The sequence below is a fragment of the Manihot esculenta genome, chromosome 5 (assembly GCF_001659605.2).
Source record: "Manihot esculenta cultivar AM560-2 chromosome 5, M.esculenta_v8, whole genome shotgun sequence".
NCBI lineage: Eukaryota > Viridiplantae > Streptophyta > Magnoliopsida > Malpighiales > Euphorbiaceae > Manihot > Manihot esculenta.
Genome location: NC_035165.2, coordinates 6,256,672 through 6,380,653, shown reverse-complemented (window position 1 = coordinate 6,380,653; position 123,982 = coordinate 6,256,672). Strand labels below are relative to the sequence as shown.

Genomic DNA, 123,982 nt, shown 5'->3' with positions numbered 1-123,982 from the left:
TATACTATCTATTTTAAATATAAATTTGAATGAAAATTTTATTTTATTAATAAATTAAAACCTTAGAAATTTAATTTTTCAAATTTAAAAATATATAATTATATTTTGATTTTTTTTAAGTTATCTAACACTCACAAATTTAGCTGGACAGCAAGTGAATTAAGTTGGATTTCTAAAGATTTCAGATTTAATTCTTAATCTCCTATTCCTTTATAATAATAAAAAAAACTAAGTTATCTATTTTTTTAAAAATGAAAAAAAAAAATAAGGGTGAGCATTCGGTCGGTTCGGTTTAAAACCGAACCGAACTGAATAAATCGAAAACTGAAATTTTAGTATTTATAAAAATCAAATCAAATCGATTTTGATCAGAAACCGAATCAAATCAAATCGGTCTAATTCAGTTCGATTCGGTTCGGTTTGATCAATTTTGATTTTTAATAAATTTTTTATTTTTTACACTTTATTTTTAATATTTTAAAATTTAATTAAAATATTTTAATTTTAATATAATTTAATTTCTCTATATTATTAAAAATAATATATTATTATCACTAATCGGTTCGGTTTGATTTTTTTGATTTTTTTCTAATTAAAATTGAATCGAACTGAAATAACCGAAATTTTTTAAATTAAAAATTGAAGCGAATTGAATTAAATAAAAAAAATTGAACCAAATTTTAAAATTAATTCGATTTGGTTGATTTTTTCAATTTGAACGAATAATTATCATGGCACTGGATACAATTACAAACAAGCCTCTGAAAAAAAGAAAAAAATAAACAAACACCCATAAAAAAAATAAGCCTAACCCAGGCGAAGAAAAATTTAATAAGCTAACATTCAGACCTATAAGGCACCAGAAGCTCTAACCCAGAACAAGCGCCGCCATGCCGCCATCCACTCAAGGTTGTCAAAAAAGAGAAATCAACAAAGTATAAAGCCACTAGAAACTGCCGACATCGACAAGGCCAGAAGAAGCACAGCTGGAGAGGAAAAACGAGAAAAGAGCAAAGAAAAATTCAAACAGAAGGCTGGATAGAGCTCGACCATCTCAATCTCATATGAGTATAAAAGGATCAGAAGGCCGACGAAAGGTGGTGTCTTATTGTCCTCTGAAATGTCCAGTACAAACGAAAAGCGCAGACTCTGTGAGAATCAGCATTACAACAGCAAGAAATATCAAAGACAAGCAATATCTCCGCCATCTCCAATCTGCACAGAAAAACAAGAAATAAAAGAAACCCAACATGCAAGAGGAAAAAACACCTACTAGACAATACAAACAACATAAATTGAAGGAAAGCTCTCGCAATAAAGCATAAATCTACTAAAAAATCTAAGTAAAAAAAAAAACTATCTACAACTCTCGGCGAGGGAAAAGCAAAGCTGCCAAAGCTTCCCCCGCTCAGAAGAAATAGGGGAAGCTAAATTTACACAAAAAACTTCAGAAAAACCCAGAGAGAAACCTCTGGACTAATAATTGTTTTAATTGTTTACGGAAATGATAAATTCATTGACAATAAAATTTGAAAACTACATTATTTTAAATTAAAAATAAATGAATTGAAAATTATGGGTTTTAAGAAATCACAGCGAGGCAAACTTATATTCGAAGTGATGAAATTAAAAAAAAAAAAAGATTATTACCTCATAAGAATAAACATCTATAATAATAATAATAATAATATTATACAAATGAATAAACTATCTAGCTAGATCTAGAGCGAGCATTCGGTCGGTTCAGTTTAAAATCGAACCGAACTGAATAAACCGAAAATTGAAATTTTAGTGTTTATAAAAATCAAACCGAACCGATTTTGATTAGAAACTAAATCGAACTGAACCGGTCTGATTCTGTTCGATTTGATCGGTTTCGATTTTTAATAACTTTTTTATTTTTTACACTTTATTTTTAATATTTTAAAATTTAATTAAAATATTTTAATTTTAATATGATTTAATTTCTCTATATTATTGAAAAAATATATTATTATCACTAATCGGTTCGGTTCGGTTTTTTCAGTTTTTTTCTGATTAAAATCGAACCGAATCGAAATAACTAAAATTTCTGAAATTAAAAACCAAACCGAAATGTATAAAAAATCGAACTTAATTTTTAAATCAATTCGATTCGATCGATTTTTTCAATTTGAACCGAATAGTGTTCACCCGTAGCTAAATGCATTGTCCGCAAGTCCTTGAATTAACTTGCATGCAGTAAATTTAATTTGTTTTCCATTTAATGTATGAAAACAATTTAAATAAAATATTTGATAATATTTACTTCTTAAATTTATGTTAAAATCTATTAATAAAAAAATAAAATAATATATATGTTTAGGTTGGCAATGTCCTTCGCAACCAATATGAGAACTGACAATTGAGTACTATATTATTCTTCAAAGTAAAGATGGATTAAGCCAAAAAAATACTTTTTTTTTTCCAAAAAGTCTCAACAATAACGTGTGATTATAGAAGACAAGTGAAAAATACCAAACGGTTGGAACTGTCCTAGCGTCAGTCTTATTGCATGTAAACTGTCCTAGCATAAGCTGTATTCCAAAAAAAAAAATCAACTGTTTGGGTCTCTTTCCTATAGTTTTTCTGATGGGTCCAACGTTTTTAGCCTTTAATTTCCTCATTAGGTTTTTTAAAGCTGTTTTTTAGGATCCAGTTTTCAGATTTGTTTAATACAATTTGATTGGCATGATCAGAAAAAAAAACCCACTAGAGATCTTTCAAAAAAGTTCATGTAAATATAATAATTTTATTATAATTACTAAGGAAAATGAAATCTATGTATAAATTCATTATAATTAATAACTATGATGAAAAATATATGTATACATTATTTGTATATCAATGTTTTTTTTTTAATTAAGATTGTTCCAAGAAGTAGTGTAGATTAGGGTGAGCAGTGTTTAGTTTAAACTAAAAAAATCGATCGAATCGAATTAATTTAAAATTTTAGTTTAATTTTTTATTTATTTTAATTTAGTTTGATTTTTAATTTTAAAATTTTCAGTTATTTCGATTTAGTTTGATTTTAAAATCAAATCAAACTGAATAATAATATATTATTTTCAATAATATAAAGAGGTTAGATCATATTAAGATTAAAATTTTCAATTAAATTTTAAAATATTAAAAAAAGTGTGAAAATAAAAAATTTATTAAAAATTTAAATCGATCAAACTGAACTAAATCGAATTGAATCAGATTGGTTCAGTTTAATTCGATTTCTGACTAAAATTAATTCGATTTGATTTTTATAAATATAAAATTTTAATTTTCGATTTATTCGGTTAGGTTTTAATGATCTGATATCCAGAAAAATAGGATTTTACAAGGATTCTGAAAGCTTAGTCTGAGAGGAAAATGCCCCTCTCCTTTTATTCTTTTCCTTCGTCTATCAGTGACGTGTAACGGTCTCACTGCCATTAGGCCATCTGTCTCTGCCACACGGATACGGACGTACGAAAATATCAAATATCTGCTCCATGCATAACGGCCATTTAATTCTCTCCCGGCACGCATGCGGATGGACCTGCTAGGTGAATGGGCTGATTGCCTTTCCTCCTCCGAGCTGGGCCGGAAGATGAGAGTAGGACTGGAACCCAAGGGAGGTCTGGTCTCAGGGCCAGAAGGGCTGGGCCGGTCGAATTGAGAGATCTAGATGGAGTCCGGTCTCAAGGATGAGCAGGCTGGACCTGATTCGTTCGGGAGGCTTAGAAGTCTTCGAATCATGGGCTGTCATTATGGGTCCAGTCTCATAACGGGATGGTGAAATCCAGTAGTGATCAGGTTTGATTTTGAAAAACATACGAGTTTAGTTTATTAAAATTTTTTCTTCTAACTTAAACTTGACTTAGTTTTAAATTTATGGTGAGTTTCACTAAATTCAAATCTGATTTGCTTATGATTATATAAACTAAGATTATCTGAACTTTTAGCAATTCAAACTTCAAATACTTTAAAGAGTAATTTAATTTATTTATGTTTCTAATCTCTTTTGGATTTAAAATAATGAATTTAAGAATTAAATAATTTAAGTTAAAGTAAATATATTTATGAATTTATTAAATAAATGCAGTCATGAAATTTAACAAATTGAATATTTGAGAGTTTAAGTCTAAAATCAAACTCACACTTGATTTTGTTTAGAAAATAATTGAGTCATACTAAACTTTTATTAAGTTGAGCTTTAAATAATATATGAATAGTGATTTATTTATATTCTTAATTTTTTAAACAATAAAAAATTAAATTTGCAATCACTAATACTATTTTTGGAAGTAGTTTTTAAAGATAAAATATGGTTAAATTTGTGCATGCAGTAACCTTATTTTGGTTTAAATTGAAAATTTTAATTAAATTAAATTAATTTAAAATTTTAATTTAATTTTTTTTATATTTAGTTTGATTTAATTTTTATTTTTAAAAATTTTAATTATTTCTGTTTAATTTAATTTTAATTAAAAAACTTTTTATAAAATCAAATTAAATTTATTAATGAATAATAATATATTATTTTTGAAAATATAAAAAAATTAAATTATAGTTGAAATATTTTAATTAAATTTTAAAATATAAAAAATAAAAATTTAATTTAATTTAATTTAATTTAATTTTTAATTAAAATTAATTTAAGTTAATTATTAAAAATATTAAATTTTTAATTTTTAATTTATTTAATTCAACACAATTTTAAACTGAATAGATAAAAAGGTCGGTGAGGTTTGTCTCCAAGAATCTATTTGTTGGTTGTTCTTTTATTCACAGCTCTTTCTCTTTGTGGTGGGGTCTCTTTCCGGGAGTTTTTCTGGTGGGTCCAGAAGCTTTAATCCTTAATTTCCTGGGTGGGTTTTTGTAGGACCGAGTTTCCATATTACTTGGGGTGGGCTAAGGATGGATCTAGTTGGGCTTGTAGTGTACATTCCAGGCTTAAAGCATCTGCTATTAATGTATCTTACCCAATAACTCTTGTTTCATCCAATTTGATTTGCATGATTGAAAAAAAAAAAAAAAAAAAAAAAAAAACCCTAGAGTTCTTTCACATATATTCATGTAAATATAAAAAATTTATTATAATTATAAAAAAAATAAAATTTATCTATAAATTTATTTACAATATGCTAAGACTATCTCAACTTTTAGCAATTTAAGTTTTTAAAACTTCATGAGTAGTTTGTTTATTGACGACTTTAATTAATTTTAGATTAAAAATATTAAGTTTAAAAGCTAAATAATTTAAATTAAAATAAAGAGATTCACGAGTACACGCACAAATCTATAAATCAACTTAAGAGGTTGGAAATTGAAGTTTGCAAAGATTTTTAAAAATCTCTAAAAAGCATTTTTTTAAAAAAAAAAAAAAAAAAACTGACTCCTGTTAGGCCCAGCAGTGGCTTAAAATATATTGGTTTTTAATAATCAATTAAATTTAATCATTATAATTTAAAAATATGACTAATTTTTCATATATATAATTTTCATTTGTTAATTTATAATTTTTTATCTTGATATAAAAATTATTATTTACAAAATTTTACTTATTAGAGAAATTAATACGATATTTCACCCTAATAATATCATATTTGTGATTATTATAAATAAATAAATAATAAAATTTTTAAATGTTTAAATTGGCCAAACATATCATTGTTTATAATTTTAATTATTATTGTATTTATTTTTAATAGTATCAATATAAAATTATATACGCTTCATTATATTATAATGATAAGTAATTCATTTGTTTAAAATAATATAAATATATACACACAAATACATAAAAATAAATTCATAAATGTCAAAAAATTAACTTAAAGATGAAAATTGAGTACAAACTTTCTATTTATATGTTCATATAATAAATTTTAAATAAAAATTTTAAATGATATATCAATTTATTTAATGATAATTTTTTTTAAATGGAAATAAAGGAAATAGAACATAAAACCTTTCAAATCTGAAATTATTAAAATTTGGAAACCTTTAAATTTTTTAATTATATTATTTTTTATATTATCAAAGGTAAAAATTACTATTGATAACTATATTTTTATTTTTAGATTAAAAAAACTATAATTTTATTTTTTTATATTTTGATTTTATATAATATTTATATCAGTTATAATAATACCATAAATTATATTTACCTATGGATTTAATTTATTAAATAAATATTTATTACTAAAACTGAACGTTAAATTGTTTGTTATTAAATGTTATAGCGACCAATCAATGTCTTGTTCATAAAATCAAATATGTCATTACAAACACTATTCCTATTTTTAAGAATTTTTTAAATATGATTTTTTATTTTTAGTTGTTAATTTAGAAATTTTATTTGATATTATAATAAAATTTAATTAAATAGAAATTTATCATTCAAAATTTCTTCAATTACTTTAAATTTAAAATGAAAACCAATCAAATTAAAGATTTTAAGATAAAAATAAAAATATTTATTTTTTTTAACTTGTCAATATATGTATATTCAACTTCAAATATAGTTATTTTTAGTGAACTAAATATTCTTCTTTTTCCTTTTTTATATTTCATAGGTATGAAATTAATGTTATATTAGTTTAGAAAGTATAACCATAAAGACAATTTTGTAAATTGTAATTGTAATTGATATTAGCGAAAATAATTGACCCATAAAGAATATGACACATGTAATTAACTAATTAAATATCAATCCCTTCTATCATCGGAAAATTCTTACGAAAAATAATTTAAATATATAAATTAATTTATACACTCAATCAATAAATTAAACTTCAAATTAATATATAAATTCCAATATATTTTAAATAATTTTTTTTAATTTTAAATTACCGTCAAAGAATTTCAGACGGGAAATGGGAAATTTACTCGAACATTATACCCAAACCAATGGAGGACCATAACCAGAAAGAAAGGAAAAGCCTTTCCCTACCCCTCCAACGCCAACGCCATCGTGAATTTGTATCAGATAAGCCACTTGCGAGATAAACGAGAGAAAGAATGACCGAAAAATGATCAAACTATGCATCGGCTAGACATTCTTTGGATCTTTGCCCGATAAGCAAAACCCTTTCACATCATCAGCCATCCTTTGAACAACTTTTACAAACTAGAAAAGCTATATTTCGAATCCATATTCTCGAGATGCAAATTTGCGACCCATGTGAAATTATAATGCCAAACATACCTGGCATGAGATCCTCACATAACAACAAAGAAAAAAAATGCCATGAAAAAGAAATCCAAGGATGGCCAATGCAATACTATATTGAAAGTTCGAGTAATACTTGAGATAAAAATAAGTGCATCCAACTAAGCAAACGCAACAAGTAGCATCCGCAGTACAAAATTGCAACTTCACTGAAATGAAAATTCTAAGGCTTGCCAACTTCTTTTAAAGTTCAAAATACTGATATCATGTAAAATATCCAGAAAGCCAGAGAACACAAAAATAATTAGATAAAGCAAATTATCGCTTCTTCGAGACACCAACAGTCTTTCCCCTGCGTCCAGTGGTCTTGGTGTGCTGCCCACGCACTCGAAGACCCCAATAGTGACGGAGACCTCGGTGATTTCTGCAACAGATAATCAGACAGTTGCAAATTAAAACAAATATGCAATGCAGAAATATAAAATAGCATTTTTTCCTCACAGAATAAGACATTTAATAAAACAGAAGGAAAACCTGATCTTCTTCAACCGCTCAAGATCATCTCTCAGCTTCATGTCCAAAGCATTGGATACAACCTGAGAGTACTTCCCATCCTTGTAATCCTTCTGTCTATTAAGAAACCAATCTGGAATCTTGAATTGGCGGGGATTGGCAACAATCACCATAAGTTTGTCAAGTTCTTCAGCTGATAGTTCACCAGCTCTACAAACAATCCAAAAGTTAAAAATAGAACACATAAGACAACAAATAAAGTATTCAATAAAACTTAATCAATATACACCAAACGTAGCAGGCAAAGTTAATGGAAGGAAATTATGCACATAAAAACCACAAACAATTCATAGCAATTCCCTCAAACCCACATTCCAATGAAACCGAAATTTGATTACATGAAAATGGAAAAACAAAACCAAAAAAAAAAGAGGGAGAAAGCTATTGCTGCGTGACAAAGGTCAATAAAGCCAGGTGATTGTGACCAGTGCTATTTTGCACAACCTTTGAAATCTCTTAGATGGGAAACAACCATTAAATTGGACTCTAAACACAGTTGAAATCGTGCTTAAACAACATCTTATTACTAGTATAAAAGCTAATAAGAAAGAAAAGGGGGGGGGGGGGGGAGATAACCACCGTTAAACTCAGCAGAATAATACCCCAATATATCCCAAGTTAGATTTTATAGCGATTATGCAGCAACAAAAGAATCGGCTTAGCCCATAATCAAATACTCAAAGAACTGTAAAAGTAAAACAAAAGGCAGATAATTGTAAAACAGAACAGAGGCATTAGCTTTATGAATAAGAGAAAACGCATCGATTGAAATAAAGAGAAAAAGTAGAGGGAGGACCTCTTGTTCATGTCAACATCGGCTTTCTTGCAGACGATATTGGCGAAACGGCGACCGATACCTTTGATGGAGGTTAGGGCAAACATAATCTTCTGTTTCCCATCTACATTCGTGTTCAGAACACGAAGAATGTGTTGGAAATCTTCATTTGCGACCAACGACTACAAAATTTCTCAACCAAAAAAAAATATATATATTAGAACCATCATCTGTTCAATTATATACACAGACACACAGAATTCATAACTCACCATGGCTAGGGTTTCAGATTTGGAAAAGCTCTCTTCCACCTGCGACGGCGTATGAGTTCAGAGCTAATAAACAAGTCCCAAAACCCTAGATAGGGGGCGCGGGGGTATATGAGCTGCTTATATAGCGTGCCACGAGTTGATATTGCCACGATTATTTATTTCAAGGTGAATTGCATTTAAGTCCCTAAATTTCGCTATTATTAATAAATTAATCTTTATATTTTAATAAACTTATGAAAACAGTTTAACTTTTACCACTAATAACTCTAACGTTCTTATATATATTTTTTTCCCCCTTTTTTCCATTAACAAATTAATCAAAGGATAGATATGCTCTCTAAAACAGTCAAAAATTATTCGACAATTATGTACATTCATCCTTTGATTCTTTATCTCCCTCCGCCATCTTAAAAATTTTGAGTTTTTTATTTTTAAAAATTTTGATTTTTTTTTCTTTCTTAAGAAAAAGAATTTCATTAAAAAAAATTCAAATACTAAAAGAGTATAACAAAAATATATAAAATCTTAATTATAACGCATAAAAGTCTTAAGATATATAAAAAAAAAAGAAATGACCTATAAAATTAAGAAATTTGAAGATCTATCTACTTAATATTCTAACCCAAAAACTAAATAATTCAGCGATTGATTCTTTTTCTGCATAAGAAAATGAGTGATTTTATAACGGCAGTCTAAACTTAACAATGCCTATTAAAGAATAAAAGAGAAAAATTTAAAAAGGCACTCGGCATTCTAACTCTAAAATTAGAGAAAATGGCGTAATCATAAAAGAATATAAAATATCAAAAAAGGAATGAGTTAAATAGATGAAATAGATCAGACGGTAAGTTAAAATTTTTATAATCAAGTCCAAATCGGATTAAAATAAAGAGAATTTAAGTCAGAAAAACAATAAAAGATAAGAGCATCATCACTTATGTCAATTCAGAAATCTTGAATTTGCATAGTCTGAGATGTCAAACACATATGTAACAATAAATCTGAAGGAGGAGAAGACCATTACAAAGAGGGGAAAGGAATCTCAATCGGGCCACCTCTCTATTGCCTCCAAAACTCAAAAAGTTAGAAAAAAAAAAAAATCACGGCATCCTAAAGAGAATAGCATCCTTGGCGAGTTTCACTGCCATCCAAAACAGACAACCAATATATTATTTAAATCTTCACCCTACAGAGAAAAGGCAAAACTCACATTGGGTGGAAACAAGTTTCCCTCCACTTAAAGAAAAATAGAAAATCTGATAAAGTTCATACAGAATGAGACCAAAAACCTAAAGAATAAAAGAAAACTCTCTATGGCAGAGAGCTCTAATTTTTTTTAAGACAGGGAGTGTCCTTTTGGGTTGACATTAAAAACTTTAAGCTAACTCTTAATTATAGTAGAATGTTAACATTGTGTCATAATTAACAAGCAAAATTAACTTTTAAATATTTATTAAAAATCTAAAGAGCTAAATATTAGTGTTTATTAAAAATACATGCATATTTAATCTATTAAAAATTAAAAATACATATTCAAGGTTAAAATTAGTAAAATGTTTACAAATTTTTTATTAAATAATAATAAATATTCATTCATTAAATTGAGTTTTAATCAATATGTAGATGACAAAAAAAAAATATTTAATAATATTTATATAAATAATGAATCGTTATTTTTTTTAAAAAATTACTATTAAAATTAGAGGTGAATATTAAATTAGTTTGATTCAAAAACGAACTAAAAAATTAAAAAACTAAAATTATTAAAAGTATAAAATCAAATTAAAGGTGAACATTAAATTAGTTTGATTCAAAAATGAACTAAAAAAACTAAAAAATTAAAATTATTAAAAGTATAAAATCAAACTGAATCGTTTGAAAAATAATCGAAATCAATAAATTGAAAATTTAGTGGTGATTTGATTTGGTTTTTTTTTTTTTTTTTGATATTAAAGATATTCAACATGCTTGAAAGAAAGAAGTTCCGGCATAAAAAATCCTCATTCAAAAATTAACGATTAAATAAATTCAGAATTTCAAAATTTAAACTATTAAAAAAAATTAAAAATTGCAAAATTTAATTCCTTTGTTACAAGCCCAGCAAAGCTTAATTAATTTGCTACAAATCAAATACTGCAACCCCAAAAGACTAACTTTATTATAGATCTAGAGAACACATATGCAGCGAACAAGTCCACAAATTACGGTACACTCCCATTCTTTGAAAGTTGCTTCAATCTTATACTTCTCAAGTAAAACAAAAGCATGATTGGAACAATCTCTACACCCACGTAGGAATTCAAATCCCAGAATTAATTTTCCAAGAAAATTTCTAAATCTACTTCTACCATCCCAGGAAGCACACTCCTTCTGGCCCGTATTTGTGTTTTGTCCATAAATCCCAACTCTCAACTGGGTGAGCGTGAGGGAGAATGCGAACGCGAGACGCTTGTCCATGTATGGCTTTGCAACTCCGAATGCGAAAGACAACCACAAGAGCCACGATGAAAGAGTAAGAGAGATGATAAAAAGGTGAGAGCAATGGCAAGGAGGGAGTGACAACGAGAAGACTTAGAGCAAATACTATGCGAGCGAGACGGCGAGTCCAGATATAGCAGATTTAGTAATGGTGCAAATTGGCATATTCTTTCACTATGGCCCAATGCACATGTAATCATTGCATTCCTTGTTCTCTTACGGCTAGTTCTGCCTCACCCTCTTCCCTTCTCATTGCACTCTGCCTGCGCTACTGTAAAAGTCAAATGGCAAGACGACTCCGTTTGCGTCTAACACTAGCAGATTAAAAGGCCCATCCATATAAACGACAGCCATCTAGTCCAAAAATTATATTTATTTGCTTTGTATAAGATGTTATACATATAAAATAATTGTTTAACTATTAAAAAAGAATAAGCTATGAATTACATGAGTACACTGATCCATAGATTTTTTCACATAAACTACAGAGACATCACAAACTTTGTTAACAGGACTCTAATATCCTACACTAAAAGACCAAAATATGAACAATCCATCATGGGTGGAGAGATGGCATCTACAAGCAATAAAGCATCTGTTTCTAGTATAACATGCTGCAAGTCACGTTACTTCAACCACCAAAGAGCTTCGCGGCTGCCAAAGCTTCCTCCACGCACAGTGCCTTCCTGGAAAGACGTAGGTCCAACACCCAATCCATGCAAAGATACTGCGACATCAAATTCCTCTGCTTCAGATAGAATTTCTCAAGGTCTTGGTCGACCAGAGTAACAGGCAAGACCTTTCAATTGTATCCCAGCATTACAGGACAAAAAGGAAAACAACAAAAAATACCATCAAGAAGAGGTCCATCTGGTACACCTCTCATTCTTTTCCAACACTATTTCTTACCGAAAAGACATCTAACAAGGGAAAAAAAAGAGAAAAAAAAAAACCTTGGATAGTTAATGAGATAATCACAAATTAATCCACAATTTATAAAAGCAAAACAATAAGAAGAAGAAGCATGAATTCACAAAACACCCCACCCGTAACTATTAGAAACATACGTAACTTATACCATACTATACATGAAGTTGGAAAAGAAATGACCACTTTTCATAAATCTGAATTACTTGTTCCATTTACAATAACTGTTGACTAATGCTGATCTTTGGAACTGTACATAATAAAAGGGAAAATAAAATAAAAAGATACAAATCCTTACATTTCGAGATTAGATTATCAAAATGACAACTTCAAGAAATGTGATGGCATCATGACAACCACTCCTTGACATGAAGTTGAAAATCTATTGCTGGCAACTGTCAAAAGAATACCAGATTTCTACTGCAGAAAGAATTGAAAGAAAATCAATTAGCTTGGTTTGATAGAACTATTATTCCAGGAGAACCACATGAATTATCCCCTGCCGATGACACAGAGAAGGGCAACACCAAGAGCAGAGCTCAAACTAAACATGGACTCAGAATTGCTTTGTGTTGCACTAGAATGATCAAGCTCAGTATCAGAACCTGGGGGCTTTAAAAATCTGGTAATTGTATGAGCCTTATCAGAAATTAAGAATCAATAGAAAGGGCACCATTTTGAGGCATAGTAGAAACATCTTTCAGATCATAGACATCATCTACTCGTGTTTATGAGCCCATAAAATTTAGGTTCCACACCGACATCAGAGGCTCCCACATGTCAAAGATCATTGCAAGTGGAATTATCCATAGCAAGGGTAACTTTTATTTCACGGCCATCAGACTCATTGTTTTGGCAGAAAGAAGTGAAGTTTTGTTCAAGAAGCACTGCGGCAAAATGCCCATTCCAATAAATTTGGGCTCTTTGGTGAGCTTTAGAGGATGTTGACTTGACAACGCCATAAGAGATATTACAAGTCTTAGACTTGTGACAACACATTCTCTTCTGAAACTTTTACTCCTTGCTCACAAGCCAAGTCCAGGGATTGAGAACAAATGATTTAAGCAGTGATACGCATAGAATCCTCTCCATGACAATGAGGATTTTGCTCAACGTTCCTAACTTCTATTTTCACTCTTCACAAGCAACAGTTTCAGTATCACCACTTGAAGCATGTGGAAATCCCCCTAAACAATTAGCAGCTTCGGATCCAATATGAGATACTGCAGGCGATTTACTTTCCACCTCTGACGCATTATGCTGTTTCAATAGCCCATGCAATTCTTTTGATGCATTGCCAGAGGGCATAGCAATGGAAGCAGACAGATGTTTCTCTTTCCCAGTAATCTTTGCCATTTGTTCATAAGCATCACATGAAGAATCAAGACAGCACAAAATATTTTCTTCTCTTTCATCCAGATCAGAGATCGTACCAGATTTATCAGGGCATTGTATTTTACTTCTTTCCTGAATAATGACGTCAGCTGATTCACTGGAACCTTTCAAATCAAATACAGCTGATTAACTCCCACCACAATTACTTATCATCCCATCTCCATTTTGCTCATGAGCATTGCACAAAGAACCAAGAGGGTTCAAAATACTTTCATTTCTTCCATCCAGAGTATCTAAAGTCACATTTAACTGAACATGGCACTTTATATCATTCAAGCACCCATCAGGATATAGTGAACCTGTTTCAGATGCAGAAGGTTCACCAATTACGTCACTGGCATTAGAACCCTTTGAATAAAATCCAGCAGAACATTTCTTGCCAGAATTATTTATAATCTCATTTACATTTTGCTCATCAGTATCATGTGAAGAATCATGGGGTTACACACCTGACTCGTGGCATTTTATAGTATTAGCAGAAATCACACCTGACTCGTGGCATTTTATAGTATTAGCACTCCGGCTTGCAACTTCAGATGTATCATTCAAGAAGCCATCAGGAAGAAGTGAAACAAATTCCACTGAAGCAGGTTCACCAATTATGTTACTGGCACGAGGTACAATAGTCTCACTAGAAACTTTGGAATCAAATTCAGCTGAATATCTCTCATCAGAATTGTTTGCTATCACATTGCCGCATTGTTCATCAGTATGGCATGAAGAATCATGGGGTTCAACAACAATTTCTGTTCTTCTATCCAGATTATCAGAAGTCATACCTGACTCATGACATTTCTTAGTATGAGCACTCTGGATTGCAACTTCAGATGAATCATTCAAGCAGCCATCAGGAAGAAGTGAAACAGAACCAACTACAGCAAGTTCATTTATCATGTCGCATGAATGTGGTATACAAGTCTCTGCAGAACCTTTCAAATCAAAAGCTGCTAAAGATCTCTCGACAAAATTATTTGTCACATCTTTCGTTGTATGAATTTCCCTAAGCTCAGTGGGCTTCAATCCTACAACAATAAACATGGTGTGACGGTAAGATAAAAAGCAAAAAACTCTTTTTGAGTATTACATCTGGGTAATCATTGATTAGAAATAGCAAATACCTTGTATTAGATTCATATTTTCTTCAGGAAACTGATGCTTCAGTAATGGTTTCTGTAACATATCAACACCAGGGAACACCACCATATTCATGTTCCTCAATATTTTCTTGCGTGAGCCTTCAAGGGGCTTGAAACCAAACACTGAGGTCCAAGTTTCCTTTAGCTCAGAGACTGCAGGTATAACCAGTTTCTCAATATCTAAAGCGGACAGAGCCTGATAAGAGATATAGAGAAGAAAATAAATAAATAAGTAGGGAATTTGAAACAAGCAGGAAAAATGCAAGGAAATGTATTTCACTGGAGCAAATGAAATTAAGGCCTTGTTTGGTTCAAAATACCCTACTTCTTGATAAGTATAATTCTCAAAAAGTACACTTTTAAGAAATTTACTTGCTGGGAAGTATAATGTAATTGTGTTTGGTATACAAATCAACTTTCTAGTAAGTAAAATTATCTTAAGTGGTAAAAGACAATAATATACATAATATAATTTCAAATATAATAAATTAAGGGATAAATTGGTAAATTCAATGCACGTTAACTAGGAAAATCCAACTTAACAAGTTTCACCTAGTTAAGTTAGGTCCTTGCACAAGGAGAATAGTTCACAAGAAGTCGACTTAAAATGCGAATCAAATAAGAGAGTTTTTTGCACTTTCTGAAAAGTGTCACTTCCTTAATTTACTTACCCAAAACCAAACGCCGTTGAAAAAATAGAATATTCCTTCGTCCAGAGACATTATCTCCAACATGTACAACTTGACGAAATTTGTTTTGATTTTTATTTAAAAACTTAAATCATGTCCCTCCACTTCTTTAGAAACTGCTTCAGAAAGAAATGGACGCATTCATGAAATTCATGCACATCAAAATGCAGATAAGCAAAGAGGGCATTAAGTACCAAACCTACCATTTCAATTGCAGTTAGAAGCCGGCGGCACATTCCTTGACGCCTATACATGTGGCGGGTCCCAATGAATGGCATCTCTGCTAAATGATTTCCATGAATCCTATTTGACCAGGTATTAATTATGTGATTTTCAATATTTACATTCTCATAACATGCTTCATACACATGCACGGTTGTGGATGCTAAAAAGGCACTGTATCAAAGCAGGAAAAGAAATGGAAGAGGAATGGGAAATCAATGCGTTCAACTAAATTCATCAACTTAAAGAGGAAAAGAGCAAGTGAAAAAGAAAACAATAGCTTATAGACACGCTAATCAAAATAAAAAGAGTATGATTAACTATTTTAGATCTCTTCCTTCCCCCACTTGCACACTTTTGTACCACGGCAACTGATGCTCTATATTAAACATGATCAAACCATCTCAGTTGACATGATCAAACCATCTCAGTTGACTCTTTCTCATTTTATCCCAACGTGGGTTGCATGAACTCTCTAACAAATGTGATCTTTTCTAATCCTATCCATTATCATACTACCAAGCATCCACCTTAACATCCATATTTCTGCTGCTCATCTTGTACAAATGTTACCTCAGGTATCAAACATTTGTTCCCATGCAACACACAGCTGGCTAACCACATCCATTCCTATAGTCACATAACACATATGTTGCACTCCTCCATTTCATCCATCTTATTTTGATCCCATGAGTTACACCTTTATCTATTATTTTGTGGATAATAGAGCCCAAATATAATATTGCAACAACTTTAATAAGTTCACACGATCCACAAACCAACATGCTTAGACACATATGCAGCATGCCCACACATTGACCATGGTGCAAGAGATGACAACGCAACAACCAACAAGAAAAGGGAGGAGGAGAACTCGTGAGAAATACAACTTTAAAAATTAGAATTATTGTACTTTAATTTTGTTAAATTGTCAAATACTTTATTATATTATGTCTCTTGTTCAAATATTTTATCATGTCAACTCTCTTATCAAGAAACTAAATTCAAGGGTTAATTATTAAACAAGAGTGCTCAACTGATTCTCATAAGGTGATGTAATTAACAAAATAATAAGCTCAATCCTTTACGCATCCATGCATTTATTGATGTTTTGTGGATGTACAAAATAGTTTCAAGTGCCGGACTGTCTTCTTGCTAGGAATTATTCCTGACAATATCTATTCCTTCTAAATGTGATAGTCAAATTTTCTAAGCACACTAATATGAATTAATCATCTAGAAAATGCCATAAAATGGCAAATATTAAGTGAACATACCTAATTGATGCAACAGCAATTATTTCATCCCCCCTCTCTAGGATTGCAGTGAAGAAACCACTATAGTTCAATCGGTTAAAATTGGACCTGAAGCAGAAATAAAAAAATTCAATAATCGGCGGTTGTAAAAGTTCAACAATCCTGTTAATAACAGAGTCAACAGGAATGATCTATTTTGGTATATCTAGAAACAATAGGGAAAAAAAAGTACTGCAGTTACTAATATTTTAAGGCCAGCGCTTCAGTCAACTACTATTAGGCTTGCTGTAAATGAGCTATTGGCTATAGAAAATTAGGACAAGATACGACAGAATAAGGTGCTACTTCATGGCCAGGTAAAACCAATAGATGGAGATCCTTTACCAGTATATTAACTGCATCCAGTGAGTAAGGTAAATTAAATGGCTAAGGGGGAAATTTTTTATTTTACAAAAAGATTGCATGTAATGAGATTCCCTTTTTTAAATTTCATTGAATAAATCCCAAAGCACACTTACAGATCTTCCCTATTTTGTTCAAAAACATTAATCAAAGATGGTAAATAATCACCGTACAACTCTGTACATACATCAACTAGAGATGCTGAATTCAAGCATGCTTACCCAAAATTATAGACTATATTGCGAATCAGATTGACCCCACTTCTATGGTCAACCATAGGCAAAAAGCACTCGTCCATTATATGCAATGCAACAGCCAACTTTGAATTGCATTCAACTTCATGAGGCTCGCTGAGAGAAATATCAGTACCAACATAAAATCGACGAACAAAAGTCCACGAAAATCCTTCCTCCAATTCATGTTTTACCCCAAAAAGCATCTGCAGTCTCTTGTATAACTGAGAGAACAAGAAAATGTAGATTTAAAAAGTATGCCTATGTGCCTATGTAAATTAAAAAATAATAATCAAATAAAAGTATCCAATCTCAAAGGAAATGATTTAGATAGGCCACTGCTAACCATATCTGAAAATTATTTCATTAACCACATGAATAAATTTTGTTTTAGTAATACATGGAATGATAACTAAGAAAATAATTAAACATGTGTATCCCAGGGTCTTTTATCAGAATTTTTATAGGTACATTTGCTTTCCCTTTTCTTTTGTAACTACACTATATAACTTAATGGATTCACCCACTCAGCAAAAACAGTTTAAGAGTACATTACAAATCAACATAAATCATGGAAATTTGCGACCAAAGCAAAGTGTTATGGTAGGAACCCTAACTATTCTGTTACAGCAGGAATTAGGAAGAATTAAGAGAAAGAATTGGAGAAAGATAAAAAACAGAAAAGAGTCATTATCAATCACACAACACGTGATTTCAGACTTGAGGTATCCCTATTAATTAGATTTGGAATAAATCACAGCGAACTCTTATCAGCCCTTTAATACATCAGATTATGCAAATATTCCAGCTGGAATATTCAACTGCTTCTATAACTAACAACTATCCTAACAACCCCCCCCCCCAAAAAAAAAAAAAAAAATCCTCCTAGTTGACTTTCTATAAATTTTGACCATAATTCCTAACCTATTCCCACATATGACATAAAGATAATATTACTCAATGGGACATAAATACAGCCACATGCGAAGCAAATGAAATGAGATCGCATGATTCAGTGCATTCTATGATAAGAGAGAACTCATCTACCTCATATCTCACAGTAACAACATTTGGCATCTTGTCATTGACATGAAACAAGAATAAATATATGAATTTGAGAGTACCAATAACTTTTATTCTATTGAAAGTAACCTTGCATAGTATCAAACAGTGACCATATGGCTGTCACAAATTCAGGCATATGCTGCAGCTACAAAAAATTTTCAGCTGCTGAAGCATACCCACATACATGCGTCAGCTACTGAAAGTTTAAAACTACGCCACTTGGACCTATAAAATACGCTGACATTTAGCATTTACAAATACAATGCATCATATATAAAGAACAAAATTAGATTACTACTTTAAAAGAACTATAATTAAGATACAAATCATTAATTTAATAAATTTTTACATAAAACTTTAATAATATAAAAACTAACAAAACTTGCATGGTTGTTTTTTTTTCTATTAATAAATGTCCACATTTTAAAAAATGGTCTACATCTGGTAGTACTGCAATAATAAAACTTTCATTGCAGATCCAACTCAACATCCTTACTTCCAGATGGCAATACACCAGCAATAACTGACCATACCTCTTGGCATTTCTTCCCACAAAAGGCTGATGAACTTTCAGAATCATCACTTATACCATCCTTCACCTGAGTACAGGACTGGTGATCTACAGCAAAAAAAAAACTCATAATATAGATCAATTTAATGACATACTACCCACTGCAAATTCAAGCACAGTTAAAAGGTAATATTCAACTGTACATCAAAACACTATGAAGAAAGAGTCAGTACATTTCTCCTCGCAAAAACAACATGTCAGTAATGCATGTAATGGAGTTTTGTTATTATCATCTCTCTGATATGTAGTCCCGCCAGCCATCCCACAAAATTTGCACAAACAATATATGCAACGCCAGAGCCCAGAGGGGAACTTCTGTCATAAGAAGAAAAATAAAAGATTACTGATGGTATCAAGTTATAATTTAAACAAATTAGCAGAAAGATCAAAATCATCCTTAAGCAAACTAGTGAAAGCCCCATTTGAGGAGGCAACTAGTAGTCCTTTTACCAAATGATGCTTGTTGTGGGCTTACTGGACGGGTGACCAAATCTGACTTCCCCCGGTCATGGAGAAACTATTAATTTTTGCGGAATTAATTGGGGTGAACCACCCGTTTTTACTATTTATCAAGTGGCACTCAGTTTCTAGTTCTTATTGTCCTTGGGTATTATAACATCTCCATTCAGTAACTACAATCCATTGCCGAAACCCAAATCCATTAGCCAGGCTAGAAAATAAAATCAGAAAACTGAACTAAACATGAGCCAGGGCTAATATGAGAAAATAACAAAAAAAAAGTGAATAATTCATACTTTTATATCTAGGCAGCTCTGGTGGAATGTTGATGGGCAAGCATCACAACAAATCAAGTCCCCACCGTCACCACAGATCCCACATGTATCATCATTAGGATCTTCACCAGCAATATCAATGAAATGGAACCCTTTACGAGAAGACTCATCTTGTTTATGCCATGAATCTAGCTGGCATTGCAAGAGTGAAGATCCAGTCTCTAAATGTATATTTCCGAATGGCTGACAGAATCTGCCACCAGCATGAGCCTCAAATTCTGCAATTGTAAAAGTTTTACTACAGCAGTCACAATGAACGCCACCTGTTGTAACCCTACCCTCAATCACCGCTTGTGGTTTCCCGTGTTTCAAATACTGCACCTTCTCATCTAGGACGACAGTTCCCAGATCAATCATCCAGGCGAGCACAGTTCGCTTCCCATTATATAGCACATAGCCATCACTTTCAGACTCTGTGCTATTTTGAGAATTTCGAACCATTAGAGAACACTGCCTTCTGCCATGAGTTTCCAGTCGCTTTCGACCTCTGACAGACACTGTTTTTCCCTGACCTGTTGTACAGGCCAAATCATTCTGTCTGCAATGCAAGGATTTTAATTTCCCCCTCTTCAACTTCTTAGAGTTGATATTAGCCGCAGCACCGAGTTTTCTTTTGTGCAGTTTCCACTTTATCCTTTTAGAAACTATTTTAGTTGGTTTTTCAACCTTCTCTTGGTTCCATTTATTTTTATTTTTATTTTTATTTTTGTCTGACCGTACCTTATTCATTACTTTAGTAAGTATGCAAAGTTCCTCATCTGGAATTGGAGTAAATTTGAAATCAGACTTGCAAGTATCCGAAACACCTTTGCTGCCTTCATAATGCTGCTTAAGCACCCGATAAGCCAAGGTGACTGACCAGTGAGTTCTTCCTTCAGGATTAACATACACTGCATCCTCGTATTCTTGACCATTCCTTGGCCTATACTGAATTTCCCAGCCAGCACCCAAAAGCAATTCCACAATTTTATCTCTCACTGCCTGCCTCTGCAATAGACAGCGTCCCACTTTCCCTGCCTTCTTTTTAATTTTCCCTCCTTGCTTCTCATCACTGCTGCAGTCAATCTTCTTAGCTGCAAGTAATCTCATGCCGTATACATTCTCAAGTCCCTTTCCTGCCAATGAACTATTATTCCCAACACTGTGGTTCATAAAATGTACATTGCCTTCTATTGATTTGTCTTTCCTAGATGCATGCACCTTTTTACCCTTTTTCACCTTGGGAGGTCTCCCACGATTAGGCTCTAGCTTCTTCCTCACTTTTCCATATGATTCATCAACACCTTTACAAACAGGTACACCAGTCTCTTTATTTCTCACTTCAACCATGTTTATTACAGATCCATCATTCTTTTGAGCCTTTGGAGGTCTCCCACGCTTATGCTTTGCGTTTTCCCTCACTTCACTGTTTGGCTGATCGCTCATTTCACCAGCAGATTGACCATGCTCTTCCTCCTTTACCTCAATCCCTTTCTTCTTAGACAGATCACTCCCCAAAGCCTTGGGCAGGCTCCTACGCCTAGACTTTGGTTTTTCAATCTCTTCATCCTTCATCTGATGACTAGCAGATAAATCAATCCCTTCCTTTTTCATCTCACCCCACCTTTTCCCATATTTGTCATTCTCCCGAGCTTTCAGAGGCCTCCCACGCTTAGGCTTTAAGTTTTTCCCCCCAACAGGTTGATCACTCTCCTTGCCAGCAGATTGATTAACCTCTGCCTCCTTAACCCTTTTCATCTCAGACAGATGACTCCCCTGAGCCTTGGGTGGTCTCCCACGCCTAGGCTTCTGAGTGGTCACTTGACTAGCAGATAAACAAATCCATTCCTTTTCCATGTCACCCCACTTTTTCTTAGACTTCTCATTCTGTGGAGACTTTGGAGGCCGACCACGCTTCCGCTTTGTATTTTTTACACCCCCTCGATCAGCAGATTGTTCAATCTTTTCGTTTACTGCATGGTCCACATTGGCCAATTTTTGCTGAAACTCACTCTTCAGAAACTTGGGAGGCCTCCCCCGTTTACGGCCTAATTTTTTCCTCAACACATTACCTAAATGAAAACTGTCCCTACTATCAAAATGACCACTATCTTCCTTTTCCGCCTTGACCCCCTTCTCCTCAAAGGCACTTCTCCCTGTGGAGTTTGTCCCAACAAAACCACCATTACTTGGTCCCCCCTCAGTTATTTGTCCACCATCAGATTTCACTGTAGACCTTGGTCGTAGAACCCTACCAACTATCTGCAATTTACCATCCACATCTTCATCCTTCACCTTCTGTCTCTTGACAATATCATCTTTACTCTCTCCCTCATGATCTATTGTCCTTCTTTTCCTCCTACTATCATTACACTCCATAGCGTTTTCCTCATGAGTATCACTCTTAGAACCACAGTCCCCATTTCTTGACCCATCAATCTGATTTATCTCTGTTTCTTCTTTTGGGGCAGAAACTAATATATCTTCTTCAATCCAAGGAGCAATCAATTTTAGGGTGTTCTCATCTGTCGAGTTGAAGCCCCTTTCTTCAGTACCGTCTACTTCGATTTTAACGGTTGCTTGGCACAGTGACGATTTAACCTCGTCGGTTTTCGCCAACAATTTGACACTGGATCGTAAGCCCTCTCTCATCACTAGCAAATTACCTAATTTAAAAAAATAATAATAAGGAAGCACCGCATTTTGGTTTCCATACAAGCTCAAATAACCTCCATTTATCTTACTCACTGGTCACAGTGATACAAGTCTTCAGGCTGGATCTGAATAGCGTTTTGAATCAAAACTTGGCATCCGAAAACAATACCCTAAAATCAAAATAACAAATATCACAATATAAATTGTACAGATGGATCCCAACAAAATATGAAGACGAAGAAATGGAGGGGGGGAAAAGAAAAGGAAAATACTTTACCAGAGCGGCAGAGAGATCAAATCTTCACGATCCTACGACGTCGTACAGGAGGTATACCAAAGGTATCATCCGTGCAGCCATGGCACCCAGAATATTAAGAAGAAGATAGCAAAGGGTTCAAAGGAAGAAGCGAACTGAAAAGGAAAGAAGAGAGTCGGGAGACTTGGGGAGTTTTATAATTACGTCTACATCGGCTAGTCTCTGTTTGTGTTTAACAGTTATGTTCGTACCGTGGGCTGAATTGTCATTTTCTATTAACTATGATTTTCAATTTCCCTCCATTTTGAGAGAACCCTCCAAAATAAATCTGACTCAACTTTCAAACCGTTTGATTTTTTTTTTTTTTAATATATAAGGGATTGGTGGCTCAAATCTAAAACTTATTCAATTATATCAAATTAAATTTAAAAAAATTAAAAAACATTTTTTTAAATATATTAATTATGTAATATTAAAATTACTAATAAAATTATTTTTTTACAACAATATTTAAAATAATTTTTCCCATAAAAGGTTTTTCAGGCTTTCAATCACAACATGGTACAAACTCCTAATAAAATTTTTCACGTGGATTAAAATATTTATTAAGTTTAAAAATGTTCTATTTTAACTCCTCCTACCTGTATTCAAGTGAAAAAAATATATATATTTTTAAAATTTTATTGTTGAAACTTAAAATTAGTTCACAAAATTAAAGCATTTGGTTTAACAATAAAATGAAAAAAATGTCATTATTTCATATACAATATTAAACACTTAATAATAAATTTAAAAAATTGTCATTTATTGTAAAGTTTAAAAAAATAATTTTAAAAAATTGTTGTTTATCATGTGTAATGTTTAGATGAAAATAAAATGGTATAAAATAATAGAAATGAAATTATTGAGAAATGGAATAAAATGGAAAAACAAAAAGAAATGAATGAAAATTATAGAAAAACTTTATAGATAAAAAGAAAGAAATAAGAAAAAAGATGATGAGATAAAGTTCAAAGTTATATGTATAGAGAAATTTGTATGCGAACCAGTTCATACTGTAGATCAAACAAATATTGAATTGGGTTTCATCCTGTCACACTTGTTTGTGTCTTGAACAAAATTTGAACAAGAGAACAGCATAGAGCATTTTTTCAAATCATGCAAAAATAGAAAAATATTTTCAAAAACATGCAGGATCCGAAAATATTTTCGGATCCTGTGTGTCAACGCAGCGTGTTCGCCAGTCATACTGGCGAACACGCTTGTTCGACACCATGGGTGTCGAAGAAGGGAGAGTTCGCCACCATAGGTGGCGAACTCTGCCTTCCTGAGCTTGTTCGCCACTATGAGTGGCGAACAAGCTCGTCCGGGCCACGGGAGCAGTACAATCTGCTCCCGTGGCGCGCCAGCTTGGCGGATAGAATTGTTCGCCACTTAAAGTGGCGAACAATTGTGAGGTGGCGAACATGCACAGAAAACTAGCCTCGTCAGGCATCCCTGACGAGGGTTGACTGAGGAACACTTTTCTCTTATTGCATGCATGTGATACCACAGGAATTTGTTCGCCAGCGGTGCTGGCGAACAAATTCTTGTAAAAATAAAAATTTTAAAATATATATATATTTAAAAAATTTAGAAAAATTAATAAAATTTTATACTAAATTAAAATATATTTATTGATATTAATTAAAATATATTAATATTAAATTTATTTGTATACTTAAAATTATATATTTTTTAATCATCAATCAATTAATAACTTATTTCTAATTTTATTATAAAATTAATTTTTAATAATATTATTGTTATAATATTTAAATTTAAATTATCTAATCTATTATTTAGTAAATTTATATATTTTAAAATTAAAATATTTTATAAATTTAAATAGTGTATGAAAAAATTATTTATTATTAAAATATTATATATATTTTTTTTTTTATTTTTAAAAAATTAAAATTTATTATACTGTTAAAAATAAAATTTAATATTTTTAAAATAAATATAAATTAAGAGATAATAATATTTATATTACTTTTCTTTATCACATGCATGCAAATGCATGCATGTGATACCACAGGAATTTGTTCGCCAGCATCGCTGGCGAACAAATTCTTGTAAAAATAAAAATTTTAAAATATATATGTATTTAAAAAATTTAGAAAAATTAATAAAATTTTATACTAAATTAAAATATATTTATTGATATTAATTAAAATATATTAATATTAAATTGATTTTGTATACTTAAAATTATATATTTTTTAATCATCAATCAATTAATAACTTATTTCTAATTTTATTATAAAATTAATTTTTAATAATATTATTGTTATAATATTTAAATTTAAATTATCTAATCTATTATTTAGTAAATTTATATATTTTAAAATTAAAATATTTTATAAATTTAAATAGTGTATGAAAAATTATTTATTATTAAAATATTATATATATATTTTTTATTTTTAAAAAATTAAAATTTATTATACTGTTAAAATAAAATTTAATATTTTTAAAATAAATATAAATTAAGAGATAATAATATTTATATTTTTTGAAAATATTTAATATATTTTATTTTTTTATTTCAAAATTATTTTAATAAAATAATTTTATTTTTTTATTTTGAAATAGTGCTGAATAGGTGATGCAGGGCCGTACCCTGCATGCACGCAGGGGCATGCATGTGGCCCTGCATGCATGCTGGCGAAGAGCTGATGCAGGGCCGTACCCTGCATGCATGCAGGGGCGAAGAGCTGATGCAGGGTCGTACCCTTCATCATTTTAACCCAGAAACAGTATACATGATCGAAGATAATCCACATTGGATAAATGAGCGATTAAATCCGATGTGTCGTTTATTTGACCGTACGTTCTGGGCTTTTAAGCAATCGATTGAGGGATTTAAACATTGCCGACCTGTTATCTCAATCGATGGGACATTCTTGTACGGAAAATATACCGGATGTATACTGTGTGCAACCGCACTTGATGGAAATAATCAATTATTTCCATTAGCTTTTGCCATTGTTGATAAGGAGGACGGTGACAATTGGTCATGGTTTATGGATTGCTTAAGGATCTTCGTGACCAATCGAGAAGATTTATGTGTAATCTCAGATCGCCATGCTAGAATTCTGAAGGCGATGCAGAAGGATTGGTGGCAACCTCCATTTGGTCATCATCGTTACTGCATCAGACATATTCTGAGTAATTATAATAAGACATTCAATTGACTACGAACAATTTGTATCTGACTATTATAAATTGGATCGTACAATCCAATATTACGCCTACACGTTCCATCCTCTTGGACATCCTGACTATTGGCTTGCAACAGATAGACTTCCTCTCGTGCCTGACATTTCTAGAACAAGGAAGAAGGGACGGCCGAGGTCCTCTAGAATACGTAATGAGATGTACTGGAGGTCAAACAAAATAAAAGAAACGTCCAGAGTCCATTGTTCAATTTGTGGCAGGGTGGGGCACAATAAAAAAACTTGTATGGGTGGGGAATCAAGTAGATAAATATTGTAAAAAAATCAGTTAATAAATGGTTTGCAAAATTTTTTTTTATTTTACTTTTAATTTTAATATTTATACGTAAAATATATTTGAAATATTTATATATAATTGTAAAAAATTTCTATATCTAAAAAATAAAAAATAAATATTTTGGAAAAATAATTTAAATCTATATTAACTTATTTTTACGAAAATTTGAAAAGTAAAACAATATAAAATATGTTTTCGTAGATAAATAGAGATTAAAATATCTTTAATATTTTATTAATTAATTATTTTATTATAATAAATAATTCAATTTTATATTTAAATTTAATTACAAAATTCTTTTAGCAAGATTTTTAAATAAAAAACATTTGAAATAATATAAATGGAGATTTAATAATAAATTCAATATCCTGCATCATGCATGTTTCTATGCTCCCCTATCTTATAGTTCAAAGTTTTATTTTTTCAGTTGCAATGTAAAAATGTTTGTTCTTTAATTAAAATGTAAAATCTTAATATTTATGCCTTCAATACTAAAATCGAAAAAATAATCATACCATAAATTAACAAAAAAATTATAAAATCAACCCAAGATGAAATCAAAGCACCACTTGGGTCAACACATGTTAATTACAAATTCGCACCAATAATTACAAATCCACACAATAATTACATCAATTTTTTTTATGAGAATCTGATGTATAGTTGCCATTGTGAACCATAAAATTACACTGCTAGACCGACAACTTCAGTCTTTTCGTAACTCATTCTATCATTTGTAATCATTGACAACTTCAAAAGGCTATCATCTGATGAGTAATCACCAAGCACCTATCGAGGAAAAACAAATGAACGAGTCAACGCATGTTAAAATAAAAAGTACCTCAATAATGCTTACCTGTTGAAATGTAAATCATTGCCACTTATACCAAAAATCCGGCAGAGTTTCCCCTGAAATATGGGTTTAATGCCACCTGTTAATAGAAACATTACACTTCTATAAACTTCAACCTTAACCTCTAAACTTCTTTTTACATCTACCCAATTTCAACTAATAGCACATCGCTATCACGTATAATTAACACATGCACTGATCAACATGAAAGTGAATCATAATACTCAATCAATATCATAGAATATAATCAACTATCCAACAAAAAAAAATTAAGGACTTGTACAACAACTGCAAACAAAGTAATGATAGTGAATCTAAGAAATTAAACTCACCCAATTAATTTGTGGAATAAACAAAGTAGCAGCATCCTCCAGTGCCAGCCATAGAGGTGATGTTTCATTTACACCTGCAATGACAAAAATGAAAGTGAATAATAAACATGATCAAAAGATTTTAATTGAAACACTTCATACATACATGTTCAACTCGCAGTCAGTCATGATCACCAGTCCCACACCCTCGATGTCTCCTCTCATGTGGAGCCCGTAATCGACCTTGCCATGGACCCGGTGCGAGGAATTGTTGATGCTCCAGATCCTCCTGTGTCGACGCACTGACATCTGGATGTTGCACCACTGAACCAGAAGGATCAGACTGACCAAAATGACCAACACCAGCCTGGCCATATCCTAATCCAGGATTATATCCTGCAAACACATTCTCTGTAGAGCCGCCTGACATGTGAAACGGCCTAGAGGTAGAAGCATCATGCGCAGGCTCTGGTGGAAATGCAGGGAACATAGATCCTATCGGCGTAAATGGTACACCATACGCACCGGGAGTGAATGAAGGCATCGTATTCGACCCAGGCGTCCATCCCATGAACTGACTCTGGGAAGGATAATACATTGAAGGTATCTGAGAAGACATGGGTGGCACATTAGAGGAACTCGGTGCATGTTCGTATTCAGCTTGGGACTGGTGATACTGTATGGGGGGAGGCACTGGATGCACATCACTATCACGTTCTACTGTTTCTGGATGATCCCTTCTACGACCCCTGCCATGACCACGGTTTCTACCCCGACATCCACGTGAAACAGAATCTGGAATGGGTGGGTCATCTGGGTCAGTAGTGATGTGTGGTGGAGCAGGTGCTGGATGTGGAGCTGGGAGCTGTGTTTGCCGCCTCTCTTCCATCATACAGAATGATACAGACTGTAGGAGGTCGCAAATAGATGCCATGCTCCCCGTGGTCGGATTTGTCGCCATAGCTTGCATATGCTCCAGACCATCCTCCTGCAATAAAAGCATTCAATTATATTATATCTAATATGCAGTTATTATTGAAAATGACTTTAAACAGCATTAATTATTTACCCCTGATCCCAATGCCGCTCCCTTAACTGAAATCCAGCGTCTGGACACCCTACGGTACCACTCCATATACTCTGAATGAAAATGGAGTGGCCCTGTTGCTGGCGGGGCAGTAATTATTCGTCTATCTCGGGTGTTCCAGCGCGCAATCCAATGGGAGTGCACCTCAGCCCAGTTTGTGTCGCTCTTACGCAGGTCAACATCATGGAGTGCAGCAGATTGTTGTGGTTCAGCGGGAATATGCTGCTGCATACCAAACTGGCGCATGACCCGATCAGGCTGATGCCACTCTATAATATGAAAGCATACTAATGGCACTACAGCTCTCCAAATTTGTCGTCCTTGCCGACAATCTTCAGGTAACGACTCAATAAGGGCATCATTGTATGGCTCCCAAATTACCTGAAAGTAACATTCAATGGTTGTACACAAATTAATGTAGCTTTATATTATTTAACATTTCTTTTTTCCGTATTACCTGCTCAGGTAATAAACGATCTAGCTGATAACGCAGCTCAACGAGTACGTGGGTGATGACCTCCGTTATCTGCCTGGCATTACTCCACCTGCACAATATATTGTACTATCAAGTATTTCTTCACATATTACAATAACAAAGAAATTTAAAAATATTAATGTAATAACACATACCTGCTGCCTAGTGGAGCATCATGATGTGGTACTCGTACGGACAGTGTCGGCGAAACTGCTGTGATACGGTCCCATGCCCATATCTGGAGAATGAACAATGGACCTGCCATTTGCACAACTTCAGGATTTGTCGCCTTACATAACTGTCTGTACAGCCATGCCAAACATGCACCACCCCAGCTATAATTGCCGGCTTCCTCCAAGTCGGCTAGCAGAGGTAAAAACATAAGGTTCACACGTGAAGCTGATGTATCACTAAAAATAGATCCAATAGCCCTCATGATGTATGCGCGTGCGAACCTCTGCACAACTTCCTCATCGGGGTCATCTGGAAGCTGACTGAACTCCTCAGCTAGCCATACCATCTTCAAGTAACAACCTCTTAGGGCACTATTAGGTGGAACGACACCTAATAGTGCCTCACACAACGATGGCCAATGGTGGCGTGAACGCCCTGTAACAGCTGCACCATCGACCGGCAACCCGGTTATTAACCCTACATCCTGAAGGGTAATGGTCATTTCCCCTTCGGGAAACATAAACGTATGGGTCTCTGGTCGCCACCGCTCCACCAGGGCACTAATTAGATGCCAATCCAATGCAAAATATCCTAACCGTATTACCCCATAAAATCTAGTTCGTCGCAGGTAAGGTATTATTCGATCCGGAATGTCATCCAGATGTAAAATTGTTCCCGTCCTTCTGCAAGCAATTGCCCCAACTTCCATACTTCCTTGCCATATAGCCTCAGACCGATGATCGGCTTGTGCATATAGCAAGGATGGATCGTTTGGACCCGGTAAAATATAATTACGGCGGTCACGGCGATTGCGTCTTTCCTCCATACCTAATTATGTAAAATTATATACAATATTCAAACACCAATTATTCACTAAATAACACTACTTCATTTAACAATACAATAATATACATATTTAAAAATTATTTTATAAAAAAATCAAAAAATAATTACTACTAATTCAAAGGTATTCTATCCAAATATCACAATAACTACTATATCCAATAAATGTTTTATAAAATTAAATTATTTTATTTTTACAAAATTATTATATTTTATTATCATTTTAATTATAATTACATTTACAATATCACACCACAATAAAATATTATACAGATACACATTAACAAACTTTATTATATTCATAATCACTAACAATATTTAAATATCATTTATTCATTAAATAACGGAACATAATTTAACACTACAATAATATACATATTATATAAAAAAAATCACAATAAATACTACTAATTCAAAAATATTTCATCCAAAAATCACAACAAATATTATATCACATCAAATATTCCATCCTAAAATAACAACAAATATTTTACCCAAAACTCACAACAAATATTCTATCATAAACTCACAACAAATTTAACACTATTAATCAAAACAATTAAATTAATAATTAATTAATTAATTAATTTAATAATTTTATTAAACATTTTAATTCAATATTTCAAAAACTGTTAAATTTTATTACATTTTTTTATTTAATTAAAAAATTAAATTTCATTACATATTACAAATTATTTAAAAAAACTTAAACATAAAATAAATAATAATATCAAAAAAATTAAAAATGAAATACACGGATGAAATAATTTAAGAATTTAAATTATTATATTCTTTAAAAATTAATTTTAATACAAAAAAAAGGATTAATTTTAAAAAATTCATTTTATTAGAATACAAAAAAAAATTAGAATAATACAAAAATTAATTTAAATATTTTATTTGTTTTATTATAATACAAACATTAAATATTTTATTAATTTTATTTTTTTAATTATAAAATAAATTTAATTTCAAATAATTAATTCTATTATTTTCAAAAATTTTAATTTTAGTACAATACAAAATTAATTTTTAATCTTTTACACCAATTTTATTTATTTTATTACTTTATTAAAATCAATTTTACTATAATTCAAAAATTAATTTTAAATATTTTATTATAATTTTATTTATTTTATTATAATACACAAATTAAAATATTTTATTAATCGTAATAATTTTATTATAAAACAAAAAAATTTCTACTAATTAAATTTTATTATTTTTTAATTATATTTCTTTTCAAAATATTTATTCTCTTAAATTAAATTACTAATTATTTAATTTTTAAAAATTTTTAACTTCATTTAATAATATTTTTAAATTTATAAAAATTACATAAAAAATTATATTAACAATACTATTTATTCTGAAATATCTTATATTTTTTAATTTTAAATTTAATATATCTTACTATTTTAATTTATTATTTTATTTTCATATATAAAGTAAATATATATATATATATATATATATATATATATATATATATATATATATATATATATTTTAAAATTCAAAAAAAAATTAGAAAAACCTGATCAACGGTGTGTTGAAGAAGATGTGGTGATCTATGCCAAAGCGAAGCACCGGAAATGGAGAAGTGAAGAGCCGGAGGAGGAGAAGTGAAGAGCCGGAGAGGAAAATCAGTGCTGAAGAGGAAGAATGAAAGCTCAAAAGAAAGAGAGGGTGGGAGAGGAAGAATAAATGCCAACGTCTCCCCTGTGCATGCAGGCCCGCGTGGCTCTGCATGCAGAAGAAAAGTGTTCGCCATTGTAAGTGGCGAACACTTTTTTGGTCAAAAGCTTCGTCAGGGATTCCTGACGAAACTTTGATATTTGAGCATGTTCGCCACGCAGCAGAATTGTTCGCCACTTTAAGTGGCGAACAATTCTTTCTGCCAAGCTGGCGCGCCACGGGAGCAGATTACACTGCTCCCGTGGCCCGGACGAGCTTGTTCGCCACTCATAGTGGCGAACAAGCTCAGGAAGGCAGAGTTCGACACCCATGGTGTCGAACTCTCCCTTCTTCGACACCCATGGGTGTCGAACAAGTGTGTTCGCCAGTATGACTGGCGAACACGCTGCGTTGACACACAGGATCCGAAAATATTTTCGGATCCTGCATGTTTTTGAAAATATTTTTCTATTTTTGCATGATTTGAAAAAATGCTCGAATAGCAAACAACACAGAATATACAGATCCCATATGCATTAAAAAAAAAAAAAAAAAAAAGGAAAGATGCAATATAAATAATGCATTATATTATCACATTATTCAATTTATACAAAAAGGAAAAACTTGATTCTTCAATGAGCATACATTAACATTATGCAGTTGCTATATTCATATACATCCATATATAGACCATTATTATCGGCTACAATGCCAAGGGCCAACGCAAACCATAATTCACAGTGCTGTGCTTCACAACATTCTTCTACATGGACTCGGTCCAGCCAAACTCAGCTTAAAATGTAGTATAATACAACAGCAGAACCACCGCCTCCTTGAAACAGACCCCTATGTATCATTTCGACGGCAAAGAACTTGGCTGATGAGCCTCAACCAGGATTGACCACAGGACCTGCACATCTTCACATGGGCAAGACTTCACGTCCTTGTACAGAATGTATATCCCTCTCCCTGTAAAAACAAACTTTTCTTCAGTAATGCTTCTGTATCATGAAACAGAGACGAGTTACAACTTACAATGAAGAAATAAGAAAGAAGAAAGAGGAGATATTACGCTTTCTATTGCCAGAGTGCAGGCGATCCCAGAACTTCTTAAAGGGGGAGATGAAGGAGTGAAGCCACCCCATCTGGAAGATTTGGGTTTAGTTCTTCATACGGTAGGTGAAAGTTTGGAAGGAATTATAGGGAGAGAGTTAAAATCATGGGGGAAGATGTTTGCTTTGCTTAGTCTAAGGTGACTTGAACATTACTGTTCCTTCTTTCATCTTCCTGCTTTTCCTTTCCCTTTCAGGATTAACGATGCGAGAAAATATGCCCACTTGGTGCTCTGTCTTTGTCACTAGTTTAATCCCTTGTCCAAGGAGCTTAACCCAAATCAAGGGCGAAATCAATACGATCCTGATTAAAGTTGGTTAATTTTACCTTTGGATAAATTAAGTGTTTCGGTGAATATTGGCTTCATAAATAAAAGTTGGTTATTAATTGGTCCTGGTTTCTTCGTCTTGTTTCTGAAGCCAAAATCAGTTAGTTTACCTTGTTTCATTTTATGACACCCACTTGTGGGATTTCAGATTTCTTTTGTTATGTGTCAGCAGAATTAGCATGAAGCTTCTCTGGGAATTCTAGTATTAATTACAAGTTTTCTTATTTTTTTACTTATTTAAATCTTTTGGGCAAGGAGGTATGTATATATAATCCAACAAGAAAAATGGACTAATTAGTAGCTTCTGCTTCAAGGTTTCTTGCAAATTATCATTAATAAATCAATCTTAATCAGTCACTAAAACAAACAATCTCGTCTTCAGGCGTGGAAATCCAAGAAATTTGCAGACTCAACAGACAGTGGAAAATACTGTTAAGTTATTCAATTGAATCGGAGGAATGAAGTGGCCGGAAGATGTAAAGGTAGGGTGTGTTCCTGTGCGGTAAAATGTCGTGGTTGTTGGAGATAAACCGGTGACCATAACGCTACATATGCTTCTAAGAATAGAATTATTTGAAAAGTATATTCTATCTAATCATATCTTAATACCTTCCACCATCTTTTTTATGCATTTTTTATCTTTTATTTTAATAAAAAAATAATATATATATTCAATTGAAACATAATTATATCCACTTAATTTTGTTAAATGGTGAAGCAAAAGGAGTAATCTTAATTAGAGTTTAAATTCGAGATTTGATTTAAAAATAATTTCAATATTATTAAGATAAGCTTATTGATAAATAACATCACATCTCTTAATAACGTTGTTTTCTTTATTGAGGTGGTGAATTCTCCTTTAACTATATTTAAATTTTCTAATTCTGTATAATATTTTAAGATATGAAATAATTCTATTTAATTTTTAAAATCAATATGAAAAAAATATAAATTTAATTAAGAAAAATTGAAAAATAGTTAACTGTCAATGCATTTAGTTGTAAATAACTAAATTTATAAAATAACAGTTAATACGTTTAGTTGTGAATGATTGGATATATTTATCCAATCATTACTGATCCGAATGATCCGAATGCAATTTGGTTGCCCAAATTGAAAATTCCTGATCCAGCCCAGTTAGATTTTGGGTCTACTTGGGCCCATAAACGGAGCTGAGGCGGTCAAATAGGTAATTAAGGAGATAAATAGAGAGGAATCGCGCCCGACTTGAGCGGGGAGACATTGCTTGCCCTTATTCCCAATCATGGGCAGACCAGCGTCGATGATTGAAATTCCCGATGGACGGTATCGTCCAGAACGCCGAACTGACCGTTATACGCCTGAATCCGACACCTCCGCTGATTACCACCGCTACCGCGACCGGCGAAGTCCCTCTTACGAAAGCTACGATGAGCGTCTACGAGGAACCGCTCGCGGACGCTACGGCTCAAGCTCGCCCGAGTATTCAAGCCCTCGTAGAAGAAGCCCAAGCCCTAGGCCGATGAAAAACATGGAAACTCTGCCGAAAAAGTTTGGAAGGGGGCGCCCCTACCTCGATCGCGGTGGCTCTCGTAATTTAAGGAACTCGGAATCGGAGTCCGATGAGGAATTGATGGGGCTGAGCTTTGAAGAACGGAGGAGGCTGAAGAGGCAGAAGATGAGGAAGAACATCGCTAGGTATTGTATTTGGACTCTTACCCCAAGTCCACCCAGGGATGAGAACGAAGAAGATTTGGAAGGCCAAGCAGATGAGATTTCGGAGAGGTATGGGGAAGACGAAGAGAAGAGTGACTTTAGCGAGAAAGAAAAAGGAAAAGCGCGTGATGGGAAGGGTGTTTCAGAGTCTGATTCTGGGAAATCTCTGAGCAGCGATTCCAGGAGCGTTTCTAAGTCTGAATCTGAATCAAATGATTCTCGGTCAAGGAAGAAGAGGGGTTCGGGTTCTAAGCGTAGGGGCAGGAAAACATCTGTGGATTCCGATAGTGAATCGGACGAGGATGCGAGTGAGAGTGGGAGTGAAGCTGAATCTGATTCTGAAGAGGATCGAAGACGCAGAAAGAAGTCACGGAAAAGCGGCAGCAGCAGGAGAAGGAAGAGCAGCAAGAGAAGTAGCAGAAAAGGGAAGAGTCAGAGGAAGAGGAAGAGTAGGTATAGTGATTCTGATGACATTGGGTGTGAAGGATCCGATTATGAGTCTAAGAAACGGATACGCATTTCAGGTTCTAAACGTAGCAAGAAAAAGAGGTCTGAAACAGAGAGTGCAAGTTCATACCCTGATAAGAGTTCAGGTTCTGACATAGATGCAAAGGGGAAATTGAAGGCAGATGAGATGAAGATCCCTGAAATTAATACTGAGCCACTCATATTTAAAGAAAAGATGGAATCGCTGAAGATACCTGCCTTGGATAATGAACCTACGGTTGGGCCAATGCCCCTTCCCAGAGCTGAGGGGCATATAAGTTATGGTGGTGCATTAAGACCAGGTGAAGGTGATGCAATTGCACAATATGTGCAGCAAGGAAAGCGTATTCCTCGTAGAGGTGAAGTGGGTCTTTCTGCTGAAGAGATTCAAAAATTTGAGTATCTTGGGTATGTGATGAGTGGCAGTAGGCACCAGAGGATGAATGCTATTCGTATTAGGAAAGAAAATCAGGTCTACAGTGCTGAGGACAAGCGAGCTTTGGCTATGTTTAACTATGAAGAGAAGGCAAAACGTGAGCACAAGGTCATGGCTGATTTACAGAGATTGGTGCAGCGCCATATTGGGCAGGATGTTGGTCCTACTCATGATCCTTTTGCAACAAAAGCTTCTGATGGTGCTGATGCTTAGTAGTGAGGTGCGCTCGTCAACATTTGTGTTGTAACTTCCTTATTCCATTGGTTTTGGTTCTTTATATTTGTTCAGATGTTTGGTGGAATAATAGATACATGTATGCATGACTTTTTTTCCAAATTACATCTTTATGCGTAGGGTTCATGTTTTGCTGTGTATTTATACTAGCATGAGATTTGAGATATTGATGAGTCTAAAAGGACGAGTAGGCTTAGTTCTTTTAATACCTTGTTTGTAAAAACAAACCACATTACTAGTGAAATTTATATAAATGTAATTGTGGATGCTGTATTGAAAGATTGCTATACTGCTTAAGTGGTGTTAGTTTACAGATGTGGTTCCTCTTATTTTGAACCTTACTTGCGTATTGTTGCAAAACTTTCCCATAGAAGTGTATGTGTAATTGTTGCTATGGATGTGTATGAATGCATGGTATTTTCCATTCTCGAAGTCTCAATGAGGCTTTTGTTTTAATTGATTGGTCGTGATTGAGTGACATTAACTCTTTGGTTTGAAGGAAAGACTGATGATTTTGTCTTCTGTGTAAACAAACTGGCAGTCTCATGCTCACTGAAGAAAATAAAAAGTTCTGATGATTATCTGATGTTCTGGCAACTTCTAATTACTGCTGGAACAAGTTAAGATTATTTTGATTAAGCACTCGATGACTAATAAAGAGATCTTTTAATATGTAGTTTGAGAAAGCAAATATTTGATTTCATAGACCAGCACCTCAGCAAGATAGAAATGTAAATTTTGTAGGATTCCCAGATAAAGATGGAATTTGCAAATCTCAGATGTGGTTTTTACTTTTTTACTGAGAACATATTTGTTTTTATTTCTTGATGTATGCACCTAAGACATTAGGGAATTGTGAAATTGTGCACCAAAGTTACTTCTTCAGCTTAACCTTGTTTTTGATGGATTTCTTGTTGAGAAAAAAACATTTAATTGTGATGAAGAAAATGTGATGTGCATTGTTTATTAGTTAATAAAAAAAGCCTGCATTTTCTGTTTTGCATTTAGTGTTGAGTGGCATGGTTAAAAATTAGATGCTAGCCCTAAAAGTTATAATCAATAAATTTTAATAGTGAAATACTATTTTTTCTTGTTTTTTTGGTAGCATTGGAAATGATTTACATGTTTAAGAATGAGAATAGATTTGTCTAAAAGCGTCTTTGAATATTTTTGAAGTGTAATAAAAGAACGTCATCCAATATTGTCTCACAAATTATTCTCTGTAGTAGATACTGAACATGTTATTTTCAAAAAAACAAACTGAGCTTAGATTTCTTATGATTCTACTTGTAAATCCAGTTCAAGATGTGCAAGAGCAGGCAGCAAGATCTCTAAATTCTTAGAATTAAAATTCAGTTGAAAATAGCAACTAAAGTCTCAAAACTCTTTCTGATTCCTGCATTAGGTTGCTTCAAAATTCTGTTGATGTTAGATGCCCATGATTGTTAGCAGCTAGATTGAGGGATTTATATATATATATATGTATAGAGAGAGAGAGACGTCTGCTGGATCATCAATGAGGAAATCATATAAAGGACCCAAGTCATCATCAGGAAGATGCTTGAAATATACAAGACCACCAATTTTGTTTCGTGCATATATATATATATATATATATATATATATATATATGATTGATACGAGTACCTGAGTAATTGTTTAACAAGTCCAATGGAGCATCAGCAACAGAGACATCAATGTCATCAGCAAGCTCAAACATGTGGTTGGAAGATCGTTCAGTGAATAGAGAAAGAGTGGGCACATTATCGTCCACATCATAAAGATTTTGCAATGCGAAGATGGATGTTTTTCTTACACTAGCACTCTTCAAGCACATAAGGCAGATGGTAGTTATGATTGAGTAGCTTCTGGTGGAAGAGATGGTTGGTTGGATGGAGATCTGGTGCTGCTGGCAGTTGAGGTGATGGGGGAGGGACAGGTGGTGGAGAAGAGGAGAGAAAGAGGGAGAGAAGGTGTTAGTGTGGTGGACAGATACATAGTAAAGAAGAGAGAGAAAAAATAAATATTCTGACACATATGACTCATCAACAAGTTAACCGAGGAATCGGTGAGAAGAGGTTATGGCGAGTTGATTGTTATCTAAATTAAAGTTAATGGGGTTTTATGTTACAAATTGAAGTTTAGAACAATACTGGTACAACATTGTTACAAATTGAAGTTTAGAACAATACTGTGACAACATTATAAGTACATTATAAGTTCAAAAACAGAAGGTGAAATTTATCCACAAAATTGTAAGGAAATAGTCCCCTGCAGTCCAGTAGAGGACCCTCCTTTCTGCTGACTATAGTTGCCTGTTTCAACATGGAATCAACCTGGAGTCAGCACTACGCCGTGGATTTATTTCCTGTATGTAGATTACAGAGTGGTTTTTTTATGGGATGTAGGAACTTATGTTTAGTGCAATTATGCGAGCAGAAATAAATGATGCAGGAAAGTTGCAGTGGGAGCAAGGTTGAGGCTTGAGACTCTTAACCTTTGATTAAGGTCAAAGTGAACTTTTTATGAAATGCGCTTGTTTAAATGATTGTAAAAAGAACAAAACTGCTGTTTTGAAGTCGTAAATATGTTTTAAAGTTTTTATATTTAGCGACATTAAATTTACTTTTTAAAAAAGGTTCTACTGTCCTCTAATCAACATATTGAAGACCATGATTTGTTCTTGAGAATTATAACAATAATGTTAAAGAAACCTCATCGAACGCTTGGAAGAAGAAAATCTCCTTTTCATCCAGAATTTAAACAAGGGTATAGATTGGTTCTTTTAAGGAAGAAGAATAATAGGACCTAAAGAAAATAAAAAATAAAGATAAGTAGGAAAGATTAAGCAACAAGAAAGAGAGTATGACAGATCAAATTGGTTCCGTGCTAAGTTTAGGGTGGCTGTTGTTAGGTCTCATATTATTCCCTCGATTGTGCAATCCACATTGAATTTTCCAATATGCTTTAATGTTCTTCATGAATGTTGGTTCAACTGTGTGTCGGAGGATAGGCTCTTTCAAAGGAAGTAGCTGCTCCACTATAATTGCCTTGATTTTTTTGTCTTTTTGAGTTTTATATTTTGTCCATTTGCTTTTCATTCTGTGTTATGCAAGATTCAAAAACTATCATTTAAGCTGATTTTTTTAACACAAATCAATGATTATTTCACTGTGGCAATCAATACTGGTTGGCAAAAGAAGTCTGATATGCTTTATGAGTTGATGATACAAAGTGTTTATTGGTAGCATAAACCATAGTGAGCTCGGGAACAGAATGCCTGGCCCATCTTTCTTTCAATTGGTTGTTGTCTCTTTAACATGTATCCCGGGTATTTGCGCAGATATAATGTGAGCTTTCATTCAACTTTATATACATGAAATGTCTGTTGTTCTACTGGCTGCTGATATTGTTAACTGGAATATGATGTCACAACTCACGAAGGCAAAGTATTTCAGAATCTCACGGGTGCTGTATTGACATTTCAGGTACCCTATCTGGAGACATGCTAAGCAAGTAACAACTGGGTACTTTGTAGACTCTGGATTTAGATTTTTGGGCATGTCAAACGGTTGGCTGGAGATTTCAAGAATAAAATTCTTAGGATTTTGTTCAAGAAGGTGGTAGAATGAAAATGCTTCATAGCAATACAAAAGAAGAAGAAAATGGAAACATGCAGTATAGGAGGTTTATTGTCCTCAGTTTGCATTCTCAAATTCATGTAAATGCTAAACCTGGTTTGGCGACTGCTCATGCATGATGAGCCTCAGTCTGCAACCGGAGAAAAACTCTTTTATTGGAGCAGTGGACTTCTGTAATAGTGTTGGTAGTTGCTGATTTCTTGGGAGCTTTATATTAGTGGACCTGCAGTCCCATTGCACATGAGCCTGTGGCACCTTTTATTGATCAATAGTCGTGTATTATAGTAACGTTGGATTAATATGTGATTGTAAGGTTGGATTATTATGTGATTTTAAGTTTATTTAAAATCTCACTGCTGCAGCTGCTGTAAGTTTCAGATTATATAAGCATGTCTTTAAGGAACTTAGGTCACTCTTATCATTTCAAGTATATAACAGTATCTGTATTGGATTGTGAGTGATCAGTGGATACATTAAGTTTCCAATGAGATTTGAGTACCAATTAATCTCTAAAACTCGCTGAAGAGCATTTGATGTTAGATTTGCTTGAAGCTGAGGTAGGCATGTGATGATTGTGCACCTTGCCTTAAGCACGCCATTAGGAAGGAATCTCAATTCTCACATGAAATGAGAGGACCTTCATCCTGTGTTTTCTTCTCTACTCGATGCTTTTTGACCCTTGTTTTGGTAGCATCGAGTGTGCTTTCATGATGGTGTTCGCTGCTTTTGTAATGATGATATTGGTTGCTTGGGACCATCACAATTATTTGAAAGGTCTCTGATCAAGATAAGCATATGTTGTTTGTTTTTCTTTTTCGGTGAAACTATAATCAAATGAATTATTCATATGTATGTACGCATTTGTCTTTTGAAATACTGGATTGGTCCTCCAGCTTCAGCCATATGCTTGTCATTAATTGCGAAAATCCTCCTGAAATGCAAATGTCGTTGAGGTAGTTTGGAGTTTAATTGCAGTTGTAATACTGATGAGAGAATAGGCCTGTTTCGTGTAAAATGATCGTATTTCAGTTGGGATGTTGGTAAATAAAACAACATATTGATGAGCATGGTCTCTGGAAATATGGATTAGAAAGCAGCATCAAAGTAAGTAACTATCAAGATAGTTGGGTTGGTCCAGAGGAAATGTCGCTCAAATCACATGGGGTGTTGATTTTGAGTGAGCATAGGCGTGGTAATGTATCTTAATCTCTAAACGAGTAGGGGTTATCAAGCACATGGGACGGGCGGGAGCGGATTGGCAATTTGCACGGATTCTCCTAAGGATACATTAGTGGGAGGTTAAAAATTAAGGATGTATATATATATATATATAATCAATATTACATTACTTCTTTTCTTAAATCTTATCTATGACATTTTCAATAGATTCTAGTTAAGAGTACCTATTCCCTTGGGATGGTAAAATTTTGAGAACTTCAATTCAATTCTTTTCTATTATTTATTTTTTAAAATTAAAGAACTCATTTCTATTTTAACTTACAAAATTTTTAATTTTAAATAAAATAAAATAAATGGAAATAAAGTGGTTGAGTTTACTTTCTTTCTCAAAATCTAATTTCCTTTTAATGTAGTTCTTAGCAGATTGTCGTTCCTTTTTGTGTTTATTTTAGCACTCTTAATTTAGTTTTACAGATTTTTTTTTTATTTTTTATTTTTTATTTTTTATTTTTTATTTTTTATTTTTATCTTTTATTATTATTATTTTTTGTCTTTGAGAGGTTTTGTTTAGGGATTTGGATTTGCGTGTTGAGTACCTCTACTCTGCAGGTTTCTCCTCTCAAACATGCAAGGGGTTGGGTGTTAAATTTCAGTTTTGTTGACCTATTTAGAGGATGGGTTTTGCCTTTTTGGGTTTCACTTTTGGAGAAGGAATTCACCAACCTTCTTTTTTTCTTTTGTGGTTATGGTAGTTATACTTGATTTATTAAAATATTTATACTCATTAAAACAAATATTGTATTTTAAATTCACGTAAATTTTATGTATAATATATGATATAATATAATAATCACGTAAAATAAATCATGCGCTGCCATTAGAAAATAAGATCACGTGACAAGAATTTGATAAAATAATATTCAGTCCTACCGAGTAAAATAAGACCCAGACACCGTAACACTCGTTTCTTCATTAAGACTCGCCTTTTCCTGAATAGGTCGAGTTTTCACATAAAATTATCGTTAACAAATAGAATCTAATAAATCTCTTATCAATTAGTCGGTATTAACTGAATTTTCAGAAAATGCGATAATTAATTTCGTCTTCTTACCGTATAAAACTCAATAATCGCATAGATCAAGTTACACAATTTTTACACAACTACTTTTGAGTTTTAAGCAATTTTTTATATTTTTCCTATTTTTCAGTTTACTAATTTGAGCGTCAGAATGGCTGTTATAGACGCTAATCACTTCACGTTCTCTTTCTTGCAGAGCGACCAATCGTGGCACAACTTCGTTTCAGCCACAGTATTTGGTTTCATTGCTGGAAAACCAATTGAATTATCTTCATTTAAATTAAAACTAATCTCTTATTCTCTTTTTCTCTTTTTCTTAAAAAGAAATCTTTATTTTCTTCCTTTCTCGAAATGGCTGACAATTGCTGCCAATCAAGGCACTATCATTTTTTTCACTCTTGGTAATGGATAAAACACACTCTCTATGGTCGACGAAATAGGTTTCAATAATCTAAATAACGAGCAATTGCTCCCATATTAAAAGGGTGCAGACAATTCTCGAGCAATATAAAGCTCGGGAGAATGCCTCATTTATGGCTCCTAGGATAATGGAGGACGCCTCCATTATACCCCAAGGACTCGGATAGAGACAATTCAAACACAATCTAAGGGAAAGACAAAACTGGAGGAAGAGGAGTCGTGGAACGAGGCTCCAAAGGATGTCGACTGAAAATTAATACGGATCAAATAAAGGTATCAAAAGGAGCAAGAGAATGATTATGGGTTGGACGATGCCTCACACATTTCAGAAGAGATCTTGGTAGAGACATTTTTCATAAAATTTAAAATTTCAAGTTTGGACAAATACGACGGAACAACAAATTTCAAAAGTCACCTGGCGATCTTTAGAACAACCATGCAGCTTCAAGATGTCAACAATTTCATGCTGTGTCGAGTATTTTCGTCAACACTCATAGATTTGGCTCAAAAATGGTACCAACATCTGAACCCAGATTCAATTTAGAACTTTACACAATTCGCTATGTTATTTAAATTCAGGTTTATTACTTGTATACCTCCTAAAAAACTCTCCTCTAATTTGCGAAAGATCCGCCAAGAAGAGAGCGAGTCTTTAACAAACTTTATCTCATTTCACTAAAAAATAGTACCAACATCTGAGTCCATATTCAATTTAGAATTTTACACAATTTACTATGTTATTTAAATTCGGGTTTATTACTTGTATATCTCCTAAAAAACTCTCATCTGATTTGCGAAAAATCTGCCAAGAAGAGAGCGAGTCTTTAATGAACTTTATCTCACGGTTCAATGTAGAAGCAATACAGGTGGAAGAATTAAATCATGAGATAGCATGTGAAGTATTGAAAAAAGGAACGCGCAATATCAAGTTCATGGGTTCTCTAATCAAGAGCCCAGCCACTACGTACCAATAGCTAATGGACAAAGCTCAAAAATAAATAAGGTTGGATGATTGAAAGAGGACAAAAGGACAAGTCAAAAGCAAAACCAAAAGTCAGAGAGGCGAGAATAGAAAGGAGATAAGAACAGGCCATAAGGCGAGTTCCGTCAAGCCATAAGGCAGGTGTTAATCCCGCTAAACAAGACATCTTATACCAGGCCACAAGGCGGGTTTCGCCAGACCATAATCCGGATATTAATCCCGCTAAATAAGGCATCTTATGCCAGGCCACAAGACGGGTTCTGCCAGACCATAATCTGGGTGTTACTCACACTAAACAAGACATCTTATGCTAGGCCACAATGTGGGTATTCGTCAGGCTACATGACTGGGTATTAGTCTCGTCTCATAAAAAATTTCTATGGCATTTTATATCCAGGCTACAAGGCGAGTGTTAGCCAGATCACATGCCCAGCTGAATGTTAGCCAAACTAAATGATCGGGTGATAGTCCCATTTCACAAAAAATTTTTAAGACATTTTTATGCCCTGGCCACAATGCGGGTATCTGTCAGGCTACATGACAGAGTGTTAGTCTCATTTCATAAAAATTTTTTAAGGCATTTTATACTCAGGCCACAAGGCAGATATTCGCCAAGTCACATGACTGGGTGTTAGTCCCATTTCATAAAAAATTTAAAAGGCATTTTATGCCCAGGTTATAAGACGAGTGTTAGCTAGGTCACATGACCGAGTATTAATCCATTTCGTAAAAAATCTCTAAGGCATTTCACGACCAGACCACCGGAAAGATATCCGTTATGCAAACGACTGGGTGCCAGTCTTGATTAAATCATCAAGTCGTTATCATGACTGGGTGTTAAACTCGGTTTATTATTTTTTTAAAATTTATATCATAGCCACGAGACGATCATTTATGGGCAGAAGTAGGTAAAGCGATGTGAGTATGGAAGGACAGTCTAAATAAGCTACGTGCTCTAAAATCGTACAGATAACTGTCACCTTCGAATCTGAGGAATCGAATACTAGCAGGGGCTTCTGATATAACACAATAATCGTTCAAAGTAGGTCATGCGTGGATACTAAAAAACAGAGTCACGTGCCAATAGTCTGATCTAATGATATTCGGTTATACTAAGAAAAGAAAGATTAGACACTGTAGCACTTTGTTCTTCGTCAATACTCACTTTCTTCTGAATAGATCGAGTTTTTACATAAAATTTTTGTTAACAGATATAATCCAATAAATTTTTATTAATTCTTACACAATTACTTTTTAATTTAAAATAATTTTTTTATATTTATTTTTTTAATTTATTAAATTAAATATTAAAATAATTATTATAGGCGTCAATCACTTTATATTCCTATGTTCTTACAGAGCGACTAATTGCGGCATATTTTCTTTTCAAATACATTAACGTGAAACACCGAACTACTTTGAGAATTTAATATCGATGACACCCGCTCACCAGTTGATAAATTTGATTACACGCATTCAGCAATCAAATCAAGCATTGGAGTTTTAAGTGAAAAAGAAAAACGGAAACATTAATAATTGGGGATGAGGCAGAGGATGCTTTAGAGATAAGTCTGTGTGGCCAAGGAATTTGGTTACTCCCACACAACTCATTGATTGGGACTCCAGACAGCCGGGTCAACTCCAACCTATTTAATATCTGAGCCTCCGTACTCAGATTCTCGTAAAGAAATAAAATAAAATAAAATTTCATTTTTAATATTATTTTAAATGGCAAAATATAGCCACGGAGTTTATTTAAAAAATTTGACATACCTCAACTACTACAAATGAGATTTGAGAGAATTTTAAAATTTTAGTTATATTAAAATTGAAATTGTATTAATTAACAATGTTATTAGATTTTAATATCAATAGTTAATTTATATATTCAATTTTATTAAATTTATAAAATTGAAAATTATAATGAAATGAAGTCTTTTAAAAATTTGAAATTTTTTTTATAAAGTTAGAAGTTAATTTAAACATTAATTTAGTTAAAATATGGTTTGTTTATACTAAATATGTAAAATTTAATTTTAAATATTAACTTTTCAATTATATTCATTTTAAAAATATTAAATTTTATTAAATATTAAAAAAATTTAAAATAAAATAAAATAAAATTATAATAATTAATTTATATATTATTAATGTGGTAAAAATGAACCAAAAATAATTAATTAATCTGTAAAAAAGAGAATGAGATAGTTGGCGTCTATAAACAACTATCCCAATACTCAAATCAGTAATGTAACAATAAGAGACGAGAGTAAGTAGATAGATTGAGTTTAACAATGGATGCACAAGAATGATTACTTTAATTTTGTGTATACTTTTTTTTTATACGGTAAAAATATAAAATTAATTAATAAATTTTTTAAAATTCGACTAGTATTGATAATAGATAAAAAAAATTTATGATTATAGACGTAATGAAAATTTGCTGAATATTTTTTTTTAACGCTAACTTATCATGAAAAATTTGATCAGTTTGAAAAATATAATTTTTTTATTATTTTAAATATTAATCAATATAATATCCGGATCTTCTATTTTATTGGTAAGATTTTCAAAATTGAATATTATAGTTCATTAGAGTTTTGCTATGAAGAGTCTTCATCTGCTCATAAAGAATATTATATTATATTAATTATTATAATATAAAAAAGTAAATAATAATTTTAAAATAATTAAAAAATAAATAAAAATTATGAAACTGGCTGGAGTAATAATTTCAGCAAAACTATTAAATAGACCTTTAATTATTGCCCACTTCATCCAAGTATTAATATTCCTTTTTTAATTATTTATTTTTAGAATAACTAAAAGATAAGGTTGGCATCACTTAACATTGTCCTTTTCAATTCATTAAATTCGTTTGCAAAATGGAAGTTAAATAATCATATAATTAACATTACAAATTTCTCACTTTATAGATTTTTTATAAAATAAGTTATTTATTAATATGTTAGTAGTTAATATACATTGAGAAAATAAAATATATTAATTTTTTTAAAAAATAATTTAATACCATAAATTATTTAATTTAACTAAATGGTATAAGCATAATATACATAGGAAAAACAAAATAACATTATTATTTTTAACTACACTAATTATATTTTTAATTTATTTGAAAATAAAAGTAAGACATTTCATGGGGCAAATGAAATAAAAATTTAAAATTCAATTTAAATAATTATGTAGTTTCAAAAGAATTAAAAAAATCTGCACTACAAAAATATTATAAAATAGCAATTAAATTAGCGACTAAAATATTTTGGTCACTGAATAACCTATTTAAGAAGAGATTTTTTTTAACAAAAATATTCAGCAACCATATTTTAGTTCTTGTGTGATTGTTAACTAGTGACCAACCACCAAATGGTCACTAATATTGGCGAGTACTAGTGGCATAAAATTTTAGTCTTTAGCGACTAAATTAGTGACTATATTATGATGTATTCATGGTGGAAGTCTGATGCTATCTTTTGCGACAAAATAACGATCAATGGCCATATTTAAAAGCGACGGACCAGCGACTAAAACCTTAGTCACTAATGATTTGTTTACCCATATACGAATGAGTAATTATGGACTAAAAAATTGGTCACTAAATCATACAGAAAGAATTTTTAATTTAAAAATAAAAAATAATAAAAGCAAAACAATGTCCTGTCTTGCAGGAAATATCCAAATCTAATTTCTTACCATCATCATTCTGAATTTCTTATCGCCATTATTCTCAAGTTTTTAATTCTCAAGTTTTTGAGACTGAGAAATATCCCATCATCGCCTTCTACAACTCTTGAGATCGAGAGATCAACAATCATTACCTCTACAACCCTCGAGACTCAGAGTTGTTTTTCACCATTGCTTTCTACAGACATCGTTAACTTCTGCAGTTGAGACCAAAAGGTACTCCTGTCACACTTGTTATTTTTTGTATCAAGACCGGGAGGTGTTTTTTCATCTTCAAGGTTACTCCTCATCAACTCAAGGTTAAGGTAAGCCACTTTTTGTTTTTGAATCTATTAGTTGATGGAGCTCGTGGTTAATTGATGGAATCCATGAGTATAAGGTTTGAAATTCTTAATTTTTCTTCAATAACAATTTACCAAAATCCCATTTCCGAGAAATATATTTGTACTATAATTTACTTTGGTCATAAAATAGGATTCTTGGAGGCTCTAATTAAGCTATTTCTCTTTCCCCTTTCTTGGTAATGAAGGTTTTGATTGTTGTAAATATCTAGTTATATGGATGCCCAACAATGTTGCACTTGCTATGCAGCAAGCACAAATATTAGGGCTAGTGTAGAAAACCAAAGGGAATTAAAAGAAAAAATAGTGTAAAAGACCAAGAATGAAGATCTAGTTCTTGTTGAGAGGTTTCAGGAAAAGAAGGGGTGTTATTATTCTTGTTCTTGATATGGGGCTTGGGTTTTCAAGAGCTTTTTTTTTTTTTTTGCAGCAGAGTCTATTACGTGAATAATTTACCTAAATTAAATACAAAAATATTAGGGTTAGTCTTGTTTTGTTTGCACCTTTTTGGCTCCAAATTATGGATTTAGAAATGAGTGCCATCTTATTTTGTGAAGCTGCAACTAAATATAATAATAAAAGTGGACATAGCAATATTTTCCACATCTTGTTAAGATATTCCAAAGATAGATGCTAGGAATATCTATCAATTGTATGCTTTTTCTTTTATATAAAATTGTATAAACATTTACAGATCTGTATGAAGTATATGCAAATTATAACTGAATTTGAAGGTATATATTTTAAGAATTTTTTTTTACTTATAATTGAATTTGAAGGTATTTATCTTAAAATTTTTTTTCATTTTTTTGTCAAATCTTATAATAAAATACTACACGTTGTGCTTTGTTGAAAAAAAAAATATGTGTTACATATATCTATTTTTATTAATTGTGAGTAATATAATTTTCAACTTTTAAAATATAAAATAGTACTGAGTTTGCTCTTATAATGACTTGCTTTTATACAATAAATGCAGCAAGTGCACAACTAAAAGCACTTGCTATGCAGCAGCAACAAGTACTTGCTTGCTACACTTGTTGTGCAGCATTTGTAGTGGTACTCCAACAGGTAGGGGTCGAGGTGATCCAGAAAGTGGCTGTGGTCGAGGCATTGTAGCCCCTACACCTACTTCGGCAGTCTTTGTAGCTCCTACACTTGCACCTTGCTTGGCATTTACAGATCTTGCACCTTCTCCAGCATGCCCTACTGTCTCTACAATGCTCCAGCATAACTACACAAAGATCTACTGCAGCTCTCCTAGCATTCCTTGTACCCTGCCACCCACCTCTTTAAGTTCTGTTCTTGAATTGAGTGTTAACAGATCTGCACTAGGTATGGGAGACTACTCATATACAGCCTCATCACATGTGATGACCATGACCTTCTGTTATGTACTTACAAACGAAAGTAAGTATACTAAGATTACTTATCTAATTTAATAGTTTTTATTTTAGTTAATTATTTTAAAAAAATAACTATATTAATTATTTATAAATTATGTTCTCATTGTTAAATTATTATAGTTTTATGCCGTCTGAGGAAACATTCGAAGCCTGCACAAGGACTTTTCAGAAGTACAATATTGAAGAGGGTTCTTCATGAAAAAATATCCTACAATCCACCAAAAATTTTTATTTTAAAAAGTTTGAGGTATGTAATATATTATGCATTCTAATAAAGACTTGCATATTTTATAATCTATATTAATTAAATGTGTTAATTAATTAAATAAATTTTCATAAAGAATTTTACTGGGATGAGAAAAGTACTACAATAGTGAGGAAGGCATGGAATAAAAAGTAGTTACTCGGTATAAAGACTTTTTGACAAATGAAAAAAAGAAAAAAAAAAAGAGTACTTATATATTAGTTGAAATATGGGATAAATGAAATTTAGATTGGAGCACTCCTGAATATGTGGCAAAGTCAATGAAGTATTCGAAATACTTCGACATAAAAAGTTCCTCTAACTGCAGCTGAGTTGTTTCTCCATACGCATACAAACAAAAGTGACCGTAATAAATTTATTGATAAACGATCTAAACTTATTTATGTAAGTTTCTATATAAATAAGTTATCTTTTAAAGCAATCAAACTTATTTATTTGATATTGTTTTGTGATTATTTGTGTTATATGATCAATTTTGGATGATATGCATTTGATTAGTACTTGAAGTTGCATTTTAGGGATATAAAACAATCCACTTTGTGATTTAATCTGCGCAATTAGACTTGAGTTGCTACGCTTAGGATTTGGATGATGATCCTTCAATATAGTTATTGTATGTTGACATTCAGATAATTGTTGTTATGTTATTAAATATTCATTTGATACTTGTTAAGGGATAGCCTTGCTACTTAAGAAATCTACACTGCGCTTTGAGATTTTACTATTATGATATCTTAAAGGTATTATAATTATGGTATCTTGCATATATTATGATTGTCGTGTCTTGCAGATATTAGCATATTCAAATTGATTTTTTATTATGTGATTTTATAGAAAAATTATCTGAAGTTAAAAAAACAGCATACAAGCCAGCATGTGGGATCGGATGTAGAAGAAGGTGGAAGAACTATTAATGAGAATGAGTGTTCATTGAAGCATCAAGAGAGTGACAAGGAAGCCGAGTTTATGGGTTAGGCAGTACTGCTTCTTTTGCTTTCTCTTAGATAGAATCAGGGGGGACATTATCCCAATCACCTGAATGAAAGAAGGAAATGGAAGAGAAGTATAACAGTTTGTATAAAATTGTGGAGGACCAAAATCACATGATCGCTAAAATGCATAAAGAACTAAGGGTATCGAAGATGGGACAACATACTTACTTATCTTATGTCTATCCAGCCGATGGGTCCCCTAATGATTTACAAATGGATTAGGATGAGACCTACTTTTAGCCAGTTTCATATGTTTCATTATATGAATATGTTATTTAACTGTTTTTCTTTTTAAATTACTTTAATACTTACATCCTGACATAATTTCAAACAATTATGTACTTTTCATATTTATGGTTTTTAATATTAGATTATATTAGTGTGTTTTTGTATTTTAGATTACAGAATTGTGGGTTGAAATATACGTGTACATGTTATTACAACAGGTTTATGAATACAATAGAAAAAAAAAGAGACAAATTAGCTATATATGGAGCCATTGGTGACCGATCAACTATAATTTAGCAATTAATTTAGCGACCAAATGTCCATATCAATGATCAAATTATAAATAACAATTGAGATTTTCTTCCATTTTACTACCAATTAGCTTGCCACTCTTAATTGAGTTGGCAAACGTACTAGAAATCCCTTGACTGTGCCAGAACTCAATTTCCACTAAATCCCATTCTCCGATCTATAGAAAAAAAACACCAATTAGCAACGACATAACGAGCAAAATAGCTACCAACTTGCGATTAATTTGTATTCACTAATCAACGATCCAATTGCGACAAAATTAGCGATCAATTTTTTGAATATCACTTTTTAAGCACTCGTTTGGCAATCAATTTGTTGTCATTAAATAGCGACCAAAATGAATTAAATCGCTAAAGAAATAGTGATAGGTTAAACACCGATTAATTTTTTGCAGTCGCCAATTAGTCACTATTCTCAAGTAACGATTAATTTTAGCCATTTGGTGATAAAAAAAAAACTTAATTACTATTTCACAGGTTTTTTGTGATGCCAAAACATATATAAAAAAATATTTTTTAGTTTGAGTTTATTAAATAAAAATCAATTGATACTAATATTGTTTTTCACACCCGTATGATCAAAACTCAAAAAATATTAAATTTATTAAAATTATTAGTAGCTTTAAAAAAAATATAGCCAAGCGAATACTAATTTATGATTTTATTTGATATTATTTTTTAAAATATAAGATATTTTTATTGATGAGTATTATAATAAGTGGTTTAACATTTTTTTTTTAACGAGATTGAGAGTTGAATCAGGATAAAATTGTGTTATATAAAAAATATATATAAGATATTCTTACTATTTTCTGATCTGTTGCGAGTAAATTTCAATTATTATCGTTAATATTTACTTTATTCAACCTATTTAGAAAATAAATTTTTTTATTAATTTTTTAATTATGTACATATTTAATGTAAAATAAATTTATTAAATTTTATTAAATATTAATAAATAATTTAAATATTAATAAATGATTTAAATATTTATTTAAAAAAACAATGAAATATTATATTAAAAATAAAATAAAATTAAATAAGGTATAATAATTAGTTTAAGGATAATATTTTGAAATTATTAAAAATGAAAAGGATGAGGTATATTAAAAATATTTGATAATATATATTAATATACTAGATAGGGTGGAAGTGGTATTATTTAATTGAAAGGGACCAGGTGTCCTGACTAGCTGTGAGATATGCCAACCAATACCCTACATGTGCACGTGATTCTCTCACCTCCTTGGCTTGTACTAGAATTCCAAAATTCCTTCATCTACAAATAAAAACAAAGCATTATCTTTTTAGTATTTTAATATAATTACAATCAAAATCTCACACTTTATACATTCATTATTTCTTCTCATTAATTAATAGTGAAAAATTAAAATTTTTATATTCACTTAAATCAATAAAATTAATTAAAAATTTTAATATTTAAAGATTATAATAATTTTGCTTTCAAAAAAAATTATAATAATTCATTTAAAATACTTTTTAAATAATTATATTTTTTCACATATTAATATTAAATAATTTAAAATTAATAAATATATATAAAAAATAAAAAATAATTTCATTTTAAAATTCTCAGAATAATAAATAACGTTGATCAGAGTAATTAAATAATATAAATTTTAAAATTATAAAGATTAAAAAATTCATATATTTAAAATTATAAAAATTAAATAATATTTAAGATAATTATATAATAATTAATATTTTAATTTCACAAAGTATATGAATACTTAAATAGATTGATATTAAAAAAAAGAAGACCATGTAGTAAATTTTTAAAAAATTTAAGGACCTAACAATAATTCTTCTAAATTTTACAATTACATTCAAAGTAATCCTTGTCGTTTAACAAGTCCCATTGCATATACGTGTTGATGACTCAATAAATTTGATGGTTGTATGAATAAGTCTGACTTTATATGAATAAAAATTTGGTGATTTTTTTATTTATTATTATAAAATTATAAATATTTATTATTGTAAATTAATAATTATAGTAATTATGTTATTAAGCATAGACAGAATGCAATTGATGGTAATAATAATAAGAGACAAAGAAACCTTCACCAAAATGATGATACCAAATAACAATTCCTTCATTTGCAATTCTCCTTAGCACAATCACTATTCCTCTCTCCTCAATTTCTTCCACCACCACAGTAACTTTTATAAATTTAAGGTGAAATTTTTTTATAATATAAGAATTAAATAATAATTTTTTTATTAAAAATTTTTTTATTTTTGAAAAATTTAAAAAAAAAAATATTAGAGGGGTTTAGAAGAGATCATTGGCGTTTTAAGGAAATTAAGCTTGGATTTATTGAAGGTCTAATGCATGTGTAATGTCAGTTAAAGGGGAGGCCCCATTATGATTCTTGTAATTATGGACAACCATAAAACCACTTATTTATTTTTATATGGGGAAAAAGGGCAAAAGCAAAGGCGATGCCTTTAGCTTTTTCTTTCATCTAACGTGTAGTATAATAAGCAGTCCTTTTCCAGCCAACATCCAGCTTGCCCTTCTTCTTCTTCTTCTTCTTCTTCTTCCATGGTCTACCTTTCCCATGTGACCCTCCCTCTTCCTTCCCTTACTGTCACATCATCTTCCTCTCTCTATTATTAGTCTTCTTTGATAATTCATCTTTTGTTAAAAACTTGGCACTCTCATTGACAATCTACCAAATCTAAGTCATTCCTCTCTCTCTCCACATACCCAGATCAAATTGAAGCATAAAGAAGCTGAATTTGGAGCCTTTGGATGATGGGGTTCTTCAGTGCATCTTAATTTCATGAGTGAGGTACTGTGAATTTTTGTACCGTCTTGCGTATATTTTCTTTCCCCTGGTACAGTGCCGATTTCTTAGGTAGAGAGGAATTATAGGGAAGATATTGGTTTTCTTTTTTTGGTATAATGAGAGACTTCCCTTCTTGTTTTGGTGAAAGTGGAGTTCAAGTGGCTGATTCATCATCTTCAAACAGTGCAAAAGCTGCACAAAATTTGGTAACATGTGTCTATCAGTGTAAATTACGTGGTCGTTCTTGCTTAATTACCGTTACCTGGACTAAGAATCTCATGGGTCAAGGTCTTAGCGTCGCAATCGATGATTCAACTAATCAGTGTCTCTGTAAAGTTGATATAAAACCGTGGTTGTTTTCTAAAAGAAAAGGGTGCAGGAATTTAGAGGTAGATTCTAGTAAAATTGATATATATTGGGACTTATCTAATGCCAAATTTGGTTCTGGGCCAGAACCGTTGGAAGGATTTTATTTGGTTGTTGCGTTTAACCAAGAAATGGTGTTACTTCTTGGGGACATGAAGAAGGAAGCATACAAGAAAATTGACAGTGCTTCAATACATTCTAATGCCATTTTTATCGCTAAGAAAGAACACATTTTTGGTAAGAAGTTCTATGGTGCAAAAGCTCAGTTCTGTGATAAGGGGCAGCTGCACAATGTCTCAATCGAGTGTGACACCGTTGATCTTAAGGACCCATGTCTTGTGATCCGCATAGATAGTAAGATGGTAATGCAGGTCAAGAGACTGAAGTGGAAGTTCCGGGGCAACCACACCATTTTGGTAGATGGGCTCCCAGTTGAGGTGTTTTGGGATGTCCATAACTGGTTATTTGGTAATGGTATGGGCAATGCTGTTTTCATGTTCCAAACTTGTCTATCTGCAGAGAAATTATGGAACAGCCAATCTGTGTTTGATCCCTCTGTTTTGACTTGTTCTTACTCGCAGCGATTCAGAGACTACCAATTACAAGGTCTTGGTTTCTCACTTATATTGTATGCTTGGAAGAATGAATGAAACTGTATGTTAAATTGCTGTTATTTGGCAGATGTTTCCTGCAATGTGTTTCAAGAATGATGTGATAGAAGATACAGTAAATGCCATTATAAGTTTACCCATTAGGTTTCTTATCATTTTCTCTTATCAAGTAACTTCTTTTATGGTTGCACTAACCCATTGCTGTTATTGCTTTAGCCTAGTAGTATACTTTGGTTTCTGTTGTTGCAAAATGCGAATGTATGCTACACATTTGACACCTTTATGGAGTGTGAACGCCATTAATGTTAGAAAGAAATAAGAGTTTTTTTCACTCGAGGCAATAGGATGGTAAACATTTTGCCCGTTCTAATTCCTTCTTGGTTGTTGCAAGTGAGTAAAGGTTTATTCCTGGGGTGTGGGGATTGTTCTTGTTCCTGTTTTTGTCGTGGCACGCTTGTTTATCAGTAGTAGCACACAACTGATTTAAGTCTAATTGCAGCATGTCAAGTTTCTGGGGTTCACAAAAGGGGAGGTTGTATTTCTTCTAAATCTTTACCCGATGCTTTAGTTTGGTTAATGACATCACTAATCTTTGTATAAGATCAAAATAGCAAGAAGTAGATGGCAGTAAACTTGATCTGAATAATTCATTTCGAAAGGTTTATTTTTAGGAATGCAGATCATTATCACTAACATGGATGGATAATATACATGTAAGTGAGATTCTATTTGAGCATGTAAAACTACACGCATAACTACTGAGAGTCGATCTCCTAGAGGAAGAGGGCCAATGTTAACTGATTTCTCTTCTTCTTGCGGCAATAGTGTGAGAGATGAATGGATAATGTCTAGCTGATTGCGGCACACAGCAAATGTGAGTGCATTGGAATAACAAGATGTTATTATATTCTTGGACGTTTGTTGATAGAGAGAAGAAAAGTTCCTGTCCTCAATAAAGGACACTTGCTCCTTAGTTATAAATGGATATGTTTCATAACTATTTTGACTTTTGATACATCTATAAATTGGTAAAAATGATAATTTCTGTCCCATGTGTGTAGCTACTTACAGAGGATGATAAACATGACATTAAAGCACAACAATGGGCAAACCTGCTGCTTGATTTAAAAATAGCCCTTGTTTTGTTTCAGCTGTTGTGCTAAATGTATTTGATTGAAAAAGGATATGTTTAATCTTTCCTATCCCCAATGTTAAATCCTCTGGTCCAAAATCGTGGTAGACTTTACACAGAACCTGATTATCCAGCTGAAAAAACAAGGAAATGCTGTGATCAGATATACAAGGTGAAGGGAAATGTTTGAGCATTTGATCAGGTATGTCGTTTTGTAGATTATTAAAGCTAAAGGCTGCTTAAACAACTTTAATTTGTTCAGTGGAAATTGTTGTATAATATGTGCATGGTTTATTCATTCTCTTAGCCTTTGGATGAGCTTTACTTGCATCATTGAGAAGTGATACTGTATTCTTTACATGCTATCCAACTGCTTCCTTCTCTCTAAATCAGGATCTTATGGAATGTGATATTGTTGAATCCTATAATTTAGCAGTGTCTTAAGAGTCTTAGATCAGTTATCATTTGCAGTGTTTCTCCGCCACATTCTACAGTGAATATGAGAAATATGCATAAGTTCTCTTTTGAATTGGGATTGAAATGATTTATTATCAGCTAAAATAGATACCAAGAATTTTACACTTGTGGTTGCATTTAACTGAGCAGCCATGTTCCTTAACAGAAATTTTTTTTACATGACTAGAAAATGCCTTGGTGTCAAAAGATAGCATTCCTGTTGCTTCTGCTGCACAGGCATAGAGTTCTATTTTAAAACTGAAGAATGTGTTCCAAATCTGCTACCAATCCAGGAAGGATTACAAGGAAGAGAAGCTGTACACAGCCAAGTTTGTCCATCAATTTGGCATCATTTAGTACAAGATAGCATTAGGAGTTTGCCTTGATGGGGAATTATCAGATATGAACTCCTGAGCGTGTCCCTGCGTCTTGTTGTTGAAGGCCTAAGGGAGATGAAGAAAGTAGTGGGTGGGTCGATGGGTATTTTTGTTATCCAATTTATGACTAACAGCTAAATCAATTAGACGGGATGAAAGACTTTTCATACTTTATAGCATTTAAAATCTTTAGAAGGGGGTTATACAAAGGGAGATGTGGTGGGGTTGATCTTGAGACTTCGAGTTCGAGCGCAATATCTTTGATCAATCAAATACGCATGAAAAAGAGTTGATTGAAGTAAATATGAGACTTTTTCATGAATAAACAATGCAAGACAAATTAACTTAATGGATATATGGTTTTTATTCATATAATAATAATTTAAAAATATTTCAAAATTAAATATCTTATGAATTTTTAAATATTATTATAATATATATAAATATAATCTAATAAATACTAAAAACTTAATTTTAAGTATTTTTTTAAGCAAAGATATATTCATTGAAAGGCCATCGAAATGGTAAGAAATTACAGCTAAATTCATATCGCAAGAGAGAGTTAATTTGGAAGACAGACTTGATATAAACTTGCTAATAAATTATTGAAAAAATTATTATTTAGTCTCTGTGATATGAAAAAATTCATTAATTAATCTCTCAATTTTAAAAAATACATTTTATCGTTAAGTATTTTACTATTTAATCTCTATAATTTTGAAAAACTTACTAGTTGATCTTTTATATTTTAAAAAAATTTATTAATTAATTATTTTGTATTAGAGATATTTTAAATTTTTAAAAAATATTTATCAGTTAAAACTAATGAAAAGACTAATTAATAGATTTTTTAAAATATAATAATATTTTAATATATTTTTTAAAACTGAGATATTAACTAATAAGTTTTTTGTATCATAAAAACCAAGTAATAAATTTTTTAAAATTGTTTAACAAGCTTGTAAGTAAATGCTTTATCTCTCTTCTAATAAAGATAAAAATAATATTCTGTATAAAAAGAATTGTAATATCATGAAAAAACATCGTTTTCGATTTAAAGTTTAACTAGTCATGTATCCATAAGAATGGAAGATTATTTTTTTAAATAATAATAATAAAAAAAAACTCATTAAGAATGAATAAGTTCATGCTTAATTGAATTTGTTTGATTGAGTTTCAATCAGCCACAACTAAATCTTACCTTTAAAAGAGTTAACCGATAGACAATAAAACTTCTGTGCAGGAGCAACAGCTACTCCCATGAAAAAAAAGAAATAAAAAATTTCTTCTTCTTCTTAAAGGTATTCATTCACGGGAGTAGCCACTAGCCGGTCTCCAGGCTGGTGAAACTCCATTTCTCCTTCTAATGATATGATATTCTGGTAAAGTTTATTAAAATTTTGTTGATCAACAGCCATTTTATTGGTTAGAGTTAATGTTTGTCTCTATTTTATATGGAGTGATTGTGTTTTATTTTAAGGATAGGTGTGCAATTTCAGAAATTGTGATTGCATTTTAAATGCCAAGCAGCCTACATCATAGATAAATAAATAAAAAAACCCAAATCATTCAAGGGAAAAGAATACAAGACCAACCCATAGACCCAGATTGACATCCAGCCTAGTCCAAAAAACAACCGAACTGAAGGCTACTCAAAAAGGCAGGCAGAAGGTCGCGACACAATCCATCGCACCGCTCGCCACACTGCTCACCTCTCGCGACGAACAATCGACAGCAACACAGCCCAGCCAACCTCCATTGCAGCACCCACAACACAACAACCGAATCGAAAGTAGCTCAGATCCCAGAAGCAAACGACCCAGCCGCAAGTCTAAAACCATCATGCAATCATAAGAAAACGATTTCCATACCCACCATGTTCAATACCAATAATTTCTATATAGAAGATCCGTCCATAATATTTCGAATCTAATATAATTATGGAATCACTCTAAAATGTGAATTTAAATATTTGTGTGTCAATTATTACTGCCCCACACCTACATCGGTGAAGATTAACGTAGTTAGAGAAGAAAATGCAAAACCTAGTACCAAACAACACATGCAACTCAATAAAAATTGAAACGTCACAAATTTTTCTAAAAGAAAATAAATTGAAACAAAACTAAGGATAACTTTTAAAAACCCATATATACATCATGGTGTCCTTTCCCCAAGCAGAGTAGCCTACTGTTTTAGGACTGTACAATCATTCGGTAAAAAAATTAAAAATCAAATTATAAAAATATTAAAAATCAAAAAATTAATTATAAAAATATAACAAAATGAATCCAATATATAAAAATCAATTCGATTTGATTCGATTATTCAAATTGAAATTTGTATTTTTTTAAATTTTCAGTAAAATAATTTAATAAATATTTTATATAAATTTATCAATAAATATTATCTGAATATATAATAATAATATTTAAAAAAATTTATATAAATTTATGTAAAATTTAAAAATATATATAAAATTAATATTTCACATAATAAAAATATATATAAAATCGATTATTCAATTTATTAATTATTTAATATATTTAAATTGAATCAATCTAAAAATTAAATAAATTAAAAAATATTAATCAAATCAAACGAAATATTTTAACTAATCAAACTATTAAATTAAAATTAATTCATTTAATTTAATTTTTCGTTTAAACCGATATATGATCTCCGTATAAAACATCTTCCACTTTAAACGCTACCCTTAACGAAAAAAGTAATTTACTTAAATTTTATATAGAATCGCAAGTTAATAAAAAAATAATAATAATAAATTTTTTAAATGATTTATAATTATAAATTTTGGAATTTTGTTTATTTAATTTTCTTTTAATTTAGATTATTCTGAAATCACTGCTGATTTCATATAACCTATGGGTCCCCAAACTCCAGGAGAGAAACCCCCGAAGTTTCTCACTTTCCAAAACGAAACCAATAATGGGAACTCTATCTTTCTTGTTTCCTCTATCCCTCTGTTGTCCACTGACACCTAGCCATTCGTCTTCAAGAACCCATCGCCAGAATCGCACTTCATGGCCCCACATCTCCTCAAACACCCTCAAATTCGCCGGAATTCGAGGCAGAACTGTGGTTTTTGGAGGGAATTCAAGTGAACCAAATGAGACTCAGTTCTTGGATGAAAATGGTGTAGTCGATGACATGGATGGCTATCTCAACTACCTCTCTCTTGAATATGACTCTGTTTGGGACACCAAGCCATCATGGTGAGCCTGCTTGTTCTTTGTCACTATGTATATAAATATCCTCAAAAATGTGCTTGTGAAACTGTGAACTTTGGGTCGAGTTTCCTTTTTTCGTAGATTATTATATTTTGTGGCTCGTAATTGTAGCCTCAGATTGGGACGTCTTTGTTGTGGGAAGTTTGTTGAATTCCCAAAAGGACAGATGAAATTCTTGGTACATTAAGTAGAGTTATCAGGAGTCGTAAACATGGATTTCAGATGTAGTTCTTCTATTGGAAATAGGAATGAGGCCACTTTTGAAATTGGAGTCATTAGATCACTTTGTGGTAACAACTCTTGAGACTAGATCTGATGGTATAAGTATTGATTCCATTTCTCATAAATTCTAGAATCCCATAGCAGTATGAATTCGAGATGACCAAACATGCTCTGCATCCCTGGCGAGAATAGTTGGAGCAGGATTAAATGTATGACTGACCATTCTCATTCCATAATGCGTGCATGTCACCATCAATATCCTTGTGCTTGGGTTTGTTCTCCACCTTGTTAACCATGTTTCAGATTCTGAGGAAGATATTTCTTTTCTAGTGAATCACTTTTCCAGTGTGTGTAGCCTAACTCCACCCCAAAGTTAGCTAAGGGGAGAGGATTGCCTAATTCCTTATATTTAGCATTAAATCCATGTACCAAACAAATGTGGGACAACAGTCGGCCTTTGAGTGGATATAAAGGGAGGATCAATGTAATGCACAAGAACCCCCCCTCCAAAAAAAAAGGAAGAAAGATCCTTGTGTTACACTCATGAAAACATTTTATTTTCTTTCATTTAGATGCTAAGGAGTGAGGATTGTTAATGCTTTTGGGCCTTTTATGGTTATCCTGAGTTATCTAAAATTCCTTTGCTTTGACCACCTTTTCAATGTCTTCATGTAAATTCCATTTGAGCATTCATCAAATTTGCTGCTTGTTTTAGCATGTTCTTTGATTACTTCTAATCTTATTTTTTTAACCAGGTGTCAACCATGGACAATAACACTTACTGGGGTATCAGCAATTGCCTGTAGTTGGCTGATTTTGCGCTCAGTTGTGGTAACAAGTATTGTACTCTTGTTAATATGCTTCTGGTGGTACATTTTTCTGTATTCTTATCCCAAGGTATGACGTCACTAATAAACATTTTATTATTAGTATCTCCCCTTTTTTGAAATTATTAGTCTTTGAAGTCAGGAGTTGTAAATCAATTCCTTTGAATATCCTTGCCTTGTGTATATAGTTTTTATTATCTGAACTTGAATTTTAATAGTTTTCTGATATTTTGGTGGTTGGAAGTCAGAAATTTGATTCAAGAAGTGAACCATTTAAATCTCTCTCTGCCATTCCCCCTCTTGCTTTTTGGAGTTCAAATATGATGGAAATAAAATATACCTCTCAAGCAAATGCATTTTTCATGATACATGATATTCGGCAGAAACGTTGCCTCTTTGGATTACATTATGTAGGATGGTACACATGTTATTAAGTTGCAGAATGAACAAGAATGAAATTTGAATTTGCTGGGAATTTATGGCATGATTGGACTTGATGTTTGCATCATGATCTTTGAGGTTTGTAACTTGCTTTAAACGCATGCTAAAGTTTTGCAACATTGGACACTAGCCTTTAGCTTGGTGTCTCATATCTCTAGAAAGGGTTTTTATGTTGGACTTGTTTAGAAGAGGAGATTCACTACTATCAAGTTGATTACTTCAAAATCTGCCTCTTAATTTAATATCTGTGCAGGTTTTACTTAATTTGATGCCAATTTCAAAAATACAAGAGGCAATTCAACAATAAAAAAGCATTGCCTTTTGTATTTTTGAAGTCAGCATTGTGTGTTGCTTGGTTTTTAACGAGGCCTTCCATCCTGAATGAGAACTATGTCTATTTCTGTATGTTTGAAAGTTGTATTTGCTTTAGGATAGTCTATTATGAATTAAAATAAGAAGGAAAGATATAGCATTGTGAATTTTCCTTCTCTTTTCTATAGGCATATTCTGACATGATTGCTGAACGAAGAAAGAGGGTGACGAATGGTGTTGAAGATACATATGGCTGGAGGAAGATCAAATGATTTGAAGAAAAAAAAAAAACTCATCAAGCTCTCTCTCTCTCTCTCTCTAAGCATGGTTGTTACCCACCAAGTAAATCATGCTCAAGTGCCCTTTTTGGCATCATTACTGTCCAAGGCAAAGCAAGTTGCTAGTTTTTCATGACTATTTAGTCTACTCTTTCTCGCTCACACAAGCTCATACCATAATGTAAGATCTATTTGGTTTGCGAGTGGCAGGAGCATATATCCCCACCCAAATTCTCCTTCTTTGTCAATGATAAACATGCTTGGAATTTGAAAAGGACGAAAAATGAGAAAGAAGCTTCTTTGCTTAAGTAATAAGTTGGAAAGAACAAATAATGGAAAGGGGATTAAAAATCAGCAAATACTTTTTGCTCTTAGAAGTGGTTAGGAGTTGAGGCTGAGATCTAAAGGGTGAAGAATAGTGCATGAAATCTAAGCCATTGGGCGGTTAGACCTAAGCTTCTCACCATTTCCACATCTCAAAGATCTCTCAAAGTTGTCACTGTTGGAAAGAAAACTCAAACTCCCACGAAAGAGGCTCTAGTGGGTTTCATCCCACCAGAATTGAACCTAACCACACTCTAGCCAACCTTCGGTGGCAGCAAGGCATGGTTGTTGCGCAAGCCTTAAGTGGAAGAATCCTGTTATCACATGGATCACGAAAAGAGGAATCTTGAGATGCCTACTAGAGGTGCAACCATTATGAGGCAACTGGCAAGGGCCTAACTTGCTCAAGTTGGCCAGATAGGAGCAGTATATGCTGTTGGTGCAAGATTTACATCCAAATGCAAGAGTAAATACCAGTTTTATAGGGTATTTTCTAACGAAGAGTTTCAGTATTTTCACCCAAAGATAGAGTTTATCTTGAGATAGTGAACTCAGGATGCCAAGGAGTTGGGCAGAACTTCAGATGCACTCGAGAGAAAGTTAGTCCCATTGAGCCCAAAATTCATCGGCAAGCAAGTTTTTGATCTTATGCACCAGCTATATATATACATATTAAACAATTGCTCTTTATTTTAACTTTTTTTACCTATTCAAATAATAAAATAAATAATTGTTATAATAATAATAATAATAATAATAATAAACCATACATAAATTAATTTCATGATCTTCACTTCTTTTTCTGGTCTAGAGTTTGATACTTCGATTAAAAAAAAAAAAACTGAAAACCCAAAATAAAAAGAAACAACGGTAGGATAAAGAGAATATTTAAAAGGAAACCCGTTAAAAATGAAATCTCTATTTTTTTTTTTCGAATAATTTCTCTTTTCAGTAAATGACGCTTGGCTCCTAATGAACAAAAGGTGCATTACGTTTATTCTTTTTTTAAAAAAATAATAATAATAAACAATTAATACAAAAGCACAAAAACATCCTAAAACGTTGCGTTTAAGCCATACATATGAAAAGTGAGAGATATGTTAGAACCACCCGAAATGGTACACACAAGCAATCCAGCTACACATCTCCGCAAACATAACAGCGCCAGGTAGCTATACACGTGTCATCAGACCTCTCGTCCGTACGCTATCCCATCTCCTCTTCTTGTCCTCTCTCTCGCTTCCACCCGCTATGGATACCCTCTTCAACAGCCCTACCTCCATGGCCAAGCGCCCTTGTCCCTTCTCCTCCTCCTCCACCACCACTCCCTCCTCTTCAATCCCTAGTAGGCAACCGAACATGAACCACCAAGTGGACAATCTCCTTCAAACATTTCTAGGCCTCACGGACTCACCTTCCCTCTCTATCGATCTCTCCTTCGAACGTCTCCTCGATTCCTTCCCTTCTGACGCCGACCAGTCCCTCTTAATCGATCGCGCACTCAAATTGGGCTCGATACTTCTGGAAGCTGGGAAACGCTCCGCCAGAAAACGGTCTTCCAGGCACAACTCGCTAACCTGGGCTCTACCTCCCGATCTCACAATCAAGGTTTGTTTCATTACTTTACTTCGATCATTCTGGTTGATTGTGTAATTTTTGGGAATTATTATGGGTAAGTTGCAGTTTAAATAATAGGAGGTTTTCTAAGTAACTTCGTGTTTGAGCACGAGGGTTTTTAAAGCAAGGTTTTGATTATTGAAAAAAGTTCTTCTCTTTAAAACCTCCTATTATCTTAGAAAAACCTCTCTCCTTTTAAGTGATAAAAAAAAATTATAAAGAATTGAAAACCTTAAATTTATAAAATTTTACCTAACCTTACTGTAATCTGCCTCGCAATTAGTAGTAGTTTGAAGATACGTGTGTTTTAGGTGGGATGATTTTGGATTATGACAGAGGTTTTTGAAACTGAAGTAAGGAGGTAATTCGAGGGCTGTATGTTGTTTTTCTTATATGAGTTGGAAGTTCAGTGTTGCCAACTTCATTTTAGATTCTTCATGGGAACATATTTAAATCTTTACGGGAATATCAATCTTCATGGGGGATGGATAAAGCTTTTTATCGTGACTTATGATTGTGCATTCATTACTGCATTGTTTGTAATTGGTAGTTTCACATGGAGTTTTTGAATGAAGATCCTGAGAGTAAGGAATGTGGTTAATTTGATTGCAATTTGGTGGATAAACACAAGTAGCGATTCTTATTCCGCTTTTCTTAGTGGTCTATTCTGTTGGTATAGTTAGGAATAGGCATGCTTGCACACAAAAGGAGTCAACCCATGTCTGCAGCTTACTCCATGTTGGTATTGTTAATGTTACTCTGAGTTTGGGCATTCAGGTCTCAGGATTCTACCTTTTTTATAGTATCCTGTTACTTACTGGTATGAATCATGGATTCTTGGTGGCATGTTTGGAAGTTATTATTGTTATTTTTATTTTGTTTTAGTACTTGTTGAGATGTGAGGAACTGAGAGATGTTCTCCAATTTTATTATTATTATTATATTTGTTAGGGCCTTGGGGGTAACTTATTACTTTCTACTTTATTATTACTCCCTCCGTCCCATAAACTTTATACATTTTTCCTTTTTTTGTTATTCCAAAATTATTATCCGTGTTTAACATATAAATTGATTATTATAACCCTATTTAATTTTATCTTATTTCCAAAACAATCTCTCATTAATTGTTATTTTTCCATATGAGTATTCAAAATATCTCTTAGGATTTAATAAAATTTTTATGTCTTTTAAGATGGATATAATTGGAAAGTTAATAAAAAAATGTATTTCTTAATATATGTGAAAAAGCGAAGTGGACAAAAATTATGGGACGGATAGAGTATTATTATATTTGTTAGGGCCTTAGGAGTAACTTATTACTTTTGTATGCATCAAATAATTAAATTATATTTATATGCATGAAAGTTTCCTTTTCTTTATTGCATGCTTATGTAATAATATACCTTTATTTTTTCTTAGTTAGATCTTTGATACTTTGGTTCATTTGTGATTTGGCTATGAACAGGTATTTTCGTTGCTTGATATGCAAAGTTTATCCTATGCTGCAGCAACTTGTTCAATGTTCCATAAATGTGCCATGGATCCCTTGTGCTATACCAATATTGACTTGACAACAGTAGTCCCAAAAGTCAATAATGCAGTTGTCTCCACAATGATCCAACGTGCTGGAAAAGCTCTTCAGTAAGAAATTTCCAATCTAACAAATTTATTTTGTATATTTCTCTAGCAAGCAGCACATTATGTGGGTGGAATTTCTATTTTTGGAATCCTTCTGGTTGAATATCTTAAGAGTTTTAGAATTCTTTGATTTAGTGGATTAAAGGAAATGATTCCAGATCAAAGCATATATATATATATATATATATATATATTTCAAATTATTTCCTATTTTTTATTGCCAGATCTTCATTCATTTTTGGACCAAATTTTGTTATGAACATAAATTTATGTTTCCTCTTTAGTGGTCAGGAATGAGATGGGTAATGGATTATATTAACATCAAACTGTATGCAGGTGTTGAAGAATCTCTGTTAATTTAGATAGTGTTCACTTTTTTAAGTGTTCATGAAACTAATATTTTAGTGTCTGGCAGTCTATGACTCAGAACTATGCAATATAGTTTGTATAAGTGCCCAGCTTATTTCTTCCATTATACCTTTGTTCCTATTTCATAATTGGATGCTGTTTTTTGTTTTTGTTTTTGTTTTTAATGGCTATTCAGGTCCCTTAAGCTGGGTATAGTCCCAGGTCCAACTGTGTCGCCTGGATCTTGTCAGCCATTAGTTTATACCATTAGGAATTCTGTAGATGTGTCTAACTTTTCATGGAATGACAAAAAGACCAGACAAGGGAAAGAATCATCTATTCTCACTAGATCCTGCCTAAACCCTCTGAGTGGGGATGGTGGTGCTGCAGGGTATGCTTAGAAACTTCTATTTTTAAGATGCTTGGCTGATATTGTGACTTCTTTTATTCTAATATTTGCCTTTTGCATGATGTAAGGACTCTTTTGAGAAGTTTGCACCTTTACAATATTGAGAGAATGGATAACACCTCCCTTTGTGTGGCATTGTCAGCCTGCCCTTCTCTCCTTGACCTTGAAATTGTTGGCCTGTAAGTTCCTCTGAATTAGATATTTGTGTGTTATTGTTGCTTTAAGAGAATGTATGAGATGGTAATGGTCATGGTTTACTGTGGGTCACATAAAGGCTAGACAAATATAGCAGGTGTAAGGAATGCTACAGTTGCATTTCTCTATTTTTTATTTTCAGATCTATTGTTTTACCTATTGACACAGCATCTCAAATAGACGTTATATTTGTTGTTCTAAGATGAACTTTTATGTACACTAGAAAAGCAAGTACGATCACACGTTGAAATCTTGTAACTTGAATTCAGCATGCATGGTGCTCTGAGCAAAGTACAATTATGATCTATGGTATTAGTTTATTAAACTTGAAAAAAAAAAGTGAAAGAAGAGAGAGATCACTGTCACACTAGGCGAGCTTGTTATTTAAACCAAATCAAGTAGTCATACAATCGTATTTGAAAGCCTAGGAAAGCAACTAGCTTACATATATATTTATAGAACTAAAAGTTATTCCTTATCTTATTAGAAATGGTAATATAAGTCAAAATGCTGATTCTGAATAGGAAGCAAATGATTGTAATGTTCTTATGTAGGAACCTCCTAAGTATGAAAATTCTTGAGAAATAATATGTTGTCCACAGTCATGACTTTAGGAAGAAATACCTTTGGGGAAGCGGAGTCTGATCTTCTTACTTATCCACTGCTCTTTTCTACAATTTAAGACACGTTTAAAGAAAAAAGCCATGAAGTCTGATGATGCTTGTGAAGAATTTTATGGGGAAATTTATATCATCCAACTCAAGAATCAAGATAAAAGTAACTTCTCTCTCTCCCAACTACACAACATGGAATTCTGAAAACACCTTAACCTTGATGGTTGATGCTAGTCTTCCGTTCCATGTTTTCTTTTAATATTATTTTTAAAGATAATTAATAAATAATATTAACTGATGTTAGTTTATTCATTTGTGTTGTGTTTTGTCCTTTATTATTTGCATATTAACCTTTTCCTCTTGGGCAAAAAATTTCTTTTTTATTCTTTCAATTGCTAGCTGAATATATTTATTTATTATTTTTTGTGGGGGTTGGGGAGCAGGCATGTTGAGTTGAGGCAAACACTGGTGTCTGTGAGCACGAATTGTCCCTTGGTAGAGCGTTTGTTTTTTGAGTCTTCAAAAACAGGTGCAATGTAGTCTTCATGAAGATTTGCAGTTTCCATTCTCTTAAAGTTTTTGCTGACTGTGTACTCAATTCCAGGAAGAGATGAGAGTTTGAAATCGACCACCTGTGTGGATCTAGTGAATAATTGTCCAAACTTGATCTCATTGGCTCTTAGAGGCTTTAAGCTGCATGATTGTAAAGTTCGCATACTTGTGAAGGTATGTTAATAGAAAAATGGCTAGAATCATTGATTTTTCACAAAGAATTACCTGATGTACTTGTTTTCACAAAATTTGTTCCATGTGAACATGAAAATATAGTTCATCTCTCTCTCTCTCACAGGAACACTTATTTGTTGCTTTAATCTATTGTGCTAAACGTTTCGCTGTTAGTAAATTGCAATAAAGGACTTCAATATTTTGGGTTCAATGAGGGAGAGCAAGTTTTGCAGTTGTGTCCTTAAATAACAATGCTTTTTATCTCCTGTTATTGTCTTTAATAAAAGAATATTGCTTATTTTTTCTTTGCATTGTAAGATGTTCAACCTTACTGTCATTCAAATGTGTTGGGGTTCACAGGGTAGATTTATGATCAACACTTCAAATGATATATGTATAATTTTGTTAAGTTGAAGTAATTTATAGACAGTCATCCACTTTTATGCAGGGATTCCGAAAACTGAAATATCTTGATTTTTCAACATCATACTCGATCACCGGAAATTTTTTGAGGTCTGTGCATCTCATATGAAAGCTAGCTGCCATCAGTAAATTATTTCCTTTTCTTTAATCATCATTATTATTATTTTATAAATTTCATTAATAGGAACCTCGGAGGTAGCACAGGTGGAAATCTTCTGGAGGTTCTAATTTTACGAGATTGCATGCATCTCAAAGAGGTCGACTAATTTCCATCCCTTGTATGCTTATTTCTCCTACATCTTTCATTCCCTTCCTCCTTTGAACCTAATTACTTAATAATTGCTGCATTGTCTTGTTCAGGTTGAAGTTGCTCGTCTATTGACGGAAGTTCTTGCAGGCGATTTTAAGTCTCTTCGATATCTTGTGGGTACATTGACATCCTGCTTTGTTAAGGGTCTTAACCTCCAACTTTGTACTTAGATTTTATTCTAATCCTCTGCCCTCTACTAGGATGTGTCTAACAGGGAAGGTTTAGCTTCTGAAGGTGACTGGTATCATAGATGTTACAGTTCAAGGTAATAGTTCTTCTTTTTAGATTCATCATTCTTACTATAAATATCTTTGCATCGCATCTTTATGCCAAATTTTGGTAAATATTGCAGTATCATACCTATAAAGCAGGTATTAGAAGCAAGATCTGATCTCTGTTTGCTAGCTGAATTTCCACCGGAGGGAAGGTTAGTTGATGGTAGCAGTACTTCAAAACTCTATTTATTGTGCTTATTAAAAAAAGTATAAAGAAAAGAAGGGGGGAAAAGAAAGGATTTGGAATTGAATTTGGACGGTTGGTTGAGATTCTGTATTTTGCAGTTTTATCGATGTAGAACAAATGCTTGACAGCGACCTAAATAGTGAAATCAGCCTGTCATCACAACTGAGCAGTCCCACATCAGATGGTTCATTGTTCATGATTACATCAGAAAGCAGCTACAATAGTGATCAAAGTGGTGGCAATGAGGAGAGTCAAGACAACCATTTTGAGGAAAGTTCAGATGAGGCCTATTTTCTGGTTGTCTAGTTTAAAATTTGAAGGCAGCAAGGTCTGGAATTAATGGCCAGCTATGGATTGGTACCCCCCTTCTCACTCTCCCTCACTCCTCTTTCTCTCTGTCTCTCTCCCCCCTCCCCCCCCTCCCTCTCCAATCCTGCCCCCCCATTAATCTCTGAGTTATTAGTTTCCTGTTTGATTTTGTCTTCCGAGATTTTAGTTCTATCAATCAAGCACTACCTACTTTCATCGGACATGTCTTTATTTTCCTCCTTTATTTTTTGACTGATATTATTTACATCTTCAGATGATTATGATTGCAAAAATGTTTTGACATTCCCTAACGTTGTGCTTTTACGGTGCCTTAATTTTTAGGATGAGGATTTTGTTGAGAGCCAGCTGAAAGTGGACCATGGTTGATCAATAGATTTCTGGACATTTTCTCGTGCATGCCATCTCATCTCTCTCAGAGCTACAGTTGATGCCTTTGGATTTCCTGAAGGTATGGATATTCGCAGGGTTGCTGACTGAGTTGAGGGCCTTAAACCTTGTGTGCTGAACGACTGTAAAAAGCCTCTGGGGATTATTCGCCCTTCCCACCCTCCCCCTCTAGTCTTGCCCCATATTCTCTCTCTCTCTCTCTCTCTCTCCCGCTCTCTTTTTTTTTTCATACATTCTTATTCTTAGGGGTAATTGAGGATGCTTCTGGCTTCCTCCAGTGTAATTTGGGTCTAGGAAATTGGATGATATGAGATTTGTTAGTCATCCATTATAAGTGATAACAATGGTGTAAATTGGGGCAGAATTACTCGGCAAGTATGGAAATATTGGTAGGTCTCGCACTTCTCCTACATGAGCCTTAGGCTTCTGAATATCACGTTGTCACCTTGGTAGAACTTGAATCTGGATACAGCAGCAGGCGACTAAATTGGTAGACTTGAGTGATGGTCTATTGAAGCATCATCTTTCGGGTAACCTGTTGCTAGTCTCGTCTCTTGGTGGCCATTAAAACATATGATGATGTTGGCCCAAGGTGGTGCTAGAGAACTATTTTGTTTAGCATCAGTCCCAACTCCCAAGCCTTGTTTGGACCACCGATGTTTCCTGCTATTTTATTGATGTTACAATGCTGGTAAATAACTGCATACTCTGATCATAGGGAAAAAAATGTGGAAACAATGCATGGTAGTATCTTCCACGCTGAGAAATTGAAGCTGACATGAATGTTTCTTGTAGTGGCCAACGTGTCTCCATGGTGGTGTTGTTTTTGGATCTTTAGCATTGTTAAGGAAATTGCTGTTTCTTGTTGCATTTTCCGGTGGGAAATAGTTTTCCATTTATTTTGAAGAAAATGGTTAAAAAGGAATACGAGATTCAATTACAAATGCACATTGTTTAATATATTTGGAAATGGGGACGTCGTGGGTACATTTGATCTCCGTTTTTCTTTTTTCTGCGTGCTTTTCAATAGACAAGATTGGCTATGCAATATAATTAGTTATGCGAATTATAATTTTTTATTTTTATTAAAAAATACTTAATTAAATCATTATATATAATTATTAAAAGCTTATTTAACAAAAATTATCAACAATTTATGCATATATTTAATTGAATTAAATAATATTTTTTTATTATAATTTAAAAGGGTATCAAAAGATTAACTAATAAAAATTGGTGATTTTAGTGCTGTATATTTGAAGTCACCGGTAATAATAAAGTTATTGATGATGAACAAAATCATTATAATCACTAAAACTTATAGGTTATATTGTAAATGGAATTTTCTGTTATTAAATAAAATTTATTTGTTGCTATGGTGTTAAAACTTTTAGTTTAAATTATATTGTAAAAATATATATATATATAATTTTTAAATATTTTAATATTATTCTTAAGTAATTATTTATACTTTTAATTTTTTAGATTTTATATCAATAAGGTTAGCTATTTATATATATTATTAAATAATTATAATATTTTAATATTATTCTTAAGGAATAATATGATTACTTAAAAAGTAGCTAATTAAATGCATATTACTATTTTCTTTTCATCCATTGACAATAATTGTTTTGTGATGTTCTGCTTTATTTTAAAATCAAACTTATCTCAGTAGTTAATAACTGATATATTGTTATATTGAAATTTTATTATTTTTATATATTATTTTTAACATAATACAATATTTATTTGTGCAACTCTAACATTTTCTTCTCAGTCTTTCATATTTAATTGTTCAGATCCTTCTCTCTTTAAATTTAGATTTTTTTTTCTCAATATTTTATTAAAAAATTGAAATATTTTTTGTTACAAATTACTGTCTGAAGTTCAACTATTTACATACAAGAACTTATATTTAATAAATTGGTCCTAAATATTTTAATTATTATTAATAATATCTATAATTTTACAAATTAATCCCCACATATTGTAATCATTTTTAAATAATTCCATATAGATTTTACAATTTAATCCTTAAATATTATAATTATTTAATAATATATTTTTTTATTTTATAAATAAATCTCTAAATATTATAATTATTTATAAATAAGGTCTTAAAGTTTATACATTTATCGTATTATTTGTAAATAATTAAAATATTTAAGATTAATTTGCAAAATATAAAGTCTTATTCATAAATAATTATAATATATAAGGATCAATTTGTGAAATTGTAAGGGCTATTTGTAAATAATTATAATATTTAAAGATAATTTATAAAAGTATAAGAATTTATTTATAAATAAGTATATTATTAAGGATCAATTTGTAAAATTTTAGGTACTTATTTGTAAATAGTTAAATATTGAAAGTTAAATGTTTCATAATATTAGAATAAATTAAAAAATATATATATATACTTTAAATTCAAGGACTAAATTATAAATTTAATTAAATTCTAAGAACTGCTATTTCTAGATAGAAAATACATATGAAAGGGTATTTTAAATTTTTATTATAATTAAATTATTAATAATAAATTAACTATAATTTTAATAGCAAGAACTAAATTATATTTTTTAAATGTGATGAAATACATTATAAAATTTTAAGAACAAAAAATTAAATTTTGTATTTTGGCTTAATATTTTTACTAATTAAATTCAAATTACACTTATTCTATTGGTAATTATGTTTTATTATACATACTTAAAATTATAATATATTATTAATTTTACTATTTTTTAAAAATTTAATCAGATAATAATATATAATATTTTATAATATTAATAAAAATTAATGAGAATAATAATATGTATCTGAAAAATTAGTATAATTAAATAATTAAATGTGGGTAATATAAAGTAAAAAATTTAGAAAATTAAAGTAAATTAATTAAGTTTATTTGTTTGTTTATGTTTAATAGATATTATTTAATTAATTTGTAAATATTCTGATAAATTTGCTATTTTGTACTATATTTTTTTAAAAAAATAACTTAAAAAATAATTTTATAATTGTCTTGCAAGACATTTATGAAAAAAAAAATTCCCTCCATATATCATAGGGAAATAATAAAAGAAAAATAATATTTATTTTCCATTTCTCTTTTTATTTTTTCTTTCCTCCTCAAATTCAAAAAGAAAAAACTTGAGTATTCTTTCTTATTTTCTTAAATTATTTATCTCCTTATAGTTTGGGGACATTAATTTCGGATGAAATTTTATTTATAGTAGTGTAAATATCCGAACTCGCTTATATAAATAATTAATTTAATATAAAAATATATATTTTATAATAATATTTATAAAAAAAATTTATATATTTTTATTTAAAAATTAAAATTATATTTTTTAAAAAATATTAAATTTTTTAAATAAAATTTATTAATAAAAAGTATTTTTTATATAAATTATTAATATAAATTTATTTTAATTTTTGTACATAACCTATCTATTACGAAATTATATCACCCACGTAAAGAATTCTTGCAAATTTGAAATATAGTTATCCCAACCAACCATACAAAGGACTTATAAAAACTGAAAAAACAGAAAAAGCTGGAAGCCAGTATCCTCTATCCGCTGGAGTGGCACGTCCAGATGGGACCCAGGGCATCTGCATGTTGGCCGCTTCCACAGCAATAAAACAAGCAAGAGGAGAAGGGCTCACGTGGTTCTGTTTTGATCCACAAACAAATGCCACCAACAAAATCAGAAAATTCAAAGCTCATTACCAAAATGGGTTTCCATCCAAAACACACAATTCCATTTTACTTTTCGCAACAAAAATTCATCTTTTCATGTATTGAATCCTGACGTTCTCATCCTTTTTCTTTTCCTCCGGCTATGATCCTTCCTCAGAGACCTCTCATCTCACATCTCTTGCTTTTGTGCAATCACTGTTACTTTTCTTGATTCGAGAAATCAAAATAATGGGAGATATTTGAAGCATGCAGAGTCATGATGACTCTTCTATGTAATCTCACACTACTGTGCTGCTTTGGAGGAGACTTGGTAGGGTGCACTTTTGACAATGATGTGTTTGAGGTTTTGCCGCTTCCAGGTTAATGATTAAAGAGTGGTCCTGAGGCAAGTTTAGTGGCAAATGGTGGTACCTTTCATATTTGCTTAAAATTATTATGTTTCAAAGTTATTATCTACTACACTCACAACTTTAGTGACTCTGTGGTAATTGTATTCTAATATCCTCAATTTTTTTATTTTTAACTTTTTATTGAAAAAAAAAACCTTTAAGAGAAAATTAAATTCTAGACCTCTTAACCCTTTAGACTATTATAATATTAATACCTAAGGCCCATTATTTCTGTTTGTTTGAGGGCATGAGAATATATTCAAACACATTATAGTGGAGACATTAGCTTGTTCTGGGATAAGAAATTGAAATGGAGATAATTAGGGTTTCTTGTGCTGTTTCTCCCCATTAGGATAGGTATACCAAATATCAAGATGTGGGATTTGGCAAATCTCCACTTCATCTTCAAGAAGGCACCACATGTTCTTGGATATAGACATATTTGTCTGCCATTTTTTTGGTCTATCAGGAAATCATTACAGAAACAGCCCCAAAAAGGGGTTATCCTTACAGAGCAACATAATGTGGATTACCTTATATCCACTAGCTAAATCTGTCCTAATTCCTGTTTATCAATCCTTTATCTTTCTTTTTTTCCTTGTCGAATATCAATCTTCATCTTGATTTTTATACTTTTGAGAGAGCAATAATCACTACAAGAAATAAGTGAACTGCTAATAAGATTAATATTTTTTTTTGCATCTGCTCTCTAATAATGTTGATTTTTGAATGTTACCAATTGAATTGAATTTTTTAAAAAATGGAGGTTCTTATGGATTATATTGAGAGTCGCTTCTCCAAGTAGTTAACTGTTTTGGGAGGATATTAGGGGAAAATATTCCTCGCAACAAATAATTTCCTTGATTCCATGTATGGATGAAATTTTCTGTCTGTCCATTATCTGGTTTGTACTATTGGCTGGTGTATCATGCATGCCTAATAATATTCTAGCAAGCTAACTTAGCTAGCTAAGTTTGGAATTGTCTGTCTGGCTTATACAATAATTAATTAAAGCAATCCTTGTGCTTTATAATTGCTCCATTTATGCTGGTGTCCTTGTCATATTTCCTGACCACCTTCTTTTGACCTCTACAGGTCACGGGGATGATGAAGCTTGGCAATGGCATTGGCAAATATTTTTCCTTGGAGGGTATGTTTCATTTTTTAGTTACAAACCCATTTTAGAATATCTAATTTAAGAAGGAAGTATCATCTTGAATTGCATATACAGCTCCATAAACAAATGAATTTTATTATTTTATTATGTATTTGATTAGTTTTTATTGGTGTAACTACTTTCTAATGATTGATACAAGAATATGCATAAATCTTGCCCAAAAAAACATCAATAAATAAGTTAGTACACTCTTTCAAACAGAACTTTAGAAATGTGATAGTTGATGGTCCCAGGATCACATATGGCAGTGTAGTAAAAACTCTTAGCCACTGTAAAAAATGTTTCCTTTATGTTGGAATCCATTCCATCTGAGGAGTTTTGGATCACTTGCTGCATCAGCTCTTGCATTTCTGTCTCTATTTCTGTGGTTGTGCTTCTTTTGTTGTCATTTACCTGAAAAATTTTCATAATAAAAATATATATTTGATTAAATATAGAAACAAACAAAAGCCTATGCAGCCCCACCCCTACAGATCCCATCCACAATTTTAATCCATCTTCCCCATAAAAATCCCAATTTAGTTTTGGAAGCCCTGTCAGAATCCATTGAGGGTAGTTTTTGCTGTCTCATAAGATTATGAGGAGATGATAAAAACCACCTTGGATGGTTTGGAGAAAAAAAAAAAGACCATTTTGATTTTATTTGTAGGGAATGACCTCAAGATTCTCAAAGCATTAATTGTACACTGTTTTTGATGAGAATATGATGAGATGTACTGACCTTGTTCTTCCTGTAATGACCAAGTTGGTAGCATATTCTATTTGTGAGTTGAAAGAGTTTTTCATATTGAGAGTGACAGCTCAATAGCTCCTCTGAGATCCACCTTCCTGCTGCCAGATTTATTGTTTTTACTATCAATTCTGCTTCTCCTTGATGCCTGTCTCCTTCCTCTTCCCACTTGAGTAGCCAATTTTGCCACTGTATAATTATTTAAATTAATCAAAATAAATAACTCTAGGACACTGAAAAAAATAACTTTAGTACACTGAAAACATAACTAACGGACAGAGAGAAAAACAAAGCTTTTATTTGTAACTCACAGCATGACGTAAACTGTGGCTAATGTCCCTTCCATGAGCCACCAGTGCGTCCAAAGAGACATCATTTAAGGTTCCAAGCACTATCCTGACAAGTTCCTGCCTTGTCTTTGCTTCCATTGTCCTGCAAATCAGTACATATCTCTTCTAAATGAAAAAAAATACACTATACTTTAATGTAACTCTATCCAATATGAAAATAAGTTTAATAATCATCAAATTAAATAATTATATTTAAAATTATACAAAATTAATTCATACTCTGTATAACTTTACCCATTAAAAAAAGTTCTCATAATTAAGATATTTGCTACAGCTAATTGTAATAAAAATATAAGGATTAAAGGGTAATTAATAATTTTTATCTATTTGGTTATCTACTTGCCTACCCACATAATAACATAAAAATTTAATTCTTTTCTTTTCAATTATATAGTAGAATGGCAACGGGTCGGGCATTTTTAAATACTCAATCCGACTGAATTCGAGTAATTATAATTAAATTTGAGATGAATTTAAATTTAAAAAATAATATTAGTAACGGATTCAAATTGAATTTAAGTCGTTTTTCGAACTCATTTATATAAATAATTAATTTAACATAAAATTATATATTTTTTAAAAATTTAATTTAAATAAAAATTATTAATAAAAATATTTTTTATATAAATTATTAATTAAAATATATAAAATTCAATCTATTTAAATAAAATTTAAATAATAATAATAATAATTAAGTTTGAAACGAATTCCAAGAATTTATATTAGTTTTTTAGAATACCTTTACACCCTAATAAAGATAGCTAATAACAATATTATAAAAAATATTAATTATATATCTGATGCATGTATGTATTGTATATGTTTCTGTTTTTTATGTGTATTTTCAATGTATTTTCAAGACAGACAAAATCGTATTGATTCTCTATAAAGTGGTATTGATCATTTTCCAATACCGGATGCCATTATCTCTTTATACTGTTTTTTATGTTTCTCTATATTTTATATCTGTATTCAACATAAGACAAGGAGTATAATTAATCACATAAAATAAAGAATGACACATCCAAGGTTGTAATGCTAAATGTATAGATCAATGTGAATACCTTCCATTTACAGGTCCTCGTGCTTCAGCACCGTTCTTGAATTCTTGCACAAAAGCTCTCCTCTGCTCAATGGAACTGTTGTTCTCATCGAAGTAAGAGTCGATTGTCTCCAGCAACACTATGGTCTTAGCCCATGCAAGCCTTTCTTTCGACCTTTCTGGCTCAAAAATGCTGGCTGCTGCAAGGAAATAGCAGAAGAGGAGCTCTCGTTTGCTTACACCAAAATCTCCCAGACTGCATTCTTCGTACCACCTGTGTAACTTAGCTTTTAGAAGATATTCATCATGTACTATTAAAATAAATTTTTAAAAAAACTACTTATTTTATTACTTACTTTTGAAAATTATCCCACTCAATACGATGCAATGCTTGGCAGCTGTTGTAGTCAAGTCTTGCGAGCTGGAGATACTCATTATTGTTCACATATGGCATCCTGGGTCCAAAAACAGATAATCAATAATTAATTTATTTGAAATTAGCAACCTGCATTTTTTTAATTATTGGGTATTTTTCTAAGAGAAAATTTATTTCAAGAATTAATATTTTTATTTAAGAAATTAGGTATATGTGGAAAATATATTTAAATGTGTGAGACAGTAAAGTCCAACTATCCCATTTGAAAAATCAAGAAAAAATCAAGAAAAATTACAAATTAAAACCGCCTGGATTGACCGTTTCCGTTGGATTATTTTAATTATTTCTTTTCATTATCTTTATAGAAAAGGATAAACTTTTCTAGGGTCAACATAGGAATTTCAAGACATGGTCCTGTGAACTTAAAAAACTTGAATTTATCCGTGAAAAAAATTAGATGAGATTTCTTTTTTTTTTATTTTAAATTCGATAAAAATTCGAATATTAATATACCTGTAAAGAGTCTTGCCAATCCAGACGTCATCTTCGCCACCATACTGTTCTATGTAGAACCTCGACTCCACTCGAGGCAAATTCGCGTACCATGGAACATCCAATGAATACTCAACCTGTTAAATTTTAATTACAATTAATTATTTCTTAATTGCATATGCAATTGGGCAATGGTAAAAATTTAGGATTAATGGCGATGAATTAATTATACCTCTCCTGGTAAATCCTTGGTGATAATCCATTTGTCCAGTACTTCATTAGCAGCTTGCTTTTCTTTTAGAAAACTGGATGAAAATTCCTTGGCTTCCTCCAGGATTTTCTCCCCTGGAAACATCACCTGTGAAGCTCTATACAGGTTGAACATTCCGGTGACGGCCTGTGTTGACTGTCCGGCGAAGCAGAAGAAAGTATCACCTTTCTTAAAATGCTTGAACACATCTGCCGATCACGTAACAACACTATGAGAATCACTGTACCATAAAAAGAATATACACATCGCATTAAGTTTTTAGAAATATTTATGCTGTGGATTTACCAGCAGAAACTTCATGGCCGTATAATCTAAGCATTCTGAATCCCATTGCTGTGTCGTCAATATCATGAACTTCGGAGTTTCTTGCCCAGCAGATGCCGTCTTCTCTCCAATATCTGGAAAATTCAATAAGTGCCCTTTAGAAAAAAGGAAGATAGGCTTCTTCTCATTTTATACATTTCTTCAAACGCCATTGGAGACTATACCTGGCAACATAGTTAATAGATTCTTTAAGCTCTTCCTTGAAGTATCTTGAAATTCCAAGGCGTTGCAAGCGATCCACAGCCCAGATGTGCTCGAATAGGTCAACCGGGTAAACATTTGGTACTGAAAAATGGCGAAAGTACAAAAAATTAAGAATGTGGAGAGTGAAACTAGGATCTTTGTAGTTGAGGATGAACAAAAGGGAAATTTACCTCCCCCTTTAAATCGTTGGACTATTTTGTTTAAATATGACAAGCAATTTTCATCTTTAGTTTGCATGAGTGCGTAGGCAGTGGAGGATGGAGAGAACAAGAATGACCCATCTTGGCTCTGCAATTTCAGAAGCTTTTCCCAGTCGAGACCTAGCATTCCTTCCAAACTATGGAGTAGTGTGGTGGGCACTTTGTGCATTATGTCCTTTGGTATCCTATCCCACATACAAAATAATTACAAGATGAACCAGGGACCTATACTTTCCAAAAATTTTACAAGATGGATGCCACTTTGTTTCAATTTTTATATTAAAATATAGAAGAATTCCAGCCAAGAAGTTTTGAGTTGTGAAATTTACTTTTTGAGCTTCAGATTTCTGCTGGCGTAGATCTCTTGGAGGACTGGAGAATCCTCGGGAACTTCAATATCTAATTTCCTTGCCAGCTCTATAAGTGAAGGGAAAGCAACTTCAAATCCGATAGGCATGTGCTCAGCATTCTCATCTTCAAGCTTACACAAGTTCTCTTTAAAATATTTCATTCCTGATGATGATCACATATAGTAAAATAATTAGCTTAGCAAGCACGTTTAAGATTACTTAATTAGCGTGAAACTAGTCATAACTGTGTTTGCCATTGTAGATTATCGTACCTTTCTCACACTTGTCTGGATGTATATTCCATGTTTTCAAGGCAATAACACAAGCTAGTGTATTGAGTATCCTGTCATGCGCAGTAAAAATTTCTGCATCGCCCCATGATCCATCTGAGAGCTGATTATTGGCTATCCATTCAAGACTAGATGGGAATTGAGGAGCACCACTTCCATTAACATCTTCAACAAGAGCAACCCATGCGGTGTCATAAGCTGAAATGCTTATCTCTCCATCCTCCATTGAATCCAACATAGATTTAATGCTTTGAATGCGCTTGATGATCTCAGTTGATATAGAAACCTTCATTTACACAAAAACCATACAATTAAATTTTACATCTTTTTAAGTAAAAGTCCTTGAGTTTAAAGAAAATCTTTCAAATCACCTTAGAAACTTTCTCTTGAATGTCATCTTCCACAATCTCATGCCACTTTATCACTGGAGCTCCATTCTTTTGAAAGACTTCTGGGTATTCTGCAAGATATTTTTTTTTTACTAAGTATGGACAACAAACTTATCTAATAACAAGTATATACACACGATTTTTTTTAGCTTTTGTCGTTATGTTTCTGAGTAAAAATGAGAGAGAGAGAGAGAGAGAGAGAGGGTGGTATAGCACCTTGTGTGCGAGAGTTGGATATAGCACTGCATCTTGGGCGAATATCAACGTTACCTCGTTTGTCTTTAGCCCCGTGCAACCAAACACCTGCAAAAACAGTGATCATCAGTTCATGGAAGTGAGATCATTTACTTTCCTCTGTTTTCAATAATTAAATCTGTTAAACTTTCGTGTAAATTATCAAGAAAAATTACTGAATAAAAAAGAGTATTTGCCCTCTCCGGAAGAAGAAACTAATGTATACTATAGATTCTTTCTTATTAGGAGGTTGGAAATTAATGCAGACTTAAGAAAGATAACAAATGCTGTATATGAATAAAAAGGAGGCGGCGAAAAAATCCAATCTTTATTTCTCACTTCTTAGAAAAGAAAAGGAAAAAGAAAGAATCGTATTAAACAGTGTTCTGGCTTCAGTGGTTTTAGAGAGAACTTGTATTCATGATCAGGAATAGAACAATTGTTTTAACAGTGTGGTTTGCTTCTAATAAATCAAGCAAAATCTTCCACGATAAGAGATTTGATCGACAATGAAAGAAAAGGTTGACAGTCTTCAAAACTAAAAGAGAAGGGCCACAAAAGCTTATCTTTATTACCAAAACCGGGGAAATATTTGTGGGTTGGATACGAAAGGAAAGAAAAAGATAGACAAAATATAGTTGGGTTGTTGTTGGCTAGCCAGCTAGCAACTTCCATCATTAGAAAAGGAAAAAAAGGGAAATACCATACCTGAGAAAAGCAAGGGACGGTGGCGGATGGCGGAGAAAGAAGAAGATGACCGTGTGGTGGCAGGAACGGTGGAGAAGAGGTGGAAGGATTGAGCAGTAGACATGATGATTTCTTTAAATTATAATTTCTTTTTTTTTGCCTCTTACTTCTTTTTTAGCTTAGAATGAAGGGAGAGGAATGAAGAAACTTAGCCAAAACAATGGGGTATTTAAAAGTAGAGAGAGGGAAGCAAGAAGACAGAATCGATTTCCCAAGAGATTCCCGCTATAGGTGCATGGGATCTCTATTTCCCTTGGGGGCAAACACGTCTTTTCCTTTCTTTTTTTTTTCTTATTCTCTCTATTTTTTTTTCCTCCCTCGTGTCTGGTCGTTCTGCTCAATGCTGAGTATATGTAGGAAAATGGCGGTGCCACTATATACATGGCCCACCTGTGGCTCCACATTTGTGAATATTTTTCCATATATATAAAAGAAATAAAATCTGGGCAACGTTGATGATGATATGGCAGGATGATTTTCTAATTTTCATGGTTTTTTTAAAAAAATATATTAAATATAGATATATTTGGAGGTGGAAATGGTATGGTCGTTCTTGATTGGTGGCTACTGGCTAGCGCTTCTGAGTATTCAATTGCAGACTTATTTTACTGAGAATTTTATATTAAATTCTTTTTTTGTTTTTTGAATGGTGACATAAATAACCACGAGAAGACCAGCAATTGGAGAGGACTTGCGCCTAATCTCGGGTCATAGCTAGTGGGTCAAAGAAGTTGTCCCGTAGAAAATCACACTCAAGAATTTGTACTCTTTTACCTTATGCTGCCAATATACCATATCTTTCAAATATTTTGTGCAACCATTAAAAAAAATTATATAATTTTTTTTATTCAAAAAATATTACTTTTTTCATTTTATAATTTTTATCCACTCTATTTTTTTATATATATTAACAAATAATTTTAAAAATTATGAAATAATAATAATAGAGTAAAATAATTTTACAATTTTCTTTGCATATTTTTATAATTAGTTATTGATTATTACCTGCAACAATAACAGTCAATTATGGCGTATCAGTAAATACAACAATAAAATCGAGTAAGCACTGAAACTGAATTTTTTTATTAATATGTAAATTATACGTTTTTTTTGTTTTTAATTTTTTAAAAATATTTACTTTTTCGCAATATAACAAAATAATATTATTTATAGAAACAAAAATTTAAATTAATTTTCAAGATTTTTATTTCTCTTTTTACCCTTTTTCTATTGTTCACGTGAACAGTGTTTTTCTACCTTTCTATAAATTACTTACCATACACTCACATTACCAAACCAAGAAACATCGTGTCTTTTTATTATATTTTTCAATATTTTTACTTCTTAGATAAAAATGCCATATCTTCTAGTACTCTATCCCCTCATGTTGTGCTGCCACGCGTCCAAATACCATTTTCTTTAACCTACATTTTTTATATTTATAAAAATTAAATAGATAAATAAACTCATATACACATTGCTTTTTATTTACTTTTTAAATTATTTGATTAAATTATTTACTTTTTCTGCATGATACTCAATTTTTTCTCTTTGCTTTTGGGTAGAAAAACATATTATAAAAAAATTAATTATAATGATAAAATTTAATTCAATAATTATAAAGTTTACTTCTTTAATTATCTTAATAATTATAAAAGTAAATTATTTCTTAAATGAAATATTGAAAAAATATATATATAAGGTAAATAATCAGGAATGTATTAAATAAGTTTGGACAGGTCAATCATAATAAATAATTAATTAATATTTACCTGCCAATTATATATCGACGTATCAAATTTTTTATTATTTATATATTCACAAATATGGTAATAAAATCTTATCTTAATTAATCTTAATATGGCAATAAATTTCTCTGAAAAAAAAAAGGACAGGTGTAAGATTTTGCAATCCAACGAAAGAGGAAAATCCAATCATTTTTGTCAATACTAGAGGCAAAGCTGCTGGCTATTTCTCTCACTATATATTCTTTTTTTTTGCAGTTATCCATATTAAGATTTTGAAAAAACATAATTCAAAATTATTAAGATTTTTTTTTTTTTTACGTTCTCGACCTTTACGTGCATGATTCAATCATTTCATTAATAAACTTTAATATCATAATATTAAAATTATCTTTAAATTTTTGTGATATCGAGTTGATTTCAAAAATATAACTGTAAAATTTTCATTAGGGATAAAATTGGAGCCAAAGACGTATTAATAAATTACTATAATTTATTTTTTTTAAATATAATTATAATAAATTGAAAATATTTTTATTAATTTAACATATATATATATGACTTTTACATACAAATCTTGAAAAAAAATAATAATTTTTTTATGACTGAATAAAAAATAAATTTAATTAATATCATTAGGGAAACACGTGACTTTGAATGACCAAAAAATAAAAAATTATTACCAGACCACATATTTTGACTCAAGTAGCTTGACTAAAAAGAATTGAATATATAATTTAATTATTAATAATAATGGCCAAAGAAAAAAAGAAAAATCAGACAGTTGTGAAAGCAGCACGTCGAGTTATCCACTCCAACACCATGAGAGCAGATTATGTAATAAACAGTTAAAAGATTTGGTTAGGACACATGATAAACCAACAAAAGAAATTGTCTGTATGACCTTTTCTAAAGATTATGTTTCATTCTCTGTGTTTGTTTCCACCATGGAATTTCTCTCTCCCAACTTCCATTGTTTGATTCTTGCTTTTCTTGTTGCTTATTAATAAGTTTTAGTCGAAGTTATTTTAAAATTTTAGAAATTTTGAATTTAAATTATATATATGTTTAATTTTGAGAAGATTAATAGACACACTCCACATAAGAATATTAGAAAAAATCTAGCAAAAATAAACCCTAATAATTTAATTTGGTATTACTTGTAGATGTGACTCATCAACTTTTTTAAAAATTTGACACTTAATAAGTTATTTTGATATTAATATCACCATCTATGAAATTCGTGTGATTCATTAATTTAATAATTAAATATGTCTAAAAATTAATTTAAATTTTTTTATATTTTAAAAATTATTACATTCATAAATTTAACTTGATGATACGTATATCTAAATAAATCTGAAAAATTTACTCTCTTAATTATTAATTTTTAATTTTTATTTAAAAAAATATTTTAAAATTTATTCATTTATAATAATAATAATAAAATTCGACTTGGGACTGAAGCCATCGTAATAGAAGTCTCTTACTGAAAAATTTTCTTTAAATTAGAAAGTATTTATAAAAAAAAATAATTAATTATAAATGTTAATTAACATTATTATATTTTTTAAAAAAATTTGTGTGGTAAACAAATTTGGAATTATGATTAGAAGTTTAAATCTAGTAAATTAAATTATTAAGTACGATCGGAAACAACCCAGACGTAGAGTTTGCGTGGAGTTCTCTATTTTGGAGAATCGACATATTAATTTTGCGTTCATTATTATTACGATTTTTTTGTTTTTTATTTTATAAAAAATATATAATTTATTTATTTGATAGTATTGTGTTTTTATTTTTATTATTTATTAAAAAATATTTTTAAAAATAAAAAATTAAAAACTATAAATATTAATTTTCTTATTATATAAACCATTATTTTTCTTCATAATTCATATTAAATTATAATTAAAAAATTTAAAATTTTATCTTATCAATTAAATTAATATTTTTAAATATATATTTATTCATTAATTTATAAAGTATATTTTTATTTTATATTATAAAAGAAATTTACTATTTCATATTTTTTATATTAAAAAATTTATTAATTAATTTATTATTTATAATATAAAAAATTATTAATTAATTGCTCAATATATATATTTGTATGTATTTTTTTTTTAAATAAAAATTAGAGATCGAATGATAGAATATGAGACATTTCAAATCTATTTAGATGAACATATCACTACATTAAATCTGTAAATGCATACTTGTATATATTTTTAATACATGAAATACAATAAAAGTTTATTAAATACTTATTAACTTATAAAATAATATAACTAAATATTTAATCATGTTATTAATTATTTAATAACAAAAATCATTAATAATTCACTTACTTTAATTCAAATATTGCAGAATTTACTTTAAAATTTAATAAAATAATAAAGTTATTACCGTCTAGTATAATTTAGTCAAAAATTTATTTTTTAGTCAATTAAATTAAAATTACAATCAATAATTTTTTTTTTATGAGTCATTCATGATATGAATATTTTTCATTTAACCATAATAAATTTTTTATTTTTATAAATAAAAAATGGGATTGAGAACTCAACTTGGCACGTTTTAGATCCCAAATATATATTTTGATCCTGGTGAGATCCGAAATATTTGCTTAGCTGCTTCACCACTTATGGCTAACTGCGCCCTGTTTTTTTATTTTATTTTATTTTATTCCCTCTAAGAACAACTCATTAATTAATATATTAATTTTAAAAAATAAATTAAAATTATTAAAAACATTAATAATTTGTTAATAGCGATTCTGTTATTGATAAAAAAATAATTAATAAATATTTTTATTAGATAAAGTCAGATTAAATAAATTAAAATAAATAGTTTATTCTTTTTTATGCCCTAATGCATAATATAGTGATATATAACTGAAATTTTTTTTTATGTTATCATCGTAAGATGTGAACTTTTTTTATTTATAAAAAATATTATATTGTAAATAAAATAATCTTGATTAATGATCCATGACTTTATGAGTTCATTAATAATTACATATTAAAATAATTTTAAATTATTTTTTTATTTGATAGCGAATTATAGTGTGAATAGTGCATATAGTGAAGTTTTTAGTATAAATCTTATTGATTTATCTTCATTTAGTATTAAACTTCTTTTAAATACTGTATAAATATTTTGTATGAATATTTTTCATGATCGTATAATAAATTAAAGGTTCCATCATATGTTTTTCAAAAACAAAAGAAAAAGAATGGCCAACACGTTTCGCATGTTCTGGTTATTCGTTTTTCTCAATAAAGGATCCAAATATTAATGGAATATGGGTGCATCCCTTCTGACTACATATTTGGCTTCGATATTAGTATTCAAGTAAAAAATTAATTTAAAAAAATATAATTAATAAATTTTTAAAAAATAATATAGTCAAAATAAAAAATACAATAGTTGAATAAATTATCTTCTTAATATTTATTATTAAAATTATAATTTACTGAACCACTGAATTTAGGCAAGTGGTGAGAAGTCATAGCTGTTGCTTCAAACTCCGACGTCAGTGTTTGAATAGCATGTGATTATATTCATATTTAATACGCTAATTTTGGTGGCTAATTAATACATGTATTATAATCTTAAATTAATCCATGACGGCTATATTACTAACTATCTGGGAAGTTTCCTGGTGGTGTCTCATTCTCAAGATCTCTGGTCACCATTGGCTTCTATATATTATTTATAGTCAAACCAACGAGTTCAAGAATTACTAAGAAAATAAGAGAAATCCGCCTAGCCTGCACTGATTGTATTGGTTTAGACACGTGGGATTGAATCCCTCCTCCCCTTAGTCTAAACTGTCCTTGGGATCAAATTTTCGAATGCAATGATGAATTCTCCTAGTACTATCCATGATCAAATTTTCAACTAAATGACTTCTAGAACATTTATTTTCTTTATTTTTTTTCAAATTTTTACTTGATTAAAATCTTAATAGAGTCAAACTAATTAATGGACTAGTCAAGTGTATGATTTTTTTTAATTATGATTTGAATTAATAACTTTGTAATTTTTTTTAGGTTTATTGGCTAAAAATACTCTATTTTACAAGTATTTATACATATAGTCTAAAATTTTTAATTTTGAATAAAAAACTCTAATTTTTAAATTTGTTATAATTATAATAAATTTTTAAATTAATTTTAATTATATTTAAATTAACTGTATCATTATTTTTACTATTTTAGTTAATACTTAAACTCTTAATTACCTAAAATTTTAAATTAAAATTTTTATTTAAGTATAAGAGAATTAAGTATTTTAATTATATAATTTAAGAAATTTATATAATTAAGATATTAAAATTTTAATTAAAATTTAATTTCAGATAATTAAGTTATTTATTTAATAAAAATAATAATATATGACATACGGTGTAAATTAATTTAAATTTGATTAAAATTAATTTAAAAAATTACTATAATTATAACAAATTCAATATTTAAGAATTTTTTATCTAAAGTTTAGACTCAAAAATTATAAAATTATTATTTTTTGAACCAATAAATTTTTTTTAACCGATACAAATAAATTATATTTCAGTAAAGTTTAAAGAGGTACAAGGTACAAAGCTCGTATGGCTATGGAGAGGATTACAAACAATTGATCTACAAACTTAAAATAAATAATAACATATAGAAACAAAACCAAACAATTAAAATCCAATAAAACGAGCCAACCAATTCAATCAAATTGGACCAACTCGATACTAACAAACACACTTATGCTGATTCCACTGCATTTATCGATTCGTCATCATTCTTTGCAGACACGAAGATCAGAAAAAGGAGACAAAATAAACTACAAGCGAATGAAAACGGAGCTACCACCAAAGCAACAACAACAAAAACTAAAACTAATAAAGACCACATGCACGGAAACATCCATAGAGCAATTGCACTGTTTCAACCACAATCAAAGGAGAGAGATGCATTAGAGAGACGATGCACTGCTAGACGTATCGATACAGTCATCAGAGCAAGATGAAACTCTTCCCGAAAGCGAGATCAAAAAGCACCTCTCAACTAATTTCATCAATAATAATTGTTAAAAAAGATTAATTTTTTAAATTATATGAGTTTTTTTTTTAATATTTCAATGTGTTTGATGTAAATATTAACCCTTTGATTAATAATAATAAAAAATTAAAATAAATTATAAATTTTATATTTTTAATATTTAGATTTAAAATAATAGTCATGAATAAATAAGAAATAAATAGAATAAATGTGTAAAAATAGTAAAAATACCGATTGTTAACCTTTTAAGCACTGTTATTAACCAAATTGCTTAGTTTTTATGAGTATTTTTTAAAATTTTAATTTTTATATATCGTGAATTATATGTGTATATGCATTTGTTTTTAAACGATAAATTTATTAAAAAAATACAAAATTTTTCTGAAAAACCTATTATATATAAAAGAGTCCTTTAAGATGAACTTTATACTTAAATTATGAATAATTTGGTTACCCTCTTTTTTCGTGAAAGAGAGAAATTGATACAAAATGTTGAGATAAAACCAAAGTGCCCTTCAAGAGTCCTAAGCTATGCTAGGGACCTAAGCACCTTTGCAGCAATCAATGAGCAGAATCACTGTCAACAATAATTTTCGAAAAATTTATATTTTTTACTTTGCAATGAAATTTTACAAATGACGATATCGATTTATAAAATTTTAATTATTTATTTACAATAATAAATTTATATCGTGAATAGTTTGGATTAATATTAGTCGATTTTTATTCATTTTACGAGCGAAACATTAAGTTTCAATATACGTTATATAGTTGTTATTTTCTTTTATTGAAAAAATTATTTTTTAATTTTTAAATTTAACATAATTTTATAAATTAATATTTTCATTCTTGAATTTTAATTATGGGAAAGTTGAAATCAAAATTATTATTAATATATGAAATGACTATAATACTTTTAATTACCTTTGAAAAAAATTCATAGAATCCAATCACTTCCACATTTAAAACATGCAGTACTCGACAATCTTTCTTTTTATCATTGCATCAAACAAGTTGCGTGCAATCATTCCACATTGCCACATAAAGTATAAAACCAGTTCAATATCATTAACCAAAATATATCACTTGCACATCTACACTCTTCTCCTTCAACACACATTTTGCCAATCACCATTTCATTTCATACTCAAATAGAGAAATTTCTTACACACTCGATCAGGTTTTTTTTAGACCTTTCATAAATTAAATCGCTAACTCAAATCTAAATCCACTTCCATACGCGCAAAGAAATAAATTAAATTTATATAAAACTGAAACAATCAATATTCATAGAAAGTCTTTCTTCTCAATTTCATTTATTTTTATTTCATCTTAATTGAATTACTCTCCATTTGGTTCTAATAATAAAAATTATTTTAGAGGTTTAAACCTAATTGAATAGTGAAAAGCATAATTTAAAATAATTTTAAGTGGTTTCTTTTGATAATATACGGAATAATTAAACAATACGACCGTTTGTGTTTTATAATTTTTTCAATACACGTGGGAAGCGCCGTAGAATTTTCACCAGTAATGGGTCTTCTCATGCTTATTGGTCTTACTCGAGTTCTGCGGCTGCTCAACTTTGTGCCATCAAAAGAGAAAAAAAAAATAATATAAAGATGAAATCACCTTAATTTTAATGAAATTAAAATTTTAAAATAAAATATTTATTAAAAAAAAAAAAGAAAAACACATTCGTTGATTACATTAAATTTTAAAAATTATAAAGTTTTTTTTAAAAAAAAAATATGAAAAGTGGATTCAGGACTCCAACAGGGCACGTGTTAGATCCGAAATATATGGGTAGCTAGTCTCTTTTTAGTTTTTACCAACGGACGGATATGTAATATGGTTATAAGCTAAATTTAAAAATTTAATTAAACGCGGTCCCACAATCATAGTCCTAGATTGCCAGAAAACAACCCCAAACGTAGCAGTGGCACGTGATATTGAAAAATCCACCCTGTTCAGATTGAAAGAAGTGATTTATTTTTTTAAATTATCTTAATCTCTTTGGAACATGTAAAGTAAATTATTTATTTTTTTACATTACCATTATAAGATGTGAAATTTTTTTATATATAAAATAATATAATAAATAAAATAATATTGATTAATTATCACGATTGATGACTTTATTATTAATTATATAATATCATGTGATAATATTTATATTTAATATGGAAATTTTGGCTGGTCAAGGAAAGAAGTAAATATTGGTGGCTAAAAAAAAATCCATTAGATATATAAATTGTCTTAAATTAATCTATGATGACTATAAATATATTTTGGATTGACTAAATGATTTTTTAAAAGAAATAAATTTCTTGCTGACTCTTTTATATTTAGGGATGGCAACAGATTAGATATTTTTGGGTATCCGATCCGACCGAACTATTTGGGTAGTTATAATCGAATTTGGGATGGATTCGGGTTTTAAAAATAATAGTTTAAATTAATTTTTAATCGGGTTCAGAACGGGTTCAGATATTACTAATATAAATCGAATTCGGGTTCGAATAATTTAATTTTCACGGATACCCTACCCGTTTACATCCCTATTTTATATTCCTTAATTCCGCTTCCAAACCAAACAATTCAAGGTATATTCAAGAAAATAAGAAACGAAATTCCACCTATTTTTTTAATTATAATTATTTATTCATAATTTAATATAAATTTCTTAACTCCTGAATTATTGGTAAGAAAAAAGTTTGATGGTGTTGTATATAGATTGAAAAGTTAAGAAAACATATTTCTAATTCGACTTCTTATAAATTATAATTAATAATAAAGTTCAGTATAAATTAACTTAAATAATTTTTAAATTTATTTTTTAATTTGTTGAATAAAAAGGTTGTTAACTTTAATGAATATTAAAAATTATTGAATAAATTAATAATAAACTAAATTTGACTATAAACAAAAATAATATTTTTTTATTAATTAATGAAAAGGATTAATTGTTGTTAATTAAATTATTACTAAAATCGACAACAACATCAAAGTTTAAGATTAAATTAATAAAATTAAAAGATTTAATCAAAATTGAAATTTTTAATATTTTTACCATTTAGACTTTGTAATATTTATAGTTTAATCCAAATTGACAACTAAGACAAGTGCCCTTTGAAATGGGCAGTTAATAACAATTTTTTAGGTAATATAATTCCATAAAAATAAAGCTGCGTTTGGATATTTGTTTTAATTTATAAATTGATCAAATCAATTTATAAGGGACAAAAGTAAGCTGAATTTTTTGTTTATAACATTCTCTTACCTTATAAATTTAGTTTATGAAGCAAAAAAAAAAAAATTAAGGAATTATTTTTTTCATTTTAGAACTTATAAATTGATTTAATCAAAGAAATTAGAATATTATTATTATTATTTAATTTTAAAATTTAACCAATATCTTATTTAATATATTTTATAGTAATTTTAATAATAAATATATTTAGGATTTGGTTCTGTTGGGGTTTATATTGGAGTTTTGAGGCTTTCAAGCTGAGGTGGACTTCTGTATAGGTTTATATTTTATTCTCCTGTTGTGTTTAAGAGAGAGACCCTTTTTCTTTAGTCTGTTTATTTTAAGTGTGTATTTATTTATTTATAACTTAATTAATAATCTATTTTCTGAAAAAAAAACAGTCAAAAAATATGAAATTGAATATAAAATATGTACATGTTTTTTTAATGATGTAATTTTGAGCCATCGTCTTTGAAAATTCTCTAAATCATTTATTATTGTACCCGTAAATGACTTGGTTATTTTTCCATTCCCACAAATCTGAAGAACAAAATGCAGTTGGTCTCTCTTTTTGCTGACTTAATCAATCATTTTTACCTAGATTTTATATAAAATAATATATTATTTTAATTTTTTAAATAAAAATTTTAATTTAGTTATAAAATCTATCATGATTTTAGCTAATATTTATTTTTTATTACCCTGTAAAAATTACTCAAATAAGAATTATGTATGATGGAAATTGGAAAAAGAAGAATCGTCACTTCAACATATAACACAATCAAAGTGTTTCTCTCTTGATAAGCCTAATGATATGACTTCACATATATGCTATGCATGTGGTGGTTTAAGAGTTGTTTCTTTGGCGGTAGGTGCTAATTTTATACACAACTATTGCTATTTCCTGCTTCTTTTATTTACTAATCAAATTAAAATAATTAATATGTAATTTTTAAATTCATATCAAATTAAAACAATTTCATTTTTTATTTTTTAAATGGGCTTAGCCCACTTGCTTTTCTTAACGAGAATTTATTGGGCTGGATATGAGCATGGCCCAGCCCAATACTTCAAATTGTTGGGCCTTTGTCGCACGCTTGTTTTTCTCTCCCCAGCAAGAATCGGAGTATACAATAACCGATTAACGTCCATCTACCCGACAAAATCAACTATGGTTTCACTTCGCTTCCCATTCTTGTTTTCTCAGCCCAAACGCCCCTGCACTATTTCCAATGCCACCACCTCCCGCTCCTTCTCCGCCGCCACTGTCGTGGCTTGCTCCTTTGCTGCCGGAGCTGCTGCTTTTTCCGGCATAGCTGCTGCTCAGAAAATTACTAACCCAAAACGCTCATTTCTCCAAAATGCATTGGATTTTCTCCTACCTAATCATTCTTCATTGCCCTGGGGATCACTCTCTCTGGCTGACACGTCATCTACTGTTGTGGAATCGAAGACCGGTATGTCATTTCCTTCGGTCGTTTCCGAATCGCAGAGACTTTTGGGAATTGGGTTGAGAAGAAAGAGTGTTTTGGGATTGAAGAATATTGATGTCTATGCATTTGGTAACCATATTTATTAAACCTTTTTGTTTCTTTTAGTTTCCAAAGCTTTGATTTTTGCTTGCAGTGTAACTTCATTTCATGGAATGATGCACATTTTCTATTTAGATGGGTGTTGAGAGTACAATTTGCGCCATTGAACTATTTTTAGATGTCAGCATGCCCTATTTTTGTTATTAAAAGAAAAGTATGGGTTGATCATGGCCAAGAAAGCAAGAAGAATTCAGTGACTTACTGTTAAAATGAAAGCTATGTGTATAATTCGAGGACATTTCAGTGTTCAAGAGAAACAATTTTCAATTAACTTCTCTTCAAAATGGTTCTAGAGTCCAATACTACTTGACCATTTAAGGGTGCTTGACTTGTTTCTTTCCCCATATGCTTTCTTGGAAACATATTTTCACATTATTGACACAATGCCTATGTAGATGGGATTCACTACACATATAGCTTGGAAGAAGCGTACCATCTTTCTTTTTCTGAAAAATAACCACAGTAATAGCTCAAGTTTTTTACCTGTCCCTATGAACCTTTTCAGGTTATTCTGATGTGACAACTTCCTCATGTGATGGTTCTTCCACTCTCCTCTTTATAGTTTTATGGATATGCTCATCTTCCAGCATTATTTTGTAAATTTTATGCATGCCAATATTGTGGTTCTTTCTGCCGATACTAGCCTTATGCACAATATTCAGTTTATTTAAACAATTGGTATATACTACAAATGAAAGACAATGTATTATATTTTGAGCCTAGGTTACCTAGAGCGTGGATCGTTCTGGTACATGGAATGGAAATGAGAACATAAAACATCTTGTAACGACCCGGAAATCAGAACGCTACCAGCACTAGGATTCAGATCGGCTTAAGGTCGCCGGAACCCGTAACAAGCCTACTATACATTCTGGGTACCTGATAAAATCCCATACATGATCATTCTTTATAACAAAAACTTAAAAATTCCATAAAACCAAGCTCAACTTGTACATGTATCAAAACTGTAAACATAAAACACATACTAGAGCCCTCATCAAATGCTCTAGTATGTTAAACATCACATGCCTCAAGTTTGGTTCAAACATAACTCATAATTAAAAATTTTACATAAGGATCATGTTAACAGGGATTAAGGCCAAGCACAATTCTGATCCATTAAAATTTACATATACACACTATACTATTACATTTGACTACACCAGCAACTATGCCGACTTCCCGAGCTATCTTTGACCCTACAAACCTGGGGTTAGGGGAAAGGGATAAATTACAAGAGCCTAGTGAGCAGAACATAAAAACAGTTTAATAAACATACGCTCGTATGAAATGCGTCACAACACAAACAATACACATCAAGATGGACTTATCACCAATAACTCTCTACATATTCCAAAAGTGTTTGGCCCTCGATGGAGCTCCTCAAGACTTCCTCTTAAACATAACATAACTTATCCATAATGTCAGGGGCGTAGAATGGGTCTCGACCTGGACTTTCTCTTACATATTGCCAAGGGCGTAGAATGGGTCTCGACCTGGACTTTCGTATCGTATCATAACATATCATAATTGAGGGCTAGTGGATCATCCAATATTCATCCACATTAACAGTAAATTATGCAACGCATCATATTCGTGAATTCTAATGCAAAACAACCTAATACATAAACATGGCATTCGTGATGCATGAACATGTTTAAAAAGTTTGATTACTTTAAAATAATAGATTAGTTCAGTTCTACTCACCTCTAGCTGACGCTTGCCTAAAACTGGCGCAGTTATCTCACTGCTGGTCACTGCTGGTCTCTACGGTCTCCTAGATCCAATTCTACACAGATGGACTCAAATGAGGGATCAATTATAATTATTACATGACTCTCAACAATTCCCCAAGAACCCCCCTAAACATACTAAAACATACATATAAAACAGGCAGAAGAAGACTGGGCAGAGGACTTTCGGCAACAGGTTCGGCGGCCGAAGGTCCTTCACAGATCCGAAAGTTAGAGACTTTCGGGGGCAGGTTCGGCAGCCTAAACTCCACACAGATCTGAAAGTCAGCAACCTTCGGGGGTAGGTTCGGCGGCCTAAACCCCTTCACAGATCCGAAAGTCCATGCTTTTAGGGGCAAGTTAGGCGGCCAAAAGGCTGCCTCCACAAGCAGGTTCGGCGGTCGAACCTAGGTTCTCCAGCAAGGCAGAACCCGATTCTGCCCTATGCACAAAGCCACCAAAACACTCCAATCCTCACACCCAACTACTCAAGAACATTCCTACTTACTCAATCATGCATAAGGGACATAAAACTAGTCTAAGCCCCACCAAGCAACAACAAAAACACAAGAGGAAGCATTTGTCATCAGAACTAACACAAACCCTAAAACTTTAGATCTAACCATTTCATGCATTATTAACCCTTAACCTTTTCTTAAAACTTATTTAAAACATAGGAAAAGCAAACATCTAGACTTACCTCTTGGAGATCTAAAGGTGCCAGCAACCTCAACTTGGAGATGAGGTAAAACGGCCTCCGGAGGTCTCCAAGGTTTAAAACTTTAGATTTGAACTCAAATCTTCAAAAACGAGGGAAAACTCATGAATTTTCTGAGGAGATTGAAGGAACAACAACAAGAACAACAAAGGGAGGGCAATGACTCACCTCTGTCCGAAAATGGAGAGAAAACTCTCTCATTTTCGGGCTGAAGGCCTCTTATAGGTGGCTGGAGGAGCCACCTTCGGCGGCCTGGAGGAACCTTCTTTCGACGGCCGAACCTGGGGTTTTCCTTCAACACTCTTCTCTTTCTTTTTAACATAAACTCTAAAAGAAAAAGTTTCAAATTCATTTTATAAAAACCTTATTTTACCTTTCTAAGAGATTCCAGTCTCGAGATTCAGGATTCCAACGGGGATTCCGTCGGAAGGTTGGAATTCCGACGCCGGAACTTAGCTAGGTATTACATTGTCTAGAAATGTGGTATCGTCGGTGTAGGTTTCTTTGAAGTTGTTTAATGAGAACAAAATAGATTGTCTAGATTGCATATGTGATGCAAAATGGAATAGTATCATACAATGCATGAAATAAGAATAAGAAGTTTTTGTACTATATTAATAAATTAGTTTAATTTTAAAAAAAAATCCATAATAACTACTTTATTGCTGTAAAGATATCTGAATCCAAAAATTTACAGCATAATATTGATGATCATAACAGCAGTTATCCAAGATTTGTTTCATTAAGATTGTTTGATTCTCTACTTATAGTTGATTGCATTTTGGAATGCTATTGTGAACATAAAAATCCAAATTTCTAATCATCCATAACCTGGATCATAGTTACAGAACGCAAATCTAAGGTGTGTAATGTTTTCTGGTACATAGAATTGAACAATGACAAAATAGTGGTCAGTTCTCCATTTTGACAGAATTATGTAATTTGATAGGTGTTTATGCTGACAATGATGAAGTGAAGAAAGTCCTGGGTCAGAAATATGGAAAACTATCCATTTCTGAACTTAAGGAAAACGAAGGGTTCAAAGAGGATCTCATGGAAGGTGATATTTGCATGACTGTTCGACTGCAGATAGTATATAGTAAACTAAGCATTCGCTCTGTACGAAGTGCTTTTGAAGAATCTGTGGGAAGCAGACTGCAAAAGTTCGGTGGGCCAGATAACAAGGAATTGCTTCGGAGGTGAATTTATTTTCCAATAGTAGTATTCTTGCCATTTCCTTAGCCATAATGGTTATAAAATGTTAATGCAGTATAACTGCTCAGAGGGTCACAATTTTGATATATTACAATTCTGGAGGTTGCTATTCTTTCTTTGATCTTTTGTTTTTCAGGTACTATACTTGGTTTTATGGTTGAAAAATGATCCAATTTTTTAAGGACGAGTGATATTTTAAGTCTCCATTTTGCTTGCTGTTGTGGGACAAAATATTTCATATTGCAGTTGGATATACATACCTAGCACAGCATAATAGGTTTGCAATAATGTTTTTTTGTCTGATTTACTTCAATCTTCTCCATGCGTTCCAAAGTTTGAGACAGTCCCTCCAAGAGAGAATTTATTTTTTCCCCTTTTTTATGGACCTGCAATTTTAGCAAGAACCAGTCTATTGTCAGTTTTTGGTTGAGCAGTTGCCTGGATGACATATATTTGTGCATTTATACTCTCCTAATAGTCGATACACGTGTAGGTTTGCTTCACAGTTTAAGGATGAATATAAAATACCAAAGGGTTCTGTGATAGAGCTCTCAAAGGATCGTGGCCATGTGCTTCGAACAAGAAGTAAGACTTCCTTTTCACTTCCTTTTCTCTTGTTATGTTATCTAAAGTTTCGAGTTAACTTGCTGCATGATTGTCTATCTTTTCCATGATTCTAAATTTAGTTGTTCTGATATTGTTAAAACTAGTGATCCAACTTCAGCTATGACTGTTTTGATGATTTTATAATCTAGAACTTAATTGCAGTCGCCAAAGCTTTGAAATAGGGATGTGACCTAACAAATTGAACTTTGATTAGTAGTAACCAAAAATCTTTTCTGGATTTTGAAAAATAGTGAACCAGTGGTAAAGAAAGAAATGTGAATGATGGAACCTTGAAGTGGTAAAATGGATCGTAGACATCACCACAAAATAAAACATTGGGATTGAATTCTCTTTCTTAGGAACCTATTGTCTTAAATACACATCAGCCACTATGCAACTTCTTCAATTTGTCGATACTCTGGCCCATAACTACATTCTTGTCAAACATATATCAGACACGAGAATGTGTACATGCCCAACACCTAATGGTCCAAGCAACATAAGCTAATTCTTGTTAAAGTACATTTTTGAGGGTGCTGCATTTTGACATCAGTAAAATGGAGTAATTTAAAATGACAATCCATACAAATGTCCTAGTTATGTGGAGGATAAATAGTAAGCCATTTATGCTTTCACATGAAAGTTTCAGTTTTGTCATATGATGGATTTTCTAATTTCATTTTGATACAATTTCTGCAGTTGATGGGAAGGAGGTGGGAAGCATCCAAAGCAAACTCCTTTGTCGATCAATTTTAGACCTATATATGGGTGAGGACCCATTTGATAGACAGGCCAAAGAAGAGATTGAGAGTAAATTGGCATCTTTCCTTCAACAGTGAGTGATCATCGTACAACGTATTCAGATGACATCTGGAATCTCTACTTTGTTATATATTTTGTGGAACTATTATGTCATCCTTCCCAAACAGAGATCAAATCTCAAAAGATATTGAATTGCATAAGAGAAATATGCACAACCCAATACAAATAGTTAATAGGCTTGAATCTAAGAAAAACCTAAATGCCTATCACATTTAACCCAGCCCATTGGTTTGTCCACGTACCCTAGCGGATGGGTCAGCAACAGAAAGAAGTCGCCGCTGCAAACATAACTTGGAAAGAGAGGCAAAAGCTTCGGAATCCACCGAGAAATAAGCATAATTGCTTTAGAGAAGAGACCCAATAGTCAAAACAAGGAACATCAAGAACCAATCGTGCACTCAATTGCACACATCAAACTCATTAGGAGAGAGAAGCACCCATAATTAGAGCCAAGTGGTTAAACTCATACTGAGGAACAAATGGGACCCCATCGAGTGTCACTCTAGATGTTAAGAGTGGGATATAAGTCAAAACCCAGGGAAGCAACAAAGCTATCATTGTCGTGCAAACTACACTTTCGACTACTCTCTCACGTCTTGAGAGTCAGCCATCCAAAATTAGATTGGCTAAGCATCTCAAAGATATTTTAGTTTTAAACTAGATCTAACCTTTCTAAAGCAGAAAAAATATACATAAGCAGTTTGAAGTGTCGGCAAAAAAACAACATTAAACTCAAACAGAAGCAACAAAGATAAAAGAACAGCAGGCAAAAAAACCCTTTGCTAGAACCAAGCCCTTTTTCTCCCTCCAGTCAATTCCAGCTCCTTCGTGTACAGTAGGTGCCTACTGCCTAGGTGCTCGCCAAATACTTTTCTTTTTTACTATAAATAAATCTCAGTGTATCCAATGCTCAGTCGCAGTTTAGTTTGAATTATGAACCATATTAGAATTAAATCGGTCGATCAATTTTGATTATTGAATCAGATCAAAACCTTATATTTGGAGCCGATTACTTGCGCCCCCATTTGAAGGCTGAATTGTCCAATTCGAACAAGCAATCTAATTCGATTTCAATTTAATAGTGTCTCTAGAATTCTTACGTCCAAAAAAGAAAAGCGAAAAAGAAAAATATAACAAGAGCAGTAGTTGATAATAGTCTTTCCACAGCTTTAAAAATATTACACTTCAATTTCTCATTTTGGTAAATTTCTTATTATTAAAAACATTACTTAAAAATCCCTGAAGTCATTTTGTTTATATATCTATTAGAACTGATACATGGCAAAATCATAGTATAAAAAATTAATAACAGCCTTCTCATGCAAGGAACAAGCATATATCAACTATATCAGATGAAGGATTATTTTTTTTCAAATATTTTTAAATATGATGGATTATATAATGCCTTTAAAGATTAAAATAAAAAAATTATGGGCAATAACCTCCAAAGTTGAACACGATTGATATAAATTATCCAACCACAAGGTTGTACTTTTCAATAGTAAGTTAATTCTGAACAAATGCCCTAAAAAAAGCCACATGCTACAATATGAAACAAATGGAAGAAATGTGACATCAGTGTACATGCTTGCTAGCTTTCGGCATTAATGCCTCAGGGCATAGTCAATGCACATGCTTGCTAACTTTCAATATTAATGCTCCTGGCAACACAAGTGCACATATTTGCTAGTTTTCAGTATTAATGCCTCCAGGGCATAGATGTACTATGAAAGGAATGAGAAAAAATGTGGCAACATCAGTTTGCTAGCTTTCAGTGTTAATGCCTTAGGGCATAGTTGTCCTATGAAATGAATGGAAGAGATGTGGCAATACTAGTGCACATGCTTGCTAGTTTTCGGTACTAATGCTCCAGGGCAGGACATAGTTATAAACAAATGAAAGAGATGTCGCAACACCCGTGCACATACTTGCTAACTTTCAGTATTAATGCCTCAGGGCATAGTTGTACTATGAAACAAATGGAAAAGATGTTGCAACACTAGTGCACAGGCTTACTAGCTTTCAGTATTAATGCCCCCGCCGCATAGTTGTACTATGAAACGAGTGGAAGAGATTATACTTGCTAGCTTTTAGTATAAATGCCCTAAGGCATAGGTTTACTATAAAATGAATGGAAGAGATGTGACAACACTAATGCACATGCTAGCTTTTAATATTAATGCCTTCAGGGCACAATTATACTATGAATCAAAGGAAAGAGATTATACTTATTAGCTTTCAGTATTAATGCCCAAGGCATATTTGTATTACGATATGAATGGTAGAAATGTGGCAACACACGTGAACATTCTTGCTTGGGGGCATTAACACTAAAAGCTAGCAAGCATGTGCACCGGTGTTACCACATATCTTCCATTTGTTTCCAATATTATGCCCCAGAGCAATGAAACGAATGGAAGAAATGTCTTGTTAGCTTTCGGTATTAATACTCTCAGGGCATATTTATACTATGAAACGAATGGAAGAAATGTAGCAACACCAGTGCACCTGCTTGCTTGCTTTCAGTATTAATGCTCCCAAGGCATAGTTTTACTATGAAACGAATGGAAGAATGTGACAACGCTAGTGCACATGCTTGCTTTCAGTATTAATGCTCCCAAGGCATAGTTTTACTATGAAACGAATGGAAGAGATGTAGCAACACCAGTGCGCATGCTTGCTAGCTTTTAGTATTAATGTCCCCAAGGCATAGGTTTATTATGAAATGAATGGAAGAGATGCGGCAACACCACATACTTGCTAGCTTTCAATGTTAATGCCCCTAGGGCATAGTTCTATTATGAAAATGAATAGAAGAAATGTGGCTAGCTTTCAATGTTAATGCCCCTAGGGCATAGTTATACTATGAAAATGAATAGAAGAAATGTGGCAAACACCAGTACACATACTTGCTAACTTTTAATATTAATGCCCTTAGGGCATAGTTATACTATGAAACGAATGGAAGAAATGTGATAATACTAATACACATGCTAGCTTTCAATATTAATACCCCAGAGCATAGTTATACTATGAAACGAATCTCACAAATGTGACAACACCGATGCTCATACTTGCTAGCTTTCAGTATTAATGCCTCGGGGTATAGTTACACTATGAAACAAATCGAAGAAATGTGGCAATACCAGTGCACATGCTTGCTAGCTTTTAGTATTAATGCCCCAGGGCATAGTTATACGTACACATGTTCGGTATCATATAATTTCAACTCAGTTATAGCAGATGCCATTGCTATTCTCGTGCTTCGGAGTTAGAATGTTGATAAGAGGGAGGTCTTCCGAGTTAGAATATTATGCACATCACCAATAGAAATCTCAAATGATGAATAGCACAAGTCCCATCATATGAGCCAATGTTGGAAACAAGAAAATGGGCTAACATTTCTCATCATTACAATGCCATGCCAATATCATGGTATTTTCTTGTAGACAGTAACTAACTCCTATCTTGAGACAATATACCAACGAAAATTTTGAAAAATGCTATACATACGACTAACAAATGCTCAATAATACTCCGTTTTCGCATCTCATTCACAATATCCTTTTGCCTTCCTCAACAGTTACGGACATTACCACCTCACAAGTTTGTCCCAAAATGGAGACTTACGGCAGAAACCTTTTTACATTTGTGCACAAACAACTTTCAAACCTTCAGCAATTCCTGAAAGACAAAGCTCGCTGTCAGCATATGTTAATCATTACAACAAAATAAGATGTCAAATGAAAAAAATCTTTCAGAGTAATGGAATCCCTTAACCAAATAGTTAAAAAAGATGGACAGCAATCAGAGTGCAGCACTCTTAGATTGTATTTGACATCACTCTCAATCTGAAGAGCTCATACGAAGTCATATAAGAATGTATTTATCACTGCTGACACTAAGATGCTTCTGGTCAGGATGAGTTTGCATATGCAAAATGATAAAGAGTAGCATCTTTATTTTTTTACGATGTGAGTCACATGACTGTATTCTTGTTCGGTATCATATAAGTCATATGACTGTATTTGATATCCCATGAATATGCAAGAGTGTCAATGCTATCTTTACCTACATTATTTCATGCAATTTCACAAAAATCTCAAATTCAACAGCTATATGCTATTTCATGCTATCCAAATTGTTTCACAGTTCCAACACAAGACTGGTCAACTTTTTGGTCAGATATTATGTTGCAGCTATTGAAGCTTATATCCCTTTGAGAACCCATAATTCTATTTCAGGATTTTTATTCATTTGCTAAGCCACATTTCTTCTGCTTTTGAATCAACTTGCCAACCCAACCTGGAATTCACAAGCCCAGGAGAAAACATCCCATAATCCCTTTGTAATTGGTCCTGAGATTGGTAGAGAACAAAGAGAAATTTTTCACCTCTAGTTGAAGGAATTCAAGATTTAAGATCTTTATCATGCTTCCAGAGAATGCATATTTATACATTCACGCATTATTCATATAAGAAAAACAAGCAGCTGAAATAATAATGATAATAAAAGTTATATTCCCATCTACAAAGTAAAACAGTTTTTCCCATTCTATCAGTTTGTTCACAAGGACATACCTTTTCCTTTTGTTTGAAGATGCTGTCAATCTTCTTCATGTATTCATCTGTTAGCTTCTGTAAGAAGGAAACAATGTTAACTTAGATTGCTCAAATAGGAATTAACTTAGAGAGCTCAAAAGAGGCTGAATGTGGGAATCTGTCAGTTATTTGTTCGTCACAGAAAAAATAAAAGATATGGACCGAGGAACGATGAAAGAGAATAAGAAAAATGAAAAAATTCAAATCCCAATGCCTACTAAAATATTATTAGCATACCACAAAACATTATCAAAACACTACCAAGGTATTTCCAGCAATACCACATGCAATAGGGTGTAGGGGTGTTCAATGGTTAGTTTGGATTAAATTTGGATCCAAACCATCTTTGTTTAGTTGGTTTTATAACCAAATTCAATCTAAACCATATATCTTTTTGGTTAACCGTTAACCAATGATTAACGATCCAAACTATCTACTAGATTCATATCCCATCGACTATTAAAATTAATTTACTAATTAATGATATACTAATTATAAAATACAATGAAAAATCATTCAGGTCTTAACTGCAAATTTGCTAATATAATAAAAGTACAATTAAAAAATATAAATTAAAAAGTATCATAAAAAATTAAATGAAAATAATGAAATAAAAATAGAAAAATTAAATTTAGATATTACATTTCAAATAATAACGAAACAAAAAATATCTATTTTAGTTTATAAATTATACACTTTTAAATCTTGTAAACTAAAAAAAAAAATTAATTTCAAAATAAAAATTATAACTTTAATTTTAATTTTTCAGAAATTGAAAAAATTAAAATAATTTCTGCATATCATTTTAATTATTTTCAGAAATGTGTCTAAATTAATTTTGTAGAAATTAAAAAATAAAATATATCTTGCACATTATTTTAACTCTTTTTTAGAAAAGTGACTACTTTAAATTTTGCACGAATTAAAAATTAAAATAATTTATACATATTAATTTAACTTTTTTCATAAATGTGACTAATTTTAATTTTATATAAATTAAAAAATTATTGTACCTAAAATAATTGCAGAAAAATAAAATAACGTATCTGCAAAATATACTACAGGTGCAAAAATATGACTAATTTTTTTATTTTTCAGAAATTAAAAAATAAAAATAAAAATAAAATAATTGAATTGAGATATTACATTCTTAATAATAATAGAGATACAAAAAAAATCTAATTAGTATTTATTCAAACTAAACATAAAAACTAAAGAAGATAAGGTAAAATTAGAATTTAGGATGTGTAGTTTATATTTATTGGTTAACCAACAAAAAACCATATAAGTTGAATAAAATATACAAACCAATCCAACATAACCATTTAACTAAGTTTGTTGGTTTGAGTTGAGTTGAATTGGTTGAATTTTATGGATTGAACCAATCCATGAACACCCCTAATATGCAGCAAGCCAAGCTGCTATTAGACTATTTAAGTGTTTCACAAATGCATCTGACTCATGACTGAAAGAATAGGGTTAAATAAAATAGCGCACAATATAAGCACCACAACTAGTAAGAACTCTTTCAAGAAAATTTCCAACCATTTGGTGCTTGTCATGACATATCTTAGCAATATAATCCACTCAACCTGCATGACAACTACCGAGTAAACATAAAGTGCCTTGCATGTCTAGCAAAATTCAGTGACACTGTTAAAGCAGTTTGTTAGTGAGTTCATTTCATAAACACTAAAAAAAACTGCACGCCTATCTGTACTGTTAAAAGAAAGCATCCAAAATCATCCCGAGACAATGGGCTGCAAAAAAGTAAAGCATGAAGTTACCTGTAAGTCACTGGACAAGTCCTTGACATTATCCTCTGAGAGCTTTTTCTCCTGAAGAAAAAGGATTAAGATACAAACCATTAAAAAAAAAGATTAGGATAAAAATACACAGGGAAATAAACTGCCCCACCCCCCAACCAGAAGTAGAAGAAATAACTAAAAAACAACACAATGTTTTTCGATGCAAACCTTCTCCAGTTTCTCATAGGCTTTCAGTGCATCTCTTCTAATATTCCTCAATGCTACCTAGAAAAGACAGATTAAGAAAAATCATTTCAAGGAAAAGATCAATGACTCTAATGTAGTCTACCGGCCATAAATGAACTAGTTCAATCAGCAGCTAGCTTGTAAACAAATGCAGTAAAACTTCATGTTTCTTTTATTGAGATAAGTGATTGAATTTAAACATAAAATTTTGGCTCTATTAATAAATGAATTAAACACAAATTTAATACAGGTGAACTTGGATTGATTTAAGTTCATGAACAAGCTCCTTTGCAGTTTTCCTTTTCATTTAATAGGGACCCCTACTTTAATTCCAAGGTTTTTAAATCCGGCCCAATCATTGAACTGGTGAAGATAGGGTTTTAAGAGTTTTTCAACCAATATATATTAAATCATAATTAGATATATAAAATTAATCATCCCTTTAAAATAAATATATATTAACAACATAAACGATAAAAATAATTAAATGATTCGGTTTAAAATAAATAAATTGTTTGCACACAGATGTTTAATGCAAGTAAGATGGTCAAGTGGATAAGGGCAACACCCTGAATAAGCAAAAATGTATTTTTTGACATTATTAAGGAGAAAACAATTTTTAAACCAGATGGACCAGCCAGTGCTCCAGTTCCCAGTCTTACTGGCTGGTCCAGTCCAGTTTTGAACACTATATTTAATTCTCATGTGTCCTCCCTCCTAGGGCCTTGGGCCAAACTCGTAGGATAAGGCTTCAAATACTCAGATTAAAAGCTTTTGATCTGCATCTTTTAGTGGCTTGAATTGAAAGATATAATCAGCACAAATATTTAACAAAGTCAAACTCAGTTTGAGTAGAATAAAAACAAACCAAGAACCAAGCCAAGCTTGACAATTATTAACAACCTAATTTAGAAAGCTGAGAACCTGTAGGCTCAGTTGAGTATCCCCATTAGCCAATTTCTACATGCAAATGACAAGATAAGAAAAAAATTACACTTTATAATTCATCTGTTAATAAAGAACTACACTTTAGAATGAATCTATTCGTTAAATTTGGGCAAGCCCTAACTCACCTAAAAACTAGCCTAAAAACTAGTTTAAGAGGAGTGCCTTAAAAGGGCACATTACCCTATCCCAAACCGATGTCAGATTCAACATACCCCTTCATGCCCAGAACTACATTGGAGCAAATATTTACAGGAGATCCAATTTCAGTGGGAAGACTCTGATACTATATTAAATTTAGACTAGCTCTAAGTCACCCCAAAAGCTAGCTCAGAAGGGAGGAGTGCTTAAAGGTCTTATAAAATCGATGTGGAATTTAACATACCATACTAAATTTGGAGCAGATCTACCTCACACCAAAAGCCAATTCAAGAGGGAGGAGGAGCAGGACACATTATTCTATCCCAATTCGATATGGGATTCAATAGAATGCGCAATGTGAACCTAAGAATGTGTGCCTTTCTGTGTTCTTCAATGAAAACTTCAAGTGAAGAAACACATTATTTCACATTAGTTCTAAATTCTCTGAAGAATTCAATTAATAGATATACATTCTTGCAGGTCCCAATAGATGGGCCTATTTTACTGTATTACCCTAAGATCATTATAACTATACATAATTAATCTGATTGAAGCAGTGGTAAATTATCTTATTTTTAACCAGTAACTAAACAAAATTGATATTCACCTTTCCTTCTTCAGCCTGTTTAGCAACCATTTTTGACAACTCCTGCAAATGAGAAAGATAAAGGAAAAAAAGAATTCACCATAAGATCCCCAGAAGTATACTTCTTAAAATCATCTCAAACAAGACTCTATTTCAATTTTCATCATTCATCTATAACAAATTTATTATGAATTTCTCTAAATTTCTGCTTGGTAAGGCATGCACCAAATGTGTTAACTTTTTGATGTACGTAGCAAAGTGTAGACAAATTACAAACCAAAAACATAAAACAAACAGGAGGTTTTGCTGAGATATGGTTGACCACTTCCACCACTCAAATTTTCACAAATGTTACAGCAGAAACATTGGGTGGGACTGGGACTATCCAGTCAATTGCATATAATTGAAAAGAATTTTTACCCACTGAGCGTGTTTTTCAGAGAGAGAGAGAGTGTGTGTGTGTGTGGGTGTAGAGAGAGGGAGAGAATTAGATGTCAAGCCAATGATGCGGAGGTCAATCATAAGCAGTGACGGATGCGGTATTTACATTTAGGGGGCACCACAATATACTTAACAATTAAAGTCTACCTTTTATAATTTTTATTAAAAGTTAATGGGGGCTAAATGTGGTAATTTATTAAAAATAAACTCATATTTAACTTATTTACATGTAAAAATTAAAATTTCAGGGGGGGGCAACAGCCCCTACCAGTCCCCCTATAGGTCTGTCACTGATCATAAGCTCCAGTAAGCAAGCAAGGAACTAAAGAAACACAGCATGGGAAAGTTGGCAGGCTGTATCCAACATACAGCAGAAGTGAATAGAACTAGAATGTAAAACGAACATTTCCAACGGGATTCTTGATAACTTAGATACAATAGCCATGGCTATATTTAACTTCACATGTAACCGCACAAAGTGTAAAATGCAACAAATAATGTAGAGGATTAAAGGCCCCGCAGATCTTTCGCGTAGTTACCACTTGCTACATCCCATGAGCGAAAGGAAATTACCTTCCTTCTTTCTGAGGTCAATTGAGGAAGGGACAACCGTATCACTTCTCCATCATTATTTGGAGTCAAACCAAGATCAGAGCTGACAATGGCCTTCTCTATAGCCTTTAAGCTGGCATGCAAGAAGTAACAAATATAAGAAAACAAAATGAAATAGTCAGCAAAGATTCATAATCATTGTGTCACTACACATGCTGTTATTTTAGCAAATGAAAATCTTGTGAAACTGTCTCTATTATCTGGCACATAGTTGACAACTGGAATGCTAATTTTTAGTATGTATATTGTCTACTATATCTATTCAGGGAAGAGTAAATAAGCTTGGTCTGATGGTCCTCAAATATTCCCAGTTTTCCTGTCTCTTTGCTTTTTGCAATACCTGGATTTGTCATATGGCTGGACTAAAAGAGAACTTGATTCAGGAGTACTGATTTGAGCTATGCTCTTCAAGCTGACTGGGCTTCCATAATACTCCACCTGTAAAAGCATGGTTTCATAGCTTTCGAATAAAACGTGTCACTTTAACAGAACAATAAACTATAACTATAAGATGCTCCATAAAAATTGCTCAACAAGCAACCTCATGTCTGCTATGTTGAAGACTGAGCGCATGTTTAAGAAGAGATGTAATCTAGATTGAATGTAAACATTAACCAAGAGTGAGAACTCTCACAACATTTAATACCATTTGTATAAAATGAAAAAATAAATAAGAATAAGAACAGAAATCATTACATTTTTCTTCCTCACTAGAACAGTTCTTCCTACAACATAAATCTACCTGAATCAGATTAGAATAGAGTGAGCTTAAAAGCATCAAGCTTATTTTCATGTGGAGATATTAAATGCAATAAAACTATGCTACAGATTTGAATTATGTAGCAAGAAGAAAAAATAAAATAAAATAAAATATGGCATGCTTCTTATTTCCAAACCTAGAACTTATTCCTTGGTGCTCATACCAAAAGTTCCAGCTAAAGCAACCATTTTCTTTAATTCCTTCAAATCAAAGGGCATAAGACTATTGGAAGTTGGAACCTACACCAGACACATCACATTCTGATTTCTACTATGGTATGTTAAAGAAACACCAGTCCCGGCCACTCTTTCTACGTTAGTTCTTAGCTTAAAGAGGTTTCTTTTACAAAGTTGTAGTGTGGCAAAGCACCAAGGCTGTGTAAGGCTCCCTGATAGTGGAGAAGGTGAAGCAAGGATAGAAAGCTATATCATATAGATTGTTACTGAGAATGGATCTTGTACATAGCTACAGATGGATCCTGGCTCTGCAAAGCAGGCCAGATGAGTTGCAAATGTCTATTAGAGATATGGGAAATCCTCAAGCTTAGATACTTTGCAGCACAAATGAGGGCAGCCTGTTTATGGGGTTTGGGGGATGCCTTGAACTTTACAAGAAGAATGTCAACAGTGTGATGTCATTTGTTGAATGTACAAAATCAAGAGAAATTACAAATATAAATTATTGAATTCCTAAGCAACATATAGCAAATAATGCTTATGAAAAAGAAGCACAAGTGAAAAGGAACTAAATCGTGTATTTCGTTTCTGGGGGAAGTTATAATCAGCACAGGTTTTCTTTTTGTTTTTTTGGAAAATCATCATATTATGCATGTGAATCGAAAACAAGGCTTTACAGACTGACACGGAATGCATACCTCAATCTTATCTAGTATTGCTGGGTTTGCCCTGCCTGTCCTTACAGAATTAAAATTGGTTCTGACTGTTTCAATGGTCTTTTCCATCCTTGCTTTCTGACAATAACCAACACCCTCAATTACTACTTAGTAGACAGCTATGTAAGCAGGCCTTCAACCCTTACATATCTGACCACATAATAAACTTTACAGAACCAAAACACTTACAGCATCCTTCTCAATAGAGGACTTCTCCGCTTCAATTTCTTCAATGGTCGCGCACTGTATCACTCCTCTTCTGTATGTGATACAAAATCGCACACACAATATAACAATCAAGTATCTCGGAAGCATTAATTATCTCAAACACGAATAAGCCAATCCAATATTCTCCCAATAGCAGAAGCATAGCAAGTAATAGCAATAAACAAGGCATGATTTACTTGCCTCTTCTGCAACAACTGCTTCACAGCAATGGAGTTGGCGGAAAGTTTGGTGGCACCGGCGTAGTGAGAAGTCGAGCTCCACAAACTCACAGCGGCACTATGTGAACGGTTGTTATCATTGTAGTTTGCACCATAAGACGAAACTGAAACATTGCTTCACATTAGAGTGCTTTAATTGAGCAGTGGAAAAGACAGTATGAAATTGCAGAAACCAGCCACAGGCATTAATGAAACCTAGGAAGATGAAGGAGGGGGAATGGAAGGAAACAAAGTACCTGGAAGAGAAAGGAGGATTTTGGGAGGTTTTGGCTTGGATTGGAAGACGGACCTGAGTGGTGTCGTTGAAGAGAACGCAGTAGCCATCAAAGCTAGAGGCTAAGAATGAGTTTTCTCGAGAGTGATGTTGAGGCGAAGTTTAGAGTCTTGGGTCGTCAACCAGCTACCAAAGAGTGAGGCTGTTATTGTGTTTGTGGATAAGAGCTGCTGAGTAATGGCATTTCCTGGGCTGCACGATCGTTGCTGGGTGACGTGCTTTATTAAACCCGACCCGGTCTGAACTGGTATCGACCCAATACCATTCATTTTAAATACGGCCTCCATCCAAATATATATATATACATACAATTTATCTTTTTAGTGCTTGGGGTGTTTGGTTTTCCACTTTCCAGCCTAATGAGCCCTTTATAATATGGCCCTACAAGCGGGGCCGCAACAGAAGCCTCAAACTTCGAAGCCCAGTGGCCCCAAAGCAATACATGGACAAGCCTCCGTTTTCTTTATTCGCCTCGTCGGTTGTTGCCTTTTGTGTGACAAGTTTCACTACATGTTTAGCAAAAGATATTTAGGCCAATTTCAATGCAGTTAAGTTTTCGATTAATGTTTAAAACAAGCCAAGTCCATCCCACGACATTAAGTACAAGGGATAACATTAGCATTATATTAGAAACTAACACAATTTGCAAGTGTTGCGGTGGGGTGCTGCCTGCAAATCACGCACGACGAATTTCCATTGAAAAAACCAGCAGTTATTGGGGCCAAACATGAATTGGGCTTTGGCTCTTGAGCCTAAACAGCATAAACGACAGATTGCTTTGGGCTATTAATTGCAGCTACATAATTGCAAGCAAGCATGCATGCAGTTCCATATCCTTTGGAGAAAAGCTCATTGATCTTAATTCCTACTGGTCATAATGGTTATTTCAGGTGGCTGCATTATGGTGTCTTCCTCGCTCTTCATCATAGTACAAAACACTTGTTACGCTAACACAAAAGAAAAAAACAAAATAAATAAAATCTCTTACTCGATCTGTCTCCTGAATGAAAAATTACGTCTTTCTATACTTGTGACAAATAGTGCCACTCTGTCCATTTCATCATTTCTTCCAGAAAACGACCATACGCCTTCATTTACATTTCTTTTAAGCCATTGTTTTTATTTTTGTCTTCTTTTCTGTTTTTCTACCTGTCATCATCTATGTACCTCGGTCTAAATTTCTTTTCTCAATTAAAAAATGTAACTATACGCCTGTTACTGTGCCACATTACAGTAAAATACTTTTAAATTAAGGTGTACGAGCACCCACCATATATAACTTTATTATTTTCAAATATATTATAAGATTGATTTTTTTTTCTTATTACTCTATTATAATATATCTCTGGAAAGACCCACGTGTAAGCGAAAAGGATGAAGCGAAAGCGAGAGCGAGAGCCGAGCCGAGTAAAAGGCCGAGGTTAGCGCTTCTCGCAACCTGAAACAGCACGCGGAATTGCACGTGCAACGACAGTCTACACACGTAAGAATCTGACTGCAGAAAAGTAAAACGCCCAGTAAAATCTCTCTTTTCACAAGAAATAAAAATAAGAAAAATGAGAAAAAGCCCAGCGACAGGAAGCAAGAACTCGAGTATATATAACCACCCTCCTCTATCGCCACGCCTCCTCACTCCCGGATTTAACTCTCAGCCCCACAGAGAGAGAGTGAGAGAAACACACAACACTCTCCAAGGAAAGTAGAAGAGAGATTCTTTGAGGTTGAGAAGTAGGGATTTTCGTTGGAGAGATCGTAAAAGGACTGGCATTTTGCAGGCAATTAATGCCTTTCAGCAAGAAGGCGTGAGACAGGGTATTCACTCCTTTTCACGGATATATAACTTTTAACGCATTTACAGCAACGCCTACAATTGCAGTTTTCACAACTCAAATGGAGCTTAGCAAAGTCACGCTCGAGATCTTTTCCAAGCTTGAGCAGAAGTGGCTATCTCACTGTGAGCACTCCAAGAAAACGCGTGTGCTCAGCATTGATGGCGGTGGAACTACTGGTATTGTCGCCGGTGCTGCTCTTATCCACCTCGAGGACCAGATCCGCCTCAAAGTCGGTGACCCTCAGGCTCGAGTCTCTGATTTTTTTGACATCATTGCTGGCACTGGCATTGGTGCTCTCCTCGCTGCGTTGTTGGCCGCTGATGACGGCTCCGGCCGTCCTCTTTTCTCTGCCAGAGACGCTGTAGCATTCCTTTCCCAGGAAAAATCCGAGCTCTTCAAGGTCAAGCTTACTAGGTTCCTCCACCGACGCGGAAGATTCTCCGGGAAGAGCATAGACAGGGTATTAAAGGAAGCATTCAGGCGAGATGATGGAAAGATCTTGACCTTAAAGGACACGTGTAAGCCTCTTCTCATTCCTTGCTATGACCTCAACAGCTCTGCTCCCTTTGTTTTCTCCAGAGCAGACGCGTTAGAGTCACCGAGTTTCAACTTCGATCTCTGGAAAGTCTGCCGTGCCACGCTAGCCACGCCAAGCCTCTTTAAGCCGTTTAACTTGACGTCCGTCGACGGAAAGACCTCTTGCTGCGGCATTGATGGAGGTCTAGTGATGAACAACCCGACTGCTGCTGCAGTTACACACGTGCTCCACAACAAGCGAGATTTCCCGTCAGTCAACGGAGTAGAGGATCTGTTGGTTCTATCCTTGGGTAATGGTCCATTAAGTGGATCGTTAAGTAGGAGGAATCACCGGCGTAACGGGGAGTGCTCCACTTCGTCCGTTGTGGATATTGTTCTTGAAGGAGTTTCGGAGACTATAGACCAAATGTTGGGGAACGCTTTTTGTTGGAACCGTTCAGACTACGTCAGAATCCAGGTATGCTCAATTGGATTTCGAGGCTTTGTTTGGTTGCTTAGAAAACTGGGTTCAAGGAAAACAATCAATATCGTTTTCCATTGCGAACATTACACTAAAATGTGCCTGCTAAAACTCTTAACAAAAAGAATGTGGAAGCGAGAATTTTGTTGTTTTCCTCGATTTTTTCTTGACAGCCAAACAGTGTTTAGTAATCTGTTTTTTATTTTTTTCAATTACCGGACAGTGATTGACGGCGTGAAACTTGTGTAGGTAAATGGATTGACGAGCGATGGAGTAATGGGCCCAAAAGTGGAAGACGAGGTATTGAAGGAGAAAGGAGTGGAGTCCTTGCCTTTTGGGGGGAAGCGGTTAATGGAGGAGACGAACGGACAAAGAATCGAGAGCTTTGTGCAACGCCTCGTTGCTTCAGGAAGAAGTAGCTTGCCACCTAGTCCCTGCAAGGATTCCGCCGTAAGCCCTCTAGCCAACGGCCGTTAGCTAGTTGTGGCTTACGTCACCTCCTTTTTTTTTTTAAAACCCTTTGTAACCAAGCTCGGGTTTACTTTAACAATCTGTGCTTGGAGTAAAACAGGTAGTAGCTAATAATAACCTGTTTAGACCATCCAACCCATGTCTATGACTCTGTGTGGTAAATTTGATTAGGTATGTTCCTTTGACCAAGGACAAATTATATAGTTCTGAAGAAAAGGAATGAAAAGTTAATTCCATTTATCTAATTTAACCAATTTCCATTTATCTCATTTAATATGCAATATATAATCTGACTCATCAAAACTCTTCAATAGGGGAGTTGAGAATTGACTGAGGTTGAAACTTCTTCTTCTAACTATAACCGATGGGTCATAATAGAAAGAGTATAAAGCTGAAACCTAACATTTTCAAAGAGAAGAAAATTATGACAAAGAACTGGTGAAATGAAAGAAAATTGATGGTAGGTAGTTAGTGCCTTCAAATCAAACAGCAAATGCGTCCACAAAATGGACCCTCAAGTATTTATATAGCCTATAGATTAAACATTTAATGATAAATAATGTTCCTTTGGTAATTGGGGTTAGGGGTTGAATCATTCTTTAATTTAATCAATTTAATTAATTCAAATATACCCAATAATTATTCAACAAAATTAAATAAAAAGCTGAATTAATTATATTTAATAAATTGTATATTGGGTTAGGAATAGGATCACGCAAATCATAGCTCATTATTTAGAACACGTGTATTATATTGAATGGATGCATGTTAGGGTTAGAGGAGATATTTGACAGGCATGTAACAAAGTTTGGTAATTGGTGGGTGAAATTGAAACTGAACTTGTCTTGTACTAGTTAGTGTTCATGGCATAAGACAAAGCCTTTGCTTTTTTGCTTGCTTCCATTAATTAAAATGGTCCCTATATATGCAACCCTTTTTTCTTTATGTTGTTGTTTCCCTTTAACTTAATTTAATTCATAGCATTCCTTTGCATTGAATGTTAGGTAGGACTAATAAATAAATATAACTATGTATATATTAATTTAATTGGGTTGATTAATGAGACAAATTTTAGAGCTTAAAAAAAGGATTATGTGAACTTGATGCTTATTATTGTAATATTCGGAGTACAATCATAATTATAATAAGAATTGATATTTTGATGTTTAGAAAATAGGATTTACAATGGTCGTGCAAGTTTGACTAAAGAATAAAACGTTTCTCCCCTTTTATCCCTTTTCCTTTTATCAACTAGTGACACCTAACCGTTTTTTCACTACAGTGCCACATATTTCTCCTGCTCCTGTCATTCAGGTCTATACATAAGGGTGTGTCAAAATCTCTCTGCACGCCAGATGACCATTTAATTTCCTTCGGCGCACATACAGGCAGCCCTAAGTGACTGGACTAGTTACTCTACTTCACATCACATCACCGGACTAAATTACTTTCTATTAGACTCGGATTTACGATAAGTTCGGCCTGCCCAATGTGTCCAGATCAGGGCTTATGATACTGGGTCGGTTTGCCTAAGGAAAGGTTGATGAGTTTTAGGCCAGCATTCTTCTTTTGAGTTCGGTCTCACCTCAGGTGGAGAAAATCCAGCGATCATCAATAATTAATTTAAAATTAAAAAAAATAATTTTTTATAATCTATTATTACTAGAGAAAATAGCATGTGTTAATAAAATGTTTTTTTTTTTTTTTGTATACAAATTACTCTGGAAATAATGGAAAATTTAGATGAAGGAAATTGGGGAAAATGAAATTGTAGTGTTAGGTGTTAGGGGACCGCACATTCTATTTTTAGCAATGGATTTATGTGGAAGCAAAGTTGCTTAGTCGTGAGGGGTCGTGAGGGGTCATGGGGGACCTTAATTAATTACTTTGCCCCATCTTAGTTATTTTTCCAAGTTTCTTATTCGTTTTCTAATTATTCTCTAATTTATGTTTAATTATATATAATAATTTAGTTATTTGGGAGTTGTTTCACAATGATGTACGTACGTACCTCACAACACAAGAAGCAAGGTGATTACTATATTGTTAATTTTAAGTATGTCTCTAATTATTTTTATAATTTTGTCTGTAAAATGCTGGATTTTATCTCTTGATATTTCACTCACACAGGGTTATCAAAGAGCAAAGCTACGCATGACTTGTACGAGCTCTGGTTTAATAAAATTTTAGATTGCATCGATTTATTTTTTTAAATAAATTAAATTTAAGCCCAATTTTTAAATTCGTTTACAAACAAATCAAGCTATTTGTCGGTGTCAAGTCTTATTATTTGTTTGGTCCATTAGATTAGACGTGACATATTTATAATTTTTCAACTTTTTATGAAGTATGATGTGATAAATGAAATATTTATTTTAAATTAAATTATATAAAACATTTACTATGAATTTTGATCCAATATGTTAGTGTCAGTTCGATTCATGAGATTGAATCATGACATTATTAATATTTAGTTTATTAAAACTCATATATTTTATTAAGTTTAAAAATTAGCTTTTGTATATATTTATTTAATTTTATAATTTATATTTATTTAATTTATAATTAATATTTACTTTAAAATAATTGATTGAATTTTTTAATTTATTAAAAAATCAGTTTAGTTAGTTTCATTGCCAACAAAATTTTAACTTGATATTATCTTGAGTATAAAAATAGTCAAACTCAAAGTTGGAGTTAAAAAGATACTAAAAGGTTAAATTTATGTATGAATTATAGGGTGAGAGATAAATATATTAATTTTTTATTTTTAATTTAAAAAACCATAAACTATTATTAGACTCTTGTCATGATTTTAAATGTGAGATACACTCTCTTTATTGATATTACACGAGATTCGTTTAAAGTAGACAATGAGCCATTATCATAAAATTGAGTCACGTGGCAAGAATCTAATAAATCAATACACAATTTTAACCGTAGAAGGAAATGTTTTGATGACCATGGTGTCTGGAATTAAGAGAAAAGGATATTCAAACGCTTCAAGACAGGTCGGACAAGACTCACCCTCTTAGCTTCAACACGAGACTCCATAAGAAAGTTACCGTTAACAGCTACAAATCAGCAGATCCCCTTTACACCTTTGATCATAGGATTCCTAACAAATTAGCCAGTAAAATCATTTACCAACAAGTCAGCCACATCATCGCCAGATTATTTGAGAAAGCTATATTTATCCCACATTCTTATAGTATAAAAGAGGAAGAATCATAGAAGCAAAGATACACTATTCTCCCACACAAATACTCTCAAGTTCTCATTCACCATTTTCTCTAATTTATTGACTTGAGCATCGGAGTAGTTGTTGTAGGCACTCATCACCTCACTTTTTATGTCTTGTAGGATTAGCCAATCACAGTACAGCTCAATTCTGGCCACGTCCTCAGTTTATTTCCAGCAACATTATCTAGTTCTGTCGCCATAAAATCTATTGAATTCTCTTTGTTCATTTGGATTAAAACTGATCTTTCATATCCCTTTTCTCTTAAAAAAATATATTTTTTATCTTTGAAAATGGCTTACAATTTATGAGCTGCTAAGGGTACTATCTATGAGGATATTATCATTTCTTCTACTCCTGGTAGTGGACAAAACACACGCTCTATGGTCAACAAGGCAAATTTCAACAATCTGAGCATAAATGCTCTAATATCTCATAATGTTGCAGGTTATTTTCAAGTAACATAAATCTCGAGAAGAGGCGTCACTCATGGCTCCCAAGGTGAGGCATGAAGTTTCCATAGAGACCTTAAGGACTCAAACAGAGGTAATCCAGACTTAATCCAAATGGAAGGATAAGTTCGAGAAAGAAGAGCCATTAGATGATGTTCCTAAAGATGCTTGCTGGAAGCTGGTACGGCCTGTCCAAAGGTACCAGGAAGGATGGGAAGAGCATAAAAAAATAAGTTAGAAGCAAGGTCAAAAGCCGGAGAAACAAGGATATGAGGGAGACCATAGAAGTTACACGGTCTCCCAATAAAGGAATGACCGAGATAAGTATAGGAAATATACCATATTGAATGACTCACGAACCCATATTCTAATGTGGATTAGGAAAAATGACAAGAAAATAAGGTGGCCTCTCGAGCTCAACCCTAGGAAAGCCGGAAAACAGGACAGAACCAAGCATTGCCATTTTTATAAAGACCATAGACATACAACGGAGGAGTTTCGACATCTAAAAGACGAGATCGAGATGTTAATAAGAGACGGCACACTTTGAAAGTTCATTAGAAAGAATAAAAGAGATAGGAAACTCGAGCGTGAGATAATAATTTTCAAAACCATTCCCGACAGTGAACCTGTGGGGATTACTCATGTATTTTCAGGAGGATCGAGCGTTAATAGTGGGTGACAATAAGGAGAATATTACATATGTCCAGCTCATGAGTCAAACTCTAAGTCTTAAAAAAGGTCAAGTCAAACGATTAAATTTTTTATTTTATCCTTAGAAAAATATTTGTGATTTTTGGAAATGTTATAAAATCAAGATGCATTCTTCAAGCTTCTCTTTTGATAGAAAAATTAGAATTGTTTGATGGATAAAAGCACGGAGACAAGAACATAGGCTATAAGGCAATTGCTAGGCCATCCGGGCATAGGTCCCGCATTATAATCCAGGTGTTGGTTTGCATAAACAAATCCATAAAAGTCCACAAGGTCATCCGGGAATGGGTCCTTCATATACTTCGGGCATGGATCCCATACATAATCCAAGCGTTGGTCTGCATAAATAAATTCATAAAAGGCCACAAGACCATCTAGGTATGGGTCCCGCATATACTTTGGGCATGTGTCCTGCATATAATCCAAGCATTGATCTGCGAAAATAAATTCATAAAAGACCACAAGACCATCCGGGCATGAATCCCACATATACTCCGAGTATGGGTCTCGCACATAATTTGGGGTGTTGGTACACGAAAATAAATTTATAAAAGGTTGTAAGGCCATTCGGGCATGGGTCTCTCACAATAAGGCATTTGATGCCAGGCCGCAAGGCGGGTATACGCCAGGCTAGAAGACCGGATGTTAGTCCCGAGCAGTTTTTAAGGTGTTTCATACTAGGTCGCAAGGCGAGTACATGCTAGGCCGACCTATTGGGTATTAGTCCCACTTCATAAGAAGTTTCTAAGGCATTTGATGCCAGGTCTCAAGGCGGGTATATGCCAGGCCATGAGATTGGGTGTTAGCCCTGCTCATAAGAGGTTTCTAAGGCATTTCATGTTAAGGCCACAAGGCGAGTACACGCTAGGCTGACCAACCGGGCGTTAGTCCCGCTTCGCAAAAAGTTTATAAGGCATCTAATGTCAGGTCTCAAGGCTGATGCACGTCAGGCCAACCTACCGGATGTTATTCCTACTTCATGAGAAGTTTCTAAGGCAATTCATGCCAAGGCTGCAAGGTAAATATATGTCAGGCCGACCTACCGGGTGTTAGTCTCGCTTCGTGAGAAGTTTCTAAGGCATTGAATGTCAGGCCTCAAGGTGGGTATACGCTAGGCTAGGAGACCAGATGTTAGCCCCGGTCACAATAATTTTTCTAAGGCATTTGATGACAGGCCGTAAGGCGGGTATATACTAGGCCGACCAATCGAGCATTAGTCCCGCTTCACAAAAAATTTATAAGGCATCTACTATCAGGCATCAAGATGGGTGCACACCAGGCCGACCTACCGAATGTTAGTTCTACTTCATGAGAAGTTTCTAAATGCTAAGGCTATAATGTGAATACACGTCAGACCAACCTACCGAGTGTTAGTCCCACTTCGTGAGAAGTTTCTAAGGTATTGAATGTCAGGCCTCAAGGCGGGTATACTCTAAGCTAGGAGACCGAGTGTTAGCCCCGCTTACAAGAAGTTTTCTAAGGCGTTTGATGCCAGGCCGCAAGGCAGGTATATGCCAGGCCGCAAGGCAGGTATATGCCAGGCCGACCTACCGAATGTTAATCCCGCTTCACAATAAGCTCGCAAAGGCATTTGATGTCAGAAAGCTCGTCAGGGCTAGAGAAATCTCGGAAGCATGTCAGGACTAGAAAAATGTCTGAAAGCTCATAAAGGCTAGAAAAATTTCTAGAAGCTCGCAAAGGCATTTGATGCTAGAAAGCTCATTAAGGCTAGAGAAAGTCCAAAAGCACACCAGGGTTAGAAAATGTCTGGAAACTCGACAAGGCTGAAAAAGACCAAGGAGCTTGCAAAAGCTAGAAAAATATTCGGAAATTCGTTAAGGCTAGAAAAGCCAAGGAGCTCGCAAGGGCTAGAAAAATACCCGGAAATTCATCAGATTGAAAATTTCCCAAAAGCACAATAAGGCTGCAAAAAGCCTAGGAGCTCACAAGGGTTGAAAAATATCTAGAAACTCGTCAAGGCATTATTATATCAGTCAGATCAATTTATGCCAAGACAGTATTTTAAACTTGACTAGTCGGCAGCAAGAAAAAAGAAAGTAAGGACATCATGCGCTCAACCTGGACAAACAAGCCACATTACCCATATCATGAAGACAACTGTCATTTTCGAATTTAAAGAAGCAGGGAGACCTCTGATGCTACATGAGACTCGTCCAAAGTAGGCAGTGAGCTATCACTATAAGACTAGGCCATATGACAAGGATGTGATAAGTCGATACATGGTCTCAATCGTAAAAGGGAAGGCTCGGACAACCACGGTGTCCGAAATCAAGAGAAAAGGAGACCCGTACGCTTGAGGACAGGTCGGCCTTAGGTCGGACAAGACTCGCCCTCTTAACTTCAGGGCGAGACTCCATAAGAAAGTTACCGTTAACAGCTACAAATTAGCAGATCCTCTTTACACCTTCGATCACAGGATTTTCGATCAATTAGCCGGTGAAAATCCTTTACCAACGAGACGATCACATTACCACCGGATTATCAATAAATACTATATTTGTCCCACCTTCTTATAGTATAAAAAGGGAAGTGATCACAGAGGCAAAAGTATGTTATTTTCTCACATAAATACTCTCAAGTTCTTCATTCACCATTTTCTCTAGTTTATTAATTTGAGCGTCGAAATTGCTGTTGTAGACACTCATCATCTCACTTTTTCTATATTGCAGAATTAGCTAATTACAACATAACTCCATTCTGACCATGTCATCAGTTTATTTCCAGCAACATCACTCATTTATTTTATATTATTTAAATTTATTTATTGTTTTAGATGTAATATTAGAAATAAGAATAAAATTTGATATTTTTAATCTCAGAGTTAAATTTGACTTTTTTTAAAGAAAAAGTAAAGAGTGTTTGTATAATTGATTCAAAAAAAAATTGTTTGTATAAGTTTATAAGATGATTAAAATAGCTTATAAACTCTAAAAATTAAATAATACTTTTATTTTATAATTTTTATTTATTTTACTTTTTTATAAAAAAATAAATTTTTTATTAATTATATTTATTTTAAACACATTAATTTCTATTAAATACTATACGATATTTTTAGAAATTTCTTATAAATAATATAAAATTAAATAGAGTTATAATAATTAATTTATATATGAGTATAATATAAAAAATAATAAAATTTTAGTATAATAAAAAATAAAAAATAATAAAAATTATGATATAAATGAAGTAATGTTTGTTTATAATATTTTTTTAACTTATAACATGAAAAAAAAAGTTAGGGAATGTAGATTTTCATTTTGGTGCTTATAAGTATTAAGTTTGTAAATTGATTTGATCAAATAAGTTACGATATTATTCTTATTTAATTTTAAAATTTCACCATATATTTTGTTTAATATTTTTTAATAATTTAATAATAAATATATTTATACCCATCTATAAATATTTTAATTAAATATATAATTAATTAAAATATTAAATATTTATAAATATTAAATAATTTATAAACCATTAGTGTTTATAAACTAATTTTGATAAGTTAATAAAATACCGTCTAAAAACTCTACCCTCTCATACTTTTACTTAGCATATATATTTTTTATTTTTATTCTTTTTGCTAATAATTAGAAAAAGCATTTATTTGCTTGAGTTCTCAAAACATAACTAAGTTAACTTAGAGAACTTCAAAAAAAAAAAGTTAGCCTACAATAAAAGAAAAATTTTAGTACAAATTTATAGAAGCAAAAGCAGGTGGGGTCATCAAATTTCTTTTATCGATGGACATTTTAATGAATTAAATGTTTTCTATATTTATTTAATCTCATCAAAATAGTACACAATTCAAATTATATTTTATAACAAATTTAAATTTGTAAAAATTAAGATTAAACTAAATTTAAATATTATAACTTATCACTGTTTGTATAAATTATTAATTTAAAATAAATTATAACAGGTTGGAATTCGTATTACCTGTTTTCCATGTTTGCTTTATGCAATAATAATAATAATTACTAGATATAAAAATAATTTAAAAACAAAAGTTGAGAAAATGTTGGATGTGGCTAGCGGCTCCACCCACGTCCAAGTCGGCTGCAGTGGGTGGCTGTGGAGCATCTCCAAAATTAAACAACCTGAATCCGACAAGATACGGAAGTGGGTCAAGTCTCAGGGTGGTCATCCCGGCCCCTGACACCACCCCTAACCTAAACCCTATCAATAATTATATCTTCTTTATTTTCATTTCTTCCATAATTAATTAATATAATTTTAACCTGTTTTTATTGCTTTTTTTATATTATTTCTGCTTCGTCATATAAATGATTGATATAATAAATCTTTTGATGATGATTGTATTGCCGGCACTAAGATCCACGTCGAATTTTGGTAGAAAAATCAAACTCAAGATATATCAAAATTTATCGAATAAATTTGATCAATTAATACACGATTCAATTTATAATTAAAACAGATTAAATTAATTGAGATCTAAATTTATCATAAAAGAATTCAGTTCATTTGATCTATACTCATTAGAAAAGAATTCAGCACATTTGACGTGAAAGGGAGCAAAAGCGAAAACTCAATTACACCACGACCCTATCAACACAAACGTTGAAAAAATATTAAATGGCTGTCTGATAATAATGGACGGGCGAGTATACCCATACATATAGTTCTGTATGATAATGACAAATGACACTATATTAGAGTGACAATTATGCATTGTAAATAAAAATAAATAAAAAATGAGTGTATGACCTATTTAAATTAAATTTACTCATACATATCTAAAATCTATCTTTTTCTAAATAGCATATCATCATCTATATAATATATTTTTTGAAAGTATACTATTATAATTATAATCAAAGTGATTTTGAAATATGAATCAATTAATTAATTTTTGTAAAAAAAATCTAATTAGCTGATAGCAATTCTCCATTAATGGAAGCAGAAAAGCAAAGCATAACTTTTTATTGTTTAAAAATAGTGTATGATCTGTTTGGGTGCTTCCCCACCCCAATGCCCTTTACATAATATAATTGAGAAGCCTAGCCCTAGCTTAATCATGCAACTCTATAAAATTATTACCTTTTGGTGTGGCCCTTTGCTTCTTCCCCCTACCATTGCTGCACTAACTCTCTATATATTTTCTATTAAGTGCTCACATATAACTTCCATCTTTATTACTAATTAATTACTTATATAATTACAATTAATAAATTTTTACGAAAATAATTATTTTCTATTATATAATTGATTTAATGCAACAGTTCTAAATTTTGTTCATAATAAATTATTCTGTTTTGAGTAAAATATGAAAAATAAAAGAGAAAGCACAACTATAGTAAAAGCAAGAGGAGCTCCAAGGCTTTTACTTGGTTACCACTTTACCATCATTGAAACATTCAATCACCAATTAATAAGGGTTATAAAGAGTAAAAAGCTTGTTGAAGTAGGATCTCTTTTGCTCTTATTAGGCTTTTTTTTCCCTCACATATTGCTTTCATATCAATGCTTATTTTGAGGAGTTCTGCTTTCTTTAATGCATTCTTTCACTAAAAGCAGATTCTGTGATTTCATCAAGGTGAAACATGAGAATCCATCTTTTACCCATTTGCCATCCACCACCATCATGTCAAAGAAACATGTTTATCTCTCTTTAACCTGAATTAGCTTGCTAATTAAGATTTAAATTTACGACATTATTAAAATTATTAAAAAATAAATTATTTTCAATCTATTATCGCTTTAAAAATATTGAAATTTCAGAATTATCCGTGACTGAATATGAAGTAAAGTGAAGGGGAATGAGGAGTATTGATGAAAGTGAGTTCTAGTGGTTGGTGGACATTAATGCATGGTAGCTCGTAAGCTCATTAACTATTTGATTATGACAACAATTCAGTGTGTAATTTAGAACCCAATTGTTGATTAATGGCCAAGTTAATATGAGAAATTTTGGGCAGTGTTGTAAGGTTGAAGCAATAATATTTGGTGGGGCAGTCAAGAACAGACATTAGATTAAGACCCAAGTTATTTTGCTCCTAAGTTTGGAATAGTCACCATTACCACCAAACCAAGCATTGAGCCTCCTTTTTATTAATAAACAAATAAATTCTCTCTTTTTATTGTAAGAAATCTTATGACAATTTTTTAAAAGATTTAGTTTTTTATGGACAGATTGGAAGAATATTTAGTGATAATATTAAATAACAAGGTGATGGCCTAATTTATAATGCTTTGCTTGTGGCAGAATTTATGTGTAGTTTTACAACATTTTCTTATTTAAAAATATGAATTAATTAATTAATTAATATAGATTTAGTGTTGGCACAGGATGAATATGAAAAATATAAATATTCCCATGTTAATTAAAATTAAATCAGGAATATTACTAATTATTAATTAACCAGTGAGAATATCATTATTAATTAGAACATGAATACTGTTTGGAGTCACATTTCTCTGAAAGATTTTGTCATTTCTTAAATATTTCACCAGACATATATACTTAATTATTCTGAAAAATAAATTTAGTTTCTAACTGAATAAAAAAAATAAATATGCGAATTTGCCGATTGTATACCTTGATCAATTCAAAAATAATTATATATTATAATTAGGTAGATGTATAATACTCACTGACTGTTGGGGCTATTGATACTTGAACCATAGTCAATCTTTTATAGAAGAGTCGAGCCCAAAACTTAATAGGAGTCGTTATGTCCGCTGGTCCGTCAGCACACAATTCCGCCCATAGTCGAGTTGACTTGGTATTCTTGATAATAGTTGAATTTTAAGCACCCGATTGGAGTAGGCTGGATTGATCTGGAGCTGTTGATAACAGTTGGATTTCAAGCACTCCGATCCTTACTAAGGTAGTAAAAAAGGAGTAGGTTACAATCTCATGACGGCCCAGCACATTAGTTCACGTGATTCAAAATGTCGAATTTTGAAACTCGGCCTATTCAATTGGATGAATTAGTAGAGCTGTAGATTTTTATACACACAAAAAGAGGGACGTCCGTACGTACAGTCCTG

At 32.1% G+C, this 123,982-nt stretch overlaps 11 protein-coding genes, 1 long non-coding RNA gene and 1 pseudogene across 24 annotated transcripts; 7 read left to right on the top strand and 6 right to left on the bottom strand.

Annotated features, from left to right (window-relative positions):
- Positions 1-7,304: 7,304 nt before the first annotated feature.
- LOC110614476 (40S ribosomal protein S18) lies at positions 7,305-8,949 on the bottom strand. Its single transcript, XM_021756019.2, has 4 exons — positions 8,789-8,949; positions 8,538-8,698; positions 7,703-7,891; positions 7,305-7,592 (listed from the first exon to the last, which is right to left on the bottom strand). The coding sequence occupies exons 1-4, from the start codon at positions 8,789-8,791 to the stop codon at positions 7,487-7,489; spliced, it is 459 nt and encodes a 152-aa protein (XP_021611711.1). The 5' UTR covers positions 8,792-8,949; the 3' UTR covers positions 7,305-7,486.
- Positions 8,950-10,919: 1,970 nt separating this feature from the next.
- On the bottom strand, positions 10,920-23,050 carry LOC110615672. Of its 5 annotated transcripts, none has more exons than XR_006350703.1 (11): positions 22,868-23,050; positions 19,918-22,760; positions 19,336-19,477; positions 19,125-19,210; positions 17,515-17,750; positions 16,913-16,999; positions 15,617-15,716; positions 14,707-14,920; positions 14,077-14,610; positions 12,492-13,887; positions 10,920-12,186 (listed from the first exon to the last, which is right to left on the bottom strand). XR_006350703.1 is itself a non-coding variant. In XM_021757672.2 (11 exons), exons 3-11 carry the CDS (start codon positions 22,585-22,587, stop codon positions 13,715-13,717), a joined length of 4,242 nt encoding a protein of 1,413 aa, XP_021613364.1. In that variant the 5' UTR covers positions 22,588-22,601; positions 22,684-22,760; positions 22,868-23,050; the 3' UTR covers positions 12,361-13,714. The 5 variants fall into 5 exon arrangements, 4 of the variants coding, with proteins under 4 accessions (XP_021613364.1, XP_021613363.1, XP_021613365.1 ...); XM_021757672.2 differs by lacking the exon at positions 10,920-12,186 and having other exon boundaries at positions 12,361-13,887; positions 19,918-22,601; positions 22,684-22,760; XM_021757671.2 differs by lacking the exon at positions 10,920-12,186 and having other exon boundaries at positions 12,361-13,887.
- Positions 23,051-26,995: 3,945 nt separating this feature from the next.
- LOC122723665 (serine/threonine-protein phosphatase 7 long form homolog) lies at positions 26,996-31,819 on the bottom strand. 7 transcript variants are annotated; one of them, XM_043956626.1, is made up of 8 exons: positions 31,685-31,819; positions 29,286-30,132; positions 29,113-29,200; positions 28,638-29,036; positions 27,735-28,556; positions 27,590-27,663; positions 27,261-27,313; positions 26,996-27,193 (listed from the first exon to the last, which is right to left on the bottom strand). In XM_043956626.1, exons 2-5 carry the CDS (start codon positions 30,128-30,130, stop codon positions 27,750-27,752), a joined length of 2,139 nt encoding a protein of 712 aa, XP_043812561.1. In that variant the 5' UTR covers positions 30,131-30,132; positions 31,685-31,819; the 3' UTR covers positions 26,996-27,193; positions 27,261-27,313; positions 27,590-27,663; positions 27,735-27,749. The 7 variants fall into 7 exon arrangements, with proteins under 7 accessions (XP_043812561.1, XP_043812556.1, XP_043812559.1 ...); XM_043956622.1 differs by having other exon boundaries at positions 26,997-27,193; positions 27,261-27,336; XM_043956623.1 differs by having other exon boundaries at positions 26,997-27,193; positions 27,292-27,336.
- A 570-nt stretch (positions 31,820-32,389) lies between these two features.
- LOC122723742 lies at positions 32,390-33,161 on the bottom strand. The gene is made up of 2 exons (XR_006350862.1): positions 32,897-33,161; positions 32,390-32,793 (listed from the first exon to the last, which is right to left on the bottom strand). It is a non-coding gene; the product is annotated as an uncharacterized LOC122723742 (long non-coding RNA).
- Positions 33,162-34,479: 1,318 nt separating this feature from the next.
- On the top strand, positions 34,480-40,169 carry LOC110615225 (NF-kappa-B-activating protein). The gene is made up of 2 exons (XM_021757000.2): positions 34,480-36,102; positions 39,605-40,169. Exon 1 carries the CDS (start codon positions 34,530-34,532, stop codon positions 36,093-36,095), a length of 1,566 nt encoding a protein of 521 aa, XP_021612692.1. The 5' UTR covers positions 34,480-34,529; the 3' UTR covers positions 36,096-36,102; positions 39,605-40,169.
- Positions 40,170-53,108: 12,939 nt separating this feature from the next.
- On the top strand, positions 53,109-54,619 carry LOC110616292. Its single transcript, XM_021758673.2, has one exon. The coding sequence runs from the start codon at positions 53,594-53,596 to the stop codon at positions 54,491-54,493; it is 900 nt and encodes a 299-aa protein (XP_021614365.1). The 5' UTR covers positions 53,109-53,593; the 3' UTR covers positions 54,494-54,619.
- Positions 54,620-59,308: 4,689 nt separating this feature from the next.
- On the top strand, positions 59,309-62,058 carry LOC110614728. The gene is made up of 3 exons (XM_021756364.2): positions 59,309-59,655; positions 60,648-60,789; positions 61,661-62,058. Exons 1-3 carry the CDS (start codon positions 59,369-59,371, stop codon positions 61,742-61,744), a joined length of 513 nt encoding a protein of 170 aa, XP_021612056.1. The 5' UTR covers positions 59,309-59,368; the 3' UTR covers positions 61,745-62,058.
- A 118-nt stretch (positions 62,059-62,176) lies between these two features.
- On the top strand, positions 62,177-63,096 carry LOC110614828 (annotated as a pseudogene).
- A 151-nt stretch (positions 63,097-63,247) lies between these two features.
- LOC110614827 (F-box protein SKIP17) lies at positions 63,248-70,531 on the top strand. Of its 2 annotated transcripts, XM_043956337.1 has the most exons (13): positions 63,257-63,682; positions 65,157-65,332; positions 65,874-66,068; positions 66,155-66,265; positions 67,339-67,424; positions 67,500-67,621; positions 68,070-68,134; positions 68,229-68,301; positions 68,405-68,467; positions 68,555-68,619; positions 68,707-68,781; positions 68,915-69,173; positions 69,468-70,531. In XM_043956337.1, the coding sequence occupies exons 1-12, from the start codon at positions 63,326-63,328 to the stop codon at positions 69,120-69,122; spliced, it is 1,596 nt and encodes a 531-aa protein (XP_043812272.1). In that variant the 5' UTR covers positions 63,257-63,325; the 3' UTR covers positions 69,123-69,173; positions 69,468-70,531. The 2 variants fall into 2 exon arrangements, with proteins under 2 accessions (XP_043812273.1, XP_043812272.1); XM_043956338.1 differs by lacking the exon at positions 68,915-69,173 and having other exon boundaries at positions 63,248-63,682.
- A 4,329-nt stretch (positions 70,532-74,860) lies between these two features.
- LOC110614866 (ent-copalyl diphosphate synthase 1) lies at positions 74,861-81,119 on the bottom strand. The gene is made up of 15 exons (XM_021756549.2): positions 80,772-81,119; positions 80,046-80,132; positions 79,812-79,900; positions 79,423-79,726; positions 79,130-79,313; positions 78,771-78,985; positions 78,561-78,681; positions 78,358-78,470; positions 78,034-78,260; positions 77,823-77,938; positions 77,290-77,388; positions 76,956-77,207; positions 75,853-75,973; positions 75,533-75,730; positions 74,861-75,204 (listed from the first exon to the last, which is right to left on the bottom strand). Exons 1-15 carry the CDS (start codon positions 80,872-80,874, stop codon positions 74,992-74,994), a joined length of 2,442 nt encoding a protein of 813 aa, XP_021612241.1. The 5' UTR covers positions 80,875-81,119; the 3' UTR covers positions 74,861-74,991.
- Positions 81,120-92,015: 10,896 nt separating this feature from the next.
- On the top strand, positions 92,016-97,724 carry LOC110614817 (fatty-acid-binding protein 1). Its single transcript, XM_021756484.2, has 4 exons — positions 92,016-92,427; positions 95,858-96,107; positions 96,617-96,708; positions 97,429-97,724. The coding sequence occupies exons 1-4, from the start codon at positions 92,037-92,039 to the stop codon at positions 97,566-97,568; spliced, it is 873 nt and encodes a 290-aa protein (XP_021612176.1). The 5' UTR covers positions 92,016-92,036; the 3' UTR covers positions 97,569-97,724.
- A 3,156-nt stretch (positions 97,725-100,880) lies between these two features.
- Positions 100,881-109,496, bottom strand: LOC110615790 (ribosome-recycling factor, chloroplastic). Of its 2 annotated transcripts, XM_021757897.2 has the most exons (11): positions 109,206-109,496; positions 108,932-109,073; positions 108,713-108,782; positions 108,506-108,601; positions 107,212-107,309; positions 106,833-106,944; positions 105,840-105,881; positions 104,129-104,185; positions 103,940-103,990; positions 102,132-102,188; positions 100,881-101,235 (listed from the first exon to the last, which is right to left on the bottom strand). In XM_021757897.2, the coding sequence occupies exons 1-11, from the start codon at positions 109,291-109,293 to the stop codon at positions 101,218-101,220; spliced, it is 831 nt and encodes a 276-aa protein (XP_021613589.1). In that variant the 5' UTR covers positions 109,294-109,496; the 3' UTR covers positions 100,881-101,217. The 2 variants fall into 2 exon arrangements, with proteins under 2 accessions (XP_021613589.1, XP_043812692.1); XM_043956757.1 differs by lacking the exons at positions 100,881-101,235; positions 102,132-102,188; positions 103,940-103,990 and having other exon boundaries at positions 104,128-105,106.
- A 1,289-nt stretch (positions 109,497-110,785) lies between these two features.
- LOC110614392 (probable inactive patatin-like protein 9) lies at positions 110,786-112,788 on the top strand. The gene is made up of 2 exons (XM_021755913.2): positions 110,786-112,069; positions 112,322-112,788. The coding sequence occupies exons 1-2, from the start codon at positions 111,134-111,136 to the stop codon at positions 112,547-112,549; spliced, it is 1,164 nt and encodes a 387-aa protein (XP_021611605.1). The 5' UTR covers positions 110,786-111,133; the 3' UTR covers positions 112,550-112,788.
- Positions 112,789-123,982: the final 11,194 nt, after the last annotated feature.

Coding starts and splice junctions, on each gene's coding strand:
- LOC110614476 (XM_021756019.2), bottom strand. Junction 7,892..8,537: donor GATGTTGACATGAACAAGAG/GTCCTCCCTCTA, acceptor GATTGTTTGTAG/AGCTGGTGAACTATCAGCTG. Junction 7,593..7,702: donor GAGCGGTTGAAGAAGATCAG/GTTTTCCTTCTG, acceptor TATCTGTTGCAG/AAATCACCGAGGTCTCCGTC.
- LOC110615672 (XM_021757671.2), bottom strand. CDS start 22,587: ATGAGAGAGGGCTTACGATCCAGTGTCAAATTGTTGGCGAAAACCGAC. Junction 17,751..19,124: donor GTGGGAAGAAATGCCAAGAG/GTATGGTCAGTT, acceptor TTGTTCTCTCAG/TTATACAAGAGACTGCAGAT. Junction 17,000..17,514: donor AATATAGTCTATAATTTTGG/GTAAGCATGCTT, acceptor TTTCTGCTTCAG/GTCCAATTTTAACCGATTGA.
- LOC122723665 (XM_043956621.1), bottom strand. CDS start 30,130: ATGGAGGAAAGACGCAATCGCCGTGACCGCCGTAATTATATTTTACCG. Junction 29,201..29,285: donor GATGCTCCACTAGGCAGCAG/GTATGTGTTATT, acceptor TATATTGTGCAG/GTGGAGTAATGCCAGGCAGA. Junction 29,037..29,112: donor ATCGTTTATTACCTGAGCAG/GTAATACGGAAA, acceptor TGTTACTTTCAG/GTAATTTGGGAGCCATACAA.
- LOC110615225 (XM_021757000.2), top strand. CDS start 34,530: ATGGGCAGACCAGCGTCGATGATTGAAATTCCCGATGGACGGTATCGT.
- LOC110616292 (XM_021758673.2), top strand. CDS start 53,594: ATGAGAGACTTCCCTTCTTGTTTTGGTGAAAGTGGAGTTCAAGTGGCT.
- LOC110614728 (XM_021756364.2), top strand. CDS start 59,369: ATGGGAACTCTATCTTTCTTGTTTCCTCTATCCCTCTGTTGTCCACTG. Junction 59,656..60,647: donor TGGGACACCAAGCCATCATG/GTGAGCCTGCTT, acceptor TTTTTTAACCAG/GTGTCAACCATGGACAATAA. Junction 60,790..61,660: donor TTCTGTATTCTTATCCCAAG/GTATGACGTCAC, acceptor TCTTTTCTATAG/GCATATTCTGACATGATTGC.
- LOC110614827 (XM_043956337.1), top strand. CDS start 63,326: ATGGATACCCTCTTCAACAGCCCTACCTCCATGGCCAAGCGCCCTTGT. Junction 65,333..65,873: donor CGTGCTGGAAAAGCTCTTCA/GTAAGAAATTTC, acceptor ATGGCTATTCAG/GTCCCTTAAGCTGGGTATAG. Junction 68,468..68,554: donor TTAAGTCTCTTCGATATCTT/GTGGGTACATTG, acceptor GCCCTCTACTAG/GATGTGTCTAACAGGGAAGG.
- LOC110614866 (XM_021756549.2), bottom strand. CDS start 80,874: ATGTCTACTGCTCAATCCTTCCACCTCTTCTCCACCGTTCCTGCCACC. Junction 77,208..77,289: donor GAGTGGGATAATTTTCAAAA/GTAAGTAATAAA, acceptor TAAGTTACACAG/GTGGTACGAAGAATGCAGTC. Junction 75,731..75,852: donor GCCACAGTTTACGTCATGCT/GTGAGTTACAAA, acceptor ATAATTATACAG/TGGCAAAATTGGCTACTCAA.
- LOC110614817 (XM_021756484.2), top strand. CDS start 92,037: ATGGTTTCACTTCGCTTCCCATTCTTGTTTTCTCAGCCCAAACGCCCC. Junction 92,428..95,857: donor TATTGATGTCTATGCATTTG/GTAACCATATTT, acceptor GTAATTTGATAG/GTGTTTATGCTGACAATGAT. Junction 96,108..96,616: donor AACAAGGAATTGCTTCGGAG/GTGAATTTATTT, acceptor ATACACGTGTAG/GTTTGCTTCACAGTTTAAGG.
- LOC110615790 (XM_021757897.2), bottom strand. CDS start 109,293: ATGGCTACTGCGTTCTCTTCAACGACACCACTCAGGTCCGTCTTCCAA. Junction 109,074..109,205: donor AATCCTCCTTTCTCTTCCAG/GTACTTTGTTTC, acceptor GCAATGTTTCAG/TTTCGTCTTATGGTGCAAAC. Junction 106,945..107,211: donor CAGCCATATGACAAATCCAG/GTATTGCAAAAA, acceptor CTTGCATGCCAG/CTTAAAGGCTATAGAGAAGG.
- LOC110614392 (XM_021755913.2), top strand. CDS start 111,134: ATGGAGCTTAGCAAAGTCACGCTCGAGATCTTTTCCAAGCTTGAGCAG. Junction 112,070..112,321: donor CAGACTACGTCAGAATCCAG/GTATGCTCAATT, acceptor AAACTTGTGTAG/GTAAATGGATTGACGAGCGA.